The sequence below is a fragment of the Argiope bruennichi genome, chromosome 2 (assembly GCF_947563725.1).
Source record: "Argiope bruennichi chromosome 2, qqArgBrue1.1, whole genome shotgun sequence".
NCBI classification, from domain to species: domain Eukaryota; kingdom Metazoa; phylum Arthropoda; class Arachnida; order Araneae; family Araneidae; genus Argiope; species Argiope bruennichi.
In genome coordinates this window covers 136,951,040-137,087,579 of record NC_079152.1, presented here as the reverse complement: position 1 = coordinate 137,087,579, position 136,540 = coordinate 136,951,040, and the positions used below count along the sequence as shown (strand labels likewise).

Below are 136,540 nucleotides of genomic sequence, written 5' to 3'. Positions count from 1 at the left end.
CAACTTCAACCAAAATAAAAATTAATATTTAAATTCTTACTTCACGTGCATTCAATACTTTGAAATACAAAATCATGTCTTTAGAATCTATTTCATTAAAATATCTCAATGTGACATTGTTGAGGCCTTTGCAGAAATGAATCACTTATAATAGCGTAGTCACTATAAGCTATCATAAGCGATAATGCGTCATTTTTTTCGAGAAGTAAATGATATAAAAGGAAAAATCATAGTTTGCATTTTCAAAGAACTAAAACACAGTCATCAGAAGAAGTCATCGCAAATATTCTAATTCATTATTTAATTGAATATTCGAAAACAATAAATTAAATCTTCTTTTATGCGAGTTTTTTAATATTATGACAACTATTCTACAGATTCTAAAGAAGAAAAACAAAACTTGTAAATAAAATAATCTTTTTCTAAATTTTCGTGAGCAATAAAAAATTCAGTTTATCTCTCCATTCTAATATATTAATTATTGTTATATTGACCTATTATGTCGAAACTTATCTTATCATTATTTGCGCTCGTTTCTTATGCATTCTTTTTGTGGGTAACGTCTACCTTTTAAAATGATATATCTCACCCTGACCAACACTGACTTTTGGTAACCGTGCTGATAGTTATGAGACATTTTTATTTTCCCCTTCATAGAAATGTGAGCACCATTGTTCACTTTTGGCTTTATACCTTAATAAAAACGATGCTTTAGAAAGTTGACCAACGAAAGGAGAAAATATACCCGTCGTGTTATCTGAAGTCTTCTGAATAAACATTTGCAATTTATTACATCCAGTTATATGCTCAATCCATTTTATAGAAATCAATAATTAGCACACCGGGATTTGAAGGAATCTGAAATAATGTACTAAAAGATAATTCTTAAAGAAAAAAAAATTGAAAATTATAAATGATTAATAAACTATTAAGTGAGCATTTTTACTTGATTTCACCTAGAATCTTCCTTCTAGTCTAAATTTGTTCGTAAAAGAAAATTATTTTCAGAACGCCGCCACCATTGCCGCCATCGTTGATGTCAGTTTCAACAGCAGGCTGAAATAGTTAACACCTAAACAAATAATAATAACAGAAATTAAAAATAGCCAGCTTTGTACATAATGCCTTCTCATTTTTTCCCAGTTTTAAGTCGGCGCATTTAGGTAGATTGATTTTTTTTTTTTTTTTTGCGCCGCTTTATATTTCACTGATTTTTATCTTATTTAGAAAAAAATTCTCCTACAATCAGTCATTCTCCTGTAATTAGCTAAGTGTTTTGATATGTATCCCAATTTCATTTGATATGCACCGCAAATACTAGTATCTAGTACATTAGTATACGCAGAAAGTTGATTTTCAGAAATGCTATTATTTTCACTCATTTACCATCTCTTGCAAAATGTTATTTCATGGCATTTCCTCGACAAAAAAAAATGAATAAAATAAACTGGAAAGCTAGTTGAAGTTAATAGCCGTTTCTTTTGAGATATGGATTGAGTAAAAAAATTACAAATTGATTCATTTTAAGAATGGAGCAATGCTTCAAAATGAAGACGAAACTATCCACGCCCCGTCAAGTGTCAAATTTTAAGACTGTCAACAGTTAGAGAAATGCAAATATCTTTAAAACTCATTGGAGGTCAGATTTAAAAATTTTAGCGAAGCTTTCTTAATTGTATATCAGCTATCGAAAAACGCAAAAAAAATTTTAAAAAATAATCGATATTTTCTTATTTTTATCGATATTTTAATATTTTTAAAAACATAGACAGTAAAGTTTTTTTTCAAGCACAAAAATGTAAATTTTTAAATGCTAATTAGCATCCAATTTCTGTGTCGTGTAAAATGTAGGTTTCCCAGATTAGCAAACAAAATGATCAATCTTTTTGAAAAATAAAGGTACATTTCTAACGGTTCCGTTTCTTTCTCGTCTACTTTTCTATTAGCAAATGGCTCGTGTTTCAAAATTTAAATGTGTTGAGAAGGCCTATCTTATTTTTTATCTTATATAATTAAACATACTTTTGGAGCAAGCGAAATAAAGCCATATAAAATTGGAAATTGGAAAAAAGTAACTTAAAAAATAGTGCGTGTATGAATGATGTATAAAAAAGGCTACATCATGAAGAAATGAATTTTTTTTTCAAGAAACAAAATGATATTTTTAAAATGTTAATGAACAGTTAAAAATATTGTTCCATTCATTCAAAGTGAAGCTCACTCGAAATCTACTAGTCTAGTCTTTCTGTTCGGCTGTTTGAATGTGTTAACAGAACAATTATAAAACGAAGATATCTAGATAGATAAAATTTAGTACACAGATTTTACATCCTTTATGTATACACCTCAATCAAATTTTGAGTCAAATCCAACGAGGGGTTGGCCGTCTGCAGATCTGTACTTTCAGAAGCCTGGAAACGCGATAGTTCCAAAACGCAGTGATTTAAAAAAATATCCAATTTGCTATGTGATTATGTAACTACAATTCTTGTCAAATTTGTTTATAATTGATTGTAAAAAACGCATCGAAACGAATTTGACTTTTGTGTACTATTAACCGCATGCAAGGGATTAAGTGTTAAAAATCTTGCCAAGTATAGATTCAGTAAAAAAGTAAAATTCACGCCAAAGGCTAATATTTTGCAACTATTATGCGCTCATTTTATTCAAAGTGATCTCAGCCTTACTCATCCTTTTTGGCGGGTAGTGGGGAATAACACTTTTTTTAGAGAATGTGCGAGAAAGTTTTGGAGACACTGTTCCTATTCCTCTTCGTGAGAACGTGACTATGGTGCCATTTGTAGTATAGCTGGTGCTCGTCTCATTTTTTGACAGGATTTAACACAACATCGGGTATTGTAATACTGGAAAATCAGGCAGTAACAACAGAGTTACCGAAGGCTTTTCATAAAAAAAAAAATAAAACATCTTCAAGATATTAGTTCAGCTCCCACTTTAAACATAATTGCACTCTGTTATGATTGTCGAAAAGATACAACAAAGAGTACAAGTAGTAAATTTGTTAGAATATACGAGAAGAGTATCTTTGTCTCTTTGGTTGAAGAACCAGGTTAACATATTTTGGACCAGGAAAGTGGCTTTGGAAATGCCTATTATCCTCAAAACTAAATGTATGAAAGAAAATGGCATAATCAGAAAAGTATGAAAGCTCTTGATTGTGATAGTGGATGCCTCAACGAATACTAGAACCTCGAATGGATTGATTTCAATTTTTATGCTTTAATATCTCCAATACAAATAATGGTTTGTTTGCTTTATTCAAATGGCTGTCTTTAAGAAAAATTATATTTGTCTTCGATGATCAGACTTCTGAATCTTCTTTTAAAAATTCAATAGGAAGATGTTTAAGAAAGTGTCAAGATTTTACCATCTGATGAGCACCACAAAATAAGTAATAAGTATTTATCCAGTGACTAATTTCACTTAGTGGAACACAGACCAGGGAAATCTGCCCACATGATTGTGCAAGCAGATGACCAGGAAACATTTCCCATGCAAAATGTCTGGCAAAGACAGATAGAATTTTCTATTTATACATTGTAGTTCTTGATTCCTTCGAGCAATTGAATAACTGAGTAAACTGGTATCAGTTTTTTTACTTTATGATTTACGATAAAGTGCAATTCAAAAATTATTTCTGTATCACAAAAAATTTTAAGTACATTGCCTCAAAAATTTAGAAAATGGAGTTCAGATTATTGTTCAGTTCTCTCTACAGACAAAGGCTCTTACGGTACACTCAGAAATCTTACTTTTATGTATGTTGTTTTATTTATGAAAAACTGTTAAATGTCTGGCAAGTAAAAGGATACAAAAAGTTCTACAAGTAAACTGAAAATCAGAGACGATCTTCAAATCAATACATTAATTTTGAGGCAAAGAATGACATAGACTTTATTAATTGGTAATCTAAGGTTAATATAAATCAATCACTGGAACCATTTTTTCTATCTAACTAATGTAAGATTATCATTCAAACAGGAGCTAGCGAAATAAAATTAAAAAAAAGTGTTTCTTCAAACACACAAGTTGTGAAAAGAATTGTTCACTAGGTAGATATTTCTAAGCTGAAAATACCTTCAAAGGTTTAAAACAAAACATCATTTCATATCTGCAATTTCAATAATTTAGATATAAACAAACATATAAATTAAGACTTTATTTTTTGTAAGGATAAAATATATAATATGTTCGAAAATTATTTGTAATCTTTTTCTAATAAAATTATTTTTCAATTTTATTTATCTTACTTTAAAAATGCTCGATTTCATAAATTAAAAAATAAGATGATTCTTGTAAATAAATTTTAACTTTGAAATAGTTTTTATTTGTTTGGTTATAAGAAATTTTTTTAATAAAACGTAGGTTAGAAGCAAATGAGCCAGTCAATATAGACCTTCATTTAAAGGAAAAACTTTAATTTTGCAGCTTATCCGGAGAAAATCTAGATTTTGTATGACAAAGATGTAATTTTTTTACTGCTAATTAGTATTCGAAACTTCGAATTATTGTACTTTAAAACAAAAATTTGTATTTCATTTATATTTTTTTAAATGTAAATTCACATTTTTGATTTTAAAAAAAAATCAAACTTTAGACCCGTTACGGAAAACCTAAACATTTTTCAATTTCGTTACGAAAACGTTTGGTAAATGTGTGATTATAGAGACAAATTTTTTAATACATCTTAGAATTTAGTTTACCAACAGTTAAAATTTATAATAATTCAATAAGCACTTCTTACAGATCTTTTAAATTTTGTCTTGTCAACAAAACATTTTTTTAAATATTTGAATTATTAGATATGTGTATTATCAGCAAGTATTTTTGAGGAGAAAAAAATAAATAAAATAACCTTTAAAATAGAAAAGAGTTTTTAAAAAATATTACTGTCAGCAGGCTTGCAAATTGCCATAAGTCACAACAACACAACAAAAAAAATTACTTTATGTAATAAAGCTCAGAATTCTATGGGTTAAAATAATTAATATAAAGCAAAAACATTTGCTATTCGTATTTTAAATGCTATGTCAAAATGGCGATTCTGAACTTTAAAAAATTTATCTCGATTCAAAAAATAAATATCATTCCCAAAAAGTATTATCACTGATCATTAAACATTTTTTATATTTTAATTTATGTAATTATTTAATTCATTACACAACAAATAAATAAATATCTGTCAACAGTTATGTATTGTAAAATGCAGTTCATTTTAACTATATCAGAAAGATACTTAAAGATGCTACAGTAGAAAAAGTATTCACAAAAGTTTGTGATGGCTTTCAGATACTTCATGTTTTAAGAATAAAAAAATATTGATATATTTATTATGTATATCAATATTGATATATTGATTATATTTTACAATGTAAATTATCTTAAATGATTCCACATTACCCATAATTTTGAGAAATGAATACGCAGATGACAAATTTTATTTGTTTTCAATAAGTTCAATTTTTACAAATTCAGAGTAAATAATTATATACGTGTTTTCCCGTTTTAATGATTTATAAAATTTCTTTGATGAGCCATTTATATTTGCCTTTACACAGTGTCTTATTCATTCATAAACTAGACGAATCTTTTGAACAATGAATAAATAATGAATATTTTATATCTTAAAATTCAAAAAGGTATTTTAAGTTTCATCTTTTATACGAGCATCTCAAATAGAGTTCTGACTCTTTTTTAAAAAACAATTTCATACAATATTATATAGAAATAGTTTCCAAAATCAATTTTTTTTTCTATGCAAGTTGGGTTTTTTTTTTTTTTTTTGCCTGAAATTTTTGTTTTTTTAGTGAAATAAGATTTAATTTAGAAAAGTTATTTAAATAAGACATATTGACTTTTTTTAATATTGCAATTAATACTTTAAGGAATGCGAAACCTTTTAATTTCAAACCAATGTCTTATTGACAAAAAAATGTATTATATTGTAAAAATTGTATAGATTATATTCATTTATATAATCTTGTATCAAAAATTTGTCATAAAATACAAAAGATATTATTCCTAAGTAATAAATATAAGAATGGAAAATCTCAATTTATACCCCATTACTAAACAGTCAATTTTTTTTCTATACACATTAATAGATGGCGACACTATAAAATGACTACCTGTTCGCAAAAACGGAAACATTATGATGTTAATGAGTGATGCAATTTTGATGGTGTTGTCCAAAGAAGGTAACAGAGCAGGCCATGGAAGAGGCCAAGGTCGAAATGAAACATGGGTACGCCCTCCCTTCACAAAAGAAAACATTCGACACTTCAGCTGATGATTCACCCCAAGCTTATGGAGAATCGTCCTCGATATAAGTGGTTGTGATTCAATAGCTAGAGGCGGCAGTGAAATGGACGTCTGTTAAAGGAAAATCAAAAGTGATTAACGTGAACAGAACAACAACGAACAAAAGCATTTATTTCTTAATATGCATTTGTTTGTTCACAAACATTGCGGAAAATATCATTACTATTTAAATGAGTCAGAGGAAGTAAGTGTAACACGAATTGATTGCAACTTTTTTTAAAGTCTTTCATCTGATTAAAAAAAGACTATGATACATTAAAAAATGACCATGATTAAAAAAGACCATCCTAGGCAATGCATAATTTTCTTAATAAAGTGATGAGTAAAATCACGCATTTCAATGCATTTTTATCTTTTATGCATATAATAATGCTAAATGTGTGTGGGGGAAGGAGGGGGGCACTCTGCAGGCCAGACCGTTTGTTCTACAGCTACCAGATTTGTCACATGTATACCTTGGAGGACGGGAATGTGCTCCTCGGAGCAACTTTTGTTGAATTTTTAATTAGAATTTTAATCAAATAAAAATTATGCGAAATTTTGGAGTTTTCCCGCAATAACTTCCAAAAATATTACAACACAAATTTAATTTTTACATTCGTAATAAAATTCAAAAAAATAATCCTTTCAATGATATTGATAATTGTAGGGTTTAAACTTGGTCTAAAATTATGAAATGCTGATTGTTCTAAAACTGTAACATTCAAAACTTAATAAATTTGTCAGATTTCATCGCAGAAGATAGAAACGTTTATTTATTTATTTAAAAATTGGAGTATCCAGAATATTTTGTAGATATGATTCCTTAGGACCAACGGACAGTCTAAAATTTAAATTTCATAATTTTTTTGAAGTATATTTATAGCCCGAAAAAAATATTATTATCGAGATCATTAAAATCCTTTTGAAAGTGAAACCAAAAATTGAAATTTGCAATGAATACAAAATTCTTCAATTTTTTGAGATATTATAAATTATGAAAATTATTCTGTCGTGCACATAAGATTTGGTTTCAGTGAAAACTGTCTTTATATTAAATGCGGCTTAAACATTTCCACTTTAATTTTACGGGCGGTAATAGAAAATTAGGGATCGAAGCGTAAGGCAATGAACAGAACGGCTTAAGGCCTACATAACAGTATAAGTGAATTATATGATTATCAAAATTTGAAGCTTAAAAATATTTTGTTGAAAAACTTATACAACTGAGACAAAGTTACATAAAATATTAATTGAACATTTTAGCGAGCATTACTCCTGAGGAACCGGTTGGTCGCCAAAGGCGACTAAAAAGTAATAAGATAAAGATTTACATTAGAATATTTTTTTTATTTTCATAGCTTTGTGAAACTTTTTATGTCTTATTTATTGATTGATTTACTGTGAGATATGCATGAGCTGCATCTAAGTTTGTCCAAATTAAGCTGACGCTTTTTTTTTAAAAAAATGGATGTAATAACTAAATGAACATAATGAAAGTGACAAGAAATCTGGTCAATTATACTTGAAAGTGTTAACATTATCCAAATAATTTGCAATTCATAGAATTAATGTTTTTGAGAAATTTATTTATGACAACTAACGAATAACATCATTTTTGATCGCTCTGCCTGATGCTCTCCTCAACCAGGTAGTAGAAAGACGCCTGAATCTGAAATGGGAAAACAATTACTTTTCAAACATCAGAAATTCCCTTCTCTTTATTCAGTTTTCATTGTATTTCTTTCTCTTTATTCACTTTTGCGATAAAAGTGTTCCACGAAAACTTATAAGGCAGTAACCTGATTTCTGCCAATATTTTAGCGCTTGCCTCCGAAATGCAATAAATTACTTTTACAGGTGTTTTTTTCTATATTCCGCTCGATCTTGTTTAACATTTTGAGAAATGCGAATGTGAATACCAAACAGCTCATAAATTAAGCTGAGAAATGCGAGAAACAGTCTAACGTAAGGCTTAAAGTTTATAAAAACGAGATGTAAATCATCGTCATTCAGACAGCCTTTCGCTCTAGTTTTCGCGTACATTTCAAGAGAGAAAATAAAAATCCTGTTGCTTGAGGAACTTATCGGACATCAACAGTCACATATTCGTGCAATGAATATTTAAGTTCATTATCGAACAATTATGTGGAAATGACTGATAATGCATGTTAATAAAATACAAAAAGGGCCTTATTTTATAATCAATGTATCGGAATGGGTTGCTTCATGTGTAGTCACTAAATCAAGAAAATTAGAAAAATTAATAACATTTTATTGGTTTTTAATTTTGAAAATTTTTGATATCATTATTTTCTTTCCTGACATACAGCAAAGCTTGTAAATTCATGCTTATACAAGGTCAATATTTACTAAAATATGTATCAAGCGCAAGAGAAGAGTATAAAAAAAAATTAATTTATTAATATTAGCAGTCAGTGTGTTTTAAAGAAAAAGCGAGATTTTTTTAAAGTCGATATTTTATGCGCTGATTCTATTTTTTTGACACCAATCCATTCTAAAGCGGAAATCATTTCAGTCAAAATGATTTTTCGAGACCCTTTTATCTTAGATAGGATTTATACACGAAAGCAAAAATTATGAAAATTCAAAAATTGAACTTAACAATGCACATTAAAATGCGAAAATGTTGCATTTTTTTTAGAGTTTAAATTGATTATAGTACACACCCTAGAATCCGGTTCGCGACTGTCCGGCCTAGTTTTTTTTTCTCATAATTAAATCAGGAAGGCAAGCATTGCATTGGCAACATTTGCCAAGGCATAGGAAGCGGGCTAAAATGCATAAGCAGTCATCCATTAAGGACTTTTCCAAAACCTGAAAACTGTGAATTTTAACTCATATCTTAGGGTTACATTTTCATATCTGCGTAATCATTTAACAGTGAATAATGAAATAAGTTTTAATCAATTTTCTTAAGAAATAGGCCTACAATTTACGTTAATTTGTTTATATTTCCTGCATATTAAAATGTGAACAGTTTGTATCCTTTAACTTACTTTTCTTTTATAAATTCTTGAAACGTGCAGAGCGGTACATAATCATATATAAACTACAAGTAAAGAGCTTCTATTTTAACTCGACACGTTGCCGGCAACTGCTTCTATGACTCCCCGGGCAGCGGCTGCGTTCAAATTCTACATGGCTTGAGATAAATGGAGGGCTTTGTACTCAATAAGAAGTGAGAAAAAGGGTATTATAACAGTGAGTTTTGGAATAAAAAACTTTGCCTTCTGGTATTGTTGAGCAAAGAAATGGTTTGATAGAACTCCGGCCTATCCGGGTTTTTTGTTATCCAGCCTGCCCTTCCGTCACATTAAGCTAGATATTTGGGAGTGTTCTGCATATTGATTTAGTTGTGTAATTTACTTAAATAGAAGCATTCTTTCATGATTTTAAATGCTGAAAGTTGTCATGTGAACCTAAACAGACTATGCATCCTAAAACCAAAGACAGATTTTTGGCTTTGCAAATGTCCTGGTAAGTCGCTTAAAAAACGCAGTTAGCCTAGTCATCAAACTGTAAAAAGAAGTTACAAATTCTATGAATAATAAAATATTGCAGCTGCAGTCTGCTTTTACACTGACCAATTAAAATCATTATTAAATAAATTAAATTTTAAATAATTATTTATAATTCTAGAATATTAATTATTCATTTACCTGGTTATGTTATATTCCCCTTAAACAAGGTCTGTAAAATAATGATATGATACTTGTTTAAAAATAATTGTTTCCTTATTATTTGTCGTAATAATTAAACAATATTGTAAACAAAGAAATAAATAGCTGATATTTATGGTAAACTTTCAAAATTTAATTATTTTATTCATTTTTTTCATGATGCTAAAAATAAATAAAAACATTTATTTTCACAAAGTTCTAAAATAAAAAAAGAAATTAGGCGAAAATAATTAATTAACAAAAAAGTGCTTGAATGTGAAAATTAACTTAAAACTGTGTTGAATAAGAAACTAAATTAATTAGTTATTAAAAGAGGAGCTTCATGAGGTACACTCCTTGCCCCCTCCCCCACATTAAACACGACCTGCACCAACATATTTTTATCTTTCGTTAAAGGATGCTTCATTGAAGTGTCTCTTTTGGAAACTTTAAACCACTGCACTAATTCTAAATCAAATTACGAAATTCTGAACTTTTGTTTCTTCTCATTTTATTGATTTATAATAAAATTCCCTGAAAAGAGCAAATTACTCACTTTGACTACCCTGCCATCTAGTTTCTATAAAAGGAGTTAGTTATGTGCTTGTTTAACTAAATTATACAATATCTAACCAAGGGACTCCGATTAATGAATAAATTACGATGGTTTTAAGTACGATATTACTAAACGAATGATCAGTTCTTGTTATGTAGCAGTCACCTAATAAATGATATAGCTCATATTATCATACTAAATAGCTGCACATTGTTTCTACTAAGTTACATGCCATTTTCTTTTCTTTAGTACGATATTGCACAGTAGAATCCAGAATTAAATTGATTTGTCCATACTTGACGTGCATCATATGAGAATAGAGTGAAGCCATTATAATGTTACAATCTTATTTGAACTTATAATTTTTTACCAAGCCTATTTCAAAATTATTTTCCAAGCCTAATTTATAAGTTATTGGGTTGGGGCATAATTATCAGGCGTTTCTTTGACGTGCTGTATTTTAATAAAAATTTACCAAATTTTATAAATTTATGATTGAACATATTCTTCTACTTTTAAGTTATAAAAATGCGTGTCTATAATCATACTCATATTATGCTCTACCACTTTGAGAAAGGGTGGAAAGCAGCGCAGTCACTTCGAGATCTCAACGAACTTTTCGGTGAGGGCACAATCAGCGAAAATCGATGCAGGGAATGGTTTGCCGTTTTCAAATTTGGCGACTCTAGCTTTGAAAATAAGCCCGGAAGAGGTCGACCCTCGGATTTCGACGACCGGGTTTTTTGGCAGCCGTGGAAAGGGATGAAAGCTTGACTAATCAAATGCTGGCCGACAACTTCAATGTGGGCTATTCGACCATCGTTCGCCGTCACAAAAAAGTTTGGAAAGGTATGGAAATTGGCTGGATGGGTCCCCCATGAACTCAGTGACAGCAATAAAGTCAAACCTGTGAAATTTTTACCAATTTGTTTCAACGAAACGAGCGTGGTCTGTTTCTGAAGAATCTTATCACTGAGGATGAATCATGGCTTCTCTTCAAAAACCTCAAAAGGAAGAAGGTTTGCGTTTGGCCAGGAGTTTCACCAAAAAGAATAACGAAGAACGTGCACTGTAAGAAGGCAATGTGGTGTGTTTGGTGGGACAGAACCGGAATCACCTATTGGGAAATCATCTGTAAAGTGATTCTTTATTGTTGGAATGGCAACAATGAGCATCAACAGTGGCGGATTCTAGAGAAAAAAAAAGCAAGCGGCAATTCAACATCAACAGTGATGTCTATCAGGCTCAACTCGACCGCCTTCACGCTGCAATCGCCTGATAATTTAAAAAAGCCTGATAATTATGCACTAATCCAATATATTCTAATAAAGACTGCTTTAATATAACACATTCTTTCAATTTAAATATTGCAACATCAATCCATTTTAATGCAGGTTCAACGATACTAATCGTCTTGTAATATGTTTTGTTAATCTTAAGTTAATAAAGATTCAGATTTTTTTTATCCTGACCAGCAGTACCCACATGGTATTACTCATGATATAATGAATGTTAGCGAAATCAAAACATGAAAAAATCCGCATCAGCAACTCTAACCACTGGATCCATTGTTTGCCAAAGGATTCTAAAACCCTCCGCGCTTTTGAGCATGCGTTGGGATGGATTTAATTCAGTAAAAAAAGAGGCCAGAGAAAAGAGGAAAGGAGGAGAAGTTTAAATTTAGCTATAAAGTAAATTCCGGAAATGTTCACATCCTTCCGCGTGTCACCCCTTAGTGAGATAGAATCGTCGAAAAGTGGTCGTCTCGGGATAATGAAAAGAACAGTATTTTAAAGTTTATAATCTCATATGTAAACACATGACCTTTCGATGGTCACCAGTGGTTACCAGTTTCGATGGTTACTAGTGCTCACCCATCATTCACCATTTTCCCGAGAAATCAAAAAAAATTCAACTTGACTTTATAAATAGAAAAAAATTGTTTGAATCCTTATATAGCCAGCTAACCGATTCAGAAATGCATTGTTACATATCGATGCTCATGAACCGCAGATAAAGTATTGATTTTCTACCACCTTTGTCATGAGAGATATCCGTGCTATAAAATATAGCGTGCCATTTGCAAAGAGAAAGATGTTTATTTTTTATCTCAGAGTTGTAATTTGTCTACAATTAAACAAATTCTTTCAAACACCTTTTTTATTGGTGCGTGATTTATCAATAACATTATACTGTATATTGATTTTAATGTCAGTTTATATTTGAAACTGAACGGGATATTGTCCCTGATCTTCCGTCGATTCAAACATGATCCAAAGTTGCGAACTACTGCCACACGGCGATTAGCAAATTTGACAAGATTTTGCTTCCACACAATTTTTTATAATATTTCCTGGGTTCTGATTTGGCGAAATGCCAAATTATTCTTGTGGGTGAAGTTTTCTTTCTTCATTGATTGGATTGTAGAAAAAAAATTATTCAACTCAACTGGAAAAGAATAAATTAAAAGTCAAGCAATGTATATATTTTGATCGTTATTGTTTTAAGTTAGAAAGAATTCGAAATTTTTTTTAAAAAAATACAATGGAAAACGAATATCAAATAGAGAAATTTTTGTTTCAAGTTTAAATTTTAAAAACTTTCGGTAAAAGTGTCCAATTTTTAAAGTTCAACAAGTTATATCGGGGGTTTTTTTTAGAACAATAGTTGTTTGCTCTGGTGATGGTGCAAAGAGGCTTTCCTATTTTCGTAAGGTCATTAGAAACCCTACTACAGGGAATTATATGCAGAAAATTATTCAAAACAATACAAAACATTAAATAAAAGTATTTCTAGACTGAATTTAATCAATGACGTAGAGACAAAGAAGAAGGAGACAAAGCATAAATGTCGCGAGTGCCAATCTAAAGCAGCGTTCACACGAGGACAACTATTGCCGCGCAATAGAAGACCACGCCTACCACAGAAATATCACGGGATCTCAATGGAACAGTAGCAGACAGTAATCACATCGGAAACAACAATATGTCATTGTCCCGATTAAGTTGTCGCAACTGCGCTCTTTAGGATAATATCGGGGCAACAGCAGAAAGACAACTACTGAGCGCAATCCTTGGCCTCGTGTGAATTCAACTTTGGAGAGTGCAATTGTGACAAAAGATTAGTGCAACTAATAAAGCTAAATATGACGAGAGTGCGAGAAAAATAAGAGACATGTCCCGAGTGCCATTTACTCTAAATTAACGCGGACAACTTGGAGGGAGAATCATATTATAACCCCGATGAAGCTTTACTCGCCACGCATGTCTTCTAGTTCTCCGTATAAGTAAGAAACAGACCAGGAAGAGAAAAGAAAGTCTTATTAATTGGTACCATTTCGTACGTCATCCCAGCCACATTACAAACGTACTTGCGATACATCTATTATATAAATAGATGTATCATATAAACGTACATCTACTATATAAATGCACGCTGTCTTACACAGAGTTGTGACAACATATTCATCCTCCTTTTTAAACCAGCGCAATGGCTTCTAAAATTGAATTGAGGTGTCCCATTTGGCATTTATATGATTATGAACTGAAGAACGGAATATTATTAAAGCGAAAATAATTACTCATATATACCAATGAAACAATCTTTCCTCATAAGTGGAATGATGATGGTACAAAAATGAAGGATGGTTTTCATGAGAAATTCGTATATTACCTTATAGAGAGGTACATCAGCTAATAAACGGAAAACAGTCAGTGGCGTATTTAAGAATCCTTGCGACCCTTCCCAGGGTATTATAAGACCCGTTCTTTTGCAAAATTGTTTGATTTAGTTTCCCATTTCAACGCATTTATAGTTTAATATCATATCAATGATTTATTTTAGTTTAATTTTTTTTATTTTAGGTAAATTAATGAAAACGTATATTTTCGTTTATTTGTTTATTCATCATGACTCATAACTGGGAGGCAATTGTACTTATGAGCCATTATATTTAAGCCGACCCTTTGTGTATAAAAATTTTCCTATTTAATTATTGTAAACATAATGGAACAAACAGGAATTGCAATTGCAATTGCATTGCACTTTAAAAAATCTTAATAATATCATCAGATTGTATACTTCATAGAAGTTGTGATTTTCAGAAATTTATTGGACGAAAAGGGTAATTATATTTTTAATTGACTTCTGTTCATTGTCAGCCCAGCTACTGCAGACAGTTGCCCAGTCTGTCTCATAGAAGATTCGCCCTTATTAAGTAGGAGCGCACTATATTTGAGAGTATTTCAAGTTTAAAAACTAAATTTTTAAATAAAATAGAACGAAATTTTAATTTCAAATATAACTTATATGTGAACCACTTATATAAAACCCAGTTTAGGAATCGCGTTTGTTTATTTTTTATGATTGAAAAGGTGATTTTTTTTTCTCTTATAGAAAGGTTAATCAAATTATAGTAAAAATATTTTATAGAAGTATATTTATATATACCACAGAAATCAAAATTCCAGTGTGTGTGTGTGAAGATGAAAGGAAAAATGGAGTTATCGACGAAGTAACAATCAAGATAAGAATAATACAAATTATTCTTAAAAGTAGCAAATTTTTTAAAACATTTAAAATCTATTGAATTTTAGATGCGATATCTCTATGTAGCATTCGAATGATTTTTTTGAGAATATTTGTAATAAATTATTTTTTTTATTTGAGCATTTTCTTGTGTTTAAACGAAACCATTTGTTTTCATAAGTTGGTATTTTAATTATGAAAATACCATTTTATTTATTTGCACATCTTTTTTACATTTGAAAAGCCGTATAAATTTTAGAGAAGGTTTCTAATTCTTTTTGTACATGTATGAAAAATTCAATATAAGCAATGAAAAGTTATGAAATGCTGAATATTTATCATTAAAAAAAGAATGATGATTTACATTACTGAAGGTTTATTTTCAATGTTTGAAATTCGGTTTTATTTTACAAATGACGAAAGGTGTATTAAAAAAAGTAGTTCAAAATAAATAATTTACTAATTGCAGAATAACGAGTGGTTTTTATTCCAATTTTTAAAACTTAAAGAAAATCTGTTGAGTAATGTGAATTCGCACAAAAGTCAGGTCAGAAAAAAAAAATCAGAAAAATGTTATAATGTTCTAATTTTGTTTCAAATGTTCGTCTTAAAAGAGATTAATAACATTTATTGTGCTTGTATAAAGTAATTTAAATTCCGCGTGCGTTTTCTTGCATTAAAAAAAAAGTGACTGAAAGAAAAATACCAGTGGAGTAAAGAAGAATTAAATACATTTTTTTTCAACTTTAAATACTGACAAGTCGGATGTTTTCGAGCTGTGTGACGCTTATTATTTAACAAAGAGAAATGCTGTTTCGTTTTTAGAAGGTTAATCTGTATTTTGTAATTGTTGGTATGAACATTGAATTCCTATAAAAGCGAATTCTTTGATTTAAAAAAAAAATACTATTCTGTTATCTGAACAAAACATTGAAAGTAGAAGAAATTCAAAGCAAACTATCCTTTTATCCGAATTAATACATTGAAAGGAATGCAGTCGCATCTGTTAGTTTGCAGCAGCTGAAAATTGTGATAGAGTCACAAGTAGATTTCTTCCTTCCAGAATATCGTAACTTCTTAGCTAAAATTTAAGTCGTCCCAGTCTTCTCTTTATTGATGACTGGCGTGAGAATCCGAGCTTTGATATATCAACGTTTAAAAAATATTTCACTTTAAAAATAAATAATAATAAGTTTTGCATTGAGTTTTTAGTTAATTAATTCTCTATATGCTGTGCTCCCTGCTAAAAAAGTTTTATTTACATTATTGTCTGAGAATAATGTAAAATAATAATAATAATAATAAAAAAAACTGAAATTGCTGGAAACAAATTGTGATTACGTATTGAGTTGATAATCTAGTAGCACTTTATCTGAATATTAACGTAGTTCATGTGGATGTACGTTCCGATAGTAAATATTGGATATCCATTTGGTAATTTTAAAAATGCCATAAAATAAAATTTATCGAGGCCTGTTCTTCCAGATGTGTTTTCGCGAACTACAATCCATCAAAAAGTGTTGAAAAAAAACCGTTTATTTATTTATTTTTTTATTTTATTTATTTTTTTGTTTCTAATGTATTTCGTGTTTTGGATTGGAATATTATTGAATAGATTTTGTTAAAGATTTCTGAATTTAAAATTTTTGAAATTGCCTTTTCTTTTAATAATCTGTACTCTTTTTTTTAAATACAACATATTATAATGCAAAAAATAAATCGGTTATCAAAGTAAGAGTCAGTTTTCCTGAAAGGTTCACTTGGCGGGCATTCCAAATAAGTACTAGTTTGAAGTCATTACAGCTTTTTATCCGTTATCTATGCAATGTTTGTAAATTCTAATCTGTTATCTATCCATTCCAACATTATCCTGGCTCATCGTAAGTTTGGTTATCTGTTTTAATGGCACAGGATTCAGGAAAGGCTATACTGCGCCAATTCATGTTAAGAATAATAATTAAAAATACATTGCAGACAATAGATTTCTCCTTCCAGTTCGAGTGCTTGTCTTTATCATTTCAGAAATACTTGCTTGTCTTTATCATTCATAAATACTTCATAAAAAACGGAGAAAAAGGCAGCTGTAAAGAAACTGAAAACTTCATCAAATTTATGCTTCTAAGACAGTATTCATAAATATCTGTTGAATAAACAAAAAAGTTGAAAGAATTATAAGTAATAGTCCAATATAAATAAGACAGAGACATTGAAGAGGCAAGAAATCTATAAGACATATATATTCGAAATATATTTAATGTTGAATGTGACGAAAGGGACACACATTTTTATCAAAAAAGTAAAGAAAAGAGTATGAATCTTATTAATACTTTTATGTTTATTATTTATATAGCATTTGTAACCCTTATTTTTATTTAATTAATCCTGGGAAACAAATGAGGATGAATCAGCGGCAGCTGAATCATCGTCATTGTCTAAGACCACAGAGCTGCAACGTACTCTGTAATTATTTTAAATGTTTCTTTCTTTCTTTTTTTTTGGTAATATTTTTGCAACGTTAAATTATTGAAATTCATTACGAAATTCAAGATAGTAACAATTCTTTAACCGCATCCTATAACCGCAGTTTGGTTATGAAAAGTTGTTGCCCTTCTCGGAATTGTTAACTCACGTCGATAAAGCACTGATTAGAATGGTTCTTTAGGGGTGCAGCTCATACTTTTTTTTACAAAATCTGTATTTCCCTTTTCTTAAATATTTTTAAAACTTTTTTTTTAATATGCTCGCACCTTTCCACATATTACTATTTAAATGATTGTTTTATTTCCCTTTTTATAAATCATTTGTTGAAATAATGGTATTTAGCATTTGAAAAAAAAATAAGCGTATGGAAGCACATTTTGAATCAGCACAGAGAACTGGGGACCGAACAAATTTATCCTCATCCTGATTAAAATTTTATCACTTAAATGCTATCAAATTGCAAGAATTTTTAAATCTTGACACTGAATCAAAATATTGAATTAAGAAAGCGAATCTTTAGAACATCGTTTACTGCTCTGGTCTTTTTTTAATCGACGAACAGGCAATACAGTAAATGAAATATTTTGTGGGAAAATTTTAAGCTGTTACGGATACCTTGAAACATATTAAAAGTTTTGCGAAAATGTATTGATTTCATACATGTTTTTAACACTACTTCCAATTTTTTTTTTTTTTTTTGCAACAAAATAATTTTTGAAACAGCACAACATTGTATAGAAGTTTTAGTATCACTATTTTCAGGCTTATCATGTTACATTGAGCGAAGTTTATCTTTTACATTCTGTTGAATAGTTAATTATATTTCACAATATTCGAATTTCTTAATAAGTTTTAATATTTTCCAACAGATGGCGCCAGCATTAAAATTTTCATCGGTCACCTCTTCACCCTGTGGGGCAGAGACCGACGTTACTCCACAATTCCCTTCCTCATGTCACAAGTGCTTCCTTTCTCAACACGCGCGGTTAATAATAACTTGGATCAAGCGTTCGACCGTCACGAACACCTCTGGATTATCTTCTTAGGATTTTCAATAAGTGTTACAAATAAACAAATCCATCATTTCCAGGAGATCACAAACTTCAAATCGGAGTTTGCCTGGCAATTACAGTAAGTACCTGCTACTGTGATTATGTTTGTGCTACTTGCAGTGTCCTTTATTTTTGTTGTGTGAGTGTGCGCGCGTTTTTTCTCGAGTGTGAAGAACCGCGGTTTGCAGCTGTCTCTGATATCGAGTGTTTATTTATAAACTGGAACGGCCTGGAGCTGTGCGAATTCAGGGAAATATAATTTCAATATTTTCAATCAGGTAACTTGTTTACGTTAGATTGAATTTAAATTAAAAGTTATTCCTTGCTTTGTTTGTTTTTAATTTCATCAGAACTAAACTTTACAGTTTTATTTATTTTTTGATCTAATAACAAATATCCAAAGGCTAAAACACCTTTGAAATTATTATAAAATATAAAATGTAATATTTTAAATGAATGATGAGAAATTTTTTATATTAATTCCGAATAATATATATTAAATTGGTTTCGTTTTATGAATTAGAAAAATATAACAAAAAAAAAGGATAAGACAAATATATTATTGATGAACTCCTGCAATTTAAAATTTCACTCATTAAAACAGTATTTGAATTAAAATGTTTTATTTTTGACATCTTGTTAACTCTATAGAATTAAAATATGGATATAATAGTTAATAAAGTTAAATTGTTAATTGTATTTATTTAGTATAAATAAAAGAGGAAATCTATCTTGAGAGATATTATTCTTTTAATAAATTTTAAATCTATCTAAAGGTAATTTTTTTATTGAAAAGATTTATGTTTGAAGATTATATGAATTGAGTTTACTGATTTCTATATCGTCAAAAATTCAGTTATTATAAGGAAACTGGACTCATTCTTTTCATTCATTCTGATTAATTTTTATATTTAAAAAAGTTAATTTTTTTTAAAAAAATAGTGTGCTGATGTATATCAATGTTTTAGAAGGCAAGCGATTTTTTTATATCAATTTAACTATATTCTCTATTTTGAAATAATATTCTTTGAAGTGAAATTTTTTTCGTACTGTAATAATTCATGCATTAATACTCATTTCTTCAATGACTTAAACTTGTTTGCGTAATCTCTTATCTGTGATTTCATACGTCCTGTCTCTATTAAGTTATGAAAACAATGATGTATGCAAGTATTGTTGAAGTACTCATTTATTGGTGTAACAGAATGTGTTAATAATGCAACTGATTGATGCAATATCATTCCAACCGTTCTCTATAAAAGAGCAGCATTCGATTTTAGGTATAAATTTGAAATGACACTGACATTTTATTTTGCATAATTAAAGTAATTAGTTTCCAGCAATAAATCTGCAGGTAAGAAAAAAAATCATTTAAGTTTTTTTTTTCAGGGCTTTCTTCGCATTTTTGTTTGTTTGTTTGTTTGCTTTTTTTTAGCTTTCTCTTGATCCTTTTATTCATTAGACCTATTATTTTTTATTATTATTCATCATTGTTTTATTTGAGAGACAGGGGAAAAGGTATTCGTTTTTCAATTTTGTAGTTGCTATAAGCTATTGAAGTATCCATAGCAAAAGTTTAATATCTTATTAAAATTGGAACTGAATTCCACTCATATGCAATCACGTTTTCATTTCCCGCTCTTTGGAAGAAATTCACTCAAGCCATATGTGGTTAATTTAAGGGATTCGCTCTTGGGGACTTGTGTATTTATATCTCCAGGCTTGAAGTCGATTAAGCAGTTAAAACAGTTTTGTGTTTATTATCATTCTTTTTTAGCCATTTTTTTAAAAACTCGTATTGGTGAAACCAATAAAACTGCGCATCACTTATAAAGCCGAATGACGGATTTCCGCTGACTACTGTTTAGGATTTCTAAGAGGGGGGAGATGGAGGCAGGTCAGTCTAAAAAATATTGTTAGCCTAATTGTCAATAAATAGATTTCTAAAGAATGGAAATTCTATAAATGATAAAATATTAGATTAATATGAGCATTTTGTCAAATAAAATTGATTAGGCTTCTATCTGTTTCATTACATTCACTTCATTATTATAGTATTTATAAAAAAAAACAGTCTGCTTAAATAATATTGTGTACAAATATTAAATATGCAGTCATGGGTTATAGTAAAAAATAGATTTTCTCAAGTTAATAAAACAAATAAAATGTCATTAGCATGTTGATTAAGTTTAAAATGTATTGAAATTTGTAATTAAATTGGCTAATTCATTTAATTATTAAAAATGAAGCCTTATTCCGCGCATTATCTAGGACCGCTAAAATCAGCCGCTGATTGAAGCCCTCTCATTAAAAGTTTTGAATTTACTACTAAATATATTCGAAGTGTGTCTAATTTCGTTCTCGTGTGCTCATTTTTCCGTTTATATTTAGATGCAAATGTCTATTTGGGTTTTTGAACATTTTTCTTCTATTAAATTATTTCGTGATAGTTTTAAAAACAATTAGACCTACAATCAACTGGTGTTTATTTTTCTTAATTTCTCTTTTGTGTTATACCAGACGTTGTTTATTCGAGTCTAGTAACCTGTGGGAAAGCATTAAACATAAAGCATTTCTCCAAATTAAAAACAGATGCAAGGAGTGCAAGAAAAACTGCAAAGAAATATATGTTCTGCGAAAACTGATGTCTTCGAATTAACTTTTGAATTGGCGTCTTCTCATTTTTATTTTAAATAATTGGCCAAATTTTTTGTTATAGCTCATGATTATATAGCTATAGCTAGATTTTGTTATAGCTAGTTGCATGCTGGTAAAAGTAATTGCGAATGATAATAAAGGGATTTTTGAATTTTATTTGCTGAAAATATTTAATGTTTTTTATTTATGAATTTTTGCGGTGTTGCCATCTGGCTTTTATTAAAGGGCGAATAGATCTCTTTAGATTCTTGTTTCACTGTGAATTGTCCTGTAAAAAGATATTTCCTGTTAAATATTGAAATAATCTTAAAATAGTGAAATTCCAGATGCTGCTTATTTCTGAACATTATTTAACATTTATTAGATTTATTTCTTTATGAATATTTATGCAAAATAAAACAAATTAAATTTTCCTTTTTTATATTTTTAAAAAAATGATGCTGCCTCTTATTTAGAGAAAATTACGATACCATAATGGATCTGAATCTACTTTTGTTTGATTGTTGATGCAGATTATTCATATTTTTGGAACTATGTTAAATTTACTCAAGTAGCTTGTATTTTTGTAGTTTTAAATTATATTTAATAATGAATGTATGTATTGTCTTTGAGGTGAGCTTCGTCTGAAAAATTCTTCCTATTTTAGCGTTTTTCCGCTTGTACCGTTATAATTGTTCGGAAGTTTATAATTAATTATCTGGGCGAAATATTGTGACTTCCAAAGTACATACCAAGTAAAAGGGTATTCAAAAGCTACTCAAATTACATTGTTAGAAGGTTAATAGCCTTGCTTGTTTGTCAACTTCTGTCGCAATAAAACAGAATCTCATCTCTATAAAGATGCGAAATGTTGAAATCGGATGTGTGTGTTATATCTTTTTAAATTTCGAAATTCTTTGCTCTGTTTTCAAAATCGCGACTATTCTAATTGACACAAATTCACACTGAAATATCGATTTTACCTTAATGTTTCTATAGAAATGTCAATTGCGAAACAAATTGTAATCACTAATACGAGAAATTCATTTGAAATGAGACGAGCGAGCTTTCCGGGTTCACATTACATTTGAAAAAACCGAGACCGTGGAAACGGAAGAAAAAGAGAACAAGAAACAACGATGACAAATAATTGATGCGAAATTTGTCGTGGAACCTGTTAATGAGGTACTTTGCAAATTTATTGAGAAGAGATGCTTCGTCTTCAGATGCGTTCGTTTAACGTCACGACGATCTTCGCAGTGAATTGAAGTGGCCCTCGGGTTCCATTTCCGGCGAAGGTCAAGCTTCGTAGGAAAGATCTAATTTTATTTTCGGCTGCCTTGATTGCACTTGAAGAGGTGATCATGATTCTTTTGGAATTAGGCGACTCATCTCATTCGTATAGCTTGAGCCTCTTCGCGTGAATACCCAACGATCTTTGTTACATGGCCATTTATAATTCAATGCATGTTTTTGGATGGCGGTCTACTGAAAATTTAAGAATTGGGACTATACTAGAAAAACTACGATGGGGGTTATATTCATCTGAAATATATAAAAAAAAAAGTTGATTTTTTTATTTACTAGTAGAAAAATAATTATTAAATACACTGCTCATGAAAATTAAAGGACATTTTAAAATGGATGTAAACTAATAAAAAAAAGGGGCATTTGATTTTCTATTAAACAAAAACATCAAGGTTATGTTTTGCAGTTTGACATTCTGATATTCTTGGTTAACAAAAAAAAATCATATCTTTTTTTATTTTTTTATCACCTATTCATTTTGAAATATTCCCTAATATTTATGAGCGGTATGCAAACTTGTATTTAAAAATAAATATAAAATTATTTTAATGTTCATTCAAACTTATAAAAATTCTCCGGTCCTAAATGATTTCATACTTAAAACTTTATCATTCGAAAGAATTTAACAAAAAAAAATATTTATCATCTACTTCAAATAGTAATATGATACAGCTAATAAAACTGCCTACGCAAACGATATTTTCAGTCTGCTCAAGTTTTGTTTTTGAAAAATCGAGGAAAAGTTTACCTTTCAATGAAATAATAATTGCATTTTGATTTTGATTTGAAAAGCGTAATGAATTTTTACCTTGATTTTCTTTCTTCTTTTGTGAAAATTATAAAGCATTGGTTTTGAATTCAAAGTCTTTTCTGCCGTGAAGTTCGATAAGTCAAGAATGTTTCCATGTTAGACTTTTTATATAATAAAAATGAAAAAGCAAAAGATAAAACCTTATTATGCTGGAAAAAATTAAATATTTTGAATACTATTAATGACAAAGCATTCCGTCCGGCATAGTAAGAAAATTCTATGTCTCAGCAATTCTTTATTGTTTATGTATTTTGTTAGATCTAATTAACTTATGTTCATCAATCACTTATACTAAAATATTGAAAAAATTCTGCTCATCATTTTATGTTAAAACGATTTTGATTTCAGGGTGTATCCTTTCGACTCATTATAATTCTTTTAAATTTGCATTTTGAGTTTCATTATCTACTCTAGTCTACTCTTTTCTTCCCTGCCCCTTTTCTTGCTTACCATCATTAAAGCTGCGCTTTTAAATCATAAAATTATTTTGATTAATGCTTGTTAATTCTTGAAAGATAAATTTTCATTTCATGTATCTCTATGTTCCAGTGAATTTGCTTGTTTCCGTAAATATATCGAAGCCGATTTCAACATGATCCGGGGAAAAAATGCGCTATTAAATAAGAAGAGTGAAACAAAAATGGCAAACCTTCATTAGGGAATGAAAGATAGAACAATCCGTGTTCTAGCCTTCAGCTGTGCTGATGGATAGCATGACGGTTGTTTGCAGCGATAAAATCGCATTCGTCAAGGTTTTTTTTTATTTCATTTTTAATTTCATTCAATTAAGAAATCATTTATTCTAGTCATCATTATGTGACTTGGTTTGCGTCGACATTTTTAATGAAATCAGATCAACTTACTGACTCCAAACCTTCATTTCATCTTAGATAATTCTGTCAATACGTTTATTTATTTATTTATTTTTTTCATGAATTGTGATTAAGTCGTGCTAGAATATTTACCGTTTTAATGAGACAGTTAGCTTATTGTTTGAATTCAGATGTCAAAGCCATATTCGTAAATTATTTGCATACTCAATATAATTTCATAACTCCATATCATTCGATGTTGATCAGTCATAATTATAATTGTGCTAATTTAGAATTATTTAGATATCTTAAACACTTTTGGGTGACTTAAATATTATAAACAAGCAATATTAAAAATTTTTTTTAATTAAAAAAAATGAGATTGTATATATTTGGTGACAGAATAAAATTTTAGGGAATTATTTTGGATTATTTTATTTTAAAGTTTAATTATTTTGACCAAAGAAATTATTTTATATGTAAAAGTCTTTAATATAAATATATTTCTGGTGATCAGTTTTTTTTTTATTTAAAAATTTAATTTCTTTATAGCTGTCGTAGAAAAAAAAACCAATCTAGCTTTTAAAAAATTAGCTTTCTAAATGTAAAATTAAATTTTTCTTGATTTATACGACTTTGGAATTTAATTGTTGAAAGCATCTACATTTAATTTTGCGATAGCATACCGAAGATGTCAGGAGGAAGGTATATAAGAAGTAACTTTGCGTATAATGTTTTAAAGCTAAAAGTCAATTAATGATATTGGGGAGAGAAAGGTGGAAGACGAAGAAAAATTTTATTTTATATCTTAGGCATTATTTACCCATTCATTCTGTTTCAGTTGAAGTATTTTTACAATTTTTAAAATCATATAAAGAAAATTCTTTTTATTTGTTTATTTTAAGATCTGTCTTGGTAAATTAATTTTTAGCACCTAGATATTCAAGATTAATTTAGTTTACTATAGGTCATTTGTTATAACTTTTTGCACCTAGCTTTTTGTAATTTATTGTTTAAATTTTAATTTAAAAAATGTATCACTTTGTACCATTTTTCGCAAACATCCTTTAAACTTCTAGAATCGTAAAAGCTTTCATTACCAACAGCTTTTAAATGTTGAAATGAAATAATAGCGGGTACGCTCATAAAATTTTAGAGCAATGAATAAAAGACATATGTAAAAGAAATCGGATATATTTGCCCAAATTGAATAAATATTGCCACGCATATAAATTTCTTTCTTGGGCAGTAAAAATTCATTTATAAATATTATATGACAAATTCAAATTCATTTTTTCACTCACTTCAATTTTTAACTAACAGCTTCGACCCAAACGACCTACACTTTTTTTCATAGATAGATTGTTATGTTAGTAAATGTTAGATTTCGAAAAAATTAAATACAAAAATTTACATGAAATAAATAATATTGAAATTTTATGATTCCGAGAAGCCCTAAAGGGTTGAAATGCAAATCGAAAGAATTTTCTGTAACTATAGAATAAACACAAATGCTATTTCTGAAATGTAAATACTATTTCTAAAAAGAGTCATTTTTTCAAGAGGGAACGTGTCTTGGCTAATTCTTGGATATCGCTTCCAGTTTTCCACCCCTCGCGATACAAATGAATTCAAAGGGAGCCGCTGCCATCTTTAAAAAAAATTCATTACAAACAGATTGCGTTTGTGAGAAAGATGTCTTATCAAAAATCTATTTTGAAAATTCCCATTTAATGACGCCGGCGGTGGTTTGATCCACCCACTCTCGAGTCAGCACCGTAGTTTCAGTGATGATGATTTTTCGCTGGTAAATCTGAATTTCTTCTGATTAGTAAATATAAATAATATTATACATCGGTGCTTTTTATCCTGCTTTGATCAAATCTGTGAAATTTAATTTTGAAAGGAATTCATTTAAAAATCCGCGTAGATATTAATCAGCTTTTTGTTACCGTATTTCAGCTAAGACTAATAAGAAACGTGGTACTTCAAGAGAAATAAATCTACCTTTTAAGATTTTTTTTAGAGATTTTTTCCCCTTAAAGATATTTTTTCATGATATTTTAGGCAGAAAAAAAAATTGGAAACGTAGTCAATACTTAAAATGGTTAGTGTAATGTAAAGTATCTTTCGACACTATAGATGTAAAATGTCATAGTTAATGTAAGATGTCATTTGAGGCTTATTCATAAATCTGAAATTTTTCATATTTCCTGCAATCCATTCATTATTTTTTGCCCTGTCTGGCAGAAACTAAACTTTAAATACTTGATACCAAATTTTATTTTTAAAAAAACTGAAGAAACAAACAAACAAACAAAATCAATTATATTAAAATTAAGATTAATTATAAATGTGATAACGATTTCAGTTTAAAGTTTTTTTTTTTTAATCTTCACTTAACGCTTTTACGATTTTTATTTTGACCACCACAATTTAAAAAAAAAAAAAAGTTTTTTTTTTTTTTTTTTTTGTATTAATAAAAGCTTTTTAAAAATTTATTCTGCATTGTTGCAAACTATCTTCAGGATAATTTATATTAGTCAATTTGATATGAGTTGCAATGAATCAGTTCCGAATTTTTTAAAAAAACTGTTCATTTAAAAATGTAAAATTTTTTTTTTTTTCGAAATCTTTATAATATTTTTAGAGAAAAATAGTAATATAATTTTTGAAGTTTAATGTATTCAGTCATGTATAAATAATTAAAAAGCATTTGATACTTAAATAAGGTATTGCTAACTATTATTAATAAAAATATAAAACTGCAGTCAGTTTGTTTTTACATTGCAGTTATAAAGGGGGGGGGGGGAATCGTGAAAGTGTCGAGAGGGAGAAAAACATAAAGAAAACGCGGGAAATACGTTATAGGAATGAATAAAGCGATGTGAGAACAGACTTCTATTTCAATTATTTGATCGTCAAATCTAATCGCATATCAAGGATAAGGACAAAATGACATCGCATTCTCTACGTCATATTCGAAGATAAAGAATTTTCCTGCCCTCGTAATGGAACTTCCATTCCATTTTTTTATCAGTTTCGCTTGAAGATAAAAAAGAAAAAGAAGAGGAAAAATCTCATGACTTGTTTGCAATCAGGCACGGCATGAGTAGGCGAATTGTATACCCATTACAATACCATGTGTGATAGTAGGAAAGAACAGTAGTGGTTCTGCCGTGGACAGAATGAGATTGAGAATTCAGATTATTTACGGAGATAAACCTAAACTGTGAGGATTGATTAGTAGTGTTGACACGTTTCAATTGAATGCAGTTTGATGAAGTTCTTTGTTGCAGTATTTTTATAACCCTTTGATTCGAAATTTTAATTTTTTTATCGAATTTTTGCTGTAAGATAGGTTAAAATACATTCTTTTCTTCCATCAGTCACTTGATAGGGTGTCGATTTTTATCTGCCATTCCTGCTTTGTTTAAATTGTAGTAATTTTTTTTCTAATAATCGTTAAATAATAAATAACATGACATTTCCTTGTATTCGAAATGATCATCCTTTTTCCATTTTTTTTTTAATGCTATTTGATAAAATTCAATGACCTTCTATTTTGCTATTAAGTGAATTGCTAATTAATTGGTATGATACAAATTGATTTTAAATTAATTGATCATTATATTTTAAAACTGAGTGTTATTGGCGTTCATTTAATTACATTTTCATTTAGAAATTCTTTTTGTATAATTTTCTGCTTACCTTGTCCGTCTATGTTAATTCTGATTCTTGTTATCTTTTTCTTTTTTTTTAACGGCAAGCATACATTGCGCTGATATTTTCTTTTTTCATTATTAATTCATGCATTATTTTTTTATCTAATTGGCGCGACATAATAAATTGCAGTTAACATTTTCATCCATTTGGGTTAGAATAAAAGTGTCGCTCTCACCAGAACTTGTCTCCTGCCTAATTAAAAGGCAGTCAATGAGTCTTGTATACAAATAAACTTTTTTGTGTCACGTACAGATTTCTCGTTCATTTCCTATTTTGGTTAGAACCGATTGTGAATTGAAATAATTTGTGAAGATCAGAACTCCTTAGTGATTAATTTTCGCACCAAACTCTGAATAATTAAAAATAATAAAATTCGACATCACTTCCGTTTAACGCAAGAGAACATCTGCATGCTCTTTCAGGAAATGCTTATCATGTCATCAGAATTATAATACATTAATCTTTTGAGAGCCTTTAAAGATTACTTACAAAAGGCTTGAACTGGATAATATATCTTTTAATTTAAAAAAATTAATAATAATTTTATCCTTTAAAGATATTTATTTTTAAATTCTTGTTTGACTTTGTAAAAAGTGCATTTTACAGTTATGCTGTGTAAACCTGTTTTATAATTAATAATATCCCGATTTTTTGTTGTTGTTGTTTGTTTAATGTGCATTTGTTAAACAACCTTTCGCATTAGTTTTTCTTATTAGTTCGTTAGTTTTTAGCATTAGTTCGCACAGTTTTTAAATGTTAACAATGAATGAATGCAATGACCGGTAATATAACGATGTTATTTGATTTAAATCTTAATTATTTATTTTAGAGTTTGCTTTAAGCATTGCTTTTAATTAAGAAAAACTTCCCTAAATCTAGATGTTTTGTTTATTCTATTTTTAAGGGATCATTTAACCCAATTAAAAATCGATAATCGAGAATAGTGTTAAAATATTAAAAAAAAAAAAAAAAACGGATCTCATTCTTTGAAATACAAAAACAAAATAACTGCATTGAGTCAGCTTTGTTTCTGAAAAAAATATATGACCCACCTTTGATGAGATAATTGATGAATGTGGTGATTACATTGCTTGTCAAACAAAAGGACTTGTGGTTTTAACTAGAAAAATTTCATGATTATCATTAAGTACTTTTATATGAGTCTGTTATTCAGTGTCCAAAAAACAGATCTTTCTTTTAATATTTTAATTTTTCAAATTTTATGAAATTGGTCCAAACTCCTTTAAATATTCTTTTAGTGCAGATGATGCGGACGATAGCAGCTTGTCAGATTTCAATTCATTTTAAATACAATATCTTCCAAGAAATATTTCAGATAATTTTATCGCATGTATAACTAACGCCTTAGGCTGTGAGATATTGAAGTCTTACATTTTTGTTTGGGATGAATAAAATCTTAATTTTTAATTAAAATATTGAAAAAAATGTATAACTTGTTTCTTCCTTTCATTGGATATTTATATGAGGTAATTTTTTTCAATTTTAAAGCTTCATTCTTTTGATATTTATTGCTTTTTTTAATAGTGAAACAATAGTTTGATGAGTATGAAAATTGTTTTATTTTCATTTCTTGTGATAGCCATTTTTTGCACTTATTTGCCAAAGTTATTTGATGCTATCTCGTGGAGAATGTTATTCATAAAAAATATAAATATTTATAACATAATTCTTTTTGTTTATTGTCGGTAAATCTGAGCAGAATATTACATCTTTATTTCGAAATGACTGTTATACTTTCACTGTCTATTAAAAATTGAGGATTTCAGAGTTCAAAGACGGAACTACTTCTAAAAACTTTACGTGTTTCATTTTTCTTCAGTTTTTTTTTTTTTCTATGGTGCTTCATTGAGAAACAAAATCGCAAACGGATTTAAGATATTTCATATAAGTTCAATGAAATATTCACATCATTACAAGAAAAGGTATTTGCATAAAAAGACGCAACTTTTGGTATCTCAAAAAAAATCAAATATTCTGTTATAAAATTTACTTTCTTAGTGGCCCGCATTCTGCACTTTCCTTTTCTTTTATATTTGTTTTATGAATAGTCGGCTTCTTTGACTTCGTAGAGAACAGAACGTCACAAAGAAAAGTTTAAAAAAAACGAAGTCCCATTGTATGTTGATCATAAATCCAAAATGATTGTTCAGAGTATTTGGAATAATTACTTTTCTGTCATTAACCGAACGTACTTCTTATCTTGTTAATCGTAGCTGTATTTATTGTCTTACTCTAAACTAATAATTGGATAGTGATTATAAAGACTGTTTGGAATGTTTTGCCTGAGGTAAAAGGTTTTGCTTTCTATTTCTTTATTTCTAATTAAAAACTTATTTTTTGTTTCGAAAAATGCAGATCAAAACAAAATTCTTTGAATATTAAAAATAAATTACGTTCAAAGAATCAGTTGTCATTTAATATGTGCCACCAATCTGTTATTTCATACTGATTAATTTTTAAAATTTCTGAAGAATACTAATTATTTTTAAAATTTCAGACTTAAATCATAAAATAATAATTAAAAATAGACTTCAATCATGAATTATACTTCTAATGTAAAAATTAATTTATCTGTAAATTGAGGATAGAAATGAATTCAGCAACTTACGCAACTGAATTTTGTTATGTGGGGGAAAAAATGTGTAATGCCTTTTTTATAATATTTATAAAATATATTTAAATAAATTAAATTAAAAATTTATAACGAAAGTTTCTTTTTATTTAAAATTGAATTCATAAGTAACCAAATCAGTATGCAATGCGTTTTCTTTCTATCTAAATAACATGTACCAGGCTATAAATTAGAACTCGTATAAATTTTCTGAGTCATCCCATCTAAATGACAAGTAGCATTTTCTTCTTTTCTAATGTTATAAAAAACGGTTTCTCAAAAAAAAAAATGCTTTGGTTAAACTAAAGCCATTTTTTTAGGATAAATCCTTTAATTTATGCCTCATGATCTGAAATGCTGTGATGAATTTTTGATAAATTTTCCATTCTAATTGTAGAATTTTTTTTTTAAATTCTTTTGCAGAAACTCTCATTACGTTTCGGTGCATGGCAGCAACTCAACATCTTTCAATTTCCATTATACAATTTGTGATCATATTTTTTTCAGGTCGCTACAATGCTTCGAGAGCAATAGAGCAAGTGCTGCTACATAAATTTCCAATTTATTAAAATTAAGAATGGCTTAAATTTTTACCTAATCCAATTTTAGGGTTCTAAATAAAGTCTTCGCCTGCAAAATTTGGGATTATTTTTATGAAGTAACAATGAAATTTGATCACATTCCATTTCGTAGTGTTTCTTTCTATTCTCCTGACTCTGATGTCATAAATATTGAGTAACTGCCCGGCGTAAGCATACTTTGCTTAATTTGGGTGATCTATTTTGGCCCCAACCAAAATTCTCCGTGAGATAAATGAATCTGGACATTTGAGAGATCTGTTGAAATTTATTACATTATCGTTCGGAGCCTGTTTGTATCCAACATATTAGCCATTTATTTTGAAAGTGGGGCAAGTCCATTTTTGAAAAAACTGGAGATAATGGCAGTTATAGATAAAACTTGTTATGATCTTTTTATGAGTAAAAAATTTATAGTAAAAAAAAATTAGATTCTAGTATTTGGGAGATGGAAGTTTTAGCTCTTAACAGTATTGAAAAATTGTTTATTTTGAAAGTAGTGCAAGTCCATCTTAGACTGAAATTATATTTGGCAGAATATATTACTGCAAATTTAGCTCCGGTTGCTCTATGGTGATGCAAATTTGGCCGTTTGACATCATATCTGAAATCTAGAGTGTTTCTATTTATCTATTTTTGATATTGAAAATCGGGGGTTGTACAGTATTTTGTAAATAATAAAAAGTATATCTTAATTTTGTGTGTCGATAATAATGTTTACTTCCATCACCGATTATTCAGTCCAGTGACCACGAAATAAATATCATTGATCACAAATTTTTATTGTCAAGACATTCATTTCTACCGAACTATCGTGATTTTGGAGTGGAACTATCCGGTAACTGTTCAATCCAGAAACCAGTTCCTTACATATTCCCCAGGATTATTATAAAGTATTACAAAATTGTCAAAATAATAAATTTTTAGTACATGACATTAAACGTGGAAAAATATTTTCAACCCAACCTCTGAAAAAAGCGGTTTTAAAAAGAAAGAAAAATACCGATGGAGAAACCGTGAATTGATTAACTATATGCTGGATCAGATTTACGAGGGATGCACCATACAAAATGTTCAAAACTTCGAGAGAACGGGATTTTGAATTTAAAATTATCGATTTGTCAACACGGCGAGGAAGGTAAATAATTCCTAGTAATTTCAGAAATATAAAATTTTCTTTTATGTAAAAAAAAAGGAGATTTATTACATCTGAAAAATACAAGGATATGATGGATTTATTATCATATATACCTCCCATCCATCATAAACATTTTAAAATGTTAAATCCTGAGAAAAATTCAATTTAATTATACCTGGGTATAAACTTAAAATGTATAATTTCATTGAAATTATTAATAAAACTGAATTGTTTTTTGTTATGTTATATTTTCTACAAAAATATTCTTTGTTTTGTTTCACTTTTTATCAAATGATTAAATATATATAAAAATTTGAATAGTATTTTGTTTTTATTATTAAAAAAAGGCTGATGCAACTGAAATTTTCCCAATTATATGTACGTTCACAATAATTCATTCATTTTGAAAGTGAGGCAAGTCCATTTAGTTATAATAAAACTCTTATTTTTTTAATCAGCATTGTAAACGCTATTGGATTACAAACTTACATTATCTGGTACCACAAAATACAAAAAATATATCTATTAATACTTACCAATATTTTTAAATTTATTGAAACGCAAACCTTTAAATATCTCGCAATAACAAAAAATGGACTTGCCCCATTTTTAAAATAAACGGCTCATATATATACATATGTATATGTATATAATTTGCAATAAACTTATAATATAAATTTATGTATATTTGCAATATAAATTTATGTATCTTGTAAACTTTTCTTTCGTTGTGATTATAATTAGATGCTTAGTTAATTTTGATAATTTTCTTTCATAAAATATCTTATTCATTATTTGACATAGCTTTTTTCGAATATAACATTTATTTTTAAACGATACACTAAAACTTTTATTTTCTGTAATGAAAATATATTTTTACTAGCCGTGTATATGGCAGATAATCATTTGAGGGGGGGGGGAACTTAAGAGAAAAATCTACAACTATCATCAGTATGATTTTCCTTCATTATCTTTTATCATAATCTGTTACCAAACTGTCTGTTATAAATGTGAGATGGTTTTGCGTTGCCGATGTCTGACCATTGCTCATTTGCATCTTTTTTTTAACCCTTTAACACAAACATTCTTTGTTGAACATGACATACATGATGAAACAGTCATAAGTCAATCACCTCTTACTATACTTATGCTTTGTAAGAAAAATATATTGAATTCCTTCGTTTTACATGACCCGTTACACCGGAAATGAATTCAGATGCTTGTGCACTACTTCAGTTCAAAGATAAATCGTCAGTGAAACAGAGGCGTCTTTTTTCTGTTTTAAATATTATTCCTGTTCTTTTTTTCCATGCCCAGACTCTCCATTCATCAGAAGTCCGCACAGCTGGTGGCCGTGCAGTTTTCTCTGTGCTAGTTAACTTCCATTCCGGGTAAATGTCGAGGAAGATAATGACTATAATCAAACAGTTGTCACCCTCATTTGTTTTTTTTCCACCGCAGTGGGAAGAGATTTAATCATGTTTTATTCATTCAAGTTATTTATACATTTTATATATATATATATATAATATATATATATATATATATATATATATATATATATATATATATATATGTGTGTGTGTGTGTGCGTTGGTTGCTTTGTGGTATCTTTCTTAACCAGGCATTTAATATTATTTAATTTTAGGGGTGCTTCAGAAATCAATTTCTTGTAACAAAGAAAAAAAGGATGGTATGTTGAACGTGTACCTTTTTAAACTATTATTCCTGAATAATCTCCCCTTTCAGTTGGATAATATGTTGTTTTCAAAATACCGGATCTTGTTTTTAATTAATAATGTATTCCATATACTATATTAAATGAATATATAGTTCCTTAATATTTCTCATAAGTAATACATTATTTATAAAAAATGATTATCATTATGTAATGAATAAGGCATTAAAAAATAACCCAAAAACTCTTGCAATACTGAAAACAAATTTTTGAAAAAAAAGTTAAATACGAAGCAATGCATCGCATGAAAAAGTGTATCGGCCACGCTCGTGATAAAATCTGCCGTCGAATTTTAGGGTGACGTCATTTTAGTCGCTTTAATAATCGATTCAACATAATCGCATTTCAGTTTCGAAAAATGTCCAAGTTCATAACTGCTCATCTTGTTTTGAGATAGGATTGTTCCAATAATAGACAATCGTATTTATTAGATGAACTCTAACGATAGTCCATGAAAAAAGATACCAAACAATGTTTGAATGTGAATGAATTTAGAAGAACTTCTTTTTTGTTCATTCCCTCTGTTTATATTCTAAATGAAAAATAATTTTCGCTGAACCAGCATGATCAAAGGACTGCTCATTGTATTAAAAACATCTTTCATCTATCCATTTCTGTAACGGAGTCGATTCACGTAGCATCACAGTCATGCCATATGAAGTGCGTACTTTTCAAAATCACAATGCATGTTATCTTTCATTGCGTTATGGCATTGCATATTTTTTTCCTCTTCCAAAATGTGGGTTGAATTCCAAAACGAAGTGAATAAGACCTTATGGCGTGTGTTACTCGATAATGAACCGACTGCATATCTGAGGGCAGAACGTGCCATTCGCGTTCGGGTTTTTTGGGAGCTTTATCTACCACGTCACTTCATAGGCGACTGTTTCTGCGTTTGGATGGCTTTTAAAGGCTCGTGTCTTTATTTTGATATCTTTACTTCCCATTTCATTGTATTAATCATGCTAACCTTCGTCGACCTTATGCAAACCCATACATCTTTTAATATATCAACAACAACAAAAACTCCAATGCCCAGCTTAGTGTTTGAAGCATATCATGTTAATCAAATGAAATCATCTTTGGATCTGTATCCATACATAACTGAATGACAGACCCCCAAGAAGTAGCGTGTGTGTGGGAATTATTAAATATTCTAAATGTGAATTTACATTGAATCATTAAAATTATTATTAAATAAAAGAAATCGTTTTAATCTAATTAATTACTTTTTTATAAATGAGATTGGAACATCTGTTATTCAATGAACTGATTATGTTGTATCCTTCTTAAAAAGTTCTGTAAAATAACCATTTAAATAATATAGATTAATATTTTCTTATCTGTCATAATAATTAGAAGCCTTTATGGCAAGAACTCATTAACTCATAATTATAGCTGATTTTTCATGACTATTATGACTATCTGTTACTTTATTTTTTATGATATACGTATTAAAAGTATAAAAAAGCATATTTTCATAAATTTACTAAAGTTAAAAACAAACTGACATAAATGCTGACTGCTGCTTATTAAGTTACATATGTGCTGAAATGCTTAATTAAATTGACAAATTATTAAAAAGAGGGGTCCCACAATGTGCATGCTTTCAAAATGCTTAAATCCATTGGTCTCATATGCCTTAAAGTTGCAATAATCAAACTAAATATAAAGAGCGATGCTCCATCCGTTACGATGACGACATTCGCCGAGACAGCGTCTCTCATCACATGAGGTTGTGTGCTTGAAACGTGTCTTTGCGAAACCTTATCGACAACTGTTCTGACATGAAACGAAATTCAATCGAAGAAAACTGGCTTTGGATCTCACGCACCCACCTGTTGACGAACGATACACTCCCATAGCATAAGTGTATTCTGTTCACACTGCCTTATCTCAATTATCTTTCACTCAGAGCATTCCGCCGACATTGATTGGTATTCTTTATCTCAGTAAATCATGTCCGATACTGTCTACACCACGGGGGTTAGCTCTACGATGGTGGTCCCTTGCTGATCTCTTACCTTGTCGGATGTTTTCAGGGCGTCGACCTCATCAAAAGGAAGGAATTGATTCGTCTCATCCTACTGGCCTGATGAGAAATGAACTAGTTTTGTGGAGTGGCCAACCTCCTGTATGTACAGCGAAAACACGTTTTTATTAACATCTTTTTTTTACATACTTAATTATTGGATTTTAAAAAAAAGACACCCCTTTTTTTTACAATCGAAAAGTTTGCCTGAATCAAAAATTGTTTATAATTTGCTAGATAAAGCCCGAACTATAAAAGATTGCAATTTTATTTGACGTAAAAAAGGTACACGAAAAGGGGAGGTGCATGCAAATGGACAGTTTGGATAGTCAAGCGTCGCAAATTTCATTGGCATTGCAAAATGGAGTTCAGCAAATTCTGTATTTCTCTGATATTATCAAATGCAAAATCTGATTGATAATTCCATTGCACTACAAAAGAGAAATTTTATCCATTTGTCATTAATAGCACGAAAATGAAATCCAATTTTTAAAAATATTATGCGATGAAGTTGGTTTGCTATAAAATTAGAAATTACCATGAGTTAATTAAGTGATTTCAAGCAAGTGATTAAGCAAGACTTTTCAATAAACTTAAATGGTGTTGATATTTTTCGACAACATTAAAAGACGTCATAATTTCTTTAAACTGCCTGCGCAAAATCAATCCAGTTGAAAGAAATCTAAGCACATTCTTGATTTTATGTCAAACTTCATTGATTATTATTCATCTCCAGTTTTTTAATTATTTTTTTAAGTTCTTCCAGTTCAATCATTGAATTTTAGTCTCTAATCTCTCTCCAGCTTATTTCACCTCTAGGAGTCTCGTGTTTCTTTTTATTTTCTTAGCTGCAATGCTTTTGATAACATACACATTTATTTTCTATTAAATGAAAGGGCATGTATAAGAGGTTAGTTCCCATTTATTGCTGCGTAATTCCCATAACAGCTTCTTTCAAAGATTCGAAAAACATCTTATTTATTTTTCTCTTTATGCTACTCCCTTAATTTGTAGAGGAATTATGTTTCCTCCGTCCTAGGAAGACGTGAATTCACAAGTTATCTTTGCAGATGGAGTTTAGGGCGTTGGCTTGTCATTAGGATGGTTTTTTATGAGCATTGGAAGACTCTTTTTAGATATCGAATGAACTCATTTATATCTCAATGGCTCTTTTCCGAAAACTTCGCGGCGCAGAGTCGTATTTTTAAATTACGTAGCATCCTGTCAGAGCAAAGAGGAGTCGAGAAGATTCTGTAATATTTTTTTTTTCTTTTTAGTCTAAAAAAATGTTATATAAAATACAGTTATTTTTTATGTTGGTTTTTTTTTTTTAATTTCAAATCCTGACATTTTTTGATACTCCTATTTAATAATCATGGCAGAATTCGATATTTTGTTTCATGTCTTAAAATCTGTTTAAATTTCATCTATGCCCATTGTCATTATTTTGATGAATTATTTGATCCGTTTCCTTATGCAGCGTTTCCCAACTTCTGGAATGGTCTCGAGGGCGAGGGAAGGTACCCGGAAAAAAATTTAATGGTGGGTATTGATAGGTTGAACGCAAGAGAAAATATAAAAAGCTGTCGTAACTATTGGCATTTGCGATCCTTATTTTAAATTGCTGAGTGCTGCTATTAATCTCAAGTTTTCCATTTAATTTACTTATTTATAGTATTTAAAATTTATTGCATATGTTTAATTACCAGTAAATACCATTTTTGCATTTATAAAAATAATATCTCTATACTATACTGTTATTACTATACCTGCATGTAGTCACTATATTGATATAGTTTGCCTATCCCTTTAATTCGATGTCATTATACATAAAGTTGCATAAAAAGATGGCTAATTACACATAAGATGGTGGTATGCGGGTAGTGATAATAAGTCAAGAGGTGCGCAAATAAGAAAACGTTGTGCTATGGGATTTACAAAGAAAAAAAATCATCTGACACACCTCGTGTCTCTGTTATCATAAAGTGAGAAAAATTCGTGCTACTAAGCATGGTTCATGTATAGACACTGTTGCACTTCAGCAACCAATGCTTTTTTCGAATTATAAACAATATCACTAACTTATATAAATCCTTCAATAATTTTATGCGCTTTCTCTTTTAGAATTTTCAGGGTAACCCAGGAGAAAACAGCATTCATTTTTCCGCAAAATGAGAACTTCTCAAGCAGTGTCCTGTAAATCTCTCGTTGTTACATACCACAATATTGACTTCCATTACATGGTTTGTGAAGGGAAGAAGCTGCTTCCGGAAACAGAGTACCGGAAATACTAGAAGCAGCATTTTAAACGTTTTTTTCATTGCTGAAATTTTTTTTCTCTAGTTGAAAAATTTGAAAATAAATAGAAATGGAAAATCAATGATAAATTATTCACACAAAATAACATACGTGAAATACTTTTTTTGTAAATGAGTGCGAAAAAAACTTGCCTAATGTACACTGATTTTAACCTTACACTTACATGATTTATTTTTTTATCTACAGTTGCTAAGATTTTTGAGAACGAGAGTAAAGAATCCACGAAACGTAACTAAGAGAAGTAATTTTGAAGTTTTTAATTAAAAGGAATTAAAAATTAGTAATCACCATGTCTCCGTTCAAACTCGCTTACATCAAATCAAAAATCTAATAATTATTATTTATTAAATGATTCAAAATCAATTTAAAAAGAGATTAAATTTAATTTATTCATTAGTGTAAAACTGCTGAGTACGGTGTTATATGTTAATATCTCCACACCTTATGCTCAGAAAAGAAATTTTTGGTATGCTATACTGATATATGTGACGCTGGTAACGGAATAATTAATTTGCAACCTAGTTTATTTTTGCTTAGAATAGAAATTTCCCTGGAAACGGCATTAAAAACATGGCTTTATCAAATCTAATTTATCCAGGTCCAAAAAAAAAACCTATTCAATTAAATGCCTTAACTGACTTACGCATTTTGAGATATAGCTACTTGAAATTAACATTTTATTAAAAATTATACATTTTTTATACATTTATACATTTTTTTATACATTTATACATCAATTATACATTTTTTTATACATTTATACATCAATTATACATTTTTTTATACATTTATACATCAATTATACATTTTTTTTATACATTTATACATCAATTATACATTTTTTTCAAACATATTTAACTCGCCTACTGTGCAACAGATTAGAATTGTTTCAAACAGTGGACTTGAAATAAGTAAATTGGCAATTGGTTTCGTTTAGCATAATTGTGACCATTTAAGTGCTACAAAATTTTAAAGCTTCTTTTAAGAGAAGATGCTTTAAAAATACCATTCACTTGATGCATAGTTCAATTGCTATTGTTTGTATTAATATTCCTTTTTCGTAGTTTTAATTTTTTGTGCTGAACATGTTATTTTGAAAATTAGTTTTATTAACTGACAGAGTATTTAATTCAATAAATAAATGGAAAATCTCGATATAAATTGTGCAAATTTTAAATTAGAATGTGTTCTCATTTATTATTTTAAATTCTGAAAATAAAATAGGTTTCCTACTCGTCCTTTATATAGGGTTTTATTGAATTATAATGAATAGAGTGCGAGATAAAAAATATATATATATAATGACCCCTTTGTATGTGCCAGTGTTGATTTTAGATTTTAAGATACCTAAGGTATTTTTCCGAAGAAAAACTTCAGTGGATAAATTTTTCCTACAAGTATTTCATTTTGTAAAAATGTCATTTAATGAATTCGCTGTATTTAATGGAATCGTATTGTTAATATTTCATTGAAAATTTACTATGTGAGAAATGTATTTCCAGAGTTCTTATAGCATATCCTCATCCATTAACTTAATATTACATTGATCTAATTTCCGTAAGTATGTCGTAAAGTTCTGCGATTAGCAGTTCTTAAAAAAATTTGGGACGAAAGAGATATGAAGAGCATGTAGTCCAGAAAAATGTAGTGCTTAAAAGTATTGGAAAACAAAACTTTAAAGAAGACACGCAATCCGTCTACTTTGACTGCATTTTTGTCTGGTTATTCAGCTGCCCACGTAGATGCCATGACGTCAATTGAATTCGTTCCAATACACCACGTAAATTTTCTATAACAGCACGCCTTCGTTTCAAGTCTGTTATCTGTGAACTGCTGCTGAAGGGTGACATAAAATGCATCATACATTCACAAATTCTTTCAGAAGATTTTTTTATTTTTGTTGTTGTTAATTAAATTTTCCGCTTATTAAATGAATAGATAATTTTTGTTATAAGAACAGTTCTTAAGACTGAAATTATAATAGGAAAACATTCTTCGATAGAAATGTTAAATTCTTTGATGCCGTATGATCTTTAAATAGATGAATTAGGGCATTCATTTATTATTAATGTATTTCAATATTTTATTATGCTGTGATATTTTTTTTTTCAGTTACAGAAATTCAGAACAGATTAAGACATTTTACGGCAGGCAGTATACATTATGAGGTCCCGTATTTTCTGCCAATTTAATTTCGCATTTTTAACTTAATTAACATGTTTATCACTTATGTTAGATTGATTTGTTTTATTTCAGTCATTTTGTATAATTGCATATGTTTTCGTTTGGATAGCTCGTAACTAAGATTCATAACATCTACATTTGAGCTCAGTATTATTTAACCGTAACCTACTGTGTCTTAAATGCTGCAGTAACTTAATCAATGAAACAGACTGGTATGTGACTGATTTTACTTGACGAAATGTTAATATTTTATAATTCATGTAATTCACATTTTTTAAATTTTATATTTGTACTTTTTTTAAATTTATTTATTTGATTACGAGGATAATAACAATTTTTTAAATCGATCTCAGCCCATTAAATCCCCCCCCTCCCATCAGCCAAACTGCCCTATACAGTTGGCTATACTTCCTGGTTGCAAATCCGCCATTGTAGAAGTTTGATTGTGAAACTGCTGCGTTAAAATTCAACAAAAGAAGTTTGTTTGTAAGAGTATTTGCACGAGCCTCTGTGTACTTCCATTTCCAGCAAACAATCATTTTCCATATTCTTTCATATATTATAATATTTGAAACAAATGATATGAAATAATAATGCCATATATCTGAGTTTTTAAACACATTTTCTGATAGTTTTCTAAAATGTGGATAGCATTTCTTAAGAAACGAATTTAATTCTCCTTCATTCACCGAAGCTGGTTCTGGGACTACTGCAAGCTCTTCAAGTCGGGTCAGACCGGTTCCTCTCAATGTTTTGTGCGAGAAGCAAGATGAAATATTTTATTGAAATGAAATTATGTGAGAATATACCAGAATCTCAGAATGTTGACAAGATTATAGAAATTTGGGTTTATTACGCTCTTTCTCGCATTGGTTCCAGGAGTTTTTCAGAATAATTAGAATAATAGATCGGACAGGTTGAGTACAGATTTTAACATTCGGGATGGAATAGATAGGCTCAGAATATTTTGATTTAAACATTCAAGCGATTAGGACTCTGAATATTAACTCTTTATTTTCTAAAATAGGTAATGATCTCTGTCTTACAGATACGACTTTTTTTCTCTTTATTCCCTTTAACACAATGAGATTTTTGTAAATTACTGAAATATAAATAAATATTACTTTATAAATAACATTCTAAAAGGCGTTTAAATGTGTATAAGTATAAAAAGAAAGTAATATAAATAATTTTTAGTTTTACTTAATAATGTAACGTAGATGATTTGACTTTTTTAGTTTTACTATTGATGCAGGTCTTTCAAAGTAATTCATAAAAATTATCAATTCAGAAAATGAAATAACATGAAATTTGTCTAATTGTACAGTAGTTTCTTTTTTTAATTTGCAAAATATGAGTCGTCTGACATCGATAAAAATATTTCAAAACAAATAAAGAATGCCATTTACTTTAAGTGCTTTTAAAAACTTGAATAAAACTTCCATAATATAATATATAAAACTAGCATAAAACTTGAATGGTGATTAACTGCAAAAAAAAAATCTGTATACAGAATTTTATTTTTATGAAACGGTGTTTCACAGAATATATTTCATTAAAAGAAAATATGCTAAGCTCGAAGCTTAATTTTAAGAATTTGGTACTATTTTGGTCAAATAGGAATAATTAAAATATTAGTATAAAATAAAATAGAATTTGACTGTTAAAAATTGCATTATTACTTTATAAATATTTTCGTAGGTAATGGGAAAAATAAAAGAAAATGTTTAACAAAATGCTTTTCAATATCATTTACTGTTACTGTTATATGTAAAATATTAAATATACAGAAGAAATTCGAGAGTTTCCAGTAACATGCAAAAAGGCATTGGAAGCTGATGTACAATCTCTTAAAATTCGTTTTCTAAATTTGATCTCAGTATCAAATTTAGTTAATGCAATTGCGGAAAAAAGAAAAAAAAACTCAAAATTGTTGCTGATTTTGGATATTTTTTTTTAAATTATTTATTTTACTGTGCTTCCAATTGTTGCTCCGTTGGGTTAGTATGGTAGAGTGCTGTATCTTTAACCAATTTTCGATGTTAACTTTTTTTTTATTTCATTTATAAGTTCACTGTTCTGTTTCGAATGCTGTCCTTACTTATTTTTGTATTTATTACATATTTTTTAAAAAAACAAAATTTTCAGTTTTTATATTTTAAATCATTTTTTAAAAGCCTTTTACAGTGGTCATTAGTTCGATGCAGTACTCTACCTCTGACTGGAATCGGTGTACTTTTGATCTGAAAACAAATGAAAAAAGGCTTTTATTCGAATAAAACAATCAGAAAATCGATTAAAATTCAAATTATATACAAGATTATATAGTTTTTAAAAGACTCATTCTTTTTAAAACATAATCATTAAACTACTTGATGAATGATCATTTTTACTCAACTTTTTGGTTTGGAAAAAAATTGTCATTTTTCAAAAAGCTAATTGCAGACTTGTAGCTTCTGTTTCCCTGTATTTTTATCGGCAGTTCATGATTTATCTCTCTTTTCTGCTTTCACATATACAAAGCACTCAAAAGGAAGAATGTTGTGATAATAAAGTCATTCGACTTCGAAATTTTGACGGATCTCCACGTTTCAGATCTCTTCGAATTGGAAGAACACATTTTTGGAATCATGCCAGTCTGTCTATGAACCTGATAATCTCAGAGAAACATTGAGGGTAGAATTTGGTATGTGATCTTTACTCTAAATTTGTGGATTTCTATCAAGTTTTGACCGAAAACCATTCACATGAAGTATGTCTCATTCAGAGCAAGTGATTTTGATAAATACAAAACAGGAAGAGCTCGATGGATAAAGCTGAGTACATAATTTTATCATTTAAAATGTAGGTCTGTATCAACTTCTGAATAAAATCCGTCAGAGGTTTGATCATCTTCCTCCTTTATACTGCTTAGTTCTGTGGTAAAAGGGTGATCATCTATCAGTCTGTTCGTGTAAATGTGATGACTTAGATAATGCAATTTAATAAGTGATTTTTGTACTAAAATATGTGTGTCTGTGTGAAACTTTGATATAAATGGATCGCTTTGTTCGTTTTTATTGTTTTTAATAGCAAGAAATAACGTCGTATTAGGATATTTTATTTTGTATATATAAATAAGCGTACCTTTTAGAATTCATGTTGTCATTTTCGCTACCGAATAATTTTGAACCGTGATTCGATGGAGAATAGCTCCTGCGCCAGATTTTGACGACACACCATTGTCCAGCCGGGCTCTCGTGGGTCTAGAACCATAAGGGTCTGGGGGGTCGATCGAAAAGCCAAACTCTGCAACCGTGCCTTCGCAGCATGTTTATTTTGTTATACTAATTAACTTTCCGTTTTTAAATTAAATTTCTGATCAGAAACTACTAATGCTAAGCTTCCATTAAGAGTTTAATTCTGAATAAATGCCCAAAGCACTAGTTATTGTTGATTTTTTGTTATTGCTATTTTTCTCCAAAACTACACGTGTCTAGCCCTTGACACAAAATCTGAAGTTTTCCTGTCCTTCCCCTTGAAATTCTTTCAAAAAAAGTTGCATGCAACGCTTTTCTATTTTACCAACCCAACCCTATTTTTTGCTTGTTCCGTGTCCTCACCATTTTCGTCTCGTCGTGTCTCTTGCTGACGATCCCCAGGTCTCTGGCGACTCAAAAGGCATCCCGAGGAGAGAGGGAGGCGAGTCATTTTCTTGAAATATGTTCTCTTTGCAGAATTTATGATCAGTTTTCCATCCCGAGAAAGATGACGAGTCGCATGTCTTAACGGCCTTGCTCTGGGCTCCGTTTTTATTTACGTTAAATGAAATTATCTCAAGATTGGTGACACGAAAGAGTCATGGGTCTGCTGAACTCTTTCACTTCCTTGTTGCCGGTGATGACTTGATTTGGTTGCATTATTGTGAACCGAGTGACGTTCTGTGTTATGAAGATGTATTTATTACGCCAGCGATTTTTAACCCTGGCACTCTCAAGTGTTGAAAAGATCAGCGGTTACCCTTTGAGGGAATTCAGAATAACTGTTTAAAGGACAGAAATTTTTTTCTGTCTTACGAATGATTTTCTATGAATTTTTGAAATTTAAAAAAGTGATAGAATTGACATGTGTTCATCCATTTCGAATGGAATATCTTTAGTGATTTTTGTAAATACTACGAAATATGATTAAAAATATTCAGTTCTTATTCCTATCTGATAATAATACATTTGAATAATACTAATTTCTTCCATCCTTACTTTTTTTCTTTTATTAAGTGTGTTGTAAAAGATTCCATATCCGCTTTGCAGGGCATCCAGCAAAGAAAGAACTTATTCTACTTTTGCCTGCAGCTCAAATTTAAAAAATATATTTATATATATACAGTGGCTCCCAAAATTGAGTATACACTATATTCTTTCTTCTTTAATTTTATTCTTTTTTATCTTAACATTCCTATTTATGGCTAATCTTTATAAGAACGATAAAATATACATTAACGAAAGTATTAGGCTGAAAATCAAAACGGAGGAATCAATAATATTTTTATTACAGTAATTTTTATGTCAAAATTGCAAATTCCAAAGTCGCAAAATTGAGTATACATCCAGCAAAATCTGTCAACAAAAAGAGAAAAAGATAAATTAATATTTTGTTGCATATCCTTTTGCCTTTAGAGCAGCTTGTAAACGGTGTGGCATTGAGTTGACAAAAGTTTGAGTTGTTTCGCCGGATATTTTCGCCCATTCTTCTTGTAATACTCTTTTTAAGTGTTCCTTGCCCCTAATATCGTGTTTTTGAACTGATTTTCCTAACTGTGCCCACAAATTTTCAATCACATTGAGATCTGGAGATTGAGGAGGGGTGTGTAAATGCATTTTACAATTATACAACCATAATTTAACTATTTTAGATGTATGTTTCGGGTCATTATTTTGTTGAAACAGAAAACTTGACCCTAAACCGAAATTCTGGGCACTTTGTTTTAAATTGTTCTTCAACACATACAAATATTTAATTTTATCCATGATTCCATCAATGAAAACTTAATTTCCCACTCCTTTTGCAGACATACAGCCCCATACAAGAAGTGAACCAACTTCATGCTTGACAGAAGGATTGGTGTTTTTAGGAAGAAGTTCAGAATTGGGCTTTCTCCAAACGTAACATCGACAATCACTACCAAAAACATTGAACTTACTTTCGTCACTGAAAACTACTTGATTCCATAAGTCAGGAGGCTTTGAAATATGACTTTTAGCAAATGAAATTCTTTTCTCTTGATTTACTTTGGAAATGAATGGTTTTGTTCTGGCTACGCGACCATTATAATTTGCTTTTCGAATTACTCTTTGAATTGTTTCTGCAGAAACACACTATCCAATTGTTCTTGAAGTAGATGTAGCAATTTTTGTAACACTCACCTTAGGATTGTTTGCTATCTCTCGAATAACTCTTCTCTTGGCCGTGGCACTAAGGATTTCTTTTCTGCCTCTTCCAGGGTTATTAGCAATTTGTCCATACATTTTATACTTCTGGATAATTTTGTGAATGCATCCGTGACTGCGTTGAATTTCCCTTCCAATTTCTCGTATAGATTTACCATCTTCAGACAATCGAATAACAAGTTTCCGAATTTCCACATTTGTTTCATTTCTGGAGCTCATTATGGTAACCAAAACGTTTGTTTTCGCTTGGAAATCAACGATTGCTGTATTAGAGTAACATAACTATTTTACTTATTCATTTGTAAATAAATAATGGTAGTCAAATCGCATATTTTATAAGGTGTATACTCAATTTTGTGACTTTGGAATTTGCAACTTTGACATAAAAATGACTGTAATAAAACTATTATTGATTCCTCCATTTTGTTTCTTAGCCTAATTCTTTTGCTAATGTATATTTTGTCGTTCTTATAAATATTAACCATAAATAGGAATGTTAAGATCAAAAAGAATAAAATTAAAGAAGAAAGAGTATAGTGTATACTCAATTTTGGGAGCCACTGTATATAATAAACACTTTTTGTTGAACAAAAACAAGTGTTCCTTATATTGCTTAATAATGTTCATATAAATTCTTCAGGATGAATTCTCTGATAAAAGGCTTCCCAATTCGCATTACTTTCTTATATACAAAGTATTATACAAACACAAAATATTGTAATCGTAAAAAAATGGGAGCATCAGATTTCGACCCATTGTCACGTTTCTGATCTCTCTGAGTCCGAAAAACGCATTCTCGGAATAATTTCTGTCGTTCAGTAACTAAACAGACAATAACTAAAAAAATGTTTTGAGCTAGATGGATGAAATATGGTTATGCAGACTTTACGTCAGATTTTTAGATTATCACATTTTGAAGGAAAGCCATTCACGGGAAGTTTGTCTGCCTAGCTATACAGGTGAATATGATAGCTACAAGGCGTAAAGAATTGCATTATCAAAAGTTTGTACTCAGATTTATTTTAAACTAAATCCATCTAACGGTTGACCGCCTATCGATCTGCAATGCATGTAAACGCGCCACCTCAAAAGCGCAACGACTTGGATAAATTAAATTTGGTCATAACAATTAAAGCGTGGATTTATATCAAATTTTGTATCACATCCAGCAAAGTGTTGACCGTATGTTACTCTTCACTACCGCATGCATTTAAACGCAACAACGTAAATAAATGAATTTTGGCGTTATGATCTCATAAATAAAATTGTAATTTTGTGTTAAAAAATATCTAAAAAGCATACTCATTTATTTACTGTACTACAAAGCACAAAAACTTTTATATGTGGAACTCAGAAAATTAAAATATTAGCAATCGTATCTCTCACGATCTTGCTCAAGGTTCATAATTTAATAGGAGAAGGGGAGGGATAATGCCTTTAATCAAAGAGTATGCGAGAAATTTTCGGAATGACTATTCCCATTGTTTCCCTACAATTTGTTGTTCAATATTTTATGTTATCCGTATATCTTAAAGCAAACAGCTTCCTCGCAATTATATAATGATTATGAATAGTTATATGAACACATTGCGAATGGCGCTCAACGCGCTCCCAGAGCCCGCACATTTTTGAAACTCTGGGGCCATGCTTGGCAAGCAATAGAATATAGAATGTATATATGCAACAATTTTAATTTCATTTGGTATTATATTTACATAAAATATTCTTAAATATTACTATATATTTTATACATGCATACATGTATCTCTTATTTCATTTGGTATTATATTTATATAAAATATTCTTAAATATTACTGTTTATTTCACAGACTTGAATAATGCTTTAGAATGTGATATTTGGTAAAGCATATTCCCTTGTGCAATGGTATTCAGCACGATTTGCAGCAGTATCTTGTTTTAAGACATTAAGGACCGCTCACGAATTTTCTCGTGTTGCATGTCCCATTTGTTATATTGCTTCATAAATAACAAAGTTATGGTGATTTTAGAACATACAAATTTTTCCAAAAACGTGCTGTCCCAGGCGTATGCCTTGCAGATTTCTTAATGTGCTAAATATTTGCCTCTGGTTGGTTATGCATCGATTTAGCCGATAAAACAAGAAAACGAGGTATCTCGTGACCCGCGCGCAATATGTTAAGGACATATTTTAACATGATTGATTAAAAAAAAGAAGGAAAAAAAATAGATTTCTTGATATTTAGAGTCTCTGATACATACTACTAATATTCCTTATATCTCTGAAAAGTAAAAGTTATACAAGAATTACATTTTACAATAAATATTAACGCGTTCGCTGCCACGACTCAAACCTGGTGTTCGGGTCTTCTGTCTAATTAGATGAACCCTTCTTTGCTATCTCTTTAACTAATATTGGAGAAGGGGGTCATCTAATAAGATAGATGGTTTGACACAATTACATATGTAACGCACAGGTGCGTAATCCGGCAGCCAATGTGTTAAATAAATTAAGTGCTGACCAAACTTTAAAAAAAAACTAATAACGATTATGAAACCTTATTTTATTTGGTTTATTCATCATGGTCTGAAGAACTTCTTAGTGAATTCCTTCTTTTAGTTTGTTTAGCGAGAATAATTGTTTAATATATGTGCTTCAACACTTAACTGCTTTTCCGACTGCCATGAAGGCACCGAATTATCCTACGCTGTATCTGGTATCGGCGGCTGATCGTTGAACTTGATTCAATGATTGGAACCTCTTCTGATAAAAGCATACTTTTAGCCTTTCGGAGGCCTCTCGAACAATTCTTCCGTTGAGAAAACGCTCTGGGTTTTATTTGAGCCGATTGGCACTTAACCCAGAGTTACTCGAGAACTGAGGGTCTGCTGTTAACTGCATCTGTAACTTTGTTTTGCTTTGTAGTAAGTTTAACTTAAACTTATTACTTAATGGTGCTCTTCAATGCTGCAATCAAATAAACAGTTAATTATAGTAGTATAAAAAAATAAATGTGCTGTTTCATTAACTGTTTTTTTTAGTAGTAAAATTATGATACTCTTTTGTGAAGTGGAAAGATATGATTTCTCAAAAGCATCGCTAGCATTAACTGATTTAAGATTAATAATGAGCATTTGACAAAATCGACAATTTTTTACTATATTTTGGTATGATTATTTGTTAATTAAATTTTTCTGAAATATAATAACTTATTATATAAATTATCATTCTGACAATAATTTTCCCCCCATTCTATTATGTTTTCTATATTATCTTTGCTATTCTGTTCACCAGTTTAATATTTTTATTTCCTCACTCACTTTTTCAACTTCGCTAACAATGGTTTTTAAGTTGACCTTGGAACATTACTTGCTTCCTGAACTGGAGAGCAATGGGGCAGTTCCTAATTCCATTCTATTGACAATAAGCCTCTGGCGCACAGAACCGGACATCCTCGGTCAAAAGAAATCGCTCATCTTTTTCAAACCCATACTAAACCGTCACTTGCTAAAGAGGGTTTTTTTTTTTTTTTTTTTGCTTTCTTTCAGCCATCCAAAGTAACTATCTAGATACATATTCCAATTTACAACTTCGGTTTAATTATTATTATTTTTTAACGATTCGATTCTAGTATTGAATAAAATAATCAAATTTAACTTGATTACAGTAGGTCTTCTTTTTTATATGATTCTGTTCTGTGAAAATATTTTTATATCATTTTTCTTCGTGGTTTCAACATTGTATTGGATATTGCATTTCACTTCTGGTGATTGCGGTATCCACTGGCCACGACGGAATTATTGGATTTATATTCGCTTCATCTAACTTACAGTCCAGTTCTTTTGTTTAATCGTGCTATTCTTTATGATGCCGGATGAGAATTACTTGCGCGTATTGCATAAATGAATAATCAATCAGAAAATATTAAAATATATTGAAACAAATCGGGAAGCTTAAATGATGGTGAGATCGAAATCATGGAGCTCGAAAGTAACTTTGGTAAACTATGTCACAATTCTTATCTTTACTTGTAATAAGTGTGTGTGTGTGTGTGTGTGTGTGTGTGTGTGTGTGTGTGTGTGTGTGTGTGTGTGTGTGTGTGTGTGTGTGTGTGTGTGTGTGTGCGCGTAATTTAGCTCAGAGGAATTTTAAAAATTTTTATTAATTGAAAATTAAACAAAATTTGGGTGTTTCTTCGGCGATAAATTTCGAGAATATTAGAGCACAAAAATAATTTTTACATTATCTTAGAATTCAAAAAATTGTCTTTTCAATAAAATTTTTTCGATCATATTTTCCAAAATATTTTTCACGTAAAATTCAACCTGCACAAGCACATTATGTTTGCATTTAAAAAAAAATCTTTTATCATCGTGTTGCCATTAAGCTGACAAAAGCTCATATTATTTGCTTAAATTAACGTTCGCTACGAACTTAATGTAGAAAAGTGCAATTTTTAGCTCGCGTAAGTATGAGATAAAATAAATACGAAAAATGATAATTACAAGAAATATAAATGCAATAGAAATGCTGACCTCTATAATTAATTTTAATCTATATTATTAATTGACTAATTCTGTGTCATTTAAGACAATTATACAGGATATCGGCTCTAATCATTCAACAGCTAATTTCAAAACCTTTAATAATAGTTATACGTATCTAATAAGAAAAGATGGTTTAAATGAGGCAAATAGTTATATTTTATGCTGTTCGAGTCGATAAATGTTCTACTGAATTATTGAATTTTAAATTTTTATACATACCCTCAATCCTATGAGTCATATTTAATAAAATATTCTTGAGACACTAATAAAAATATTCCTCTTTCCGATAAAAACTGGTTTGAGTTATGAAAATCTAAATATCACTATCTTATAAAAATGCTTGAATTTAGACTATTTCATTGACCGTCTCGAGGAAAGATTTTAAACTTACGAAATGTTTATATCATAAGAAAATTTTTGAAGAAATAAAATATTCAAGCTAACACAGTAGTTATTCTTTTTTGTAAAAGCATGTGATGTGAAACTCCTCTGGTGTTTCAAACGTTTTGCTTCTTTTTTATTGAACATAAGACACTGAGGAGTTGTCATTTTCTGTTGAATGGTTTTTTTTAACAATATCTTGCAATAAGGCCGCTTTACTTTTTCGAATGTCTTGCAATCTAAAGACTTTAATGTTTTTCTCTGCGGCCAGTGTGACAACTTCATTATTTATTAGCAGTGAATCTGGCTTTGGTATTTAAACTCATCAATATCACTATGGTAACTGTCAATATTATGCATAATTTTCGGTAGCGTTCAATAATGAAATGATAATTAAATTCTAAAACTTAGCAAATATCGAAGCACGCGATATGGTTCTTTTCCGACTTTTGACGGCGGGAATTCTTTACCGACTTCTGATTTCAAATTATGTATGGTCATTTCATCATTTCCCCTAATAACCTCCAACTTGAATTCTTAAAAAATTTATTTAAAATATTTAACATGCTTCTGGTTGAATTAATTAAAAATATTGTCATTAAGATAATCGTCAATTTTTGTTTAACAGGACTTTATGAATGGTCTTCGGTAAAACTCGTATGATTTTTTGCCTCTTAATTATCTAAGTTTAAACAAATTTCCTGAATTTCCTTGCTTCTTTTTATGCCATTAATCTACAACAGTTGCGCATTATTTCTTGTTCAATTAAAGAATTTTGTTTCCTAAATCAATGGTTGGCAAGTTGCAATATGAAGTGTGCGATTAGAATAATACGAGTAATACATAATTGAATCCTTTGTTTGAAAGCAAAAAACTATTTATTTTAGATTCTTAATATGATTGAAATGTTTGAAATTTGCTGCTAAATCCAGTATTGCTTGGGATAAAATAATTTTACGCTTATTTTTTTTTAAATATATAAAATTTGTGATGTAAAGATATCTTTATATAAAATATTAAATAACAAAATCCTATTATCATCTGCAATTTTGCTATTAATGAAAATTATAAGTTGAATCTAACGATTTTTAAATCTCAAGGGTTTTTTTCTAAGAATTTTACTATACAAAAACGGTTTCCAAAGCTACCGAAAGTTAATTTTTTAAATGATAATTTCCGTAGGCTGGCATACTATCTATAAATTGCTTGATGTGTAATGGAAAAATGGATCAAGATATTCTGCAAGGCAGGCCGTTAGACCTAAAGTTATCAAATTTGGCACTTAATTATTTCTTGGATAGTAAATGCTTATTAAGAAAGGATTTTTAAAGTTCTCACTAGATTTTTAAATAAAGATAACTTTTAATCGTAATAGTTATTGGATTTATAATCTCGAGCGTTTCAATGATTTTTATATGTTGGTTATCTCTGTTGTACAAATATAAGTAAAATTTTGAAATAAATTAGATAGACGAACCAAGCCTAAAAAAAATAATGCTACACTATTTCGAACTTTAGTGGTTCGAATCACCTCTACATTTTTTTCATAAATTATAAATAATTTATAAAGAATGATACAAAATTTGATTAAAAATTGCACGTGACAACTGGAAAGTTAGTTAATAAAATGTTTTAAATTATATGCAATAATTTCGTTTAATAAGAACAGCAAAGCCAAAAAAAAAAAAACTTTTCTATTTATGAAAACAATTTTAAATTATTAAAAAAATTAATTAATTGGCACGAAACAGTTACAAAAACCTGTTTTATGCTTTATAATATTTGTGATAAAAATATGAAGGAAATCTACTCAACAGTTTGCATTTCTATAGCATACATTGTATTGACGCGTTTCACTTTTATTTAATTTGTATGATTTTCGTTTTAATTCCATCAGGATCTAATTCGTTATAGTAATATATCACTGTATCTAAATTTAATTCAGAATTCAAGGTCGGATTTCAAAGATATATCTCATATAGCAATTTTATTTACAATTCTAACATGTTTTGGCATATCTCGAGATAAAACACATTTTTTTTTTTTTAAATTTGTTACTACATACTCTGTTTTGTGAGATTTAGATTTTGATTATCTTTCGAACATTTCTCTCAGTTAAGAAATCATCAGAATCAATATTTTGTTTCAACAATCTGTGTTCAGTCCGTTAGTAATAGTGATATTAGATTGTTTCTGACGCACTAATGATTTCTTAATGCATCTCATGATTTAACCATGACCTACGGTACTGATCATTTTTCATGATCGTATTTTTCTGTGTTATGTTTCTTGCATACGAAATTAAATTTCTTGTTCTTAAAACATTTTTTTTTCGTTTAGTTCAATTTATGTAGTAGAATTTTAATTAATTTTCGTTGCATTCAAATAATATGAATTTCCCACGGTAAAATATTGATTATTTAAAATTTCATTTTAAGATTAACATTATTTACATTATTCATTTTATGCAGATCTAAGGCTTAGGATTTAAGTAATCAAATATGTTGTAAATATATTGCATTTTTTTACATATTGTTTATAGTCTTGCATGATATTTATAAATTTTGACATATATGATGAGAAAAATCGTTCTAAAGGGACAAACGCTAGACCTAGAACAGCCAATTTTGTCGGTACTTCTTGGATTTTAAATGCTCATTAAAAAAAAAAGGTGAGAGATAATTTTGGTTTTGATTTTTAACTAAACAGAATTATTACATAAGCCATTATTACACCACTTAAATTCAGGGGGGGGGGGCATGACAGTAATAACTATTCTTATTTCCTTATAATTTTTTTTCATTAATTTAAAAAAAAAATTTAAATATTTAACATTATTTTACATTCTGGATATATGCTAACCCATATTGCAATAATATTAAACGCATTTATTGCTCGCACGTTACCATCATTTTAATGTTTAGTTTAGTTATATTAACATCCCATTTGAAATCAACACTAGGGCCATTTTGGGAGGACCTCGTAATTTTGAACCGCGATCAGATGACGAGGACGACACCTGAGCGGGCAATCCCACTCCAATCTTCCTCACCACACCAGCGAAAGGATGTTTGGCGGCGACGGATTTAACTTGCACTACACCCACTTACACGACGGTTCTCCTGTGGAAACGGGTCTCGAACCTGAAGTCCTCCGGTTCCGAGACCTTACCAACCAGGATATCGCGGCCATCATTATAATGAAGAGTAAATTTAAAAAATAAAGATTGACGAAGATGCATGCTGCAATACGTCAGATTAGAAGTTCGAATCCGCTTTAATTTGTTTTTTTCATTAAGTGAAGGGAAATGGCATTGTAAATAGCATTGCAAGTTTATCTGCTTACAATTCTTTAAGATTTAGAATTCGCGTCATTCACTTTAACAAGTGCTTGAGAGAAATCCAGAGATTGGCGATTTACAGTTAAATTACTGGAAGGTGATGATTCAGAATAGGATTTCATTAACATTTGTTTATTTCTCCATGTTTAATAGAAAGTTGTATATTATTAAAACTAATTTTTTTCTGACGAAGCTTGATCATAATGACAGATATCGCAGTTAGAAGAATTGAAAAAAGCTCCATCTAATTTAAGAAACCAAACAAGGAGAAGGAAAAAAAAAAATTGTGAATTCAAAAGAGTGATTTAGATTATAAATCAGTCGAGTAAGCGCCTTTACAAAAATAATTTGTTCCGTGGTGGCCTGGTGTTAAGGTCTTGGCTTCGGAACCGAAGGTTTTGGGTCTGGTTCTTCTGTCCAAACGTCCTCCCGCTGGTGTGGTGCTGAAGTTTGATGAGGGAGTGACAGCTCGATTTTTGAAGAAAGTGGAATTTCGGGTTAAAATTTTTAGCAAATCACTGGTAAATTATAAATTTAATTGCGTGTTTCTATTTATCCCATTTATAGACATTATTTTTAGATTTCAAAGCATAATAATTTCTTTTTTGCTATTGCATGATTTTCTACTCTCACGAAACATACTCTCATACATTTTAGGAAACAGATCTTATGATCATTTTGCTGTTTCATAACAGGCATGAGCGTAATTTTTACTATAATATGCATTTCGATTTTTCCCATAAAAGACGAATGCTCCTCCTTGATGGTTCCGTGAACACACAAAGTACAAAGAAGGCTTAATCCCTCTTCGCGGGCATTCAGGTATGTCATCCAGACTCGGCCTTGGAAAACAGCGGAAAGGCCGGCCCTTCTGTGCCCACGCTTCGGGAAGAAAGTGACCTCTGCGTTTTTGTCGCAGCTGACCTCTCTCCTCGGAAAACACCTTGATCGGAGGAGCAGCTGGAACCGAACATCTGGACCTGTTGCGGAAAACACAATGCTGGGTATACCGTCACTCTGAAGCAGATGAAATATGAGCACGTAAGATAAGCGGCAGTAAACATCGGAGTTATCGTGAAGTTCGCTTTTCTTTCATATTTTTTTAAACTTCTATTTTATGTTACAGGATGCATTAAAATGATGGAATTAAAACAGCTGCTGTTAAGACTTGCATTTTGCCGGTTTAGATTTTTTTTTCACAATATCTTTGGTTTAGTTTAAAGTTTTTAGAATTTTTATAATGCGTTTTATAAAATAAACGCATTTTGTTTTTGTGTGTTATTAGGTGGAACTTTCTTACAAAAAGATTTTTTTAATATCTTTCACCATTATTTGAAAATAAAAGAGGTACAGGATTCTTAACGAAAATGAATTCATAGGAGTTCTTCTGAAATATCGATGACTTACGTTGTTCTATGGAAGTTTGAATAAAGGGGGGAGGGGATCAGCTCAGGTATAATTCTCGTTATCTGACCGCGGTTCAAAATTACGAGATTCGTTCCAAAATCGTTCTAGTGTTGCTTTAAAGACTAGACGTTAATATAACTAAACTAAAATAATCCGCCATTTTAATGGTGTAGTCGATGCCTAAAATCATAAAACTGCTGTTTAATCTTTGTTATGACTAATATATTAATTTTACGATTTATTTACTCTAAAATTATATAGGTTAATATCCAAGTGGAGCATTTCTCTCTGCAAATCCTCGACAGCTAACTATCGGCATCGGGAATTCATTTCAATTTCCGCTTTCAGAAATGCTGCAACATGTCTAATTTTGAATAGCCTTGGTAGTCGGTAGAACTTCAAAAGATTTTCAGTGTTTTTGTGTCTCGAAATTATGATCATTCGATCATGAAGCCTGCAGCAAGTTTACAGATTACCATGACTTTTGCATGGGGAAAAAAAATATTCTGTCGGAATCGGACTTTTTTTATTATTCGAGAAGTGTGTATAATGTTGACAGTGATGAATTGTTTCTACATTTAAGTCGCTTTCATTACAGCGTTTGAAATTTGGATTATTTCATATTAATATTTCAGAAATAATTTTTTTCAGTTTTCTTCGTCATATATTGATATTGAAATTTAAAATATACTTTTCTGTACTGAATAATATACTATGCATGTGAACATGCAAACTGAAGTTTTTATTTCTACACCAATAGATTGTTTAGATATATTGTGACCATAGGTAACGTGCATTATGAGTCCCCTCTTTTAATAAATTAGTTTATTTAGTTTCACATTTCAGCTGATGTTAATGATTTGTTGTTGGTTGATATTTTATATTTTATTAACTTGGTGAACGTTGTATTTGTGTCTTATTTATCTGTTATGTTTCCAGACCGACATCCATGTTTGTACACAACATTATTGAATCAGATGTTCAGTTTTAATAAATATTCAAATTATCAAAGAAATCTAAAGGAACGTAGGAACATGACTAATTATACTAGATAAAGTGTTAATACTATCCTAATATTTTAACATTAATAGAATTGTGCATTTAATAAATTTATTTAATTGGCAAATAAATAAATTCCAACCTTCTTACGGTGACAAGCAGCTGTTTAGTTCTAAATCCGATAGAGATCCACATATAAATTGTGTCAATCATTAAAAATTTTCTGAGGCTTACTAGAATACATCTCAAGCTAAGATTTAAGCTTAGTACTTTTTTTTATAGTATGGATTATAAAGGCATGCGATGAACTTACCATGCCTTGGCATGTTTTCATTCACATTGAGATTTATTTGTTTTAAAGTCCGCACGTACATTACATTTCATTTTTTTTCAACGGACAAAACATTAGATATCATTGATTTCTGTTTGAGTAAGTATATTTTAATTCATGTTTGAAAGCAGTACTTGCAATGTTTGGGGGCAGAGATCGTAATTTTAAACCCTGGTCAGATGACGAGGAGGATATCTGAATTGGGACCCCCCCCCACACACACACACCTAATTTCCTCACCACACCAATGGGAGGGAATTTTACCCTCATCGAATTTAGCATTAACCAATTCTTCATAAATAAAGAATCTGTAGGTACTGGGGGGTTTCGCTGGAGCTCTTCAATCCCGAGAGTGAGATCTCACCACAAAGCCACCGCAATCTCGAATTTTGTTTGAGTTCGAAAATCTTTAATGAGTGAATTTTATTAGAATTTTAAATGGTTAAAATATTTAGAAAGGAAAAATTTAATTTAGTTTAGTGTTATGTGAGACATTTCCTTGAATTTAAGAATTTTGGTGCATGTTGATTTTAAAGAATCGGGATATGCAGATTACTGAAGCGGTAAAAAGATTCGGCGTAATTTTTTAATGGAATGTATAAAGTAAATTAAAATGACCTTTTGTCTCTAAATCAATCAAATCTACTTTTGAAATTAAGTAAAAAATGACTTTTCCATTTTTTTTCCCTGAATATGTCTTAACTGTTTTAATACAAAAATTTAATCAAAGAAAAACGTTTAATATTTGATTGTTCCTTATTCTTTTGGAACTTCCTGAACAAAGCATTGTTTTTAAATCATCGATACCTGACGCTGTAACCGAGATCCTCCAACTTCTATTATAAAGTTATTAATGAGGCGAGAGAATAAGGATTGTAAAATCACAATGCTACATTAGAAGCCTTTCATATGCTGAATACTATCTCTCGCTCTCCCTCACTCCTTCCTTTCCCTTCTAATTTTTGTAACGCCGAATTTCCTTTCATTTCTGAAGCACTCTTTATGGCGTTTTTTTTTTTTAATTCAATTAGTAAAGTCTGAATGCATCGGTGATTGCTTCCATCGGCGATTCCCCTGTTCTATTCTATTCCGTATCGTGCAAAAGAAACGGTGCTTTGTATGTTAATCAGCCTTTGTTTTGATGCTCGACTGGTTTCCGAGTAAGCCTTTCGGAAACCCCAGATGACTAATTGCTTTAAAAAATCGTGCACCTTCGCTTTGAAGCTATTTTTTACAACTTTGAATAATTTACCGGACTTGTGCTATAAAAATGTGGATAAAAAAAAAGTTGAAAATAAATGGAGTTTGTGAAACCGGAAATCTGTGGGAAAGACTTCTGGCTGTTACTTGAACCGTTTGAAGGCACTCGCACTCCTCCTATTCACTGCTTTATAAGTCTATTAGTCGTAATGTCATTTAGTAGCGTTTGATTACACATTAGGCTTTTGTTGATGCACGTCTCTTCTTTAAATGTTTTTTTAAGTAGTAAGTTAAGTTTAGTTTAATTATATTAACGTCCCGTTTTTAAAGCAGCAGTAGGGTATTTTGAAACTGACCTCGTCATTTTGAACAGCGGTCAGATGATGAGGACGACATGAGCTGGCACCCCCTCTCCAAGCTTCCACACCACACCGCAATAGTCCCCGACAGATTTAACTTGCACCAGACCCGCTTTATATGACGGTTCTTCGATGGAATCGGATCTCGAACCTGAAACTCTCCGGTTCTGACGACAACACCATACCACCAGGCCACCGCGAACTTTCAATTAGTAAGAAAAAAACTTTGTAGTAGCAAAGCTTCTTAGCGTTTTGTGAAATGGATAAACACCATGTCTATATTTGTGTGCAATATTAGACATAAATATTACATTTAAAAAAAGTATGATATAGCAAAGTAACATGTAAATATGCGTAGCAATTAATTATTTGGATCGCTAAAGTTATCTATTATTACATAAAATAGATATGTTCGGGATGAAATACTGGGTGCAAATCTATTTCATATATGAAAAGCATCATATTGCTACATTGCACTTTCCGGCAGGATTTGTTCAGAGTTGATGACACTCAAAGAATTAATATCATATTTACGATACCTTCAGAGTCGTGTGTGTGTGTGTGTGTGTGTGTGTGTGTGTGTGTGTGTGTGTGTGTGTGTGTGTGTGTGTGTGTGTGTGTGTGTGTGTGTGTGTGTGTGTGTGTGTGTGTGTGTGTGTGTTAACGCCAACGAAACCTGAAAAGGTGGGAAACAGGTTACAGCTAAAATAATTTCTTTTGAATTATATATTCCCCCCTGGTGTGGTGTGTAAGTTTGTGGAGGGGTTGCTAGCTCAGGTTTCGTCCTCGTCATCTGACCGCGATTCAAAATGACGAGGTCCGTCCCAAAATAGCCCTATTGTTGCTTTAAAACGGGACGTTAATATAATTAAACTAAATTAAATTAAACTTGAATTATATATTTGTTATAGTAATTGTTTAAGTAAATTGCATAGTAATCTGAATTGTATTTATTCTGTCAAATAATTTTCATGGCATAGAACTTGACTCGAAATTTATCCTACAGCTCATTGATAGAAGAATTTACAGTTAGCAAAACCACTGTAGTTAAAATTTCATCTCCTTCATTATCATGCATCTGTGGTTAAAATTTATTGTTATTCTGTGGTTACAATTTGTTGATCTCTGGTATTAGCTTGCGCATGGCAGTATCTCTTTCAACGCTAAATGTTTTTAATTGTTTATTTAACATCTTACGCATCGTTATTAAGCTGAATTCTTTAGTTTACTACTTTCATTGAAATGTTATGCAATAGAACTATTGATATTTGAGTAACGAAGTCGATTTTTGTGTTAATGTCTCTAGAGAATCTCTAATCAAGAAAACTTCGAATCAAAACCTCGATTGTGTTATAAAATAATTCAACCGAAAATGGTGGCTGTATGTTTATATTTAAGTGAAATTTTACTGAATGAGCAATTTTTTTTTTTTTTTTTTTGTAATATTATTTCTTACTTAAAGGAATGACATTGCAAAAATAGCAACTGTGAAATCTTGAGCCTTCTTGGCGAATCTCCATCTTTTGATATATTGGTCTTTTTTATTTACTTATATTGGCTTCAGATCCTTTCCGAAAATTATTTTTGATTGCTTTTAAGAAGGAACGTGAATTTGCTCCTTTTAGCACGAATTATTTTTCTGAATAAAATACTTTGAGAGTTCAAAATTTAATGAAATAAATGTCCAGTGTAAAGGAAATCTGTAATCTCATCAAAATTGCCTCATATATTCGAAAATATATGCATTATTTCAGTTAAGTATTAATTTTTTCGTCGATATTGACTAAATTATAACTAAAAATATTAACAAATAAACCGAAACTAAACTGGCTACTCAGCCATTAAATTGCTGATTGTTAATAGATGTATGCAAGCTTTTCGTTTATATATTGTATAATTTTTTTATATTTATGCGTCAATGTATTTTTCATGTTAATGTGAGAATATATATTTGTTAAGCAACATCAAATGATATGCAATTCAGCTTACAAATTTGATTCTAATGCTTGACACTGTATCAGTAGTGAAAAAAAAAATCCAAATGGCAAATTTTCTTTTCGTATTTTTCCAAATTTATCCGATTTAATATTATTCTAGATGAAAAACGAAGACTCTTCTTTCTTACACTGCAATTTCTAATACAGTAACTTGCTTTTTTTTTAACTAGATACTTTAATATTATTATATTAATCGTTTTCGGCAACCCGCTTGGTCGCTGGTATTATATTAAAGATTACTAAATATTATTTTATCTGACCTGCTCTTAGTGGCAATCTCAGCAGTATTTTCAAACTTTTAAATTAGATAGACAACTAAATCGCACTATTTAAGGAACCATCGTGTTTATTGTGTTTTGCATTCCCTATTTTACTGCCATCTCTTAAAATGTGAGCTTTTTTGTGAAACGGAAAAAATGAAGCTGATACAATAACACGCTTGCTGAAACTAAACAGGGTCTTTATATTTTTAAAGACAGTAAGTGGAATCGTTCAATATTGACTTTTTATGCTTACAGAATGCGTATGTGTTAATGTGACAAAATAATGTTTTTGACATTTACATATGTTTCCTAATTTGCTTTATATCACAGAGAATTATCAAATAATAAATTTCTGTGATCCAAGAAAAATTCAATGCAATGTAACATGAAGGCAATTTTCTCTCATATATAAAAACGAAAATATAATCTTACACACCATTAGATTACACAGAGATTGAGCATTGTTGAGCAGCCCTTTGAAAATATATCATCATTTTTTACTTGTGAAGTTATACATTAATTGTAAGAATAGCAAAATTTCAAAAAAAAATTAAAGCATTCTTTAAATAGAAAATTATACAGTATAGAAAAATAAGCCGTGTTTTCATATGCTCAGTATCGACAACACGAGAAAAATATCCAATGTGGAGTATTTGTTGCAAAAATGAAAACGATTAAGTTTCATTATACCAATGCAATTGATTGTTGTAAAATAAAAATATTTTTAAAAATGGATTAAAAGTTAAAAACACATTGTAAGGCTACTAAATGAATAGCATTAAAAAGAAAATTTGTTGATTTTTAAGAAGATGTAAAATTAATTTTTGTCCTGCTATATTTTCGACAGTTATGCTGCCAAAACATCAAGGTTTCGTTTAATTATAATTAATTAAAATTTAACAAAATCGCTCCGAGGTGCGTTTTCAAACTCCTAACTGCACCAAATGTGGTAGTTCCAGTTCATATGATCTGCCTTGTAAAGTGCCAACGCGTGCTCCTTTATTATTAATGTTAGTAGAGATGCAGAGTGTTCATATTTCATTTTATTGCATTTCTTACTCCACTAAAACGATGCATCATTTAATTTCTAATTCTGAAATATTTCTCGGGATTTAAAACGAAAATATTCTCTTCTTAGCAGATCATAAACATCAGAAGAAAATTCTTTGCTTAATATCGGGGATCGTAACATAATTTGTTTGTTTGTTAATACTATTAATATCATACCAGCTTGTAAAAAAAATGCTAAATGACGAAGGCAAAAGGAATTGAAATATAGAATATTTTGTAATGTTCTCTTTACATGAGAATTTTTTTTTTCTTTAAAAGCAGTTATGTACGTCTTCCAGTTCGTTTACTTTAACTTAACTCTTAGCATTCGACTGCCGCCGCGATGGCGACATTGATTTGAATGCATACTTTAAGCTTAAAACGCATTTAATTCCTTTATCATTATTATTGATGATCACGATACAATTGTTAATCGCAGAATTACTAATCGCAATTTCGGTAAAGATCTGTCTATAATTATATGTGATTAAATAATTATATGTGATTTTTAACTTTAAAAAAATGAATATAATCCTTTTCGCTGTAGTCGGGTGTTAAGGGCTCATTTTGTTGAAGAAATTTCATCATTTTTCTTCGTCCGATCCTGGCTTGATATTTAGCTATTAAACCAGGAGTTGGTTGACACGAGTCTCTATTTTTCAAATTCAATTATCAGCTGAAATTCATTCTGTGACCATGATTGTGTTGACAACATTTCTCATATTTGCTAGGTTTTCATTTAAAAATGAATTATTCAGTAAGTAGTAATACTAAGTAAATAAACTGGTGGCATCATTTGATTCATCTTGCCGTCGGTAATTTTCTTAAAAGATCCATATACGATTGTCTAGCCCACCTTCTGTTTCCCTAGTTCGCCAAATATGAACACTTTTCTGCGAAGAGGTGCGTCATCAATAATTCTTCATTTTACTTTCTTGCACAGTTCTGGAATGAATCCATACGCACGCCTGGTTAGGTATTCGTGCCACTTTTACTATTTCTCCACTAATAGTTTGTGCGGCTCTTCCCAGTGGATAAGTAGGCCTTGGCAGTCTTCCCGGCCATTGTTTCCCTGCAGATTCCTACATCGAGTATTAGCCTTAGCGAGAGCTATTTCTGGCTCATCTTCGAATCGCCGCGTACAAAAAAAGAATTATAATTGCAAATGAGCCATCTGATGCTGCAGACAGGCAGGAAGTTGCTTTCCTTCGTATTGCATTGAGAAGCCTTGATCTTAAATTTCGCTCCTACTTTTCGAAAGTGTGAATGGAGTCTTGTTTGGATTCGAAGTATAGAACTGTCATTTTACATTTCTTTTTAAACTTTTCTCTCATTTTTAAGAATATATTAAAGTTGTTTCTTTATTGTGCTTAACTCCATGTACAATGACAAGATAGTGTGTGTTTAATATAATTTATATATTTAAATTTTCGATAAAAGTGATTTTTCATACAAAATTTTACTATGCTTAGTTATTCCAAATCTGTTTAAGAGCCTTTTCAAGGGAAGTTAAGATTCTTTGCTTTTCATTCACAATGCTGGATAAAGTAAGTACATCGTGGGTTATCCTGACAAGTATTGCAAAATGTAGTAATGCGTAAAAACGAGAAATCTCATGTGAATTAACTTTTTATTGTTCCATCATATTTCTCTTGTGACTCTTCGTTGCTTGGGACCGAAGGGGCCCCTGTATTCAGATTTAATTTCCCTGATGGTATGCCATGTAAAGGAAGCTTTCTACTCATAAATGGATCGTGGATCAAATACCTCCCTCTATTGTGGTGTAAAAATTTAGACACCCATGTATGAATTTCGTACGCTGATCGCTATTCGGAATTACGAGATCCATCCAAAATATACTTTTTTTTTTGTATTTCATTTATTTATTTAAAAATGCAGCTTTACATATTTTCTTCATTTGTCCTTACTTTATTATTTTATTTACTGGAATATGAAATGTAGTTTTTATCTTAAACTTTTTTATTGTGTTCAAGCATATTCAGAGAATCGGGAAAAAAAAAAACCTCTTTTCCTTGGAGTATTTATATTAAAAATTTTAAAATGATTTCTGACATGATTGACTGCTTGTGTAATCTGTTCTTGAAAATAATAGGATGAATTAAATTTTGCCCTCTGATATGAAAGATCCGATGGCTCATTTATTTGAATTGTAGAAAGAAAATACTTAATTTTTATTTATTTCTTGTTAATAGTGAATGTTTGAGCGGTCTCTAAAAGTAAATAATAAAAAGAAATTATTTCCAAATGATGGTTTTTGTTACCGATAGCATACCTGATCTAGTCTCAATGCAAAGTAGGATAATAGTTTTTACACTGAGTGCTCGGACATTTTTTTAAAGAATCCCTGCGTTGTTGGTCCTTCGCAAAGATAATTTTTATCGCAATAGAAATAATTAATGTAACTTGGTATATTCCAATGACGATTTAACCAACATATTTTTAGTCTTTCTTGAAAGATCGCCTCTGCGCTTATCAACGTTTAGTCATAGATAAAAGACTGCACTGAAAAAAAAATCTGAGCTTGAGAGGGGTTTACATCTAATATATTAAATCAACACAGTAGTTGATTTAATAAATCTTTAGAGTTTTTTTAATTCCTTTGGAAAAATCTGGTCACCGAGGCTTAGTTTAATTTAGTGACATTAACGTCCCGTTTTAAATCAACACTAGGGCTATTTTGGAATGGACCTCGTCATCTTGAGCCGCGGTCGACGACGAGGACGACACCTGAACTGGCATCCCCTCTCCAAACTTCCACACCACACCAGCAGGAGGACGTTTGGTCCCTTAGGATTTAGCGTGCACCAGACCTTCTTATTTGACGGTTCTTCGATAGAATCGGGTCTTGAACCAGAAACCCTCCAGTTCCGCCCACCAGGCCACCGCGGCCCTGGTTACCGAGGATATTATAGGGAAACAGTTGATATGAGTCATTGCCCGATTGGGAAATGCAATTTGTACAACATCCGTGGAAGCTCTTTCTGAAGGCACAATGGCCGAATCTTGTTGAAATTTCTTGTCTCTTATTTGGTCATTGTCTCTGAATTCCTGATTCGGAAGTTGTAAACATTTTAAAATAAAGTTGAAAACATTTTAATGCCTTTTAAATGCGCCGTCTTCTTAGAGAAAAGAAAATGTTCGGGAAATTCTTACCCGTGTCACATCATACCGTTACATTTGGATGGTAGTGATTGATTTCTGGTGAAATCCAGACGAGCCTCCCAGATTTCATTGATGAAGTGTCGTCTGGAGAACCATGCTAAACACTTTACCAAATTTTCATATGCTGACAGGTCTGCATTGTATGGGTCTATACTTGCATGATGAAAACTACATGACAAATCTGTAAGAACTGGGAGACTAGTTAGCTGCTGCAAGGTCTTTCCTCTCCTGCAAGCTGAGTATTGCCCACTACGAAAACGTCCGTTCCCTTGAATCATTCTGTATAACTGGATGCAGAGATCTAAAAGTGCTCTCTATTTGTGACCACAAATACAGAAATGTGTGCATTTAACCAGACTGAATAGTTCCACTTAACCATACTTAGTTTAAACTGAAAGTTATTAAAATGAATATGAAAAATCTGAACTTCTTATATATTACGTTATTAAGCATATAAAGAAGTAAGTTATATTAAATATACACATCTCTGCTTGAATATTTTTATTGGTTATTTTCATTTCAAACCATCATTTGTTATCATTTTTGCTGCCTCATCAACTGAATATTCTTTTATACCGCACGGCAAGTCGTGGCTATTTTTTATCTTCGTGTGAGCGAGCACGAAAATCTGGGTTAATTTTGACAAAGTGTCAATAACTATTTCGAAGCACGCGCCTTTGTGCGAGTATTTTTCTTCTGTCTAATGCTTTGAAGTGCCCCAGATGTCTGATATTCGATGAATACTATCGTCAGGTAGTAATTAAACGCGAGTAATAAGTAACAATCTTCATGTAATTGCATCATGTGCAACGTTTAACTGGAACATCCTGTTTTGATGTTTTCTTTTTCATCACAGCAAAATGTTTGTATTCGTGTATTGTTTATTCGTACCTTTTCAATCGAAACTTTTAACTTGTTGTGAAAAGAAAAATAATTGAATTATTAATGAAATACAATTCAGTTATCCTTATTATTCCTACGACCCTGTATAATTAATTATACCATTAAATCATAATTTCTTTGTATCTTATTTGTTGAAAGCATTTCAGTGAAAATCTGAATTCACCTTCCAAATAGCATCGATCATTTGTGATGGGTGAAAAATTGAAATACTTAATAATTCTCAATGTAAGAACTAAAGTTTTGTCAATGGACTGTTTGTTAAATCTCTTTCTCTAAATAACATTCTTCGTGCTCAGTCATTAAGGAAATAAAGTTTTGTCATTACTTAAATAAATCTGGTCTGCCTTTTTGTATGCTAATGATTCCCATTAAAAGTATATTGCTGAATGCTCACTTTTATTCACCTCTTTTATGTGATTTTCTACAACGCTTGGAAATTTAAGAATGAACCTTTCGTTTTGGTGCGATGCGAAGGAGCAACCTTGGCCTGAAGAATCCCACAACCGCAGTTCATATTGCTCAAAAAAATACTTTATTCTCTGTAAAACTGCCACTTTTCTTTCGAAGACGATTCTTTTGTTCTTGCAGTCGAGTGATTTGCCTAACAACTCTTTATTTCGTCATTTAGAACTTATACTCAACAATAGACTAAATAAGTTCCTTTATTTTCTCCAAAGATATCGACTGTTAGTTTTTATGTCTTTTCCTCCATTGGCTTCCTTTATATTTTTATCTCTTCATTGTGTTGATAGAAATGAGCTGTCATGTGAAAAGAATTTTTTTTTCGGTCATCTACTCCGCATGTGAGAGCTAATGCGAAGCAGGTTTATTTTATGAGTGTCTTACTTCGGCACAACACATTTTTACTAACAGCATCATTCAGTTGAGAAGACCGATTCTGTACTAGTTTTAAGAGTGCTAGTTTATCGTTGCCGTACTTTGCTCGCTTAAACCTTATAATAATCCTAGCATTCATTCGCTAACATTTATTTATTTATAATAACATATGGGTTATAGAGGCTTTGTGAAGGTTAATCTTGCTCATTCGTATTTTATGCTTACCATCTTTGAGGATCAGCTGATTCATCAGTATTAATGGTCGCTAAAATTTTCAATTAAATATTTTGTGTAACTTGCTCTTAATAGCTTCTTCGGCAAAACATTTTTATGCTTCACATTTTGATATATCATACTATTTTAGAAGGTTTACGCTGTTTTGTTCATTTTATTATGCATTTCCTTTATTTTCGATCAGCTTCCCTGAAATTCATTAAGGAAAAATATACCGCACTGTTTTAACATTTTAACAATGGAAAACAATTTCTAACCTAAAACAATGTAACATTTGGCGTTTTTCTTCATATTAATAATATTTTAAATATAAATTTAAATCTTTTGCAGATTCTTCTCAGAATTAAGTAAATTTACCGTTTTCTGTCCTGAAATCTGCTTTATAAATAATGATTTGTGTCTAAATTTCATCATGTTGCACATTTCATTATTTATATTAAAAATCAAAAAGTATCTGCAAGTTTAATTATGACTTTTATCAATAATTTAGTGTTCTTCCAGAATTCATATATCTTTTTATTATTGTTCGTGATACGTTTAATATTCGCTCAGAATTCTTACGAATCTTTTTAGCAAATATGCTTTAAATATTTTTCAAAAATTCTTTAAATATAGAAAAAATTGTATGACCAAAAATTGGGTATCATAAAAAAACAAAATTCAAAAAATTAAGTTAATGCAAAAATCATTTTCGTACGCTAATATTTTCAGAAATTGTAGTGAGTAAACTCCAAACTTTTGCTTAGTTTTTAATTGAAATTCTAATTAAAATTTCAAAAAATATCGTTCCTTGGTGCATATTTTCACCCTCCTAAGTGTGAAAATGGGCTAAGTTTGGTAATTCTAGGTCAAACAGTTTAGTTTTTTAATGTGATAACGTATAAATGCACATTCATCTTTATTAAAAGTAAAAAAATAAAAAGGAGAGGCAGTATAAAAAAAATCAAAACATATAACTAAAAAAAGATGCTCTAAAAGAGAGAGAGAACAAGCGATGCATTAGAATTTTAATTATGTAGATTAATTTTTCATGTTTCTTGGTTTCCTAATTTGTTCTTTTATATTAAATAAAAATTGTCTACGTTAAATTTTAAAATTCGTTCTTCGAGGTGCATTTGTTCATCTTACAAATATCTGTCGTCACCATAGTTGTGAGTATGATGGATCATCGCACACAGACACTTCCTTTCATTAGGATGCATTTCGTATACTACAAGCAAATGCTTCTGAAGTAAAGCAGGAAGGTTGATCGTGAAAATTCGCAATTTACATTTTGACGTTAAGTTACGGTTATTTAACCCTTTCTGCCTGAATGTTCTCGGAAATAAACTCCATTGTCTGTTGTGTAAATAAATCCCACTTTTACACGGATTATCGTAGAAAGAACCACATTTACCTGTGATTTAGAGTTTTAATCGTGCAGAAGTTGGGACGAAAGGGTTAATGTTAAATGAGTTGTTGAATTGTTCCACTGCGTTATGTTAAAAAACCAGTGTTCGAACATCTAAGTGTCAACAAATGGAATTATTAATTCGAATTATCCTGTATCACTTCAAAAACGCTAGCTCAATTACGTCATTCAACATTAATTATACTTACATATAGCACAAAACTCCCATGGAAGATATTTGTTTATTTACTTTATACACTATTTTGAATGAGACTATCTTGCAACAAAAGTTGTAGTACGCATTCCTGAACGCAATTATTTTGGCATATGAAAGAGAAAACACCTCCACTAATATAATAAATATAAAAATAATTGCACTGCATGAAAGATTTGTTTTAATGCGAGAATATTTTTTCTCACGGAAAAGGATTGTTTACTGTTAATGCTTTTTTAAATAATAAAGCAATCTCAACATACATAATCCGATAATATACCAAAACGCAGGCGAGAATTTTCGATTATTTGATTATTCGAGATACTTGTTTTTTACCTGACCTTTTACAGTCTAAACGTAGAGATTCATAATTATACATATGTGAATGTAAAGATTCCTTTCAGTATTTAGACAGCTGAGAAAAGTAGCTAATTTATTATAATTCCTGAAAAGCTGCACGACATATTGTACTGCTTTTATAATAACCATTATCTGACAAGAATGTGAAAACGATGCTTCCCTCTAAGTGATGCGATAGACTCGACAGAGGAGTGCAAAGAGTTAACCTTCCATCAGGAGCAACCTGTCTAATCTGGTAATGTGCCGGATCGATGCATCAAATATTCTAAAGTTTGATCACACGGGAATTCTATCAAAGGTACTCATATGTGTTTTTCTCCTGGAATAAATATTAAACTTTCCGTGCACAGCGACCGATTCGCTCTATTTGATTCTAGAAAACATTCTAACCAACTCATCTCGAATTTCACATTTTGGCTGGTTGTATCTAAAAGAAATGCTTTATTTTGTATCAGTGTATTTTACCTTTAGACTTAGTTTACTTTTACTTTTATTTTTCAGCATAATTCATTAGGGAAAGGTAAAAGCTTTTGAATTGACTGATGAGAGTAAAAGTCTATTCTAAAGAGCGTCATTTTAAGAATTTTCTCTAAATCACGTGTTTCTCTAAACACATTATTTGAAAGAATGTGCGATTCATAAGAAGTAAACAAGTATTACATTATGCTTCTGATAGCCATGTTACGCAATCTAAAAAAATGCTTATATTTTAGTATTCTGTTGGTTATCAAAATACTGCCGGACTCATTACAATTTTTTTCGCAATATCTTATAAAAGTGTAGTCTGAAAATTGGGGCTGATAACTTCTCGTGATGAAAGATTATTATCCGTAATGATAAGTTGTTAATTGTTAGTGTTGACATAAGTGCGGTGAAGGTAGATTTCACGAAAAAACGGCAAGAGTATTACTGAATCGTTTAATGCATAATTATAATATTACAAACTTGTTATTAAAGACTGTGTCCTTATCCAGAAATATCTAACTGTTTTTACTTATTATTTTTGTTATGTATTCACCGATACGTGCAAGCACTTTTTTTTCTTAGCATTTCCGGATTGTTTGTGCTTTCTTTGCATGTTTTCCAATGTTTTTCTTGGGATTTCATTAGTTCGTTTATCGAAATAAAATCATTAACAGATCACAAGAGTTTTCTTTTTGTTTTATATTGTTTATTTGTTTCATGAAAAATAATGTTGACTTCACTCCCACCGTATAATATTATAGTGAGGACAGAGAGCAAAGAGGGCGTAGATGCCGTCAGCGGCAGGGGCGCCATGCTCCAAAATATGAATGTTTTGTCATTTTTTTAAAGCCAAATATAAATATGGGGGGGATTATGTCATCCCTCCCCTCTAGGTATCATTTAACATTTCTACACTCCTGCCCTGCCCTATCTATTTTTTTAAAAAAATTTCTTTTCGTAAATGAATATTTCTTTGTTCTTTTTGTATAATTAATTCATAACATGACGTAATACTGATTTTTCAACTAATAATAGTTTTTGTACAATTAGCATTTAATATTTAAAACAGCATACTTGTTTCAGAATGTTTCCATTTCGAATTCATATCCATATCTAGAAATGATGCAATGTTTGTTGAGTTTCGAGATGATCGGAATAATAGCCTCAAATCTTTTTCCCGATTATTATTGAGCAACCTTCGCTCACCATAAGAGGACCCTCTCGCTTATCTTTTTGTTTCTCAGGGGCTGAAGGTGAAATCGCGGCAAGGACTTCATCTCATTTGATGAAGATGCCGTTCGGGCGTGACGTGATCAAAGGTGCGAGGTTGTTTCAAATACCCGTTACTGGATTTTGTTGCGGTTCGAAATTGGATTGGCCTTGGGGCGATGGGTGCGAAAGCTCGCACGTATTAACAGGCGTTACCGGATCTGACATCCGCATTCAGACAACTCCAATGAGAATCCTTCGTGTTGACACTGTTTTGATTCGAATATTCGTGGGGGAATTTTTTTTAAGAAAAATGTTTTACGACATTCACCGTAACTCTGTTAACTACATATAATTATGTAATGTAGGTATGGATATTCAGTGTTATGTCCGTGAAGCTAATAACTGTATTCTGTCGATTTGCCTAGGGTAGTTGTTTGTTCAATCCTATTTCTCCCTGTTTATGTTTTAGATTTGCGATGTATTTACTTGGAATTATTGTCTTTTTTTTAGTTCTTTTAGATTTCTTTATTCTTCGTATTTTGTTGTAATTATATAAAAAGGAAATCCCTGCAAGCATTTTCATTCGATGTATTTGATTTTTATCTAGTACTATACTCAATGACTTAGCTTTAAACCGCAACTTTAATTTGTTTATATTTCTCCTCTACATTATAATTTACTTAAGGCTTAGAGCATTCATATTCCCCTAAGTTGATTAAAAATAATGGATAAATGTTCAAATCAACTATGAAATCAATTTTTCGCAAAGCTTAATGGTTTTTAATAAATACGACTTTAATTTTTAAAAAATCCGTGAGCTGGGAACATTTATGTCCTTGAAGTGAACAGCCATATTCTGTAGATTTGTGGTGGGTATTTTGCTTAGGTATGTTTTTTAATACAAGCATGTCACCCACCCGTTTTGAAACTTCCTTCAAAATATTCCTTGTCATTTTCAATCCCCGTCAGATGATGAGATCGACACCAGAATCAACAACATACCCGGCTACCACCAGTGGGAGAATGTTGAATTCTGACGGATTTAACTTGCACTAGCCCCGTGCATGCCACACTTCTTCAATAAAATTGGGTCAAAACTGAAATTCTGAAATGACTCCCAGTCGCTTAGCGAACGAAGATCAAGAAAGGGAGTATAGATGCCCCATGCGTCAGTCTTAAACGGCACCAATGTGATAAAATGTTAGTACGATTAGGTCGCTTTTTGAAACCAAATCTTAATAAGATTGTTATAATAACCTGGATGCCATTTACCGTCGCTATGCCACTGCTTTTTTCAAACAGGTATGATCAAAAAGTTTTTTTTTTCTTTTTTTGAGAAAGTATGTTATTAATATCACGATACCCTTGACTTTGCAATTTGGTTTTCAAATCAGTGAAACGTTTTATACAATGTATCGGACAGCATTCAAGAATTCAGTTATTTATTTGAGTATATTGTGCCTTTTTTTTTTCTCTTGGTAATAAATTCATCATACTAGTTCAGCACCCTTATCAAAGCTGGTCATCAGTTCTTCTTTTAATTATATATTTTTATTTAGTTATTTCAACTTCCCTTTTACTAAACCTACTAATAGAGAAGTGGAATAAATTCAGTAACCGTACCGCACAACACTTGAAGAAAAGCACATTAATTGCACTCCGAAAAATGTGTTATAAATAAGAAAAGGTCTGCTTCATTCAGAAATAAAGGTGTCAACAAAACGTAATTATTTTTTACATTACGTAACATAATTTATTAAGTAAATCTATGCAAGTTTTCCTAAAGTTTATTTCTGTTTAAAGTATTTTTATTATTGACTAGCGTTGCTGCCACAGAAGAAATAATTTTGGAAATATCGTTTGAAATTTAAAATAACTGTTTTGTTTAATTAGGAATGACAGAAAGAATGATAATTTTCTTATCAGCAGTGAATACATTCATTTAAATTTAATGATATATAAAAGAGAAGTACAAATAATATTACTCTATTTTTTGACTTTATTATTCAAGTGCTTTAGAGTAGACAATATTTTTTGGCTGTTCGACTCGTAAGCATCCAGCATACAACTGGCCATATGAAAAACATGGATTTTCTAGGTTCAGTTCGCACACTTGAAGCGATTGACCTTCTGCCTTGTTGATGGTCATCGAGAGTGCAAGTCGATTGGGGAATTGCAGTCGTTTGAAATCAAAAGCATGTCAGTGGAAATAATGAGAAAGCGTGGAATGAGTACACCTTCTCCAGTCGACTTTCCGTTAAGAATATGTCCTCTTTTCTTGCCGCCTATTGGTCTTTTGATTCTGAAGCGCGTGATTAGGTAGCATATAAGCACTGTCTTTCGATTCTTGCTGCATATTGATCTTGAGAGATTCTGAAGCACGTGAATTTACAATACGTTAACGATCTGCTTTATTGCTGGCATGTCGTTCCTCGTTTGTTTGAGGAGCTCGAATTCACTTATTTCTATGCGCTGCGCTGGTATTAAGTGACGAACGTTTAGGGACATATTTTTGGTCGAAGCAATCAAGACGATATGCGCTTATATAACCGAAATGTCGTTTGTCCAATCACTGAAAAAATAGAAAAATGACTGTTTGCTCTGGAAAATTTTCATTATATATAACTTGATCGGCATCGATAATAATAATTCTATTTTGTATGTGTGAGATAAACTGAATAATATGTGCGGTTTGCCGCAGGCAAAATATTGTGCACGTTGAATGACAACATCCTGTGTAAATGATTATTCATTAATGAGAAGTAAAAAATAAGCGCTTGGACTAAATATTTTCGATTTCATTTCATTCATATTGATTAACACCAATCATAATAATATATTTTTGGTATGTGTGCGATTAATTCCAAATCACATGTGCCGTTTACTGTTTGTATTTTGTCAATTGTCAATTTTAAAATATAACCTTCGCGCAGATGCAAGCAATAAGTTGGCCAAGTTTCATCGGAATCGACTGAACGGGATGGCAGCGCATTAAGTACGAACTAACAAACATTCATTTTTATATATTAGATTACCATCGACCGATCATCTTTTATTTTTGAGTAAAAATGGAAAGTTTATATATTTTTAACATTAAAATCTCTGCTAATTATTTTATAATTAAGTTAATTCTCTAATTAAATTAGAAACTTTCTTCGACCCGTTATCTCATCCAATTTTAATTTCTTATTACAGTTTGTAAAAACCAGGTTAAAGGGAAAATGCTGTCATTCATCGGTTCGTCATCACCGAATTCTCATCCGATTCGGATCACTCATCTTGTGATTAAGATCTCGACCAAAGAACATTCGAAAACAGATTCTCTTCGGATGTTAACTCCATGTTATCTTCGGTTTAGTTTTCCGTAATATTGACTCGCCTTCCATCAGCAGCGGCCAAAGAACTGCTGTCAATGAGCATTTGTAAATACGAAACCGCTGGCAGTCGTCCGCGTACAGATTTTGTCAACAGTCTACTCTGCAGGTTTAAAAATACAGCAGCGATGTCAATGTTGTTCGGATAGTTTTTCTAAAACACTTCTCTGACCTCAGGGAGCTCGACGGATGGTTGGACCTTGGCCAATAGTCTTTATTTTTAGGGTTTATTTTTCGCACCTGACATCTTTCTGCGCGCTGATTTCTTTTTGAGGGTCGCCGTTCTGGAAGATTCTGAAGTGAGTGGCCATGAGAGATAATTGTTTCCTGATGGCCGGAAGTCTGTCATCAAAAAAAAAAAAAAAATGAATGTCTTTTTCATGTTAATTCAAAAGAATTGCGAAGTATCCTGAATATTCCAAAATGCGCATACCCTGTTCTTAATTCTCTTATTCCGTGCCTTCATTTTACTGGTCAAAACTTATAAAAAAACGCCTTTAAGTTATAATAAAAATTTAAACTATTATATCGCTTCCTTAATATTTCTGTAATGAACATGTGTCATTGAGAAATAGTTGTGATGTCATTTTCTGCAATGTACTAATATTTACTACTTATTCAGTCTTGTTCATTTGAATGAATCTTCATACTTTATAATTAATGAACTGAAATGGATTTTCGCTTTTTCACGTATTTATTAATATTGAACGTTTATTTTCCTTCGCATCCTTTCCTGAGCCTTACCTTCCATTTTGCATAAATATTTTTTTTCTTTCCTAATGTCTTCGTTGTTTATTGCCAAAACAATTTGATTACATCATATTCTTTACTGTTGACAATTCAGGTCAAGGAGAAAGGAACGCAACTTTTTACTATTTTAAGCCAGACATTCACGATCACTCGACACCACACTCAGTGCGAAACTCCACTCGAAATTGGCATCACTTGGACTGGGAAGTTAGATATCTAACTCGCTGAAATGTCCACTTCCATCTAGCAATTTAAAATAAGTCTTGGAGTGCAAGCATGGTGCGAACAGCTCTAGCAAGACGCGGGAGAATTCGAATGAAGTTAACCAAGAATGCTCGTGAATGACCTGTCTAAATAAATGGAATGACCTGGCATGCAGTGAACACAAATGATCGACTTTACAATCCTTCAAACTACAATGTGCAGAAATTGAAAAATCCATGTTAAGGAACAATATCTACTCAAATGAACACAATTTGTTGGATCAGCGTTTTAAGTAATTTTATGACTGAAATTTATAGGAAATCCGAAAATCAAAATATAAGGCTCTTACTTATTGTATAGACACCAAGAACAACAATAGAAATTACGCTGAATATTCAAAGTGAACATTTGAAAATTCATCAATAAGTATGCATTTAGTATATTGAATAATTATGATTTACTAGGGAGATTCACCTTATGCTGGCTTTCGCTCGCAGATCCCGATGTTTTCCGACTCTGTACCCGATGCTCGTCAATTCCATTTAGGAAGTTTTAAACTTCACTGGATATTCGTTCAATGTTGGAAACTTAATCTTTCCATGATAATAACATATGTTTGGCGATTGGCCTGCATTACGATTCAAAACTCAAAATCCCACTATGAGAATATTTTTTGCCCATATCTCCAATATCTAAATATTGTTTCAATTTTCTACGTTTTACCACCAACGTAGCAGATGAACGTTAAGATTTTCTTTTCAAATTGGCAGATTCTCGCGCGATCTTTCGTCGCATCTTTATTTCCCCTTCATCTAATATATCTAGATGCCCCATTGTCAATTAAAAAGACTATGCAAGGTTAACACGAGTATTTCTTAGGTATTCAGACAATTTCTAGGCGAAAAATTTCCGTTACTCGAAGATGGTAAACAAAACACGAAGCTATTCATTAGTGTCGCCACAAATGGTGTGTCTAATGTCACCATTTCACCGTCAAGTGCAATATAAATACTTACTATAACGTAATAATAATTTTTATTTAACATTTCAAACAATCCATCCTTGGCATAGCACAAACAAACCTCAAATGCCATGCCCCAGATGACTCGCTCTCTACCAATCACAAAGCAAATAAAACGCAATGCTTACATTAAATTTTTTTTAACATAATAGATATATTACTGAGTGCAATTAAAATTTGAATACTTGTCATGTATTTTCTTGATACTTTAGCAACTACGCTTATGTTTTTGCTGTGAATATGGATAATTTTTTAGTAATGTCTACCTTAAATATGTTTCGCATTTGTGTTGAATCTACACATGAATTAGTCGTTTAGCATTTTTACCTAGTACTAACTGTATGAAAAATAGATAAGTGTTCGTAAATTGGGACGAATTATGCCAACTTTTGCGCCTCCTAAAATGCGAAAAAAAAAAAAAAAAAAAAATTTGCGCCTCCTAAAATACAAAAAAAAAATGACTTTGCAATCTACTAATCTAAGATTATCATCATATATTCTGATGATAATCTTTAAATGCGTAAAAAGATATCTGTGTGAGTGAGCACTGAAACATAATTGATACATTCAATTATTATATTTTTTATATTCGCCGTTTTTCAGGGCCGAGGCAAGCACGCAAATGACCTAATTTCTCTTTTTAACGCAATTATTTATGGATATGACATTTAATTTAAACAATTTGAAGAAATTTTATATTTAGATATTTTGTTTTTAGATGTGATTTGTTCAATGATTCCACTTCATTCTTCCTGTAATAAATATTGTTATAAAACAAACATCTACAACTACAGTGTAATTTCTCGAATTCATTAAAAAACTGCACATGTAAAATATGTTGTTCTGTATACATACACCTATAATGCATTAGATTAGTCATCCTAGTTAAAGCATTTGTGCGGGAATTAAAAAGGGCATTTTCTTGTATTTATTTTGTAGAGACCATCAAAACTTGAGCCAGCGCAGATTGTTCATAATATTTAACTGTTTCGAAATGGAACAAAAAGAAATAAATACAAAAAAAAAAAAAAAAAATAGCTTCGTGACTTCAATCTTTCATTCATCCTTTTCTTTAACAAGAGTTGTGCGCTATCGATTGTCATTGCCCCATAATGAAGATCAGAGCATAGAAAAGTAAAAGATAACTCAGCTGCCGAGCTACCAATTCACCTGCCTCATTTATTTATTTTACTTTTTCCACCCGTCAGGCGTCTTGAGTAAATCTTTCAACAATCCTCTCGCTAGATTTCCGATTTCAGTGGAGCCTGCATCGGAGTCGGAAACCTGCCATTGACCTCGGGGAACATTTTCCACAAAGGACTTGCCAGCGAGACGTGGTTCATTGTGTGTAAGAAAATATGCCATCCTAACTGCAGACGAATTAAGAAAGAAACGAGTCTCTTGAAATAATGATGGAACTGTTCTCACTACTAAAGAGGCTGTGGCTGAAGACACATAAAAATAATGTTTAGGGTCAATAAACGTGTTTGTTGATTCATCAGTTTTCAGATTCAAAAAGTAAGTAGTGTATTAACAGTTCCATTAAAAATCTTGTATGTGTGAATTGAAATTATGTGTATGAAATTTGTTTTATTAATGCATTTGACATTTTTTCCCTCACTTCGTATCTGGATCAACCATTTTTAATGGATATCCCATTGTCCATTAAGTTATAATTTCAAACTGTTCTCTTTGCGCTTTTAAGTGTTGTTTTTTCATATTTATTCTTTAAATCCTTCACTAACCTGATTTTTTAAATCATGTCCGAACTTATAAAACTGCTCTCCTTAATTTCGTCCGGAACAAAGATACGCCCAGCCAAACCTGCTGTTTTTCTTTTATTATTTATTGTTACATGTACATATCATCTCTTTTCTCTGTGCATTTTCCCAGGCTTATAATGGAATTTTTTCATTTTCTTTTAACTATTTTCGATAGGGTCCTGATGATGACTTTTTTTCAATAAAAAAAAAATAGTTTTAAAAGAGTATATTGCATTTCAACCCAAATATTTTGGGAAAATACTCGGGAAGTAAGTTGTGAAATTGCGAAAAAAAAAATTGAATTAAATGCAAAATTAATGTAATCTTTAGTTTAATCGTATAAAAAAAATTAAAAACCTATGTCGAAAGGGTGATCATTTTAAAGCATTATTAATGTTCTCAGCCTATCTGTATCCAGTCAATATCATTAAAAACCCATCTTTGAATCAACTATCGAATAAAAAAAATTTGACTTTTGAGTCCTATATATCCTAACAGAATATTGTTGGATCAATTAGAAATGAAAAAGATTAAATTTCAGTAATTAATAACTAGAGTTGCGGATTTTTTTTTTTTTTTTAAATAAAGAATAAGGTTTTTGTAGTACTATATATGGTTTTTTCGAAGAAAAGCCGCAAACAAGTTTTGAAGGAAATAAATAACTTATGAAAATACCGCAGTTTTACTCTAAACCAATACAAAAAGGAAGGCCATACATGTGGTTCCCAGCCCTCTCAAGTGGACTCCTCTTAGAGTATTTCCGCATCAATAGATATTAATCACGAAGATAAAAGAAAAGCATGATATACGAAGAAAATCATATATATATATATATATATATATATATATATATATATATATATAATATACAAAAGTATTAGAATCAAGTTAATAGGAAAAACAAAAAATAAAATAAAAATTAAACCAAAAAAATTATAAAAAAATATAAAAAAAGAGAATCCGGCCTGAAGACTTTTTCAAGGGTCACCCTCAAGCAGGGATTCAAAGAAAGGGATTTTTTCTGTGAGGAAATACAGACATTGTCTAATAATGATTCCTCGTGACCCGAAAATCCCCTGAAATTATGCTCAAGAGATATACCATTTTAACAGAAAGGAAATATAAAACAACAAATTAGAAGAAATTAACCACAACAAAGTAAAAATACAATAACAAAAATAACAATAAAAACAAAAAATAGCACTAAAATTAAAAATTAAAAACGAAAAGGCCAGTACATACCATCAACAGTCAAGGAAACTTTAAACTATCGATTGTGATTCCCTGTTTTTAAAAAACTAACGGTAAATTATGTAAACAGATGTAGGCTCCCAGCGCCATCTATTGAATGATGATTTTTTTATATTTTTTATAATTTTTTTGGTTTATATATATATATATATTGAAGCCAAAATAAGAATTTATACACTCTGTTAAAAATAAATCTCTGCTTTTAAGAAGGTGAGTAGCAGATAGGTACTCAGTAATGATTGTTTTTTATTATTGTATTTTATTAATGTGCGATAATAATTATTTAAATTTTTAAAATCCATTGAGACGGACTGATGTAGAAAACGTAGTTTTAAACTCTAAGAACCGCTGAAACACAAGAATCTACGAAATAAAACTTAAGGTTCAAAACTACTTCATTCTAAGCACGGAGGGAAGATGGGAGTTTTTTTGGATTTTATGAAATATTAGGTGCAGACCTCCACAGTTGATAGATTCTTTTCTCACCAAGCCCATCCTTTGAAACACCCTGTTGTTTAGAAAGGAGACCATGTCCCTCCCATTTATACAAATAGTTACTATTCGGAAACGCTCGAGTGTATTTATGTTATGGAGATCGTTTGTTCCGAATAGTGCTCGCTTGGGAACTATTTCTAGATACCGGCAACTCTTCTTTCTGCTAGTCAGCTCAAATGGGTGTTCTATTTTGAGTTTTCGGAGGTGGGTGTAGTCTCCCGTCTCCATGGTTAGGATTTGAAGGTTAAAATGTAAAAAGAGTTTTCTTTAAGGGATGTTTTACTAAAATTGATGCATTTTATTAGTTCAAGATTAGCGTATCGTATATCCTGGGGTGTAATTGTTTTTGACCAAATGTTAAATCTTGTCCCCAGAGATTAACATGTTTGCCATTTCATTGTACAAATGTTTTGCTTTAATAGAAACAGAAGAAATGCACAAATTGCTTTGATAACATTCATTGAAATATTTTTGTTACTTTTTAGGATTATAAAAAAATGTTAGCTCTTAAAAAAATTTAAATAAGTAAGAATTCATAATAAGACACTAAAATCGTGTTTATAGTAATTATAGAAATGTGCTATTCTTATTTTTTTTCAAGTTTTAACATGATGCTATTATTAAAAAAAATTATGACTCCGATGAATTATTCGTTTTAGTCTTCAACTGATCGTTATTTTTTTAAGATACCGTTTTACAATAATTGCAGCTAATAAATTGAAATATTTCTAAGTCGGGTTTTTTTTTTTTTTCAATTTAAAAATTAAAGTAAAAAGCGTGGTTAAGGAGCTCAAATCGAAAAATTATTTACTTTAAATCGTTTCAACAGGTTTTAACACCTCCGTTTTTCTTGCTGCCGTTCACTGTTTTCAAATCACTTAAATTTCATAAATCGAAAAATAATGAGTGTCAAATACTGTGAGAGCGATATCTTTCTCAAAATAAATGTGTTCGGAAATTAAATTTTCTCATCTGCATATTATAAACCTTACATTTTAATTTTAATCGCGATGTAGCATTTTTTAGCAGACAGTCATTCTAGATTAATTTCCGTTCAGTGATAACTGTTTATAACGTTCTTTTTTTTTCTTTTTTTTTTCAAATGAACTTTCATATTTTAAGAACAATAGTTCTCTCTCGCTCTCTCTCTCGTGTGTGTGTGTGCGCGCAAGTTATTCATTTTTTCATGAGATAAAAATATTTCTTTATTCTTTGTTGGCATACGTAATTACAATTTATACATCTATGTATGTGCCATTGGATACCTTGATGTATATAGTAACCTGATTTAAAATATCTTTTATTTCCTTTATTTACTGGAAATATTATTTACAATTTTCTTTTAGTCTACAATATAAATATAGAATTCAATTCATCCATGGTGGTACTTTTTAGAGATTCCTAAGCGAATTTTTAACTTGTCTGAAGTTTTATCTTTTATTTGTATACTACTTGTAAGTAAAACTCAGCAGTAGTCCCCTCTCTTTCTTCATCCCACTTGAGAAGGGATATAACATTTTTTTCAGATAAGGCAGCAACAAGAGTGAAAAGTACACATAACGCTAATCACAACTTTCTTATCTTCGTATGCGTTATCATTCTCAAGTGGATAATAATTTTTCCTGATTTAAAATAAACATAGTAACTTAGTGATGTAATGCATTTTTATTTCATGTGGGGTCTATTGCAAGGTCTTGTTATTCTGTTTGCTTTTCAAAAGTATATAAAATTCCTGAGCAATTGTAGTTGTGCCTTTAACATTAGCAAACGATTTTTTTCTTAATTTAGATTTTATCGAATTTTAAGAATTTAAGCTTCCGTTCTTTTTAATTCTTTTAACTGATCAGCGTATGTTGAAATAAACTAATATTATTTCACCTTTCTAGCAAGTTCATTTTCTTTAATAATAGTTTGCATATTTTGTATCAGAGCTATGGAAAATTGCTTCCATTTTTTAAAATTAACTAGGTTAAATTAAAGTTAAGCTTATGGTTACTAGGTTGAAGTTACTAGGGTGAATTAAGTTTTGTATAGTCTCTCATAGTTCAGTTTAATTCGTTTGAAACTCATTATTTTAAAACCTTCCGACAATCTTTAGCAATATCGTTTAATTAATAATTTACCTGTGGGGTCCCTATCTTGTATACTCCTTTTCTTTATTATTTGTTGTATATAAAATTTGATACATATCCTTTAAAAAAATTAGCTTGAATTGTTAAGAGGAATTGAGGGAATTCCCTTGATTGTATATGAAGTCCCTTTTTATAAACAACCTTTCTTTTGGTTTACCTATATGTAATAACTAGAGTAAAAATAAAACAAAAGATTATCCAGAAACAAAGCTTTTTTTTTTTCAATAGTTCTGAAGAGTGAGTAGGGAGGGGAGGGGGGGGTGAATCGAAAATATTGTTCCCGAACCAAAATCTAAACAGAAATCTTGGCAGGTAGAGATCCAACTTCCCTCTCACTTTCAGCTGCAGAACTCAACAGCAGAGTAGCCCTTTGCCCAACCTAGTTTTCATTGAAGCCTTTCAAATTTGCATGCTTCAACATTCCGTTAACTGGATATGTTTTATCTACTTCGTCTGTTGCTGATGAATGGCTTCTTTGAGCAGGCCTCATCGGAAATCTTGAACTGCTTGCTCTCAGAGAGAATGAGCGGCAAGGTTCATTTCTCCCAGACATACTACCGCGGGCAGTTTTCCAAAGGCAATTTTGTAGCGAACACATTTACCGTTCCGAAAGTAAATGTTTCGTGTGCCCCCTTCATTTACAGAAATAGACAGAAAAGAGGGAAAGTCCCGGATGTTATTGCCTCGAGGGGAGGGGAGTGCTCTCCAAAAAGTTGAGATTGCGTCTTCGACTGGCAAATTTTCGGTCTTTCACTTGTTTTTCTTTTTCTGTAGCCCTCCACTTGGCTTTTTACTCTGGAAAATTGAAGCCTTTGAAACCGAAAACTATCTTAAATATGTTTATTTCATTTACATAGGTAACTGAAGATAATGAGGTTACAATAAAAGTTATAGGATCAAATGTTGCTCTTTAATCTCTGTCAAGTAACATCTCAAAAAGAATGTGCTGTCAGATAAATGGCTGTAGGAAATCTAAATAGTTTCAAAATTCATTAATTATTTATAGAAAATATAAGGATTCCACTCTTATCGTGGGTCAGTTGCTAATTTCTATCCGTTAGAAATAGACATATTATTCCAGTTGGAAAAATGCTATAAATGGTGTAAGAATGAAATATATGTTAGATAGTTTGGGACGGTAAATGCATTTCTAAAAAAGTTTCGAATTCTAACTTATTATACGGTGCTCTTATTTTATCAGTCATGTTTAGTAAGAAATGGTTGATAACCTAAAAAATACGATTAAAAAAATTGTTTTATGACTGAAATCTACCCAGTTATAGTTGCTTCATCTAAATTGGGCTCATTTACAAATTTATTTTAAGAAACAGTTTGATAAAAAGGAAAATGTTTGGATAAAATTAAAAATATATTTTTTTTATTGGTTTATATATTCAATAGAAAAAAAAAATATTCATCTTGTGCATAGAGAAATACAAGTTTTCTTCGATTAAAAATTTGATAGACAAACTAAATAATTTTTATTACAAAATCAAGTGTTAAATTTAAAATGTTTTTATAATCAACGATTCTGAACTCAAAATCACTTTAACCGTTAAAAGTTACTTTTATTCAAGACCGATTTAAGTTCTCTAAACGATCTGGAATGTGGAGCGCGAGCTCAAATACATATAAAGTAAAGTAAAGCTAAAGATACGTATAATAAATATTGAAAGTGATATTTCTCAAGATGAGAGAAATAGATTCATGCCTGATAAAAATGCAGAATTCTAAAAAACAGTTTTCTTAAAAATAAATCACGGCTCAGATTCAAAAACCTGGTCTGTTAGTAAAGCCTCGGTTTTAAGATCAAATGTTCATATCGTATCTGCCGATGATGTCGGAAGGAGAACCTCTTTATTGTAATTTGAAATTAAATTAACTTTTTAATTAATTTAACGGTTATTTTCTAACGTTTTTATCTGAATACAGTTTACTAAATAATGCTTTTTCTTTTTAACCGAATACCTAGAATAACTTTAAAATCTAAATTTATTCCAACCAATGGGTGCAATTAATGGTATTCAAGAAGAGCTTTATTTGAAAAGATATTGTCAACATCCACTCCATCACTCTATAACATTTTTGATGGCATAGCATTTTGGAAGGGAAAATGTTCTTGATCCTGTTACTTTTATTGAAATTGTGCTGTATGAATCGTCCAGACTATGTAAATATCTGAATCAATTTCCAGAAAAGTTTTGTTTAATATTTGTAAGAGAAATATGAAGAAAATACGGCTCTCGAATTTTTTTAGATATTGCCTATAGTTTTAATTCGTAAAAACTTTTGGAATTAGAGTCGTTGTATAATTTTTATGAGTAAAGCGCTGTGATTTTTTTATAGCTTCCTATCTATCAAACAACTTCCATATTTGCATTAAAAAAAAATCTCCTTTGAAAATTGTTTCCTTGATGGCAAAACTGTTGATTCTGTTCAAACACTTTGTTATAAATAAATGGTTAGATTTTTTTAATTCCAATTTTTATATTACACTGAATTCATAAAAAAAAAAGATAATATCGAGTTCTAGACAAAATTTATAACAATTTGCTGAAAATATGAAAATTCCGTATATAATTATTTTTCTAGTAAGCATTTTACCTCTGGATGTTATGAAACATCCACTGGCAGTAGTGACAAAATTCATCATTTGATTGAAAATAACCCTGTTTCAGATCTTCCGAAGCTCTGTCCAATTTGGCGTTTTATCCCACATCATCTTGTAAAAATTATCACCTAAAAGTTATTCGTGAGATGTATCGATCTCTATCTCTACTGTTCATAAAGTATGTGTGTTTTCGTTCTTTCTTGTTCTGGCCCTTCTAATAGGCTTGCCATTTGGTATAAAGTTATCAAATTTGGAGCAAGTATAGGATGGAGGGTTGGAATATTGACATAGGAGCTTCTTGTTAATTAATATCTTTTATTGCTTTTTGTTTAAATTTGAATTAAATCGAAATCAAGCAAAGATCTGGCGTATTTCGGTCATAATTTTCTGAAATATTATCACGATAGCAGGATATCATATATTTATACCCTCTTAAAATTAAAAAAAAAAAACTATATTTATTTTAGTGATATTCACTAAAATTTACTGAATTGTTACAGTTTTTTAAAACATTTTACGCTATAGTTGCAGCAATGCGTTTCATTCTTGCTACGAAATTTAAACTGTTTTCCTTGTTTCAACAAGTATTTAATAGCGTCTCTTTCCTCCACTGGTGAAAATTTTGAAAGAAAAAAAAAATCAAGATTCCCCCCCCCCCTCTCCACTTTCAAAAAAACATGAAGATGTTATGAATTTTTACTTTTTTTTATATTATTTCATCTAATTCTTTCTGTGGAATTTATTAACAAAACACTACAAAAATGAAGTAATATATCCGTATGCGGAAAAATTAACTAGCTGTTTCATCTTCTTAATAACACTTTCCTATCTGCTTAACTTGCTATTAGGCTGCTCATATAATGCAAGTAAAATATACCGTGTCATTTTAATGTTTGGTATAACGGCGTATTTTATATGAAGATTTAATTTAGTTTAGTTATATTAATGTGCCTTTTTGAAGCAACCATAGGACTATTTGAGGACTAATCTCTTAATTTTGAACTGGGGTCAGATGAAGAGAATGACGCCTGGACTGGTGTCCCTTCCCCCTCATCTTCCGCACGAGACCAACAGGAGATTATTGATCCCGATGTATTTAACGTCCATCTTACCTGCTTACATAGCAGTTCTTTGGAATCAGATTTTGACACGGAGCCTCCGGTGTCGGAGTCGTGACCTTGCCACCAGATATTTTTATATATTAGATAAGAAAATAAAACAATTTGATTGTATAACCCAGACAATTACGCTTGCATGCAAATGTGATAACATGTGACTTCATTAGTTTCGTGAGTACTAATAAACAGAGCAGGTTAAGGCTGAATCGTCTATCATTATTTCATGTTTATAAATATTTTGGTTAGCGAACCAATCTTTTGTAATGATTGAACAAATAAATTGATATATTATCTAATCATTTTTATATATTAAAATTAACTTGGAGAACGAATTATTATATAGTCAATTAGAAATAAACTGCTCTTCTTGTCTGATTGCATTGTTGTTTGTGATGAGTACATTTGATTCATTCATTGTGACGAGAGCAAGAAAAACTTCATCGTAGGAGCATTCGATTATGTTAATGACTTTCTTATGTAAAATTAAATTTACAAAGTGTGTCAAAGTAAAAGTTCTTAATGCTTGTTAAATGTGATGGTTTCAAGTGTACAAAATATTTCGATTTATGAAAAGGAAAAAAAATTAGAATAAGAATTTTTTTCTTATTGTTATTACTCTTTTTTTGTCGACTTCTTATTTCTTAGACTTTTTCCTCTCTTGTTTTTGAGAATCCAAAAATATCCAAATAAACCTAGAAAGGAGTGTGTCGAATTTTTTTTAAAGTTATGTTAAAAAATAGTTGTTTATTTAGCAATGTTTATCATAGCAAATAATTAGAAGGTAAAATACAAAATTGAAGTTTTACAGGAAATTATTTCGGCATTAAAACAGGTTAAAGCACCAGACATAACATTCAATCTGGAAAAAAAAGAACTATGTACACAAAATCCAATGTAATTTTCCGAAACTGGTTCTTTTCCCCAGATGAAAGTCAAACATACTCGCCTACTAATAGTCACATACAATAAGCGTTTTTTAATGTTTTTAGAGACAAAAGCAAGAAGGTAGTCACTCACTCAAAACAAGGAAAGAAAAAGGTGGAGAGTCACCCTTTCTCTTCCAGACGTTGAATAAATGTAGGGTTTCGTACAAAAGATTGTATTTTAACTTATTATGTTTGGATGATCTATGCTGTTAAGTTTCATTATTTGAAAAACCGTGCGAAATTTTATTTATAATTATGATATATGCTACTGAGAATATCTTTGCTCAGAAACAATAGTTTATTGACCTTATTCCGTCATAATATCAAGGTTAAAAATTAATTCTGTTTATTATGGTAATATTTATTACGATTATAAGTAAAATATGCTACCTCGGGTATCATATTGAGTCATACTCAAAATTCAAATTTCTTTTTGTTAGTAGCTTCAAAGAAAGAAATGCCTTCGTCTGTTTTTTGGAGTTACTTTATTTTCTTTTGCACATTGTTTTTTTTATTTAATATCTAAATAATATCCGGTATTTACTGACTGCAGCTCCGCATGAACTAATTCTGCAAAAATAAATTCCTTTATGTTTTGTAACAAAGGCGCAATTTTCTACCTATGCTTTTTTCGTTTCTAAAAATTGATGCATTGCAAACAGTTGTTTGTTCTTCTTAAATGAATTCAATGAAATGTAGCTTGAATAAAGTCACGGGATAAAGGACTATCCTGAAATATTAAAATGTCTTTGGAGCTAGTATAAACTAATATACATTCTGAATCCAAAATCAATTCAAAATTTAATTTTTTAGTATTAAATTTGACTTCTTGGTCTCTTTATTTATAATTTTTATAAAGCTGTAGGATTCATCTTTATAAAGAAAATGACAAAGAATTTTATTTTGCAATATCATTTTCCAAGTATCTTGTAAAATTCCTGTAAGGATATTAGAGCGGGTGGCAATTTTTCTTCTTTCCACACTATAGAATTTTTTTTTTTTTTTTTTTTTTTTTTGAGTTTTAAATTGTGTAAAGAGAGGCTGAAATATCCTTGAACTTAATTTATACACAACAGAAAAAATTAACTAATAAACTAAATCCTTTTGTTTTACGAAAACATTGTGGTTTTAATTTGCAACAGTTGGTTTTAGTTTGTGATTTAATTTCTTTTTATAGAGAAATACTTTTTTATTTTCACGTATACGAATTTTTTTATCTACGTACACTTTTAATTTATCACATAGAGAAAGTATTGCCAAAAACATTCGAACTTAAAATGAATCTCCGCGTTATAGGCCTCCCGCAGTTCGAGAAACACATTTTCGGAAAATGTCTGTCTGTGACAGATAACTCAGAAACGTTTTGAATTAGACGGATGAAATTCGGTATACGGTTTTCACACGGTTTTCACACCCTATACCGAGTCTAGGTTTCTATCAAAATCCGTTCAGAAAAAGTCTGTCTGTCCAACTGTTCGATTATAAGTTAACACGATCACTACAAAACGAAGAGAGCTTGGTGGATAAGATTCGGTACACAGATTTAAAATCTATAGTGTAGATATATCGAATTTTTAGCCAAATCCAACAAGGGGTAGACTGGCTGTTCTTTCAGAAACATATAAAGCGATAACTCAAAAATGCAAAAACTTAAATAAATCAAATTCGGTATAAGATTTTGTGATTACAAATGTTGTTCAGCATCAAGTTTTTGTTCCAAATCGATTGGGAAAAATATGTCTAGAACAAAATTCGATTTTTGTTAAATCGCCAGAAAAAAAGAAGAAAAAAAAACCTCGCCGAGGATTACACGGTACATTCAGTAAGAATGCTAAATTCACGCCAAAGGTTTTTATACCAATGCCATATAAGGCATTCTCTGTTATAATACCTTTATTAGAATGTGGGCGAAAAAGTCTGCGGGTGACCTCTTCCACTGGTTTAAAATTTAAAATACATCCCCTTGTGTCGGTTTATATGCTTATTTATTTCATCAAAAATAATGAGTCGATATATCGAAATATATGGATTTTGAATTCATATATTAGGAAAATTTCAAGAAGTATTGTTGCTCGTTGAGCTTTCAGAAAATTTGTGAACAAGTGCCGAAGAATTTGGGGACTGGTCTTACGCTCTAAATGTTATCAACGGCCTATTTTTGTCTGTAATAAAAATGTGAATAATTTTTTAAATCTTAATTAAAAAATTTTTTCTCCAAAATTTTAAATTTTATTCGTACATTTCACTAATAGTTTGGAAATTCCAAACGGTTTTAAAGAATATGGTGGCGAAAATAGTTGAGAAGTGACGAATTTTTCTTCCCCCGTTAAATTTAATTTTTATTTTAGATTCCTCGTGTTCATCTTTTTTTAAGAAAGGTATTTAACATCCACAAGATGAAAAAGAAATATATAAAAAAAATTTGTCAACTTAATTCAGAAGTTAAATTTGTGTGTTTATTTACTCTTTTTATTTGTTTTATTAATTTAATATCTTAATCTGCAAATGCAGCTATTGTTTTTTGGGTTTTTTTTTTATGCTGTCTTTACATAAATTTCTTTTTCTCAGTTTACTTTATTTTTAAGTATTTTTTTCCTCTGCAATCGTTTTATATAATTACTAGTTGCTTATTAATAATTCCAAATAGATTATTAGAATAATTAAATTATTTTATTTTTATATTTTGTAAAAAAAAAAAATTGTTTACAGAAGAAACACCGTTTTTGTGTCTTTCAATTCAATTTTTCCCCCTTTGCAATTAATTATATTTACCTCATGATAGAGCTTCTTTTCTGTCTGAAGACATGGATATTGCCTCTTTTATATAAGTAACTGCCTTTGTCCATCGAGTGCCTTTTTTGGCTCGTTTTCCTCCTCAACTTAATTAGTGACTGTTTTTCTCGATTCAATACTTGCTATTGCGAAGAAACCTTTCCTGGTACTTAATTTTCCACATAGCTAAATAATCCGATGTACATTTATTTAACTCAAAATTCTTCCTCGAATAACCTGTTGTCGAGATTATGCTGAAGCTGAACTTTCTCTTTGATTTTATAGGCCATTGACTAGCAACACAATAAAACGCAAGATTTATGGCAAAGTAATGCCGTAAAATTTGCCGCTGATTTTTTATGACCGCGTGTTGCATCAGGTGTGGTGTTACAGAATGGAACAATAAAAAGTAAATATTCATGTAGAAGTAACTATTTCTTTACATTTTCACTATTATATTTCCGTTTCATGTTAGCATTCAATTTTACATGTGCAATTTTAAGATAGGACATAGTTTGTAGGAGGGTTCAAATGTTTAAAAAGAAGAGCAGGAAACATTCGTGTATACTTTTGCTGTGGAGAAATACTATTCTGAAGAACCTTCTTAATGGTAGTCGATATTAAAATTTTAATACTTATTGATAGAATCAGATATTGACTAAAGAATGGAACGATTTTATTCTCGTTTGATATATCATGCAATATGTATCGAAATATTCATGATATGATGCCTTCCAGAAAGTATTAATTAAAAAAAAACTCCTGAACAATCATATTTCGATTTGTATCCTATTGTTTTACTTTCAAATTTATCCAGCTTGAATAAAGAGATATCGTTGTGATCTAGAACAGAACGATCTAGATCTTGATCTTGGTATCTCTATTCCCCTTTGACAATTTTAGGTGGTCTTGTAAGTTTCGTGTTTTTTTTTTTTTTTAGCTGAACTTGCTCGATTCTTGGAAGAATATATCGTTTGGAACGGGGGGGGGAGGGGTTGTATGTTATAGGAGAAAAAAGCAATGAGGACGATGCTTAGATCTTGTATCTATAAAGAAAATAACATCATATTATTATTATTTATGTACGAATTTGCCTTTTCTAGATAGTAAGCTGCATAATCTTAAATATGACCCAAAAAAAATTTTATTATTTTTGTTCTAAAATTTATGAAAATATCTTTTTGAGGATATAATTTTTCTGCAATTATAATTCAAATTCCGGATAGTGCTCCCCATTATTTGAAAGAAATATTATGGCTTCCTTTTTTTTATTCTTTCATTCTGAGGATCAGTCTGTCTAAACGTGGTAGATTGTTTATTAATTCTTTGCACTCGTAAAAGTAATTCGATGCATAATTATTCGCCAAATACAAGCACTTCTTTATTGATCCGTAAAATAAACATATTTATAATTTTTTTTTTAAAGTTCAATTTACCCGAAAACTTATTCTACATCGTCTTGCCACTCTGTAGGTATTTTGAATAATTAAAATTAAATAAATAAATAAATAAAATGTCAAAATGATGCACTGTCTTGAATGGTGAGTGAGAGGCACCATCCGAGGGCAAAAAGTTAGTAAACATCTTTAATAATAAAATTTTAAAAGTTTAATTCCATTAGTTAGAAAAAAATTGAATTGAAAAAAATTTATAAAATTTCCCTAAATAGGAAACTACTCTGTCTAAAAAAATGACATCATTATTGTAATATTTTTAACTGAAGTAACGAATCTAAACGAATATTCGTTTAAGTCTTTTCTAGTTAAAATAATTTTAATCAGTAATAAACGTGCATTGTATCTTCTAAAACTTTTTTAATAGATGTAACACTCCGAATGTAATCTGAGGAATCGTGTTTAGAAACGGTGCATTTAGTGGACATTAATATTTTTTAAACTTTAAATGAAAAGCACCTGGTCATTTAAAATAAAGCGTCGAAGCGAATGAAGAAATGTATGGGTAAGGGCATCTGAAATAACCTGTCTTGTTGCTTTTTGCAACTTAGAGCCGGAAAATGCTGGCATTACTGGGATTTAATTTAATGTGAAATTATCAGAATCACTTCCAAAACTAATACTAAGTTGTTGTTTTGTTTTTTCCCAAGAAAGTTATTCCATCAATAATATGTGCACATAACACAAAGCAGGTAAACTGTAGCGGATGATGATATTTTTGATATTTTTTTTAACTTCCTTCAGTTAGTCTTCGTTGACTGATACAGTCGCATTATGCATATGAATTCTGATTATAAATTGATATGTTCTCAAAAGTATTTCAGATCTTCGACTGCTTTCAATGTTTGCTATGATCTGTAACAGGATATAATTTTTTTTTTTCCCCTCGACAATTCTCATCACCCTCAGGTTATGAATAAATATAATTCTTAATTTTTCTTCTGAAATCACATTATATATATATATATAACAGTGTGTCTCAAAAAACTTGATCGCGGCTTTTATTCCTTAAATATTGATCATAGACATATACTGTAAATTACAAAGTTGTGTAAAAAAAAGGTGCAAAATATTATGAAATCGATTAAAATTTTCAAGGGATTCAACTTTAAAAAAATACAAAATTTAAATATTATATGGACCCCGTACAAAAATAATTCCCAATGAATAAAGTGTGCCCCATACTTTAATAAGGTCATGTACAAAATTTCAGAATTTTATCATGAAAACTATCAAAGATATTTTAAAGCAAATTTGAAGTGTCAATCACAAATTAAAATGCAAATGTTTACATCTTCAGTGCAGATGACGCGACACAGGAATGCATCATAAGGAAATAAAATATGCTTCATATCTGTAGTTTTAAATGCAAATTTTAAAATCTATGCTTCCTGAAAAATACTTTAACATTTTATCGTTCCTTATGTAATCTTTCCTTTAAGTTATTATTTCTACAAATTTTTAATACTTTTGAACCAATAAATAGCAAAATTATTGTTTATTTATTCCATCATTATCATTGAAAAGTGGTTCATCATTAGTCATTATCATCGAAAAGTGGTTTAAGTCAACATTTATGTAGTTTCATATCTTTGAGACTTTTTGTGATAAATTGTTGAAATTTTGTACATGACCATTTTACACTTTTTTTTTTTATACCTTAATTTACAGTATATGTCTATAATCAATATTTAAGGAATAAAAGCCGCGGTCAAGGTTTTTGAGACACCCTGTATATATATATATATATATATATATATATATATATATATAATATAATTATTCAGTGTTTGGATATCTTGTTTAATTGCGAATCTTTGTTACTTCCATACATTGTAATTTCCTGTATGCCTTGTATGATAAATCATGACTTTTCTTTTGTGAAGTCTTATTAAACAGTTTCTATTGCCTCAAATCGTATTTTAAGCTTCTAATGGTATTGCATGCTTTAATAAATCATAAAAATGGTATTGCATGCACATCTGAATAAATCATATATTCGTAAATTACATGTTTGCTAAAATCATTTGCTCCAATCACTTGTTTTTACTTAAGTTTGATATCTGGTACAAAAATGTTGTACGTATACTGCAAAGAAAGCGAAAGAGTTCATACATTTTTTAGCATTCAATTAAAATAAATATTTTGCTATTCAACGTATCAATTCTGAACAATATGTGGTGTATCGAACTCACTGTAAAGAGAGAAAGCTATTTTATACTTATAAATTAATTTATGAGGTTCGCTTCTTAAAATTGTCACCAATGCTCTTGCATGAATTCCCGAAATTCCAAACCAGCTTGAAATACATAAAAATTGATATGGTTAATAAGGATTGTCACCAACCGATTGTATTGCGCATTGAAACGCAAATGAGTTAGGAACGACTTGATGATGTGCTTAGCCGGCAATGTGTTTCTGTAAAACTGCTTTGCCGAGTGACAGAACGAGACAGCTGTTCTGTGCAACTCGACACAACATCCGATGAATAAGGGGGCGCAGGGGGGAGAAAAATAGAACTTCTCTTATGGGTTGACACTCGGCATGTGCAGGGTCAGGGATCGCGACCTAGAAGTTGCAGACGATTTGCCTAGAATTCAGACGATCTTTATAGTATTCTTACTCCCGTTCCCACCCCTGAGCTGAGTGAGAGGTTAGGAATGCTTTTGTGCATCATTCATGCATTTGAAAACGAAATGATGACTTTAGATTGTGAGGGAAAACTTTCAGGTTCTGAGAAATCTTTAGGTGTGTGATATAACCTGGAAAAAAGAGTTATTGACTTAAAAGTGTTGTAGAAGTTTTAAAAATCTCCTAGAGAGAAATCCAAATAAATTAATTTGAAAATATTACATTATACAGGAGTTGTGGATCTTATTCCAATAGTTTCAATACCAGTAGAAATTGTTGCCAGTGAGTTTCCTAAAATGTGATCTTGAAAGGTATGATTTTCTAGATTAGGTAATTGGCCTCTTATTTTTTATTATAAGGACCTTTTGTGCACTTTTTTAACTTGAAATATGGGAATTTTTAAAGAAAATGATGTTTGAGGAATATAGAAATATACTTCATTGTTCTGTATGCAATCTTAAGAAATTAAAGTATTGACTGTAGACTTATTGCAATAAGAATAATAAAAGAGCTCTTATATACATAGTTTGTAATCCTTTATAGCATAGTTATGTATTCTAGAATTACATGATGCCTTTTATTCGTACCATCCTATGATTATGTTGTTATCGTAATAAGATTTTATGCCACAGAAGAGAAAAAAGTGCGTCTTTAGAAATCTGCATGATTATTTATTGATTTTTAAATTGTATAAAACTTTTGAATTTTGTTTGACTAAGATTTTACAAAGTTTTCACAATTTTGCCAAATTTTATGAATAAAACATCGTCTAATGAAAATATTATCTTGTATTATATTAGTTTTGATGAACTATTAAACTAATCTTACCATGAAGAAAAAAATATTTTTAAAAACAAAAATATAAAATCTATTCCGTATAATAAATTCTCCGTTTTGCTTTTTTTTTTAAATCAGTAGCAGATCATTTTCAAAATTTCATTTGTAAAGAGATTTTTTTTTTCTTTTCTTAGAACTCCATTTTTAATATTATTGATTAACCTATCAGTTTAGGGCTCAAGTTTATAATATTTATTATCACCGTATCAGGATTGAAAATCCGTCTTAGAGCGGCCAAATAACCTAGTTCATTTCCTACAATAAAGAGATCGTTCATTATGTATTATGTAGATCAGCGAACGTTGAGTCACACGAAACTTTTGATCGACCTTTGTATTCCCACTTAATCCACTCAAGCAAGTTTAAGATGATAAGTTATGGTGATGATAATTGGTATTAAGGTTACTTGGCTGATAAAATAGTTGCGTTATTTGATGAGTTCCTAAATCAATGCGTACTTAAAATAGATCTAAAATAATGAGGCAGCTCTGTTATCACATAGAGATAGAGCTGCTCTTCTCTCTTGCTTATTAATGCAAAACATTTTGCATTCATTTATATCTTACTTCGAGAAAGTTGGATCGCGATTCCTGACAGTTTCATTCTTAAATGATGCAACTTGAAAATTTTATTACCACAGAAAGCATTCTTTCTGCAACTGCGTAATGCGTAAAGCAAAAGTCAAAATATGTCCGCGCGCAGAACTGAAATTACCAAATTTGCTCATAATCATTTCTTGAAGTGCTCGTTTATAAATATTTTTCTTCCAAATTTTATTTAAATTTTGATTTCATTAAAAAAAATGAATCACACTAACTTTGAAGCATATCGGACGAAAACCTTCTTACATTAATTTAAAATTGAAATAATTATTCTTTTATTTATTACCTGTTTTATAGTATTAAGGAAAATGTATGTACATGGAGGATTATTTGCAATGCAAATGCTAAAAATTTGTTTAAGTGTCCGAAAATCTTTATACACATGTTACAATTCATTGTGTGTGTTATGTATATGATGAAACTCACTATATGTTTTTCTCTCTTTCTGAAGGTTGGCAACTGATCAAGCGATGTTTGTGGCATGGTGATGGAGGCTGCCACCCTGAGCGGTCCTCATCGGAAGTGCGCGGTCGTACCTGTTCAGAAGAGTCTCAGCCTCCCCTCTTACGCGAGGGCTGGTGGTGAAGGCATTGATCACAAGCTCATCTTCGCCGCACTTGAGCAAAAAGAAAGAGTTCGGAGAAAAAGTCGGATATTCGCCCCGCGCAAAGAGAAGTGCGATCGTCCAAGCCACCTATTCTGCCTGCCCATCCCATCCTCTGGTGCGAAGTGCAGAGAGACTTCACTCAGTTCCGATACGTCCTGTTCGTCGCTCGAGTACAAGAAGAGCAGTCCCGTTCTTACCAGAAAAGAAACAGTTCCGAAGCCCAGAAAGGGTGACGCCTCCAACTCTGGAAAGGAGGATACTACCAAATCAGATAAGGAAAGCACATTAAAACCATCCAAACAAGAAACTTCAACATACGAAACTGCCACCACGATTAAATCCGAAAGTAAAACGACGGCAATTTCCAGTCGTACGCATCAAAATGCTATCGACTGGGAAGCCAATCTGTCCCGAACAAAACCGGGAATAAACTCGAATCAGAAAATCTCTGAGAACCGAAAAGATCAGCGCAACTCAATGGACACTTTAAGGTTAACTGTTTGCAGCAGTGACAGCATGGAGAGATCCTCGCGCAGTTCCAGTGACAGTCTTAGTCGCAAGGAAAGAATGATAGCTCTCAAAGCTCGGGTCGAAGCAGCAAGAGAAAAGTACGGGAACACCTCCTCTTCAGAAGAGGAGGCTGAATCCCGTTTAGCTATAACCCGTTATAACAGCGACGGAGTAATCCACAGATCCGTTCGTGATGTGAAGTCAAGGTCCTACCTTCGTGAGAAAAGACTCCGCAGAAGATCACAGGACGAGTTTTCCGTCAAAAAAGTTCAACGAAAGCAGAATTTGAGTCTCTCCATAAATCCTGAAGGGGATGGTATTCGATTAGATTTGGAAAAATCCTCCAGGACTCAATTTTCCAACAACAATTTGGATATCAAGACAGATTTCTGCCCATCGCCGAATTTCCCAGATATGCTTAAGAAGAATTATTTCAGCGATTTTCCTAGCAAGGAAAACGCCATGCATTTCGTGCAAGCCCGGATCCGTCATATCGAGGACGAAGAAAGGAAACGTAGAAGTGGTTCTGATTTTCATGAGAGATTCGGAATTCAGAAAATGCAAAACCATGAAAATTCGGAACTTATGGCTTCTACGGAACTTAGACGCCCGTTTGAAAAACCAAATGAACTGTCCAATACCAAATCAGAAATTAAAACATCGAACTTTGATCTTGCTATGCGCTCGTCGCCCATTCCAAAATCTGCTCCTACTCCACCTCCACGATCTCCTAAATCAATGACTTTTATTAATAAGGCCCTCATACAGCACCAAAACTCTTTGATTCTGAATCAGGAGAACAGTTTGGAACGCAAGAAAGTATTTTTATCCAACGTTCCTGCATTGTCTTATTCTCAAATATTTGAAAAATTTGATTCTAAAATAGATTTATCTTCTGGAGAGGCAAAATTCACGGATTCACCAAATAATACTTCTGAAAAACAAAAAATTAAAGAACTATTCAGTTCAAGAAGAAAAACTTGTGGAAATTTCGATTTCATTGATAATAATATCTTAGATGAATTATGTTCTATAGGTAACTCGGTTTGTTCGACTACTTCAAATCTAACTGCCAACAAAAAATTTTCTTCTGCATTGCAAATCAAGAAAACTGAAAATAAAGGTTATTTTTCAAGCACTGAAACTCCGGGTTTTCCATCTGAAGATGATGCTAGGAATAAAATGTGGAAAAGTAAATGGCAGGAAATTGAACAGAGGAAAGAATATATGTTTAACAGTCTCGAAAACAGAAAAAAGTCTAATTTTCCCTCTTGTGGGAAATGGAGAGCACCACCTAGTAAAACTGAAACTTGCCTTTGCCATTTGTTTCCTGAGAGCAAGTTATCGTGCTCCTGCAAATCTGAGAGCAAACAGATGCATTCAAGTGCATCCGATACTTCCAAGTTGGAGGCTTTCAGTTTGGTGAATCCGAAAGATGTGTCTTCTCTTCCTGTCAGGTATTCGTCTAGCAAACTCAAATTAGATACTAATGCAGCTGGCAATGATTTGACTCTAAAGACAAGTAAAGATCAACAATTAAAATTAATTCATCTAACTCGTGAAAATATTACTAACGGAGAAAGTACCCTCAAAAACGAAAATACTGAAAAACTGTCTGCTGCTGCTAATTTAGATAGTGCTATGGAAGAATTGGAGAATGTGTATCGGAGTTTAAAAATGAGCAGTGATAATCTTTCCGACAGGAACAGCATATCGAATATTTCTTTAAGCGATGATGAAGTTAAATTTCCAAAGCCAAAGAATAAAGATATTTTGGGAATAAACGATTCTCGCTTTCCACGACGATCATCTGTTTGTGAAACAGGCCTTGGCTCAAATAAGAATTTTAATTATCACAAACCAACTATATGTTCTCCACTAAAATACGTGTTGCCTGTCTCGAATGATAAAAATTCAGAAATAAACCAATGTTCTATTGATGAACTCTTTAACGATTTGACACAACAATTAGACCTCGAACAAAAACTTCTAAAAGATCCGAAGGATAATCGGTACCAACAACCAAAACTTTCTCTTCCAGCAAATCGGTTCGACAGCCCTAAACGTTCGAATAAACCTTCACCGCAAGTTAGCCTTCATAAAGAATTTTATGAAAATCTTTGTAAAAACAATCGCGATCAGATCACCAAAAATCATAGTCCACGTGTTTCTGAAAATGGCACCTCTAGTTCTGTCGAACCTCCCGACAAAAAACGGCAGAAAGCAGTGCGTTCACTTTCCGAAAATATATCTTATCTGATGTCTACGGCTCATTTGGATTCAGATGACAAAAAAACAAGTGATAATACTCTTAAAACAATGCAAACAGATCAGCCCTTGCAAAAATGCTACGATCGTATTTTGCCCGATACAACAACAAATTTTGGATCGAAACGAGATACAAATTTCAACCAATCCAGTCTCTCAAATAAATCCGAAGAAAAGTCTCTAAATCTGAAGAGAGATGAGATTCGACATATTCGAGTTTCCATGGATACGAACATTCTCCAATCAGATTCAATAACCTCTTCAAATTCGTTTTCGGACTGCAAACAGTATCCCAGCCTTAGTTCTGCCGTCAGTGCTACGCAATCGAGTGGCAAGTCTGAAATTCCCAAACCCTGTCTTCCAGAACAAAACTATGAATCCAAAGAGAACCTTGACGTCTTAGACGAGACGGGGCTAGAAAAACTCCTGAACAGTCTTCTGGGCGAGGTTCCTGAACGCCAGTCTAGTCTGTCCCAAACGAAGGATCTGGAACCAACAACTCCGCCGCCTGTTGTTCCAGGTGAGATGCGTGTGCTGCAACATTTGGATGTGATTCGACTGAAGCCTGTTCTCAGTTAACCTTCATTTAACAAGTGATGCCATTTTTTTAACCTGTTTGCCTCAATAAAATAATCACTAATAAATGCTTATATATGAGATCGATTTCGCACAGCCGGCTGTAATTTTTCCTGAAGTGTTCTTCATTCATCTTCAATCTTACAGCACCTTCGCTAAACGAAGAAATCTTTATATAAGTGTCAATTCTCATTACTGTATTTCTTGCAATTTAAATTGCTATTTGATTGCATATTCTTAATTGAATAGATTTTTATTCAATCATTAAATTCAACATTAAATACAGAAGCTTGCTTCTTTAATGAATACCTCTTTAAACGGGTGTGAACATTCATTTTTAATTTTGAAGGAAGCATAGGTGATTTCTTTTGTTTTGGAAACTAAATATATTGTCTTTTTAAAAAATCAAAGAAGCATATTTCCTAGGTAACATGCTTGTGAAATCGTTCTTGTCACCTTTTTGGCAAAAATTTGTTTTGTCAAAACATATTTTTCTTTTTAGATAGCTTGATCGATGTTTTGATATATTCATTTTAACCCAGTGTGTGATTTTATTTATGATTAGTATGCATGTGTTTGTTCTCTAATAGCATTATATGCATTTTTAATCGTGGAAATTTGAAAAATATTGCTATGAGTAACTTTTAGAATTTTTACAATAAATGCTTAATCATTCCTTTTAATTATACCACTTTAGTCAAAACCATATGAACTTTTGATAAATTTTCAGTCAATCAAAATATTTGTAACATATTTGCAAAGCATGTTTAATGGTGCCATTTTCAGAAAAAGTTTTGAATTGGACTGAATACTTATCAACTGTAAAAATAGCTTTATAACATGATTCGAACTTTTATTGAGGAGATGTGTGGTAATAGAACTTCTGCATGATTTTTCTGTGATAATGTTTTGTAACCTTCGTAATATGTAATTTATCAATTTAATGTATTTGTGAATCGTCTATCGCATGCATTTTTTTATCAAGATCTTCCTACTTTTTTACTTTTATATTGAACATTGTATATAAAAATAAAATAAAAACAAATTCTTTCTTTTTTGTTTGTTTCTAAATAAGAGTTTAAAAAAATATTATATTCTTAGCAAAATTATTTCAGAAATTTTTTATTGTGATTAAAGTGCTTTTAAAATCTTCGTATAAATTTCGATGTTTGGTGTATATGTATGCTTTAAAAAAAAATTTCTTTTTATGTCTGAATTGTAATGTCTTGATCTAGACTGATCAAATAACGAAGCAGAATTTCCAGTCAATTCTTTATTTTACAGCCCTATATATATATACAAAAGAACAACTTGTTCTATTCTTGGTTAAATAAATAGTTATTTACACCTGAAGTAGGAGACACAACAGTCGAAGTCGAGGGGCTTTCTTGAAATTCAGTAGGTTCTCGGACTCCGAACTCGTGGGCGTAGTCCAACAGTCTCCCTGCAATTCGTTTCTTCCCTCCTCTAAAAAAAAATCTCCGCACTTTATTTCGGCGATAATCTCCGCCTCTTAATTTACATTGGTCATTTGAGCTCTCTTTCGGCCAATCGGAGTTCAGCAATATGCTCTCTCAGTGGCGCCAGTCGGTCGTGGGAAGGTCCTTTGTGTGATGCACCTTTCATAACACGGAACATTTCTGGAACACGGAGTTATCATAGTCCTTTCACAATGAGAAACATTTATCATCCAGATGTTTGGACACCCCTTTCTCTTTGAAGGTACTGCCAATATCTCTTGGACGAGGAATTCCCACATGTGGTCTTTCACTGTAGTCACTAATGAACAGATGCGAGACCACCCAGGTGAAAAGATCCACCATCTGGCTATCTCGAGGAGTTTAGTAAGTAACAGCGACGACACAGTTGGCTGTAAATGTTTTATCAGTACTGGGAAACGGGGAATGTTACAGCCTCATAGAATATGATAGCTATGACTTTAATTATCATGGATTAATTTCACTACCATCTGGCATCAAAAGGCTCATTTAAACTCCTGTTCTAGCAATTCCTTAGTTTCACTTTCCAAGACAGGAAACCCCGTTTTGAGTTAATAAAAATTGTGGCCACGAAGCCAATGGATTTTCTCTATTACTTTGCATTTCTCTAAGATAGTCTTGATTCGAATTCGCTTTAAATACTATTTGAAATTCTGAACCGATAAGCTTTCATTTATTTCTATTAATATTTCAAGACAACCATAAACTTATTTTCTCCTTTAATTTAGAAATGTCGACCAGGATGATGTTCCTTTTTTAAAGCGGCCAGTATATGTCAGCACAGTTGCACAATAACATGAAGTAATTGAATCTTTTTCACTTGAGTCATATATATGAAAAACATGCACCAACGTCCATTCATCAGTCCAGTAAATCATTCACAGCAAAAATCTACTCTTGTGAAAATTTTTAACATCCTAAATGAGTCCTACTAACGACCACAAGATTTCGGCTATTTGGTGGGATTTGCTAGGAGTATTCATGAGAAAGGTCGAGCCCAAAAATGTGGGGAAAGGCGATGACCAGCATTTGTATGTGAAATATATTTATTAAGATTAAAAAGATGCGTGAGCGGTACGTCTTACCGTCTCAGTGTCAAGCTCTCGTCTGCCACTTACGGCGGGAAAGCATCATGTGATCAATGACGCAACATGGCGCCATACAGGATGTGAGATCTGTTAGCAGCTCCCTCATGTATAATGCACGATTAATCCTTTTATAAAATATATGTAATATATCCTTAAAAATGGCATTTCCATTATATTCTTGAAAAAATTGAGAATACATTCTAAGTGGAACTGCGAGAAATTTATCTACACCGACCCATTTTAAATTGCTGAAGTAGCTTCGCACTTAAATTTGAAATTCCCAGAAATGAATTGAAACAATTCCATATTGCAAACATCCTTATTTCTTGATTTCAAAAAATTGTAAATGATCGGAATTTGTTTTGTGTGTGTGTGTGTGTGTGTGTGTGTGTGTGTGTGTGTGTGTGTGTGTGTGTGTGTGTGTGTGTGTGTGTGTGTGTGTGTGTGTGTGTGTGTGTGTGTGTGTGTGTGTGTGTGTGTGTGTGTGTGTGTGTGTGTGTGTGTTTAATCTTTAAAGAATATCAGTTTGTTGTATGAAAGAAAAGAGATGGAAATGGCTCAACGACGATATTTCACGTTTATCGTCTTTTTATTTGTTGAGATATTGAATTCATCTTGTTATTCTTCAAATTTTGTGTGCATGGTTGAATGAACTGATGCTACCTTACATTGAAAACATTTCAAATCTTGATTGGACAAGAATGTTTAACAAAATAGATTCTGTAAATGCAACTTTCTATTAGCAGTTTTAATAATATGCTTAAAAACTCAATCATGGAGTTAAGATTCCTACCCTTTATAGTTAGGATGTATTTCAAAAGAGCTATACCCGGCCTGTCTGTAATTGCCTGGGGTGAACTGAATGTCCTGCATCGTCACGCTAAGAACTATACTCGAATCCTAATGGTCATAACCGGCCCACCCCCTGTACTAGCTATCTTCCCATTATATGGAGGCAGTCAACCCCACAACAAAGAAGCCAGAACTAACCACCTTGCCGAAAGCTTCGTATTTCCTTTTTTAGGAATGCCCCCCGATAGGTGGTTATGATCTATGAGACATTTTTTTATATATCTTGCATTATAAAGTTATAAATAACATGTCTTCATTGTTTAAATATTTCACGTACTATTGGCGAATTTCATTCTTGCATCAAATTACAAAATTTGTATTAAAGTGTCAGTTGCGTTATTTGTTGCAATTCATTTCAAATGTAAAAACTGCCGGAGAATACATCCTTTAAGGATTGAAACAAAAATAAATTCCTAATGCATGATATAATTATTTAATCCATCTGCAGACAATGCAAAGGAAAGACAAAATGAAATTGCTATATTTAAGGAATTATTTCAAAATACGTAGTGATTTAAAAAAATTAAATCTTTGTAGAATTAAATGCGTATTAGCTTCAAAATTTGAATTTTATAGCATATTGCCTTGCAAAGAATACTAAAGGCTTTACAATCAGAAATGTATTAAAAAGAAAGTGCAAGAAATTTATTTGTAAGGAAACTCTAAAAGTCTACAACTGTAGCAACAAAGCAGTTTTCCATCTAAAACAAAATGCTTCTGTATGAAAGTAATTTTAGCCATTCAGTTTTCAAAAAAAAATCCATTTATCGTCTTGTTTGTTATTCTCAGACATTTAATACATGCAGTAAATGCATAGTATCTCAAAAATGTTGATTTTTTTTTTTTTTTTTACTTTTTTTATCAGACGTGTCCAAAATAAGTACAAAATCAGATTATGTTAATGCGATAGTCCTACAATTAATTTTCAAGATGTTGCACTTTTTGAATTTTAATACTTGACAAAATTAGTTCATTAAAGTTACTTCCCTTCTTTATCTAGTATTCAAAAATTGCATACTTGTATCTGTAAAAAGAATTGAACAATTAAAAAGAAAACAATTGAATCGCAAGTGCATCTTTGTAAAGAATTATACCAGCAGAATTCTTATATAGTAGCTAATATAGAAAGAGAAAGCAATTCACAAAGGCATTCTCAAACGCTTTTCCTCCAATTCCAATACATAACTGGGTTCTTCTGATTATATGCTTGTAGATATTTTGAAACTGGTCACCACTGATGTTGCTGCAAGCATCGGTTACGGTTTGTTTCAAGTCAGTAGTTATTTAAGCAGTAGTTCGAAGCTGCGCTCATAAAAAATGTATATCATTAAAAGAGTTGATATCTGCTATCACAAATTTCAAATTATTATGCGAGTAACATTACTTTTTTTAGTCACATAGTATCAATCCAACAGAAAAATATCATGCTCTCTCAAGACTCATATTTCGCAATCACTAACATTTAGAAAAGCGATGATTGTTGATCATCTCAAAATCAAACAAGTTCTAAACTTTTTTTTCTTGAAAAGCCGGTTTGAAAGAATCGCGTGGTTATCAGATTACTCATGCTTCGATATTTAAAAAACGATGTTTGTTTGTTTTTTGTAGTTGTTTTTTAATCTCAAAACCGTTCGAGCTCCAAAATTTTTTTTGCCAGCTAGAAAAATCGAAAATTTAAAAAACTTATATGCCTCTCCTCGCTGTTTTGTGTTGTTTCCTGTTTTCTTCTGTGTGCTTCTTACGACCCTGCCCTTTATTAACCATACAGGAGATTCGGGTACATGGCGGACTTCTAGCCAAGTTGTAACTTTTCGTTGGCAATAAGTCGCCAAATGTGACAACCTTCTTTATCATTTTTTAATAACCCTAAAAGCGAAAAATTGATGCCTGAAAAGTGATAAATCGCCCATTTTTCTGCCTGTGCATTTTAGGCTTCAAAAACCCCAAACCGAAACAACGTCATGTTCTCACATGATAATACAGTCCACAAATATGGTATCTGGTGCAACTTTTCGTTTGTCGTTTCCCGTTCGTTTCGTAACCCGTCTTAATGTCTATAGAAGCTCTACTTTAGTCAGTTTATACCTTCAAGTACACATTCTAATTTAAGGCAGAAGCCACATGGAATCCATAAATATCCCTGAATTCTCAACAAATCAACTCGATAAACTTCCAAAGAGAAAGCGTCATCTGATTGGGTAGCAGAAAACGCATAACGGTGAAAAAGTTGCGACAGACCTTATTCTGACAGTACGGTGTCAACTTAAACGGTGTGTCAAACTTTAACAGTATGAATATTATCAGCCCGGATTTCATGAACGGCACGGTTTTTGTACAACACAGTACGATTTCTCCAAGTTATTGGTGAACTAAGTACACATTATTTCTTGAATTCGTTGCTTTTTGTGTTGTTTCATCAATATGCAGATGTTTAAACTAAGTGTACAAGCTCAAAAGTTCCTAATCTCCTATCACTTTTATTAGATGGTAAGTGGTATTACTGTTAACTTTATGTCTTGGATTGCACCATAATATTTTCTGTATGCGAGGACTTACAGCTCTTTTCTTTAAGTAAAAAAGCTTCAGTTTGCGACTCAAGTATACTTGGCATATTAATTAATTGCAAATCAATTTAAAAATTTTCAAAAAAAAATCTTCATCTTCTATTCAGTAACAATGAATTGCTATACTTCATAGTCTGTTGGCTGATTAGTGCACTTAATTTGTTTTTAAAAATTGTAAGTGTTAATCGACAATTTCGCTTTAAGCACTCAGCACGAAGAAGCCTGAAGATCCCATAGGAAAAGTGCTCTTGCGGATGAAAATGCTCAGTTACATATCACAAAGATAAAGAATGATAAGTGGGTGGGAGTCTTGAAAACTTAGTTTTAGCTGTAGTGAATATAGTAAAATTATTGAATGAGCTGCATTGTTTCTTTCCACCAAATATAGTTGCCAGCCATAATGTAAGTTTATTCTCATAAGTAATGGCGGATTCAAGCATCTTGAGGCCCCAAGCAGTGCATATTTTCAGATCCATCCTTTAATAAGATAGTCACTTTAACCAAGTTTATTTTCTTTTAATATTTATTGTATTAATTGTATAAATATATTTTGTATATACCTATGATTTTTTACTTTTGACAAAATCTAGAGATTGAATTTTTAGATGTGTATGATACATTCTCACTGTATACTCCGTATACGAAAAAAAAAAAAAAAAAAAACTGAGTTTTTTTAGTTTACAGTTTTTCGGAAGAAAAGAAATGACCACTTGTAATTTTTTTCCAGGGTTTATATAAAATTCACCAAACAAAGATCTATTTTTCTCTTTGTTACTTTTTCGTATACAAAAAAAAAAAAAAAATACTGCAGTCGTCAAAAAAAAAAAAAAAAAAAGAATCGAATCAAGATTTTGTTGAATCTCCGTTTTTCAGAACTCCCCTAGTATGAAAATACAGTTTTGGAATTATGTATTTTGTCTGTCTATGAACTCGATAACTCAAAAACTCTTTGAGCTAATTGGATTAAATTTGGTATGTGGTCTTTCCATCACCTTTCTGATTTCTGTTAACTTTTTAACTAAATCCATTTACAAGAAATCTGGCTTGCCGAATATAAGTAAACACAATATTTTCAAAATACAAAGAGATATATGGATTAAATTTGGCACACAGATTAAACATCTAAAATGTAGATCCGATCTAAATCTAACAGAGGGTGGGCATCTGTGAATCTGTACATTCGCTTTTATGTAAACGTGATACTCAGATAAATGAAATTTAGTATATGGTTTTAATATTTAAAATGTAGTCAACATCCTAATGAAATTCTGAATCAAATCAAAGGTATGACTGGCAGTTTACTTCACATTCTCATGCATGGAATCGTGATAACTCGAAAACGCTAAGATTTAAAAAATTGAAATATGATGTGTGATCTTATTAATAAAATTGTATTATTTGTTGAATTTTGATTTCATTCGATTTTAAAATCCAAAATATATGTGCAGTTTTCTTTAGTACACTACAAAACCCAAAACTCTGAAGTGCGGGACTCTGAAAATAAAAATCTGAATACTCCTCATGTTCACTGTCTTGCCAGAGATGCATGATTTTATGCGGGTCCGGAAGAAGAAGAACATCTTTATTATAGAAATACCGGGACAACTTCAGCTGGTTCATGAATAAAATCTGCTTAGGTTGTTTGAGCATCTGATGATATTAGTTGTTCTGCGCTATATCTTTCTCTAGTACGATGTAGTAGACCGCGTTCACCTGTAGTAAGGTTTTATCGTCAGAACCGGAGGCCAATCTTAGGTTCTAGATCCGATTCCACCGAAGAACCATCTTGTAAGCGGGTCTGGTGCAGGTTAAATCCGTCGGGGCCAAGCGCCTTCCCGATGGTGTGGTGTGGAAGCTTGGAGAGGGGGTGCCAGCTTGGGTGTCATCCTCGTCATCTGACCGCGGTTCAAAATGACGAGGTCCGTCCCAAATTAACCCTAGTGTTGCTTCGAAACGGGACGCTAATAAAACTAAAACTAAAAATGTACGACGTAGTAGCGCACGACGCGTCACACTTTCGTTACACTGTTGCACTATTATGTGAGTATTTTAAAAATTCATTCCAAACTATCATCGTATTGTTCAATTTTTTCTCCATACTAGTCAATAGACTTGGAAATGTATTTTTCATTTTCTGATGTCTTCATTTAGTAAAAGTTATCGGCTAAAGAAGAAGGGGGGGGGGAGTAGGAACAAAAGCTAATAATCTGTAGAAGGAGATTTATAGAAGCATATTCTTATGTTTCATTCTATAGAATATCACTATTCTGTATATAAATCTATTTCTCTACAGTCTTTTATTACAGACATAAAATTGCATTTTCACCTCCATTACGAAATCTCATCAGAAAACCATAAATACTCCGTGAAAAAAAACTGTAAAATAGTAGAGAAATAATTCAATTATGAGCTTTTGATGTTATTAAAAACTTGGTAGTAAGTTTTCCGTTTCGGAACAGGGAATTTCCATGGAGGAATCGTTATTTAAGCGAGTCCAGCGCCGGCTAAATTCGTGTGGGACAAATGCCCCATACTCTGCTAGTGCGGAGCAGAACGCTCAATCCAAATGTCGTTGCCGTCATCTGATTACGGTTCAAAATTTTTGTATCCATTCCAAACTAGCTCTAGTATTGCCTTGAAAGGAATGTAAATATGATATAACTAAGTTTAACTAAAATTGATTTATTCGGTGATGTCAAAATTTACTATATAACTAATATTGTACTTGTATCATTAAAAACAATTATCGCAATAGAGAAAAATCTCATTTCTTTGAAGGAATAAATAACAAGGGAGTGAATTTAGGTGAGCCTATTTTGGCCTCTTCACGCCATCAAATTACAAAAAGAATAATTTAGGCTATTTGAAGTAAATTATCACTTGCCCATTTTTTTTCTAATATTTTTATTAGAACTCTTTCAAAAGTTTTTTTTTTTCTTGTTTATAATGAAATTTTAATCATTGCAAAAATAGATTAGTCATATTCATTTGCTTTAATGGATTTTGCATGTGCTAATCATTTGCTAATAGAATGCATTACTGATGAGAGTCTTTACATTAATTGAAGACCTCAAAAAATTAACTTTATATGATATTAATTTTATTTCTGTAGAATTTTTCAATCAGTTTTAATAAAATTTTTACTTCAATTTAATCCATTACCTATAACGCTCTGTTTAAATGCTAGATGGAATTCAAACTCATCCATCAAAACATTCAATCGCATGTTTTCCTCAATCATTAGCTCTGTGGCAGGATTTTCATTTCCGCTTTTGCTTCGTAATATCTCAATTTGCAGTAATTCAATGGAATTCATGCTTTTCAGTCATATCAAATACATAAGTGAATTTGTTCTTAAATGCATGTCATAAATCATTTGACAGCTAATAATCTGGGCGAATAAACTGGTCGCCAAAGGCGGTCAGTTTTTATAAAGCTACTAAGACGAAAAAATTAATGTAAAATAACCATTATCATGATGTTAAATCAAAAATGTGTTAAACTGGGAATAAATTGATCAGTTTATTAGATGTGGAACCTCATATTATACACTATCTAAGGCGCAAATTGACTAAATTCATTTGGGCGATGCTTCATTTTGTACATCTGCATTTCGACTGGAGACAAAGAAATGGGAAATGTAAAACTGCAAGTATCAATTTTGAGGGATGCTCCAGATATATAATTTTAGGCACTTATTTCACATTTTTAAAGAGGTGTGGAAAGGCAATATATATATACTAAATACTAAGTTCATCATTGGTTATGCTCTTGTACAAGATTGATTTCAAGTATATTGATAAGTATAAACTTATTTAAGAAACATTTCAATACGCTGAAAAGTATAAACTTATTTTCTTGGAAATAGGATCGTATCATATTCATTTGCAGCTCCTAGTATCAAATTTTCTTTTTAGAGAAAACCTACCCAGTATTTTCAAATGCTAACCAGATCCACTGTGAATAACGCATGAATGTAAAAGTTAGTATAATACAAACAAAGAAAATATGCGAATGATAAATTCCGCTGTTTAATATTAGATAGATCTAAATTTCAATACAATATAACATGAATGCAAATGAAGCACCGTCATTTTATAATTGAATAACTTCTGAAATAAAAGTGCTAAGGTTTGGTGAATGGAATAGTTTTAAGATGCTTGTTAATGCTATGATTTCATGAGAAATATTTAATCCCTTTAGTCTTCATTTCCAATTCATTTGTGAAAAAATATGCAGCACTATTAGTAAGATCATCATTAATATTTAAAAAATATTGATATGATACATATTTTAACAATATTATGCAATTAGTCACCTTTGGTGAGCGTTTAACACGTATTGCATGTGTTAATTTCAATAAAATTTCTATTTATAATTGAATGCTTATGATGCCATATACAAATGATTTTAAACATTATATTAAACCTTGTTGTTTTAATATTCTTACGCCTATTCTGTTTATTAAGTACAGAAGCCTTTCTAAGGGAGTTGAGTCCGGTGACATCGTAGTGCTGCACAAAACTTAGCATTCTGGAGAATCCTTCTCCTAACTGCACGTTGTCTTTCGCGTGCAATATACAAATATTATAATTCAATAAAACAATTTCACTTTCTTATTCCTCATGCACTCTATTCAATAATAAACAGAATCTTTATTCTTTTTCTCACATAACTATTTGGATTAGAAGAAAAAAATCATACGGTTAAATATTTGATGAATCCATGAAAATGATTGGATTTGAATTTCATTACAACAATGAAGTCAAATGTTAAAATTATGCAACAAAAATGTTTTTTTAAATGTCAAAAATCAAGAAAAAAATGACACAAGAGTTAAATTGATTTCATGAAAAATATAATTTTCAGAATTTTAAAACAGTGTAATAATTATGTAAACAGCGTAATATCACGTACGCTATCCTGCAAAAACACCAAAATCAACTTAATTTTTATTTAACTAGGATTATTATTAAAATTTTACAAAGGTGCGCATTCCCACCCTTCAAGGTACATTTGTAAAAAAATTTTACATCTAGATGGAAACAATAGCGTCAAATGCAGACATATCCTCTAACAGCACAAAATGCCTTACGATAACTACACTCATGTCCAAAATTAAGGTCACAAAAATGTTTTTCAAAGTAATTCTAAATGGCTACCAGTAAAATTTAAACAAATCATATTTTACATATTGTGAAGGACCGCTTACAAGATATTAACCTTTGTTGGGGGGGGGGGGGGGAATGTAGTTTAGCATTAGTTTTTGAGGAACTACTGAAATTTGACCGTTTAGGAATCTGGGAATTTTGCCTGCAATTTTGTGAATATTGCATTAAAACAAAAAATTTAACCTGTTTCCAGTGAGAATGAGTGCTCATAATCATTTAGACGATGCCTTCAGATGGAGAACCGTTGGCAGGCTTTAAGCTGGGCAGTCTTAAGCGGAGGTGGCTCGATGGTTAAAAGTGGCACCGAGAGTGGTATCTAGGTTGTGGAATCAACTCCAAACAAGTGGTACTGTAACAAGGAAGGCCGTCACAGAGCAACGACACCTGCACAGGATCACTATTTGGCATTAAGCGCACGACGGCATAGGCTGACAACGGCTCCTCCTTTTGCTCGTGACTTTGCTGCTGCGTCTGGAATAAGAATTTGCAGATAAAAAGTATACAAACATCTAGCAGAGAGGGCTCTTTATGCCCAGCGACCAGTTGAGGGCGCCCCTTTGACTGCATCCAACAGAAAAACCCGGCTGTCGTGGTGCCTAACATATCAATCTTGGGCACAGCAAGAATGAGGGCGTGTTCTTTTCAGTGATGAGTCAAGATTTACCACACAGAGTGACACTCGTCGAATCTTCATCTGGAGAGAGCAAGGAGTTCACTATTATCCCTCCTACGTAAAAGAAATCTACAGATTTGGTGGCGGAGAAATCCTTATTTGGGGTGGCACGATGTTGGGCAGTCGAACACCACTGCATGTCTTCGATGCAGGTACTGTCAATGCACATCGCTATAGGGATGAGATCCTTGAAGCTTATGTGAGGTTGTTCCGAGGTGCTTTTGGCCCAGACTTCATGTTTATGGACGAAAACGCGCTTCCACACAGAGCCCAGATAGTTGATGATTTTCTTGAGGAAGAGGATATTCGACGTATGGACCGGCTCTCGAGGACTCCGGATCACAATCCTATTGAACATGTTTGAGATGGTCTCGGAAGAGCCATTGCACAGCGTACCCCCATCTAATTCCCTCCAAGAGTCAAAAGCCGCGCTTTTGGAAGAATGGGCTTTGTTGTTTCAAGCATTTATTGACACCCTCATAAACAGTATGAAAGCTCGTTGTGAAGCCTGTATAGCAGTGCACGGTGGTCACATTCCAGATTAGACAAGATTTTCCCGAGATAAATGCTTTATCTCTGATTCATAATGTAACACTTTTTGATATATCCTGTTTCTTAATTTCCAATTAAAATCTTTTTCATGTTGTTATGTGTCTATATTCTTTCTTCCATTGTAGTGTACCTCTGTGCCAAATTTCGTGGCAACACAGTGAATAGTTTTTTTATTTTTCGCAGATTTTATGTTTGTGACCTTAATTTTGAACATGAGTGTATTCGGATATCTTCACAATATAGTACGGAAAACTGAATATTGTTACAAGCCTGTAAAGTTGCTTCCCAGCACGGTAAGTTCTATCACCAGAAAAACTGATTTACAATCATCTGTATTGGATGCTGCTCGTGTGCTGAGCCAGTGATCTCAGAGCTTGGTAACGAATTTGGCGACAAAATAGATAATGCCGGAAACTTCGAGAATTTTAACGATCCGTCCATTAGGAACCGAGATACGCCTGATTGTCCTAGAAGATTCTTGACCCGGGAACTATAAAAGGACGGCAGTCTCAAGCTGCGAGTGAGTCGTAGTCGGAATCGTAGACATGTAACGAGTCTTCGAGAGGATAGCGAAGCAATGGAGGAGTGCCAGCGTTGTGTGGAGTCCAAGCAATTGCTGAACTGGGCTGTGTGCCGAGTCCTGTTGTCTATTGTAAAAGCAGCATCAAATCGTATGTGGAGTAGCCAGTCGTGTGGTAGTGAGTCGGCAGTTGGATACAGCTAAAGCGAGAGACAGTGAGAACTTCGGCCGTTTTGGAGAGACTGTAGAGCGAAGCTCCGAGGATCCCCTCTCCTGCTGAATTCTGTCTGGCCACTTTGTGTGCTGTGATCAATTACTACTTGTGGGCTACTGTGTGCTATCCTGTGTGTACGTCTCGGCTGTATATACCTGTCATCTTTGTATTCGTCGTCTGTGTCTTTGTGTTTAATAAACGTCGTTGTTTTCTACTGAGGCCTGCTGATTGTTCTTCACTCCATACACCCACTGAAAGAGAACTCGGCGATCCGCAACAATATTAATGCAGAAATACAGAACAGTATCTTGCGGTACTAAGAAGAATTCATTCTCCTATATTATTAACCATATGTGCACGCTATTTTCGTAAGGCATTCAAGATAGGTTTGCATACTCATGTGTCATTCCATTTTTTCCAATGCAAAATTGTATTAAATTTTATTTTTTATAGCACAACTAGCTGACCCGGCAAACGTTGTTATGCCTTGTAAATTATTTCTATTGAATATTTTGGATGTTAACGAATGTATTGTGTGTAGGGGTGGGATCTATTGCAGAAAGAGGAATGGATCACTGTAGACGATGATCGCCGATAAAAACTAAAAAACGCCAACAATTCATTTTCTCAATACAATGTATTTCATTAACGTAACGAACATATACATTGTTTGATCTCTTAAAAGTTAAACGTAAAGTGAAAAAAGTAATATATTTTTTAGCCTAAAGTATAAAAATGAAATAAAGAAAATCAATATTCATTTCGAAGAGCAATTGAATGTACGATATTTTTTCTCTGTTCGTCTTTAGCCAACACAAATAAGCTCGATAGTTTGCCCACGCGAGAACATGCCACGTGTGAAAAACATGGTGCGCCCAAATCTAAGTAGCAAACAGACATCGTTTGGTCTTGCGACTTATTGATTGTCACTGCGAATACGAATCTAATAGGAAATTCAACGCGTTTGAATTCGATTGGCACTTCTGTGAGAATCATTGGAATTCGTGGCAGCAAAACATTTTCGGCTCGGAATTTGCCATTCAAAATGGGGGCTTCGATAACGTTTTTCATCAATTTTTTAATGACCAATCGCGTATCATTGCACAGCCATGGTGAGTTCAAATTCCGAAGTGAAATAACCGGGGATCCAACTTTCAGTCGTAGAAGGTGTGGTGACATGCCTGGCAAATCCAGTAAGTTCAAAAACTCTGATGGATAATTTACAGCTTCGTTAGCATCGCAAACTGTATCGATAAGTTTGTATAATACCAAGTCGCTTGGTAACGACTGCTGTATCTTGAAGTTTAAATCATCGACGTCCACATTTTTTACTGCCAAAATGGCTCTTTCTGCCAGCCACGCATGATTTATATATTATGTGCGTACATCGGAAAATATGCGGTCAATGAGAGCATTTTGCGAATCAACAATAGTGCAGAAATTAGTAGGCAATTTTATACATCCAGTATTTTCATAGACAGCAACTTTTCCATCACCGATATCTAACAATTGGGAATGTGTCAGCAGATGGATCTTGTAGCCTTTGGGCGCGCGTGTTTATTTTTGGCTGGACTTTTTGGACATTACGCCACGCTGGCGATGATTCCAAGCAAGCGTTGATCTCCTCATCGTACGGTGAACGTGGATAAGGTCACCCTAATTACCTAGCGTTGTGAAATATAATTTACGATCTATTCTCATACCTACCAAATTCACATAAAAAATTTCATGAAAATCGGTCGAGCTGTTTCGGAGGAGTTCGAACACAAACACCGTGACTTGGGATTTTTATATATTAGATAAAATTAGAGGTTAAATAGATAAATGTTACACATATGAAATAACATTTTTTTAATTCCTAAAATTGAGCACTAAACTTAGAAAATAAGGCGTCATATTTATGCGGACATTATTTAAGTTCGTACTTTCATTACAACTACCATGCTTTTTTAAAAAATCGTCTGTGATCTGGTGAGACATTTATTTCCTTCAAATATAGAAGATTTGTGGCAATATGACTCTAATATTCATAAAAACTAAAGATATCACCATTAGCCAACTCTATATTCTACATTATGGTCTCTTGAAACTTGCACCTCTATATCAAGTTTAACTTTATTTTTGGTTTTAGTCCATATTAATGTCAAGTTTTTAACTTGTGCATTATTTTTGCTGTCGTCTTGAACAAGGCTCAAGACAAGGGTGGGGTTAAAGGAGTCATGACCCAGCCATTCCCCAAACCTTAGATCATATTTTGTAATATGGAAAAAATTATTGTTTGATGGTATGTGTGTGTGTAAAGTCTAATTTAAAATTTAATTAATTTCCTAATTTTTATCTTAAATCAATCCAATTTAACTTCATTCTAAAATGTTATCTTTTCTGATCCAATTCCCATTTTTTATTTCATTATTTTTAACGTGCACTCTAGGAAACTGATGACTTAAACATTTTCTCACGCTCCTAGAGAAGGGATAAAAACCGCAAATGCTTACAACTTCCTTTTAAAGATACCTAAGATTCCCTTTCCTAAGTCTATACGTGCCAAAGAAATCTCTACCTGAATCTCATAGTAAAATCACTGAAGGGGAAATTTTCCATCTTTTTTGTTCTTTTGTCGCAATGCAGACTGAGGCATCTGTTATCGTTTTTCTCTGTACATAATATGGTTATTGCATTCTTGTATTTATGAGTTATTGTATTTACATGCATGGGAAAAGGAGTGACGGATGGTCAACCCTTAAACAGATTTATTTCAAATTTGATAAGAATCTATATTTTAGATACCAATTCATATGTACAAAATTTTATATATCTAGCTCTTTACGTTTTGTAAGTATTGAGTTCATTTGTAATCAAACGATCAGACAGACAAACTTCCTTAGAAGTTATTTCAATCTAAACTTGAGAAAAATTTACAATTTTGCTCTAAAATCTCTGTGCCAGATTTCATCCATCTTGCTTCAAGGCGATTTTGAGTTATTGTATTCTCAGGCAGATGGAAAGATATGCAGACAGACATAATACCAAAGCTGTGTTTTCTGAATTAATGCAAGCCTGAAAGTGGCAACCCGCCATATTTTTTTCAAGGTTTTGCAATATTTACTTCCTTCTTCGTATATGATAAATTTAAAAACTTCGGTTGAAGCCAATTAGTACTATTATAATTAGAATAAAATAAATTGGTTTATTTTTATAATGCATCTTTTTGTAAACTTACATATTTAACATTCTTATAAAAAATAAAAACCCTTCACTGATGAACAGTCTATTCTCTGTGGAAGATTTTCATTTAAAATCGCTGTTTTGAAAAATAGTCGTAATACATTCTATACAACTGACTGGGCCCAGACGTCGTGTCTGTAAAAAAACACCATGCATTATATACACTGTTATATAAATTGTAATATACTCTCGATATTATGTATATATTATAGAGTGTCGTATGGTCGAAGCTGGAGGTAAATTTAATGTCGACGATTGACAATCATAAAAGCTTCAAGTATTACCGTTTCCACTATACTTTCTTTCATTTTGTACGAAACCATTTTCTTAAAACTTGAAAATTTCAGCTTTAATTTTGTATTTAAAATAAAAGCACAATTGTGCATTTTTAATAAAATCACGTAATGGCATAGTTTAACCTAAACGTCTTATTTCCGGCCAATTTGGTATTTTTTATTGACCTCCAAACCTTTCCAGAAAATTTACATTCCCAAGACTATCGAAAGAAAGAAAAAAGGTCCTTCTTATTCTTAATTTGGAAGAATTAATTCTTCCAAACAGCGGTATATTTCTCTGGGGATATAATTTTCGGAAATATCAAGATAGCGAGGTTCATATAATATGCCAGAAAACATTTCATGCATTTTCATGTGCTACCTGACCAAACTAATTTTTTCATGGTCAGTAGGGGCTATTTTAGCAAGTGGGTAGATTGCTAATTAAAAATTAGAGGATTGTTGGATTGTGCGCCTTCACAGGTGTTTGATTTAGCGTTACATACCCAACCTGCACGTAAAAGATTAATAGAGAAATAGCAAAAAGTGAGCAATGGCGAATTTCTAATTAGACGCCTAATCTAGAACCGCATTGCTGAAAGGAGGACATAGGCAGGTCAATTAAAAGAATTTACTTCCCTGGTTGTCATATAAACAAATTCGTTAAAAAATACAAATTTTATGTAATTTTAAAATATTAGTTTACATTAACTTTCTTCTAAATATAATTGATAAGATGTCTGTCTGTTTAATTAAATTCATAGTTATTAAAACATTTGCAAATATTGAAAATATAAAATATATTGTAAAAATGTTATTCATAAGCTAACTCTTCTATCAAACTCAAGGTAGAACGGCGCCATGATTCAGCTCTAGCATAAAACAAGTTCATATCGAAAACAACTTCTGTTCATCACTCGTTTGTTGTTGTCACTATTAATTGGTGATACAATGACTTTGATTACGTTTCGGATCAATGCCGGTTTTGTGAATAATTTCCGCCTGTTAAATCGTATATTACTAATAAATTTTATTAAATGGTTGTAAGAAAATAACCAAAAACAGTAAATAAAAATAAACGAATGAAATAGAAAAAAAAATTACACAATACTAGTGACGCGTAAAAAAGAAAACTGAACAAAAGAAAGAAAAGGGCGATTTCAAAATCCAAATATAAACTTTCTCCTGATCAGTATTAAGACAGCTTCTGCCGAATAGAATGCAGAATGCTTTAATTTCAAACAATTTGCACATACTTAGCAGAAGAAACAAACAGAACTATAAGGAAAGGCTCACAATTCCCCAGGGATCTATTATCTTGTCTTCTCCTCAACAACTAATGCATGAGAAAGATATACCCTTAAAAGAATAAAGCATTACGGGAAACACTTTTCAATAGAAGATAGGCTTTCATGTGCAGTAAGCTTTGCTTCTGAATTTGTTCAAAGTTTTGAATTAGATGATGTTATTAAGTTTTCTGCTGCTTTGAAGGCATGTCCAATGCAATTATAAGTTGAACTCTACAATAATTTATTTATTTTATAATATATGAAGTATTAATAAACTATTTAATATTTATAGTTTTGTTATATATTTCATTTGAAGTTATGTGAAATAATAATCTTAATTGTTATATTTACTTGAAGTGTATAATCATTATACTTTGATAACTGTATGCCTTTTTTTACATCTAAAGAATTTTTCTAATATTAATGGTAGTTTTTCAAGAAATTTTTTATTTCAATCATTTTTTTCCATGATATATATTTCCAAAGTTACTATGATAAAAATAAATTTATTTAACTGCTAATTAAATTAAAAATACGTTGTGACATGAAATTAATTCAACCTGTTTATTAAAGAGGGAGTGAGGGGCTCACGATGCGTATTACTTAGGCCTGCACGCCAATGATAATAATAATGTAAATTATGTAATGTAATTCACTTAAAGTAAAAATTATGTCCAATACTCAAATATTATTTGAAGATTTGAAGCTTTTTTGATATCATATTTTTTCAAGAATCTTAAAAAGAGCTATCCAGAAATAAAGTATAGGTTGTTCGCCAAATAAACATCATGTGCTCTACAGAAAAATTAACTTCTCCATATCCCTATATACTTTTATTAAAATGTAGGACATGATTTAAGAATAATTTCTTTTGTATATATTTCTACACTCTCTTTAGAAATTTGAAAACAAATTACCATATCATCTAGACTGAAAATTCCTTTATAGTTTATTATTTTTTCTATCCTGGAAATGTTTCCCTTTACGAGAAAGGAAAAAAAAAAAAAAAAAAAGTCGTTTGTCGTGTTAGCGAAGTGAAGTGAGAAACTAAATAAAGTAGTTTCCATTCATTCCTGTAGAACTTATCTTTTTCTCTTTCCTCATCAAAAGTAGAATGAAAACCGATGAAACGTAAAATAGAATAGAAAACCTTAGATATTTGTAGTAAAGTCGTGGCTTTGATCGAACTTTTTAATAAACAGCGTTTTTTCATCAGTTAACTGTGATATTTACCAGTCACATACTTCGTCAGTCTTTCACGAATTACATTACAGTCTAGCTTTAGGGTGAGAGAGATGTAAATATTATGAAATAATATTTTACACAACAAAGTGAGTTTATTTTATACAGTATGTTCAAGAAGTTAAAGTATTAACTATATGAATTTATTTTTTGCTATCGTATTAACTTACGTATATATATATATTTCAAATTTAATAATAAAAAAAAAATTGTATCGTAAACACATTGTATTAATTTACATTTTTTTTTTTCTGCAGGAAAACTCCAGAATGTGACAATTAATAGGTAAGCTGTTTTTGCTGATGGATTCTTTAAAATACATTTTTAGTCCAATTTTTATTTATTTATTAACAGTTTTTAAATGAATTTAATTGTTGAAAGGAACTTTATTTCAACGATTAATGGTAATTTGTGTTATTTCTAAAAAAATATATATTTATGAATTGATTTATTTCTATTATAAGATATTATGATTACATAGTTCTTATTATAGGAACTATTTTTATTACAGTCCAGTTTTTGTTTGTTTTAAGCTATGATATTAACTTTAAATTTATTTTTTTGTATTTTGTTAATGAAAAGTTTTTCTAAAACTTCCAAAAATATATACAAAGTTATTTTATCAATTACCATTGATAAAAGCTCTCTTTATTTTAATATTTTTTCATAATTCCATTTGATTATGATTATTGGTATTACAAATTCACTACTTGATAGGAAATACAGGAGGGGAAAAATCCTTCTATATTTAAAAAAAAATTGTGTATTTATCAGTAGTAAAATAATTTAACCAATAGAAATGTTCAATATCTATTCCCTATTATATTTACCCTTTCTCTTATTCAAAATTTCATAGAATTTTCACATTATATTGATTCATATTCTTGTGTAAGCTTCCTTGTACTGTAGAAAAGATGATTTAGGTGATATTTTTGATTGAAGAAGGTTGGAATTAAATTTACTTTTAAATTTTAATAGTTCTTTTGTGAGTATTTGTGTTTGTCAATTGTTGAGAATAAATAAATTCTTATTTTGAGAATATTTCTCCTGTTTGCATAAATAAACCATCTCTCGTTTTTATTTGAAAATGAATCTTCATCACTGTATAAAAGATAATGTTTTCATTTAAAACATAAATTTCTCTTTTATATATATATATATATATATATATATATATATATATATATATATATATATATAGCATTTAAATTGCCTATATAATATTTTAAAACTTAGTGTTTTTAATTTCACTAAATTTTTTTCAAAGGCATAAGTTCTGTTAAAAATTAATAATATAGTAATAATTATTTTCTTCTATAGTTTAGTGTTTTATGTAAATATACCTAATGTAATATTTTTTTTAAAAAAATTTGAATGTTAGAAAAAATTGAAATTGGTTAATAATGTATAGGGTAAAAAAATCATTGCATTTTATTTGTTAACATGATATATATCATTAACAGTTTAATGTAATTTTGGAATTGGGATCCAAGCAGTATGTTGTGGATTTCGGGCTCAGTAGGGAAAATTATGCATAAACATGTAAAATTTGATATACATTTTTTTTTGATATCTGATACTTAATATACTTTTAATATTACAATAATTAATTTTATAAAATGTAATATGAGGATTTTTTTAATGTTTTCCAAAAACGGTTATTTCAAAACCTACATTTTGGAATTGGCTTTTTGTTGCATAATTGACTCGAGTTAATATGCAATTAATTATATTAGTATTTTATTTGAATTTGAGATGACATTTCTTCTCTGCATATATTTATGGAAGGACATCTCTAGAACTGTCCCGATGGTTTGTGTAGCTTATAATACAATAGCATTTTTTTTAGTTGTTTTAAACTATAGATATCTTCTGTTGCATTTTAAGTATTAATTCTTTTATTTTGTTAAAAGCTTTATCATATATCTTTGAAAAAAATCTATTTTTAAATGTTTTCTTTTATTTCATGATTTCATATATTCTCATTCTTTCTGTTACAGTGTGTTAAACAATGAGGAAAAGAAAATCAAGCACTTTTAAAAATGTTAAATTAATAAGCAAATATGTCTTAATATTTAAGACTTATTGTGAATGAGTTTGCCATATTTTATTTAGTTAGTAGCAATATGTTTTGCAGTATGATATTTAAAAATCAGAATAGTGTTTTTAGGTATTTAAAATCCAATGGATTTTAAGAAAAAATATTAAATATGCCATTATTAATATGCAATATTATACTATTTTAAGATTTTGATTTTAAAAAAATGACATGTTTTTTCAAAGGAAAGTTTATATTCTAATAATACATAAAGGAAATGCACAGTTATAATTTAATGCAAGTCTGTATTTTAAAGATTAATCTTGAATAATTTTCTTGGCTATTTTTAAGTGACCTTAAAATGTTAAATTACTTTTTAAAACCAATAATAACATTTTATTTACTATAAAATTCTTTATACTTTGTATGGATGAAAACCTGACTATTATCCTTGAGAATAAGTGCTTTTCAGAATAGTATTTAAAATTCTTTGCAAGTTACATTAACTCAGAGCAAAGTTTGTAATAAATTATAAATAATATTCCTGTTATTTAATGGTGTTTCTTTGCTTGATTTGCTTTTCAATTTTAGCATTCAGTACAATTTTAATAGAAATATATTTATTAGCATTCAGTGTGTATGGGAAAAGCAAATTTAAATGTTTTAGAAATTATAGGATCCATCATTTTACAATATCTTATGTGATATAATTTTAGGAATTTTTTAAAAAATTTGTTTGAAATATTTATTTTAAAATATATTTTGTGAATACTATTGAAAGAAAATAGAGTATTTTGTATGTGTGCATATATTACTTAATGGATGTTTCAAGAAGTAGCAAATTAAAAAAAAAAACTTTTAAACTAAATTTTTTGATTTTATAAAAATTTTATTTCTGTTTATATATAGTCTTTTTAATTCTGAATGGCTATTTTATTCCAGAAGTACTGCACTTCAGAAAATGGATGCCTGTTTTGCTTCAAAAGGAAAAAGCAAATCTCCAGGAACTGAGAGTTATTTAAAAAATGTAAAATCTGAAGAACATGCTCAAAAAGTCACTTTCCGCCAAAATGACAATTCTTTAAATCAACCATCTTTCATACCAGTTTATACCAAAAAGACCGACATGTGCCATAACTTTACAAAAAATTCAGCTGAAGATAAAAATAAACCTGGACAAGTTGAATCTTCAGAATCTGTGAAATTATTAAATAACTTGCACTCTCCACCACCAAGACAAAAATGCCTTACTGATCAAATTCCTGGAATGGCTTGGAATACCCATCTGAGAAGGCGATCTGTTGGGTTTGAAGATGTAGCATCTTTATCTCACAATTATGGTTTTAATCTAGCAAATAAAAGGTGTGTTAAATCTTTAAATATAATCTTTGTTATTTGTTTTTTACCATTGTTATATTTAATTGCTGTTTTCTTTTAATACTTTTCTGCTTCTATTAATTGCTTACTTATGATTAATTGTGCACTGTCCACTACAAATTGTCATTAACTAATCCTCTTTTTTCATTTGTTTAGGAATTTATTATCTAATCATTTTTCATTTAACATAAATGTGTTGAAAGTATTAAAGAAAATTGCTTCATGTCGTCCATTTTAATTTTAATTGTTAAATGTTGTAGCTTTATAAATTATTAATCTCTATAATATATTTGTAAATAAGGAAGTAATTTAAATTTTTTGACTGTATTTATATTTGAAAGCCACTCCTTTTTTGTATTATTGCTCATTTTTTCCAAAATATTTGACTTTTTAAAAAAGTTAAATAAGGCTACAAAGCAGTTTATAAATTAAACCAAAATATGGTATGTTTGACCGTCTAATTAAGAAAATTTATATCTAAATATTTTCTAATACCATTGATTTTCAAATTTTAAATTATGACAATATAAATGGTTTTAATATTTACTTATTAAATATTTTTATTTGACGTATTTCATTTATTTATCATAAAGTTCTTTTAAAACAATTATATTTAAGAATATATGTTTTCTATATGAATGATTATAGTGTATTCTGTCCAAATAGGTATCTTGTATTAATTTGGATAATGTGAGCTATATTCTTATCAAAATCCAAATCCCTTCTCTTTATTTTTTTTTTTTTTTTGTGTGTGTGTGTAGTAGTCCTTAATGTGTTAATATTTTTAGAACTGTGGGATATTTAATATATTTGCATAGCAGTTACTATTTTGAATTTCTCATTATTACACTAAAAATATAGATTTTCCAACTGTGTGTGTGTGTGTGTTTTAATTTTGGAAGAAAAATGACTTGTTCATATTTGCTCACTTTCCTTATCTGTTGTAAAAATTTAGATATTTTTTATTAACTGCTTAGTAGTGTCATCAAAATTTAATCTTGACTTTTTGGCTAATCAGGCATAATAATGTATAAGAGTGTATCAGATACAGTAATTATGCCCTGAAAAAATGTGCTTCATAATGTGTGATTGTGTATTTGGTAAATATTGGACTCTTGTGAAATTGAGTGAAAAATGCAATTTTATTATATCTAGTACTTAGATAAACAGCTTAGATTTTTAAAAAAATTTTTTTTAGCAAGCATTAAGTATGTTTTTTAAAGTTTTTGCTTTTATATCATAAAAAAGTATTTAACTACTTATAGTAGTAGTACGTTCATAGTAAATCTTTTTTTTCCCCTTTTTTTAGCAGTTGGATATTCAGTTCAAAAATAAAATAAGGATTGTTCAGAATGAATGATTTGATTTCAATGTTTTTTTTAATAAATCACCGAGATTGATAAATAATATTTATTACAAAGAAAAGTATCCAAATTTTACATTCTGCACAATAGATAGCTGTAGTATATTATTTTTAATATTCTTTTGCTAAAGAAATGTGAATGGCATATATAATGAGCTAAGAGCTCATTATATACCGTTCCTTATATATAGCGGTAATATGCTATATATATTATAGCATATTACCACTCGCTAAAATTTTCAATTAAATATTTTAAGTAACTGGTCTCTTAATAGATTCTCAAACAAAACATTTTTAATCTTCAAATTTTGATAGTCATACCAAACTTATACTGTTGTTTAGATCATTTCGTTCAATTTACTATATATATTTTACTAATTTGTTCTCATTTACGGTAAAACTTCAACTTTAATTTAAAGTGGAAATGATGAAATTGCAATTAATATAAAGATATTTTTTTCATAAAACCAAGCGTTTTATTTTATTTATCATCTTTATTGTTATTTATTAATTATTATTATTATTGAATATGAGTATTGCAAACAGAATCGCTCGGTATTTAAGTCTTATGTGAACTACAAAATATTTTTCCTAATTTATGTAATATCTCAAACAATAATTCAACAAAAATTTCTCAGATTCAGCATAAAATTCAGTTTTTAGTTTTGCTTACAAAAGAATTGAAATGAAATCAATAATAATATTTTGTTCCGGCCTATAAATATATTTCAAAAATTATGATGTCCAAATTTAATGCAGTAAGGTATCATATTCTGAGAAATATTCTGGACACACCAAATTTTAAATAAATGAATGAATGTTTCTATTTTCCACGATCAACTAAGACTTATTTATGAAGTTTTGAATGTTAAAAATTTAGAAAAACTCAACATTTTCATAATCTTAGGCCAATTAATCTTGAGAAACCTGCACGCTGATTGGCATATTTTTTTTGAAACGATCGATGGAAAATCTAAAATTATCCTTTTTTTATTGAATAGTGATATTCAAATTTTCATAAATCAGTCAGTTTAAGTGACTGATTTAGTTGATTGGAAATTAACTCTATTTATTTAAAATATTAGTGTTTCAAGAACATTTTGTTATTTGTGGTTTCCACAGCAGAAGCTTTATGTAAAATCGAAAATTCGTTATTTATTAGAGCATTTATTGAATCAAGTTACATTAAATATAATCATTTTCCATTTAGACCATTTTAGCAGATCTGTGTCTTACTAAAGGTTTACAAATTTAGCTGTGTGGCCCTGATTTGAATGGATATCCTGTTCATCTTAAACAAAACTTGCCTTAAAATAAAACTGATTTATTAGATTAATAATATAGAGAATGTAAAAGATCATAAAATAATTTTTCTTGAATTTATTTTTTAGAAAAAATAATATTTCATATTTGTTTTATTTCCTACAGACATGTCCCAAAAATTATATTTTTGCAGATTTCATTTCCAAAAAGATTTAATTTATTTTTAGCTGGAGCTTTAATCAATGTGATGGCAACACTTTTGAAAAAAGCTAATTTTTTCCCATGAATGCGAGACGTGCTCGTGCAGCTTAAATTTTATTTTTATTTTGTACGAAAAAAATTGTTGAAAAAATGTAGTTAAAATATTTATTTAAAAATTTATTAAAAATAGGAACTTAATTTTAAGGTTAAAACATTGGTATCATTTAAAAGATAAATTTTTGATCTTTAACGTGATGTAAAAATCTTTTTTGTGCGGTAATATTTTCAGAAGTTATAGCAGAAACACGCCAAAATTTCGCTTAATTTTTAAATAAATAAAATTCTAATTAAAAATTCGAAAAAATAACCCCCAGGTGCACATTCCCGGCCTCTAAGGTATACACGTGCCAAATTTGGTAGCTGTAGGTTGAATGGTCTGGCCTGTAGAGTGCCAACACACACACACATTGAGCTTTATTATAAATATAGATTTCATTTTTGCATTTTTATAGTTATATTTCTCTTATTTTCATGTTATTCATAAAGAATTCAGAAAAAAAGATAAAATACAAAAGCAATGGATGCACTGAAAGGCTGATAATTAATATTTCTGCTGTTACCATTTAAGTAATAATTCATGAATTAATGTACTATGCTTGGGTTTTTAAATTAATATGAGGAAGATTAATTAATTAAGATTAATATGAGGAAGATTAATTTTCTTTTCACATAATTCTAAATTATTAGAATTATGTGAAAAGAAAATTTATTTTGGAGCTAATATACTAAATAAATGCTGTGAAGAAAATCTGATTATTTTATAGAAACTACCTTTCAGGGGGGGGATAGTATTGTATATTGTCTACATATAATAGCAGTATATGTAAATGATTAATTTTACATTCTTTTTGGAGTTTTTAATTTTTTTAACCTGAAAGCTTTAGTAGTTTAAAGTTTAACAGTAAAAAGGTATCTATTAGAATTAAAAAAAAAAAAAAACTTTAATTATTAGTTTTAATAACGTTTATAAACAACAGAAGTAAAAGTATTTATATTAGAGATAGTTTATAACTAATTAGTATAAATTAAATCTTGTGGCATTCCCCCCCCCCCAAATTATGTAGTTTACTTATGAAATATTTATTTTGTTTGTCATTTTTTCTTTTTAGAATGCAATCTGCAGCTGTAAATTGTAACATCCCAGCAGAATCAGCTCTTAGACCGAGTTAGTATTTTGAAGCCATATTATCAAAGAAACTTCTTTAGTATAATTTGGCACTATTATCTTTATATTAGCATAATACAAAGAATTTCTGAATTAAAATATGATTTGATTACTTAAAAAAGCTGTTAATATGTGCTTTCATATCGTATTTTAATCCTTTTTATGGAATTAGAATGGAAATTATCTCAATAGCATTTAAAAATTTTTGCTATTTTCAGTGAACATCTAGTGGTGGATTAAGAGAATTTTTATTTTGTCCTTTTTTTATTATTATTTTTATTTTTTAAATGTTGTCCTTTTTTTAAACCAGAGTTTTTAGTTTTAAAAAAATTATTCTTTGATTTATGCTATGATTTGTTTCTTAACCTGTTATGTTATTATATTATTAATTATTTGATTTTATTAATTATTACTTATTATTATATTATTGTTAATTATTTCTTTTCAGATAACCAGTTGAATTCAGAAAATGATAAAAACATTTCTTATGGAAAAGAAAATAGTAGTGAAAGAGGATTCATATCAACAATCAATCAAAATTCTCAGGTATGTGTGAGGATATGAAGAAATTTTGTCCCCCCCCCCCCCTCCCTCCATATTCTTCCTGAAATGACACCTACAGTAAAAATATCTTGACTGCAAAATTGGACCCAACAATTTCAAGTCAAAACCTGATTTCATGGGAAAAGTTGCATATATACAAATCCCATTCACATGCAAGGAAGCTCAAGTATGGTCTGACCATGGTTCAAAATTTTGAGTTTGTTCTTAAATAACCTTGCATTGTATTAGAATAGGGCATAAATCTAAATTAATATTCTCAAATATGGTATCAAGCATGCAGTTAAATATTAATGTTACAAATTATCTTGTTGAGTTTTAAGACAACTATTAATTAATGTTCTAGTCATCTAATGTAAGATCTTGAACTAACACATATTTATTCATTTATGTGTATGTGTGTACACACAATATAATTTGTTGCACCATTTGATAATTATGTTAATGTTAAACAATAACACTGCAAGAAATATTTATATTTTGGAAATTTAGCATAGTTTGTATAAATTAAGGATTGTATGTTAAGAAGAATTTAAATAGTAATATAGTAATAATAATGCAAAGAAATAAGATTCCCATAATTTCCCATAATAACATACATATATACAAGTATTTCAAATTTCTTTATTTTTAAAACAAATTCTTTTTGCATTGGATGGCCTCTCTCCCACACGTCTAATCTTATGAGAGCTCTACTTGTGATTATAAATCTTGTAATGCCTAAATAATAACTTTAAAAATGCATTTTTATCCATAAAGATTTCACATCTTGTTTTATATATCCAATGAAATAACCCCTGGCAATATATAATCTAGCAATTTTTTATACTCGGTATTTCAAAATAAGAGTTTTTTTTTTTTTTTTCAAATTTTTAAACTTTGAAACAGAATTATTCTTTTTTCCCCTTTATTGCATATTGTGAGCTTAAAATGCTCATAATATGTTGAAATTGATTGACTTTTTTGTACAGTAGATACTGCTTAATGTGATTGTGATAATTTTCTTTTTATGCTTTCAAAATTCTGAGATCCCTAGTTGATGTATTTAAATGCATATAAAATTATTTGTTGTATGTGATTTCTATATCATTTAATGTTATCAGTTTTGATGTTAATTATTAACCAATCCATCATTTTCAGTCATTGTTAACGATTGACACTATTGAAATTTCATTCTTCGCTTGTAAGGAAGTTTTTTTTTGTGCAGTGGGGTTCACATTCTTTTGTCTAAACTGGTTTGGTTTGAATGGACAAAAACTTTCAGATTGGGCTTGAAATCTGTTGAACAGTCTCTGCATAATAAGATTGAATTGTGATAGCAAAATGAATTTTTAAAAACTTATTTGCATTTTAAAAGGAATAAAAATTTACCAAGATCAAATAATAAACATTGTTCAAATTGCAACAAATGTATAGAAAAAAACCTTCTACGAACACCTGATTGAGTCGAGCACTTGATATGCAGCAGTACAGCACTGTTCAGATTATTTTTAAAAACAATGCAAGTCTGAACAATATATAAGTAAACTGTTGAGGAATACTTGTTAATAAGCAATAATTGTACAATATTTTTAATTATCTCTTTAAAAAATTTTTGGATAACTCAGAAATAAGTGCTTTTTTTTTTCTTTTTCTTATTCTTTTGAATATGATAAAATGTAGTTGATTTTACTCAATGCGATTATTATTATCAATTAGTTGATGTTATCAAATTTTTTAAGTCCCGAAGTGCCATTATGTGTCATCTACATATGTAATAATTCTACAATGTTTTTAATATCACAAGCACCATTTTGTAATTAGTAGTATATTCATTTTGCAATTTAAGTAATCATACTTATTTTACATCTCAAGTTTGTTTCGCACAATTCATTATTTTGTGAACTTCCGATTTTTTTTTCTTCTTCCCCAACCTCTGTGTTGAGTTTGAATGCACATATAATTTTTATAAAGGGTGTTTTTACTGTTGTTGTTGCTGAAGAATATTTTCATTCTATGGAGAAGTATTAGTATAAATCGCAATTTGTCTCCTGATATTTAACATAACAGATAAAAGTAAAAAAGCATAATAATTTTGGAAACAACTGTATTGTAAATGCTATCAATTTAGTGTGTCACTTGGATTCAAATTTACCATAAAGGCTTGAATTGCATTTCTATTACAATTAAAATTGTCTTGAAACACAAACAATCAATCAACAAAATCAATAATTTACATCACTATGTATGGCTTATAAAAGTATGGATTTTTCAATAAACAATTGAGAACTGCAAAGAACAATTCTATCTTTAATCAAAAATATTAATAATAAAAGGTAATTAAATATTGCCTTTTGCAGATGATTAATGGTTATGAGAAAAAAAAAAAGTAATGGTGGCTATTGCCAAAAGTTTAATAGAAATAGACAAAAATCAAAGATTGGATAAATATTATTTATTATTTTCTTCTGGTTCTAAATCTACAATTTCTTTTGACCCAAGATCAGCAAGTGGTGATTTCTCACTTTTAGTAACTTTCAAAGGAAAGGGGGGAAATATTTTATTGCTTTGTAAAGGTCTATAATGCTCATCTTCATTTGCTATAAACAGTCTTGTTTTTGGAATAAACATTTGCTAGGATAATGGTCTATCAGCCTATTTTTGTCATAAATTAGAGTATTGAAAATACTAATACTCTATATTTCTTTGGACTAAGGAATGTGAAAAAAATCTTTCAACCATTTAAAAAAGCTATATATATATATGCAATTATCATATTCCTTTAGGTAAATTGATTGTCTTCCTGTATTTCTCAATATTTTTCTATTAGTTATCGGGAATATAAATCAGTCTACTTTTGCTTATATTCAATTGTTCCTGTGTGGAAAGATGAGTGGCCAAATATCATATATTGAATGATTTATGGCTCTGTTTAACACCATCAAGTTTAGAGTAATTTTAGGTTAAGATTTAACCTTTACTCATTATTGTATATAGTAAGATACATTTCTGATTAAAACATTGGTATTGAAGAAAATTGTCTTCTGTTTTCTCTTCTAACTCAGGCATCTGTTTATCTCTGGTCTCAAGATCATTTAATGGATATTAAATCTTTCTTTCAGAATTCATTCTTTTGCATAGAAATTTTATAACTAGAATTGTTTAGCATGTTGGATGTATTTACAAACACTGTGTCATAGTCTAATTTGTACTATTTTGTTAACTAGAATTTCCACTGTCTCTGTTGGCAGTTGAAAGAAATTTTCTTATTTCACCTGATTTGTTTAAGTTTTTTTTTTAATGACTTAAATATTTGCATTTTTAACTATCTTTTTGTTTGTAAGGAATAATATCAAAAATGTAATAGATAGATGTGGGTGTAAATTTTGTGATACTGTAAAGAACTCTTTCTTTATTTGTATTATTAAGATGTGTGTGTGTGTGCATGTGTGTGTGTGTGTTCTACAGGCTAGATCACTAGACCTATAGGTATCAAACTTGACACATATGTATTTTTAAGGAAGGCCTTAGAGTGATTTTTTAAAAATTTATTTAGAATTTTAATTAAAAATTTAACAGAATGTTGGTGTTTTTCTGTAATAACTTCCGATAATTGTATAACAAAAAAATGGTTTCTATATTATCTTAAAATTCAAAAAAATTATCTTTTCAGTGATGCCAGTATGCTATATAATTTTTTTAATGAATTATTTTAAATGTGTTTTGTGGCAATATATTTCATTATTGAATTGAAACTCAAGTCATTTCCATTGTTGCTACTAATATTTTATTCTGACTTTTTTTTATTCTTGATAATTAATATATAAAGATTCCTTTCTGCTATGCTAATGAGGCTTCAGTATAAGATAACAGTTAATAAATTTTTGAAAATTTTATTGTGTGTACAATTAAGGTTTAACTTCAGTATCAAGTGGAGATGAACAATTATTAAAGTCTCCCATTTCAACCATTAAATAAATATATAGACAGGAAATAGAGAAATTCATATCATAAGAGCAGAATTCTGTAAACCTTCTAAAGTAGTATCAGTTATTGGCTATAAAAATTTAAAGTTTTGAAATATTTTGTTGAGGAAACCATTAAATTTAGTTGAAAAAAATATTTAATTGTAATTTTGGCTCCTATTAATTCTTGCAAACCAATTGGTTATCAAAGACAGTTATTGAATTATAAAAATTAATGTTTAAAACTAAAAACTACTAGACAGTAATGCCTTTTCCTTTCTAATATATAAATCTTTTTACAATTTAATTTTTTGCTGTTATTTGAAGGATTATTTGTTGAGTTATGCTGAGAAATCTTGAAAAATTAGCTAGAGGAATTTTAGTAAAATTGTCTCTTTTCCCCCTTCCCATTCTTTGTTTTTATTACCCCTTTTAATACAGTTTTAATATAGTTTCTTGAGTGTGGATAGTACTATATCTTTCTAATGCCTTTCAAATCTGGGACCTTATTATTTTTTTAATTAGCTGGTGCAGTTAATAAACAATGATAATTTCTATTTTGAACATTTGTTTTGGGGAGACGAAAATGGTTACCAAAGACAACATAAATAAATTAGTTATGCATTGTTTGCAGCTATAACAATAATCATGAGTTTTATTTTGAACAATTTTTTTTTTTTTTTAAAGATAACTGAAAATGAGAATAATGGTTTCTTGCAAGACACTAAACCGTCACAGCAGTTGAAGGATAAGAGTTCCAAACGTAAATCTAGTCTTAATAGAATGGATTTCCTGGATTTTTCTTCAGCAAATACTGGTATGCATTTTTTTAAATTTATAAATATAGAGTTTTTGATATTTTATACATCTGAACTATGTAATTTTTAAAATTTTATATATGTTTTTTTTAATGTTATATGAAAGTAATAGCTGCTTTTTAAATTTACGTATTTTACTGCATCATTGAAAGAAACAAGTTTGAAACATAATTGCATGATTTTAAAGCTATACTTATTTTTTATTATCCTGACAAATCTCTTTACTTCTCTTTCAAAACTCATAAATAACAGAACATTAAAAAGCTTTTGTTAACATAGTGTAAACAATAAATATTGAACAAGTGATTTAATCATTTCAGGTAATGCTGGGCAGCAAAAGGTATCCAGTCAGCAGAAAAATAATAGTTCCTCTGATGAAGGAAGTGATCAACCTAAATCTGAGTTCCTATCAAGCAAAAGAAAACATATATCTTCAAGTCAATCTCCTTCAAAAGATGCTAATAAACAAACCAATGAAGTAATTTTTTTTCTCCCATTGGTTTCTACATGAAATAATATTTTGATAAAATTAAAGAGACAGTGCGTTGCTGTATTTTATAGTTCATTGAATTTTTTTTAACTTATTATAATACTAGCTAATATACCCAGCACTACTTGTTATTAATAAAAAGCTAACTATTTAATTAACTGTAAGAAAACCATCTTGATTCTCCAGTATTTATGACAAAATTTTAAAGTATTAAAATGCCATAATGCCAGTACATTTTACTATATAGCAAACAGATTATTTTCAGTTATATGATTTAAAATGTAAGAGCTGAAAAGTAAAAGTATATTTAATATTATTATTTGACATAGTATATGTTTTATTAAGCACTTATAGAAATATGTTTTATAATGTAAAAATAATTGTATAATATTGAAAATCCTGTTAATCTTCAATTCTGCTTTAATGTATCGTATTATTGGAATTTTCTTGTTGCTGTTTTAGGAAGGGAAAGGATTGTTGCCTGGTAGCTGGATAGATGCTTATATTTCTACGATTTTTAAAGTGTAAACATCTATGTAAATGAAATTTGGTACACAGATTTGGCATCTGAATTAGAGATTCATATCAAATTTTGCACAGAATCTGTCAAGCAGTTGACTGTGTGGTGGTCCGTACTTTCTCATCCATGTAAATGTGATAATTCATGAATGCAGTGATTTAAATCAATGAAATTTATTATATTGTCATTTGATTACAATTGTAGTTCCGTGTCAAATTTTGATGTGAATTGGTCTTTAAAATGGTATCTAAAACACATATTCACAAAATAGATTCAGTAAAAATGGTAGATTCAAACCAAAGATCTGTGTTTTGCAACTAACACCGTATCATATTTTCATACTTATAAAATATATAATTTGTAATTACTTTTCATCACATTGATGGACACTAAGCAAGGTATTTGGAACCTTATCTAAGGTTCTTAATTTTATGCATGGACATATAATTAATGCATAATTTTATGGGTATAAATTCGCAAGTATGCAAGAATGTCTTGGAAAGATCATTCCCACTGGTTTTTGTCTAAAAAATTGAAAGGGATTTGAAAATAGCAACTTAGATGAAGAGGAATGTACCTTTGCCTTCCGGCTTGTGAGATGATTTTTTTTAACATGATTTATTTTTGCTTGTTAATCTTTTGTTCTTTTAAATTGTTTAATAGCAACTTTTTACAGATTTGCAATTAAGCATCATGTGAGCAGTTGCAAATAGAAAATTTGTCGAGAAAGAACAAATATGTCTAGAAAAGAATATTAGTTTTCACTATGAATTTTGAGAAAATCAATTTCGACTTTGTACGGATATATACTTAGACAAAGTAAAAGTGAATTCAAGCCCATGAGAAAAAAATCATAGAAAGATTGTTTAAAAAAGAATTTAATGATTTTTGTTCGAAGAAGTTGCAAAATTTATCTATTGGAGGCTAATGTGTAATTTATTAATATACACTTAATAATAAGTATAAAATGTTTAACAAACTAATAAGCATTAACTTAGTTAATGCTTTTGACTATTTACCCTCAATTAAAAAAAGCACTTAATAAGATTACATTGTTTCCTTACCATGACATTATCTTTTGATATTCATAGCCTCTATATTTTTAATAAAAAGGCTGTTTGATTTTTCATTAAAAAGCATAAGACAATATGGACTCTTATGGAATAAATACTTTCCTCTAAACTCTATTTTCAAATTTCAAATGAAATTCAAAAATAGTATTTTAATTATAAGTAACATTTTACATTTATAATAGACAATATTCACCCCTATATAGAAACAGTTTCTTTTTCAATTTTTGCAAAATTCAGAATGAATTTTTGGATTTTGAATGATTTTTCCCCTTACAATTATCTTGAAACTTAGAAAATTTAATCACAGTTTTAGTTTCCAAAGTCCAGGTAGTCACTTGGAGTTGCTTCTTATTTTCTGAGAAACCTTGTTCTTTAGATTTTGCATTAAGATTGAGCTTATTCCCTTCTTTCAGATTATGGTATTATTTATTTCTATTGTAAATATTATTGCCTTAAAATATTTCTTTCAACATAAAATGGAAGTAATTCGTTTCTCATTGTTTTTTGACAGCATTTCTTTAAAATAATATTTTTGATAGGATCAGACTTTTAACTTATTCAGTTATGAAATGTTTTTCTGTTTTATTGTAGAGTTTTCTAACTTAATAATCTGGTGTTTGTTAAAAATTTCTTCTAAAATTCAATGGAAATGTGACAAAAAAAAAATTCCATCCCTAGCATAAAAAAAAAAGAGATAAATTTATTTCTTTAATTTATAGGTAATAATGTTTAGAATTGAATGTAAATAGCTTCTAGGATCTATATTTTTAAAAATTATGTAGTTTTTAATTAAACAGCATCTTAAGTTTTGCAAATTACAGTAGAATCATTTTATTACATAAGTTCTATTATTTTAACATATAATTATTAAAATGACTCTTATTAACTTATGTACCATTAATTATTATATTATGTAAATTTTGTATTGGGAGACATTACAATGCTCTGCATTTCATTCAGATAATTCTTTTTAAAAAATTCGTGGAAATGTATGTTGCTTTTTTGAGACTATAACACTTCTTTTTTGTGTGTGGTTTATTGGATTACTTTGACAGCTGTAATTTACAATATGTATAATTCTGCTTTTTTTTTTTTTTTTCAGATTTTATGATTTTTCATTAGAATATTTAAAGCAAGGTCATATAATAATATAATTATTCACTAGCTATTTTAATGAAAGGTTTAGAAGTTATATATAAAGTTCAACTTACATATAATTAATAAGTTTCCATTCCTCATGAATTTTCCATTTTGTGGATTGGAAATTTTTTGTACCCCAAAAGCATCTATTTGTGAAAGCATTTTATGAAATAATAATCTCGTATATAGAATACATTTGAGAAGTGCTATAATTAAAATATTTTGATGTGAAAAATTTATTGTGGGAAAACATTGTGTAAAATTATTTTATTTCCTTTAGGTTCCTCTTCAGTCTAATTCTAGGGGATTTAAAAGTGGAGTACATCTACTTCCAAGAACACTTCAAAACAATCATGTCAAGTCCCGACACCATAAAAGAATTCAGTCTGCTGCCACACATTTGCAGAAATTTTCGCATTCTGCTGGTGAACTGGAGTCATTGACAGACCTATCTGAAGCAGCTACACCATCCAATAAAATCTGTCTTTCAGCTCAAGAACTGGATCCATCTGATGGCTCAGGGAAGTATTCAAAGAAAACTCCATCTTTAATTAAAAAATATTCTCCTGTTCTTCTAGCAAAATCTGCACCTTTAAGTGCTGAAGTCTCAAAAAATAGCAATGGAAATGCTAGTCATTACAGCCTGCTATCAGATGCTCCAGAAAATAATAGTAATATGACAGAAGTAAGCTCAAAAGTTGCATCACTGACTTCAAAAAATAGTTCTGATAAAGAAGGTTTTATCATTGAACAAGCATGTAAAAATGAACCTGCAAGTGAAGATAGACCTGTTTTGAGTAGTTTAGAACTAAATGGAGCCTTGAATTTGAAACATATAGATAGCAGAAGTGAAGATGATGCTGAGGTAGTTGAATCTACAGTTTCTCTGAAAAATCTTGATATATCAAGTGAAGTGAGTTTTGATAATGAAATATACATATCTGCTGATGACAACTGTGATTATTCTGAATCAGATACTGAAAGACGTCCAAATTCCATCCTCAGGAGGAAAGTCACTGAGGAAAAAAAGGAGCTGCATGGTATCTTAAAACCATCTTCAGATGAAAAGCAATCTAAAACACCTCCTCATTCTATTTTAAAGCATCGAGAAAGTTCAGAAGAAAAAGATGTATGGCAGCAGGGGGACCTTCACTCCATCCTCAAGAAATCTACTAGTGAAGATGAGAGCTGCAATAGTGGCCCTGACATCCGTCCTATTCTCAAAGTGAGCACTGATGATGAATCCCCTACATGCTCGATGTTAAGGCCTCGACCTATTCTAAAAAAAAGAACCAGCTTCAGTGAAGAATGTTCCTATGCCAGCTATCCCAATGGAGAACTGAAACCGATTCTCAAGAAAAAGTCCCCTTTGGCTTCAGATGATCAGCCAAGACCAATCCTCAAAAGTCGACGAAAAAGTGAGGACGTGCGATCGACCACATCCGAGTTCGTTCCCAGCCGTCCAAGAGCGTATTCTGCTGATATGGGTGTTAAACCTAATCTCGAAACTCGATTTGATTCCCAAGAATCAAATAAAGAAGAACTTGGCAAACCAGAGGATAATGATTTATAACATTACTACCACTATAGTCGACTCATTATAGTTTATTTATATTCTCATTTAAGATTTATTTTGTTGTAAAACTAATTTTCTTTCTAATAAAGAAGATAAATAACTTATTAATATTTTTCAACAGAGAATAACATGTGGTAGAGTTATGTTTTAAATTACTAAATTAATCAGTACTTTCATTTATTCTAAAATGCTCATTTAATTCTACTGAAAGAATCAAATTTGTAATTTTAAAAAGTTCTGCTTTTCTGCTGCTGCTTTGCTGTATTTGCAAAATTAAAAGATTATGAAATTTAAAAAGCTTGTAAGAAATTTCAATTCATTCATTTCAAGGGAGAAAAAACTGTAATGTAAATACTTTTAGAAAATTACAGCACATGCTTAAAATAAGTCTTAAATGAGAATAGCTATCGAGTCTACTGTATATGGTTTCTTTCGTAACTATTTTTTAAAAAATTGCTACTTTTGAGATTATGTACATTTTTTTTAAAGAAGATTTAATATCTCACATATGTGTACATATTTTTTCAAGCTTTTATATTTGAAGTTTATTGTAATATATATATAAAGCTGTATACTATTTCAGTTTTAGATTTTTTTTTTTTTGGAAGTTAGTTGTAAATTGATTGTATTTAAGAGTATGAGTTGTCTGGTCCAAGTGTGTTAGTGTAGTTAAATTTATGAAGTGTATTTCATCCTCACAATTCTGAAATAAAATTGAAAAACTAATAAATAAAGCTTACTGTTTTCTGGAAGAGATTTATGCACCTTTAGATTATAGAATTGATTACCACAAAACTGAATTTGCATGCATAAATTTATAGGCAAATTAAAAATATCTAATGATTTTAAAATAGATAAAAAAAATTCACTTAGTGTAATTAATAGACATTAATTTAGGGGGAAAAAGCTATATTTTTAAGTTGCAACTGTGAAAATTTTTTAATCAACTTTTTTGTCATTAAATTAAATTTTTCAATTATCTTTGAAACCACTATATATATATATATATATATATATATATATATATATAATAATTTGGTTTTCACATGTTTTTCAGAATTTAAAAAAAAAAAAATTCTTACTTAAATATGAAGATATGTATTTGTAGTTAAGAACCGTTTCAATGATATATTTATGAAGTTATAATATCTGTTATCAGCTGTTACCCAACATATCTATCTTATATTTAAAAAAGAAAATATATTATACATATTTATTTTGCTGCCAAATAACTTATTTTGCATTTTACTCTAAAATATTATGAGCGGAAAC

General features: G+C 30.4%; 1 protein-coding gene across 4 annotated transcripts; it reads left to right on the top strand.

The window, feature by feature from the left end:
- The first annotated feature begins 18,503 nt into the window (after positions 1-18,503).
- On the top strand, positions 18,504-136,253 carry LOC129954801 (serine-rich adhesin for platelets-like). 4 transcript variants are annotated; one of them, XM_056068171.1, is made up of 9 exons: positions 18,504-18,699; positions 95,006-98,459; positions 117,937-117,964; positions 120,660-121,079; positions 125,091-125,146; positions 125,595-125,692; positions 130,339-130,468; positions 130,790-130,947; positions 133,973-136,253. In XM_056068171.1, exons 2-9 carry the CDS (start codon positions 95,036-95,038, stop codon positions 135,263-135,265), a joined length of 5,607 nt encoding a protein of 1,868 aa, XP_055924146.1. In that variant the 5' UTR covers positions 18,504-18,699; positions 95,006-95,035; the 3' UTR covers positions 135,266-136,253. The 4 variants fall into 4 exon arrangements, with proteins under 4 accessions (XP_055924146.1, XP_055924147.1, XP_055924148.1 ...); XM_056068172.1 differs by lacking the exon at positions 18,504-18,699 and adding an exon at positions 18,794-18,898; XM_056068173.1 differs by lacking the exon at positions 18,504-18,699 and adding an exon at positions 19,939-19,974.
- Positions 136,254-136,540: the final 287 nt, after the last annotated feature.

Excerpts from the sequence above, each read along its gene's own strand:
- LOC129954801 (XM_056068171.1), top strand. The coding sequence starts at position 95,036 with ATGGTGATGGAGGCTGCCACCCTGAGCGGTCCTCATCGGAAGTGCGCG. Across the intron at positions 98,460-117,936 it reads TCCGCCGCCTGTTGTTCCAG|GAAAACTCCAGAATGTGACA; the intron begins GTGAGATGCGTG and ends TTTTTTCTGCAG. Across the intron at positions 130,948-133,972 it reads CTAATAAACAAACCAATGAA|GTTCCTCTTCAGTCTAATTC; the intron begins GTAATTTTTTTT and ends TATTTCCTTTAG.